We start from the raw sequence: 118,509 nt of genomic DNA, 5'->3' as shown, positions 1-118,509 counted from the left end.
AAACCGCAAACGCAAAACGCAACCGCTAGCGTTTTGTCTGAGCGGTTTGCAAGCGGATTCATGCGCGTTTTTGGTCGTGTTTTGCAACATTGTATTTTTTTCCCAGCGGGTGCCTAGCGTTTTGCGTTTTTATCCTGATTGGTCCTGTGAATTATTTTTCATTTTGTTACAGTGTGCTTAACCGCAAAACGCTAGCAAAACCGCTCAGTTTAGGTTTTGCTGAGCGTTTCTGCTAGCGTTTCAATACTTTACATTGAAGCGCTAACGCTCCCAAAATGCTGCAGGTCCTGCGTTTGAGTTTCTGGGAAACGCAAACGCTCCTGTGGAAGTTGCCCCATCCATTAACATTAGCCCAGCGTTTTGGCAAACTGCTAGCGTATCGCAGTGCTGCCAAAACGCTGCCAAAAGCGCTCCTGTGGGTTCCAGCCCTAAGATCAGATACATCAGTCTGAGGGCCCTTTTCCACCAGCGCGTTTGCGCTGGCTGAATCGCAAAACCGCAAACCGCTAGCGATTTTACAATCGCTACGGTTTGCTTTTTAACATAGGAATCGCGGTAGGTCATTTCCACTACCGCGATTCGCTTTTGTCGGGAACGCGAATGCGCGGCGGAGCGATAATTGCCGCGATTTTGCTATGCAGTGCATAGCATAGCAAAATTGCGGCGGCGAACGTCGGGGAATCGCCGGTAATTGCGATTCAGCAATCGCTAGCGTTCAGCGTGAACGCTAGCGATTGCAAGTGGAAAAGGGCCCTAATTGTTTCCAGTGCAGGAAGAGTTGAGAAACTCCAGTTGTTATCTCTATGCAAAAAAGCATTTAAGCTCTCCGACCAACTTGGTCGTGGAGAGGGCTGTTATCTGACTTTTATTATCTTAACTGTAATTGAACTGTTTACTTTTCCTCTAGCAGAGGAGAGTTTATTACTTCACAGACTGCTCTGAAAGACTCATTTTGAATGCTGAGTGTTGTGTAATCTGGACATATTATAGAGTGATGCAATGTTAGAAAAAACACTATATACCTGAAAATAAAAATATGAGAATATTTTCTTTGCTGCTAATCTTCTAGTAATTATTCATAGTACACAACCAATTCATTATATCATATATTTTTTTTCGCTTCAGTGTCTCTTTAAATCTTCCTGTACTGGAAACAATTAGACTGATGTATCTGATCTTAATGTTTTATTTCTTAGCTGTACTACACATACAAATCATAATATCATAATTTTTTTTTCGCTTCAGTGTCTCTTTTAGCGGAAGTTCACTTTTAATCCACTGTGATGTGCGTGTGGGTACATCGCGACGGATTTCAAAATTAGCGGCTCCGGTAATGCACAGTACCACTGCGCCATTCACTGGTAATACAGGCTTCAGCTTGCGTTATGACAGAACTGGACGCACCAGGGAGCCAACAAGGCAATGTGAAACGGCCCGTTGTGGTTTTGCTCTGTTTGCAAAGTATGTTGATACTTTCATCCCTGTCAAACTGAAACCTATATACAGGATTCCACAGAAGATAATGCACTGATGTGATTTCTCATGATCAAGTCAGAAAGTGAGTAAATGAGTAATATGGTTAAAGCGATTTCAACATGTCTGAAGTAGTTGCTTATGAGGACACCAAGACTCAGACACTGATTTATGCAGACTAGCAAAGAGGAAGTACTGTAAGTTCACGTCCCAAAAAAAAAAAAATCGTATAAGATTTTTCTGATTGGTGAAAATGCGAGTGTAAATTTGTACACGTTTTTAAGTGAATTTTTGTATGTGAAAATTTGCATTAGTCAAATTTAATATAATCTGCCTAGCAACAGCTTAGTCATGACTGCTGACAACTTCCTGTAACCATGCATTTAATGCAAATTTTCACACAAATTACACTAAAAGTCACGTTGCCTATGCAAAGCATTGTACGCAAATCGTACGCGATGTCCGAAAAATGATGCAGGACCTTAGATTTTTTTCACACGTACGAAAATTTACATTCAATGGAAACCGACCCATTCACTACCATTAGTTAATAATAATTCCTTTTGTTGTATAGCGCCTTTCTCCTGTCGGACTCAAAGCGCTTGCGAGGCAGCCACAAGAGCGCACTCAGTAGGCAGTAGCAGTGTTAGGGAGTCTTGCCCAATGAACGCCTTACTGAATAGTGCTGGCTTACTGAGTAGGAAGAGCCAGGATTTGAACCCAGGACTCCTACATCAGAGGCAGAGCCCTTAACCATTACACTATCCAGCCAAATCAATGCGAATTTTCAGAGGAAAAAAAAATCTGACACAAAACGCACAAGTGGAGACCTAGCCTAATAAAGTTTGTACAGAGGAACAAGTTGCTTTATTTCTAACCTACAGATGGAATGGTATTGGGTGCTGCACAACTGATTTTCTTTTTTTTTGTTTTTCTTCATTTGGGCTTTTCATTTAAAGAGAGTCTGAAGACAAATTAAGAAAATAAATAAATCAGACACTTGCCTAAGGAAAGGCTCTGGGTCCTATAAAGCCTTCCCATTCGGTCGTGGACTGCTCTGATCTGGGTTGGGCAGGCTTTGGCACGCGCAGTACAGAGCCGCCTGTTCTGAAGTCTGCGGCGGCAGGAGATTTAAACCGTGAACCCTGCGGGGGAAGAAGGAGACCGGCAAGAGAAAGGGAAGGCTCTATAGGTAAGAGCCTTATGCTGCGTACACACTGGCGACTATGGTCGTTTGAAACAGCTAATTAACGATTGTTCCGCCGACAATCGGGGAAAAAACTTTACCCAACGATCATTAACACGAACGACAAAAGAACGACATCGGGAAGATGGAAATATCCAACCTGACAGATCATATCTACCGACAATCGTTACAAAACTATAGTGTGTACAGACATCGGCCGAGAACGATCGTTACAAGGGCCAATGCGCCTGCGTTGAATTCTGCCCAGCTTCTGTACTTCCTTTGTAGCGCGGCCGTAAAGATTGTTACATTGCTTATTTCAATTAAACTTTGTTTTCAAGTTAACAATCATATATTTGTATCTATTGTAACTCCATGTTGGTGTTTTTTTTTTTATTTTATATAAATATGTACGCAACATTTCCTTCTGATCGTTCTTTTCTGCGAGAACGATCGTTAAAATGTGTATGATGATCGTTGCATCCCATCGTTGCATTCCTATCGTTGCCGTATCGTTCGTCTTTCAATTATCGTTCCTAGTGAACGATCGTTATCGCAAGTGTGTACGTAGCATTAGGTAAGTATCTGTCCTTTGTTTTTAAATAGCCTTCAGATTATATTTAAACAATTCACAGCTTATAAATGTACAGCAAACCCATACAGACACATGAGAGTGGGGCCATTCTTGCTTTCAAATAGGGATGATAACGAGATGCAAATCCTTCTGCGTTCATGCAGATTATGTACATTTTTATGCAAATAAATGCAGATTGAACATGGACCAATGAATTTCATTGCTCATCCCTACTTTCACAGCCTGCATGCATTTTTGTGTAGTGGATTCACGGCCATTCCAGATTAAGGCCTGGTGCACACCAAAAACGGCTAGCAGATCCGCAAAATGCTAGCAGATTTTGAAACGATTTTTGTTATTTTTCTATGGTGTTTTGCTAGCGTTTTGCGGATTGCTGCAGCGGATTTCAGTATAGTATATTTCATATATTGTTACAGTAAAGCTGTTACTGAACAGCTTCTGTAACAAAAACGCCGGCAAAACCGCTCTGAACAGGCGTTTTTTAGAGCGGTTTGCGTTTTTCCTATACTTAACATTGAGGCAGAAACGCACCCGCAATCCAAAATCTGCTGCAGCCCGGGAGTATGAGTTTCTGCAAAACGCCTCCCGCTCTGGTGTGCACCAGCCCATTGAAATACATTACCCTAGCGGATCCGCACCCGCAGGCGGATCGCAAACCGCAACGGAAACGCTCTGGTGTGCACTAGGCCTAAATGAATGCACACAGACTAAAGGCTGGTGCACACCAAGAGTGCTTCTGAGCACTTTTAAAAACCCTAGCGCTTTGAAAAGCGCGAGGCTAATGTATTTGTATGGGATGGATCACACCAGGACGATGTGGTTTTTTTCCCAAACGCAGGTCCTGCAGCATTTCTGAGGTGATTACTCAAAGTTAAGAATAGGAAAAGTAGAAAATCTCTCCAAAAACACTATAAGGCTTTGTTCACATCTAAAATTGAAATGGCTGACGGCAGCGATTTTCACAGGGGTTTTCCCCCTCCCAGCTCTTACCTGCATGCTGTGATTCTGTAGAAAGCGCTTTTCAAAGCGCTTTTGCAGAGCGATTTGTTTTTTCACTTCCTGACGCAAGTCAGGAAGTGAACTCTTTGACCTGGAAAAGAATAAATGCAATATATTTATTCTTAAAAGCGCTGGGGAAATCACTATACCAAGCGCTTTTTCAAGCATTTCGTGATTTCCCTGCCATTACAGGGAAATCGCCCCCAAAATGGTACAGGCAACGCATTGCTGAGCGGATCGGAAACAAACCATTCAGATGTGAACACTCTCAGAGAATCATTGCACAAACGTATTTAGGGCGATTTTCCAAGCTTTTTTTTGAAAAAGCTGTTCACTTCCAGCTCAAACTATACAAAAAAAAAATTACTACACCAAAGCACTCCAAAAATCGCTAGGCATACCTAGAAAATCAATAGGCACATGCCTGGAATCACTTTGAAAAAATGCTTCTAAAAAAGCTTAGCATTTGCAATTACGCTAGCGATTTTTGGTGTGCACTAGCCCTAAGGGCAGTTCATCCAACATGGAATGTAAAATTACATAACTAGTCTAATTGGCAGACTAAATTAGAAACCTCCCTTATGGGGAGCTTCATAAAACATTTTTTTTTCATGGTGCTTGGTTGCCTTTAAAGTGCCCACTAATGATCCAATTTCCTGTCCGATTGACCATATAATCGATCAGATATCCTTAGTGGTACCAATGTGGCGATCGGTTTAATTTTTAGATTAATCTCATTGGTCCGGTCGGATACGTTTTATTTTCCTGTTATGTGGGCCCTAATGTAAGTTTCTCACCCATCACATTTATCAGATTGGCCAGTCAGTTGCTCAGGAAATTGGATTATCAGTGGGCACCTTTAGGCTGTTACCCAACAATACTAAAGGCAATGGGAATTAAATAAGGAGGACCAATGTCTTAGATCTTGTATGCCACACAGCAATTAGAGGACAGCAGAATCAGAAACCCTTTTACGTAGCCATTTTATTCTATCAAGTAATCACCATTCATTGCATTTGTGTTGTCTGTAACTAGCTGTAGAGAATTGCTGGAATGGGACAATCTGCAAAATAAATGTGACTCTATAAAACAGATTTCTGTAAAATGATACTCACTTATGTTGTTCTATGTGTTACTTGGTGACATTTTCCCTGACCCCAGTTGCTTGTAGCCGGACATGAGCTTCTCTGAGACAGCATTTGACATGTAAATAATATCTTGTGACCAGAGGCGCAGCTCCTACTCCAGCATTTCCCAACTGACTGAATGCAGATAACACCATCCCAACGCAGCATGTGCACCAAATATTTACAGGATTAGGGGAGCAGGGACAAATAATAGCAACCCCACAGAAGCAACTCACATTTTGTAACCTCCACTACAAGTACATTACTGTATTATTAAAGTGGACCTAAACCTAGGACTTCCTCACTTCTCTAAAAGATAAGCAACAGTATAAATAACCTTTGAACAATAACATGTATTTGTTGCAGCCCACAGGATTGCTGAGATGCTGCAGAGTGGTTCGCAGGAGCACAGAAACAGTTAACCCCTCGTGTTTACATGTAGCCTGTGAAAGGGACACAGATTAGACACAGGTGACAGCTCAAATTACAGTGGCTCATTACTTCCAGATAAGGGAGAATTAGACAGTCTGTTTTCATTAAATACACATAGGGTTAGTTTCTCGGTTTTACTTCTCTCCTGTGGAAAAGTTTTGGTCCTCTTTAAAACTTCAGTCAAGACACACTAAAGGCCTCTTTCACAGTGGGACGTTGCGTTTTATGCGACGTTTAATTGCTGATGATTGTCTGATCTGCAGATGAATGTCTGTTAACCTTTTCGGGACCGGCCACCTACCCCCCCTTAAGGACCAGGCATTTTGCGCAGGAAGGGGGTGCGCGCGTTTGGGGGGGTCAGGCGGCCGGATCCCGTCTGTGGCTGCCTGGCATTGTGTCCCCCCTTGGTGGCCTGGGCCCCCCCCTTCTGCCAGCAGCCTTCACTTACCTTCCAGGCTCCAGCGATGAGCCGCACGGGACCCTCTTCTCCGGCCGGCATCTCCGTTCTGTCTGACGAGCAGTTCCGGGTCGCGGCTTGATGACGTCATCAAGCCGGGACCCGGCGCTGACGTCAGATGAAGCGGAGATGCGGGCCAGAGCGGAGGGGGGCGCCGATCGTCGCTGGAACGGCAGGGAGGTGAGTGGATCCTCTTCTTTCCCCCCCTGCCGCCGCAGCTGTCAAACAGATCACTACGATCCGACGGCGATCGTAGTGATCGTGTGATCAGCAGCCATACGCGATGGCTGCTGATCACTCGGGGGAGATGTCGGCTATCATATGACAGCTTAATCTCCCCCTCCGGGTGCGCACGATCGCGTCGGGAGCGGAAATTGCGGGCCGGCGTAGATTCTACGCCACATCAGGCTAGAACAGCCACAAGTGCGGCGTAGAATCTACTGCAAGCGGTCCCGAAAAGGTTAAACAAGGGCCTCAATTCACCAGAGAAAAGTTAGTAAGAGATAAAAGGTCGGTATTTTATCTCATGCGGTATTTTAACACTTTGTTTGCAATTCACCACTGTGAGAGGATAGAGAGAGGAGTGTTCGATAGCAGGCGATAATGATGCAATAATGGAGCGATATGGATGCGAAAACCGTGCGATAAATGGTCGATAGTTATGCGGTGTTAGTGATTTGCATGTGATATATTGCCTCTCTGGATGCTGGAAGTAAAGGATTGTGGGTACTAGGAGGAGAAGGAGGTTATTACCAGCATGTGACCGCAGAGGGTTTCCCTTCCTGTTTTTGACCCTCTCCTTCCATTACAAATCCCTCCCTTCGTTCTGCATATTAAGTATATTAAAGAGGAACTGTAACGACAAAACGGCCCCTGGGGAGTACTCACCTCGGGTGGGGGAAGCCTCCGGATCCTAATGAGGCTTCCCACGCTGTCCTCCATCCGTCAGGGGTCTCGCTGCAGCCCTCCGTGCAGCGGTGACGTAATATTTACCTTCCTGGCTCCTGCGCAGGCGCTCTGACGGCTGTCGGCGCCGAAGTAGGCGGAAATACCCGATCGCCGTCGGGTCTGCTCTACTGCGCAGGCGCAAGTTTCCGGCGCCTGCGCAGTAGAGCGGACCCGACGGAGATCGGGTATTTCCGTCTATTTTCCTCCGTCTCGCTCCAGCGCCGGGCGGAAGTTCGGGTGCGCAGCCGCTGCTCTGGTCTGGACCAGACCAGAGTAGCGGCAGATCCATCCTGCGCTGCGAGAGACGGAGGTAAGTTCCGCCCGCGGCTGCCAGCACCGTCCCGGACAGACATTGGAGGGGACAGCGAGGGAGAGAGAGCAGCTCTTCCTCTTCTCTGCGCTGCTCCCCTCCTGCTGGGGAGGGGGACACCTGACCTGGCTACCTACTCTGGGCACATATATACCCCTGGCTACCTACTCTGGGCACATATATACCCCTGGCTACCTACTCTGGGCACATATATACCCCTGGCTACCTACTCTGGGCACATATATACCCCTGGCTACCTACTCTGGGCACATATATACCCCTGGCTACCTACTCTGGGCACCTATACCCCTGGCTACCTACTCTGGGCACATATATACCCCTGGCTACCTACTCTGGGCACATATATACCCCTGGCTACCTACTCTGGGCACATATATACCCCTGGCTACCTACTCTGGGCACATATATACCCCTGGCTACCTACTCTGGGCACATATATACCCCTGGCTACCTACTCTGGGCACCTATACCCCTGGCTACCTACTCTGGGCACCTATACCCCTGGCTACCTACTCTGGGCACATATACCCCTGGCTACCTACTCTGGGCACATATATACCCCTGGCTACCTACTCTGGGCACCTATACCCCTGGCTACCTACTCTGGGCACCTATACCCCTGGCTACCTACTCTGGGCACCTATACCCCTGGCTACCTACTCTGGGCACATATATACCCCTGGCTACCTACTCTGGGCACATATATACCCCTGGCTACCTACTCTGGGCACATATATACCTCTGGCTACCTACTCTGGGCACATATATACCCCTGGCTACCTACTCTGGGCACATATATACCCCTGGCTACCTACTCTGGGCACATATATACCCCTGGCTACCTACTCTGGGCACCTATACCCCTGGCTACCTACTCTGGGCACCTATACCCCTGGCTACCTACTCTGGGCACCTATACCCCTGGCTACCTACTCTGGGCACATATATACCCCTGGCTACCTACTCTGGGCACCTATACCCCTGGCTACCTACTCTGGGCACCTATACCCCTGGCTACCTACTCTGGGCACATATATACCCCTGGCTACCTACTCTGGGCACATATACCCCTGGCTACCTACTCTGGGCACATATATACCCCTGGCTACCTACTCTGGGCACATATACCCCTGCCTACATATATTGGGCACATATACCCCTAACTACATATACTGGGCATATACCCCTGGCTACATATACTGGGCACATATACCCCTGACTATATATACTGGGCACATATACCCCTGACTATATATACTGGGCACATATACCCCTGGCTACATATACTGGGCACATATACCTCTGGCTACATATACTGGGGACACATACCCCTGCCTACATATACTGGGCACATATACCCCTGGCTACCTGTTCTGTGGACATCTCTACTCCTGGCTACCTGTTCTGGGGACATCTATACTGCTGGCCACCTATACTGGGGCTACCTATTTTTGGGGAACCACTGCTGTCAGATTGAGTGTATTTTGGGGAACTGCTGCCAGGTGAGAGGTGTCTACCATATTAAGGGGGCATTCTGCCTATTTATGTGAAATGCTGTCTATTTATGTGCCTCATGACTGCTGAATTTGTCTTGTTGGGGGCCTCATGGTTACTGAATTTGTCTTGTTGGGGGTCTCATGATTTGTTGGGGGCCTCAAGATCGCTGAATTTGTCTTGTTAGGGGCCTCATGATTGCTGAATTTGTCTTGTTGGGGGCCTCATGATTGCTAAATTTGTCTTGTTAGGGGCCTCATGATTGCTGAGTTGGTCATGTTTGCTCATGATTGCGGAATTTGTCTTGATGGGGGGGAGCTCATGATTGCTGAATTTGTCTTGGAACATGCTGGAAGGTACCTACTAAGGGAGGGTGGGTGAGCGTGAGCCTGCTAACCTCCATGTACGTTTGGCTCCACCCATAACCACGCCCGTATTTGGCCACGCCCCTTCACCTTAGGGGGCGCATTAATAGTCTTTGTCCCCGGGCGCTGAAAACCCTAGCTACGCCTCTGGGTAAGTGGAAATGGATTTTTATTTTTTTTAGCTAGTCCCTGAACCTTCCCTTTAACCCCTTGTCCCCCATGCAGGCTGGGATAGCCAGAATGTGGAGCTCCGACCGATTGGGACTTCACACCCTGACTATACCAGCTGCACAAAAGGTCCCCTAATGCCGATTTTTGTTCCAGGGTATATGTTGGGGGGGCCCCCCAGATTTATTTTGCCCTGGGGCCCCATTGTTGCTTAAACTGGCCGTTTGCAGGAACGGATCTTTTGCAGATACTGATCTGTTGCATGTGTACAGCATCTTGCAAAGATTTTTATCTGATGGGGAGTTCAGCTCAATAGAATAGACTGTGTAGGTATGGCTCTCATGCTACATGGAAGGGGGTAAAATTGGTCTGTGATCTTGCCTTTTCCAAAGACTTTTATCTCAAGTGTGTATGTAGCATAAAGCCTGGTATACTTCAATTAGGATTGCCCAATTTAACTACCTCCATATGTAGTATGTAGGTCCAGATACTGAATTCTATGAGCAGACTGTATAGGTATAAATACATAAAGGTGGTAAAATTGGTCAGTGATTTGCCAATCATAGTTGAAAGTGTGTACCAGGCTTTAGGCTGATACTTTTGGGAAATGATGTATGAGCATGCTGCTTTGTAAAAAAGGGAGGAGGGAAGGAAAGCAAAATATAAGCAGCATTCAGCAAAGCAGGAGTAAGAAAAAAAAAAAAAAGCGATTGTTCATTAATCATTATGGATTGCTACCCGATGTTATGAGGAACTTGTTAACAGGCTAGCATTTCAGCTAAGTGGGTCCAAAATGATCTTCTCAGCTGAGGTCTATCCAGTACTGTACAATGCTTCAGTGATCACCTGCATTGACGGGAGATTCTGCTGATCTGCCAGACTAAACTGCCAAAGCTTGCCACAGACTAGGAGTCAACCAGATTGTCCATATTTATTTTTTAGTAGGCCTTTTCACAACATACATGTTCGGAAGATAGCACAAAAAGTTATGCCGTAGTTTCTGAATGTAGTAAGAAATTTGTACATTCACTTCACTCTGCAGATGTCAGTGAGCAAGTTACTCATTCAGAATAGAAGAATCAAGGGTGTTCCCAAGCAACTAAAGCCACACACATACACAATAGTATATCCACGGTGTGTTTGAGTTATTGTTGCCAAGGAAAGGTCTTTCTCTTTCTCCTGTTTATTGCAATCTGTCAGAGTCCGCTTTCAGAGGGCTGGAAAAGTGGTGAGAGATGAGTAATCCAGAAGTGGTGACCCTAAATGTTGGGGGCATGAAGTTCACCACATCTGCTTCAACACTACAGAGATTCCCTGAATCCAGGCTGGCTCGTATGCTGGATGGCAGTGACCGGGACTTCAGGATAATGAATGGTCAGTATTTTGTAGACAGGGAGGGCAGTCTATTCAGCTACATACTGGACTACCTCAGGACATCTCAGTTAACACTGCCTTCAGATTTCTCGGATTTTCAAAGACTTCAGCGGGAAGCAGAATTCTATCAGCTTCAGGCTTTAGCTGAACAGCTGGGCCAGGAGAGCGTTTATAAACCCAGACAAGAGATTTTGGAAGTACGCTTCCAACTTCAAGAAACATACGCCTTCTTCCGCATCTTCTGCTCATGCAGCAGCACCGTTGAAGCTTTTGCAGACCGCATTGTAATGTTTGTAGAACAGCCTCTAGGTAACCAAGGATGGAACTTCCCATTTTCCAACCAGAAACCCCTGGCACCGGTTCCCTTGCAGAGACCATCACACCATGACCTTGTGTTTCAGTGTGGAGCAGATTATGCTGCAGGAGACCAAACTGGACCCAGGTGAACTATTTATTTATTTATTTATTATGTTTTTAACTCTATTCTTATGGATTCAAAAGGTTTAAAGCGTTACGCCTGCACACGCCTTCAATTTTGATTGGCCAATTTTGCTATCTTCATGTAGTGTAGATTTTGAATACTTTTATGCATAGTACAACATTTCTATAGCGCTTTTGTCCCATAAGGCTCTAAGCACTTAGGCTCTCAGATTCAGTAGTTGGTAGTAGGATATGTATTAGTTATAAGTATTAACACAACAACAATTATATTTCTTCAAATGCCAAACTGAACAGGTGGGTTTTCAGTCTGGATTTAAACACGTCCAGAGATGGAGCTGTCCTGATCTGCTGAGGTAAGGAGTTCCATAATGTAGCAGCGGCATGACTGAAGGCTTTGGGGCAAAAAGTTTCCAGGTGGACTCTGGGTATGACTAGATTATTAGAACCTGTGGATCTGAGATTGCACGGATTGCTACGCAGCTGCCACATTTCTTCAAATGAAGGCATAAACTAAGGTTGGCAGATCTTCTGGGGGAGGGGATGAGGTGCTTGATGTTCTTCAGGTGAAAATAGGATGATTTCACCACAGCAGAGATGTGAGTTCTGAAGTTTAAAGGTGGGTACACACATCAGATAAAAGTCTTTGGAAAAGGCTAGATCACAGACTAATTTTACCCCCTTCCATGTAATATGAGAGCCATACCTACACAGTTTATTCTATTGAGCTGAACTCCCTATCAGATAAAAATCTTTGCAAGATGCTGTACACATGCAACATATCAGGATCTGCTGCAAAAGATCAGTTCCTGCAAAATGCATTCATAGTCTATGATATCTGCAGATCTCATACACACCTTGTTTAACAGACATTCATCTGCAGGTCAAACAATCATCTGCAGATCTGAAGATCCATCCTGGTGGATCTGATCTGCAGATGAATGCCTATTTTAAACAAGGTGTTTATGAGATCTGCAGATATCATAGACTATGAATGCATTTTACAGGAACAGATCTTTTGCAGGAACAGATCTTTTGCAGATACTGATCTGTTGCAGATACTGATCTGTTGCATGTGTACAGCATCTTTGTGTACAGCATCTTGCACATATTTTTATCTGATGGGGAGTTCAGCTCAATAGAATAGACCAGGGGTAGGGAACCTATGGCTCGGGAGCCAGATGTGGCTCTTTTCATGGCTACATCTGGGTCACATACATATCAGTAGGGTTGATTTACTAAGCTAAACTGCTCAAGCAGCGCAGGTAGACATGCTACTGTTGTAGCATGCACTACTAACTTACTCACGCTACCCCAAAACTAACGGCTGCTCCAATTGTCCGACTATGGGCCCTGTCAGGTCCAGTGACTTTGTAGGATGAGATCCCCAAACTTTGATTGGCCCAATAGGCTGCCTGTCACTTGACAGGCAGTCTTTTGGGCCAAAGTGCTGGGAACTCATTCTACAATGTGAATGAACACCCAAGTCAGCTAACTAATTGTACAATTGTTAGTCTGTATTTTTTCTGTTTTGCTCTTTGGAATTGCTGATGTTGCTGAAACCCAAGAGAAGCTGAAGATGTGTCTGATATTTATTCTGCCCAGACGTGAGCCCCACTGTCCCAGTTTGAAACATATTGTATGGCTCTCACGGAATTACATTTTAAAAAGAATCTGAAGAGTATAACACTCACTTCTTCTCCTATATTCAGCAGGAGTACGTGTGCCTCTGCTAAACCACCGCTATCACGCCACACAACGGGGGTCCCTTAACCCCCAAATCCCATCCTCGCTGGGGATCTCTTCCACATTGAGGCAGGGCTAACGGCTATAGCCCTGCCTCACACGCGTCTGTCAGCGCGTCTCTCCACCTCTCCCCCGCCCCTCTCAGTCTTCCTTCACTGAGAGGGGCAGGGAGAGGCGGCAAAGCGCCGCTGATAGACACGCTGTGAGGCAAGGCTGCAGCAATTAGCCCTGCCTCTAGGAGCAGCAAAATCTACAACCAATTTAGTCGTTGATTTTGCAGGGGGGGAATTGGGGAGTAAGGGACTCCCGTTGTGCGGCGGGATAGCGGCGGTTTAGCAGGAGCACACATGCCCCTGCTGAATATAAGAGAAGAAGAGAGTTTTTTACTCGCTTCAGTGTCTTTAAAATATGTGGCATTTGTGGCTCTCAGCTAAAAAGGTTCCTGACCCCCTGGAAAAGACTGTGTAAAGTATGGATCTCATACTACATGGAAGGGTGTAAAATTGGTCTGTGATCTTTCATTTTCCAAAGACTTTTATTTGACGTATATACCCACCTTAACCTTTTCGGGACCGGCCACCTACCCCCCCCTTAAGGACCAGGCATTTTGCGCGGGAAGGGGGTGCGCGTTTGGGGGGGTCAGGCGGCCGGATCCCGTGTGTGGCTGGCTAGAGTGGTGTCCCCCATGGTGGCCTGTGCCTCCCCCTTCTGCCCGCAGCCTTCACTTACCTTCCAGGCTCCAGCGATGAGCCGCACGGGACCCTCTTCTCCGGCCGGCATCTCCGTTCTGTCTGACGAGCAGTTCCGGGTCGCGGCTTGATGACGTCATCAAGCCGGGACCCGGCGCTGACGTCAGATGAAGCGGAGGTGCCGGCCAGAGCGGAGGGGGGCGCCGATCGTCGCTGGAACGGCAGGGAGGTGAGTGGATCCTCTTCTTCCCCCCCCCTGCCGCCGCAGCTGTCAAACAGATCACTACGATCCGACGGCGATCGTAGTGATCGTGTGATCAGCAGCCATACGCGATGGCTGCTGATCACTCGGGGGAGATGTCGGCTGTAATATGACAGCTTAATCTCCCCCTCCGGGTGCGCACGATCGCGTCGGGAGCGGAAATTGCGGGCCGGCGTAGATCCTACGCCGCATCAGGCTAGAACAGCCACAAGTGCGGCGTAGGATCTCATTCACATGGTCCCGAAAAGTTTAAGTCCCCATCAATTAGAACTCCCAGGCTACACACATCAGAACTGTGTAGATCTGTGCCTCCTATTACCAGTGGTGAAGACTGCAGGTGAAGTTGTTTTGTTGTCATACACTGCCCTCCGATTAGAACTTATCAACATATACAGTTGTGTTCAAAATTATTCAACCCCCAATGTTGTAAAGGGTTTTAAGAAATTAGTGTACATTTGTAATTGTGTACAGAATGAATTCTTACAATGATTATTTAAAGAACCAAATGCAACTAAAATGACATTAATTGTTTTTGTAATACAGTATTAAATGTTTTTTTGTGTGATTTCTTCATTGACACAATTATTCAACCCCTTAAAGGGGAACTGAAGAGAGAGGTATATGGAGGCTGTCATGTTTATTTCCTTTTAATCAATACCAGTTGCCTGGCAGCCCTGCTGGTCTATTTCTCTGCAGTAGTATCTGATTAAAACCAGAAACAAGCATGCAGCTAGTCTTGTCAGATCAGACTTATAAGTCTAAACCACTGAAACACCTGATCTGCTGCATGCTTGTTCAGGGGCTATGGCTAATAGTATTAGAGGAAGAGGATCAGCAGGGCTGCCAGGCAACTGGTATTGTCTAAAAGGAAACAAACATGACAGCCTCCATATACCTCTCTCTTCAGTTCCCCTTTAAGGGCTGGTTCAGATGGACACTTGCAGAGCATTCACAGCCAGCGTTTGGGGCTTGGTGTTAAACACTCCCATTCAAGTGAATGGGAGTGTTTGTACCAAGCTTTCAAGCGCGTTTGCACGAACGCGGCGTTCGGGTCCCAATTTTCCATGGCGTTCAAGGATCCGCTGAAGCTACATGTAGCTTCAAGGGGCGGTTAACCACGACGGCTAATGTCCCTCTAGGGAAAGGAAAATCGCAACCACATCCGAACACAAACGCTGCTGAAAGCCCACAACCGCGATGCCAACGAACGCGACGCCTCCAAACGTCCATCTGAACCACCCCTAAGACTACCACTCTTAAGGCAGCCATACACTGGTCGATGTGCCATCAGATCGACCAGCTGACAGATCCCTATCTGATCGAATCTGATCAGAGAGGGATCGTATGGCTGCCTTTCCTGCAAACAGATTGTGAATCGATTTCAGCCTGAAACCGATCACAATCTGTTGTGGTGGTGCTGCCGCCGCTCCCCCCGCCGGTATACATTACCTGAGGCTGGCTCCCGGGCGTGATGTCCCCGTCATGTGGCACCTCCGGCTCCGGCATCCGCATAGAACTTAAGCTATCACACCAGTGACAGCGGAAGTTCAAATAGAGCGCCCTCTAGTTGTACTTCCGCTGTCACTGGCATGACAGCGGAAGTTATACGAGGATGCCGGAGGTGCCATGACGGGAGCAGTGACGGACGGGATGCCCGGGAGCCAGCCTCAGGTAATGTATACCTGATCGGATCGGCCGCCGCTAGCGACGCGCTCCCTACCCGCGGGCGATCGAGGGTAATTTCCCGCACGGCGCGATCGACGGACCGATCCGATTTCGGGAGGAAATCGGATCGGCGGGTGCGTGTTGCGCGAACGATTGGCAGCAGATTCGATCCCAGTGATCGAATCTGCTGTCGAAACTGCCGCAAATCGGGCCAGTGTATGGCCACCTTTAGGCCTCTTTTCCACGAACTGTTGATAGGCAGTGAAATGCCTCTAAAACTCTCACAACTGCTCACTGCTGCCTGGTAACTGCTTGCTGAGCAAACAGTTCGTGGAAAAGACGCCTTAAAGAGAACCTGAACTGAGTGTAAAAAGTCAAAATAAACATACACCGGTCATACTTACCTCCTGTGTAGTCTACTCCTCAATCCCTTTCTCCTCTCCTGTGTCCCATTTGTCCACTGATCAATGGAATTCTCCACCCTCCATTGTTAAAAATTGCCATTACCCCACAACAGCTGCCTGGCCAGGACACTGTTAAACTGTAATATCACCCACTTGAGCCATAGGGAAAAAGACCATTACCTGGCGCATTCAGTTATAACTGACAGCTGCTGAGAAATAACTGTCAGCAACTGGTATATTTCAGTTGACAAAATATTGTCAGAACTGGAAGGGATCACCATAACAAGAAAATGGTGAGCTTCTGAGAGGAACTGACAGTGGGGTTAGTATGTAATATTCATTTGCAGCTACGTCGTGTTTATTTCAAATAATTTTCCTCGCTTCAGGTTCCCTTTAAAGGGGAACTGAAGTAAGAGGTATATGGGCTGCCATATTTATTTCCTTTTAATCAATACCAGTTGCCTGGCAGCCCTTCTGGTCTATTTCTCTGCAGTAGCATCTGAATAACACCAGAAACAAGCATGCAGCTAGTCTTGTCAGATCTGAATTTAAAGTCTGGAACACCTGATCTGCTGCATGCTTGTTCAGGGGCTATGGCTAAAAGTATTAGAGGCAGAGGATCAGCAGGGCTGCCAGGCAACTAGTATTGCTTAAAAGGAAATAAACATGGCAGCCGTCATATACCTCTCTTGAGTTCCCCTTTAAGAACAGAGGTTCATTTAAGTAGTTTCAATCATGTATTGAAAACACATGTGGATGTTAACAAGCAGCAATCAAGCATAATAAGCACCAATTAGGCAGATTTAAAATGACTGTGATACTCAGCTCCTTCTAGACATTTAGGCCTGGTGCACACCAAAAACCGCTAGCAGATCCGCAAAATGCTAGCAAATTTTGAAACGCTTTCTTATTTTTCTGTAGCGTTTCACCTAGCATTTTGCAGTTTTGGGAAGAGTTTTTGGTGTAGTAGATTTCATATATTGTTACAGTAAAGCTGTTATGGAACAGCTTCTGTAACAAAAACACCTGCAAAACTGCTCTGAACTGCCGGTTTTCAGAGCGGTTTGCATTTTTCCTATACTTTACATTGGAGGCAGAAACACATCCACAATCCAAAATCTGCAGCAAACCCGGGAGTATGAGTTTCTGCAAAACACCTCCCGCTCTGGTGTGCACCAGCCCATTGAAATACATTACCCAAGCAGATCTGAAAACGCTGCCGAACGGCTCTGGTGTGCACTAGGCCTTACTGGTGTGTTTACAAGCATGGTAAAGTCAAGAGAATGGTCCAGGAAGACAAGAGAAGAGGTGATTTCTCTTCACAGAATAGGCAATGGCTATAAGAAGATTGCAAAGATGTTAAACATACCAAAAGACACCATAGGCAGCATCATTCGCAAATTCAAGGCAAAAGGCAACCTGGTCGTGGCAGAAAGAAGATGCTGACTTCGACTGCTGTGCGCTACCTGAAGCGCAAAGTGGAGAAAAGTCCTCGTGTGACTGCTGAGGAACTGAAAAAAGATTTGTCAGATGCGGGTACTGAAGTTTCAGCTCAGACAATAAGGCGCACACTGCGTAATGAAGGCCGCCATGGCAGAACTCCCAGGCACACTCCTATCTTCAAAGAATAAGAAGAGTCGACTGCAGTATGCCAAAAGTCATGTGGACAAACCACTAAAGTTTTGGGATAGTGTTCTGTGGACTGATGAAACAAAATTAGAACTGTTTGGGCCCATGGATCAATGCTATGTTTGGAGGAGGAAGAACAAGGCCTATGAAGAAAAGAACACTTTGCCTACTGTGAAGCATGGCAGGGGGTCAATCATGCTTCAGGGCTGTTTTGCTTCTGCAGGTATAGGGAAGCTTCAGCGTGTGCAAGGTACCATGAATTCTCTTCAGTACCAGGAGATATTGGATGAAAGTGTGATGCAGTCCGTCACAAACCTGAGGCTTGGGAGACGTTGGACCTTTCAACAGGACAATGATCCCAAGCATATCTCCAAGTCCACTAGAGCATGGTTGCAGATTAAAGGCTGGAACATTTTGGAGTGGCCATGGCAATCACCAGACTTAAATCTGATTGAGAACCTCTGGTGGGACTTAAAGAAAGCAGTTGCAGCGCGCAAGCCTAAGAATGTGACTGAACTGGAGGCTTCTGCCCATGAAGAATGGGCTAAGATACCCGTAGATCGCTGCAAGACACTTGTGTCAAGCTATGCTTCACATTTAAAAGATGTTATAACTGGAAAAGGATGTTGTTCTAAGAATGAATGTCATTTGGGGGTTGACTAAAACTGATAATGCTATGAGCACAGAAAAGAAAATTGTGGTTATTTCATTATAAATGTTGGTATATTTGTCTGACTTACAAGTGCCTCTTTCATTTAATTGTAAACAAGATGACTGAAATGATCAAAATCAATGTCAAACTGGCCAAAACACTTAATTTCAGTGGGGGTTGAATAATTTTGAACACAACTGTAGTCTCAGAAAGTTGTCACTCATCCATTGCTGTAGTTTAGCTCAGCAGGCATTTATAGGAGTTGAGTCTGTCACACCAGGCTTGAAGGAAATATATAGTTGGGTGTCATCAGCATAGCAGTGGTATGTCAGGCCGTGTTTTAGGATTAGTTTTCCAAGTGGTAACGTAAAATTGTGAAAAGCAGGAGAGAAACAATTGAGCCCTGGAGCACCCCATACTTCAGTAGTACAGAGGTGGTCAGGAAGGGCCCTATAGAAACTTTTTTGTAGTGCAAAGAGGGACTAATAGAATGAAACCAAGGTGAGGTTTCATTAAGCCATTTTCAAAGTGTGGAAAATTGCATATAGTAATTAATCCAACTTATTACCATATTTGTATGTAATTGAGAGAGCATCCTGTAAATCCACAGTAAGAGCATCACATAAAACCATTTAACCTAAGAGGAGAAGAATTAATAAACTGAACATACTGAAGCCACAGCATACTAAATAGAATACACAAAAATACTATCTAGCTAAACCTCACCTACTGTTGAAGATTTTTGGCAAGTGGGTTGGGTGCATCAAATTCAAGCAACCACTATCTTGAAAAATTCAAAATACATGGGCCGTGTTCCTGACTGGTAAAGAGGACATGGTGAACTGACTTCACTCTCAGGTCAAATACACAGCCATCTTGGGGGGAAGGTCACTAAGGAATCAATATAGATCTACCACATTAGGGGTAACATTGTAAATTATTTCACAGGTGTCATAGGTAGGGAAGACTGGAAAATTAAAGAGTAGGAATCTTAGGTTTTCTGAAAAATAAACAGTAGCAGCAGATACACAAATTAAAGCAATCTATTATGAGAGGGGAAAAAAAGCAAAGAGCAACATCTGGAGTAGATTTATCGGCATTAATAAAAAAGGGTATATTGGAACAAAACACAGGATTTCTCATAGAGAATTATTTAAGTGAGAAACTTGCTTGACATACATTCAATTTTTTTTCTTGAATAACACAAAATATTGTAGGTAGAGGTTGTGAAGATGCCAAGCAAAGAGACATGAAAAAGAGTGGTGTAGCTACAGCACACATCTCCATCACTCTATGGAGACCCAGGTCTTCACCAGAGCTGATCAAAGAGCTTGCTAGAAGAGTGGATACCAATTTGGTTTGCAAACTTCAGGCAACTTAGCATAGGGCAGGTCGAATACACTTAAAGAGACACTGAAGCGAAAAAAAATGATATTATGATTTGTATGTGTAGTACAGCTAAGAAAAAAAACATTAAGATCAGATACATCAGTCTAACTGTTTCCAGTACAGGAAGAGTTGAGAAACTCCAGTTATCTCTATGCAAAAAAGCTATTAAGCTCTCCGACTAACTTAGTCGTGGAGAGGGCTGTTATCTGACTTTTATTATCTCAACTGTAATTGAACTGTTTACTTTTCCTCTGCCAGAGGAGAGTTCATTACTTCAGACTGCTCTGAAAGACTCATTTTGAATGCTGAGTGTTGTGTAATCTGCACATATTATAGAGTGATGCAATGTTAGAAAAAACACTATATACCTGAAAATAAAAATATGAGAATATTTTCTTTGCTGCTAATCTTCTAGTAATTATTCATAGTACACAACCAATTCATTATATCATATATGTTTTTCGCTTCAGTGTCTCTTTAAGGCTCATACACACATCAGACCATAGTCTTTGGAAAAGGCAAGATCACAGACCAATTTTACCCCCTTCCATGTAGTATGAGAGCCATACCTACACAGTCTATTCTATGGAGCTGAACTCCCCATCAGACAGAAATCTTTGCAAGATGCTGCACACACAGATGCTGTACAGACACAAAAGATCAATATCTGCAAAAGATCTGTTCCTGCAAATTGCATTCATAGTCTATGAGATCTGCAGATCATCATACACACTTTGTTTAACAGACATTCATCTGCAGATCAGATCCACCAGGATAGATTTTCAGATCTGCAGATGATTGATCTGCAGATGAATGTCAGTTAAACAAGGTGTGCAGTGTTCTCCCCAGAATTTTTTTCCAGCCGGGTAGTATGAAAAAGTAGCCGGGTGGGTCGGCACGGGGAAATTTAGTGGCCTGCGCAAGTTAACTGAGAACGCTATGCTGCCCTACCGCAGCATAGCGTGTGCTCGTCTCTCTATCGCTGTCCACTTTTACTGTTTAGTTTCCTGTTGCATTGGTCGTGGGGTATTGAAGATAGTGTGCAGGGGCCACATACAATCATTTATTAAAAGAAATGTCCAAGGAGTTAAAAAACAAAGATCTACTTACCGGGGGCTTTCTCCAGGCCCTGGCAGCCGTTCCATGCTCTTGCCGCAGCTCCGGTATCCCGGGATCTCCTCCGTTTCAGATGGCGACCTCGCCTGTCTGGCAGTACTGCGCTTGCGCAGAACGCTCCAGACCGTGTGAGCGCAGACACCAGGGCGCAGTAGATGCCGACCTGGCGAGGTCGGCATCTCCAACGGAGGGGCCTGGGACACCAGAGCTCTGGCGAGGGCACAGGAGGGCTGCCAGCGACTGGAGGAAGTAAACCTTTGTTTCTTTAACTCCTAGGACATTTCCTTTAATATAATCTTCATACTTGGCCCTTCCACACTATCTGTAATATTACACAACGCCCCCATTTACCCCCCACCCCCTCGCAATATCGTGCACATCAAATCATATCCATGGTCAGCCAGTGAACATCGAGAGAGAGACTATATTATACATTATTATTATTGTAAACACACACAATCTGCAGGCTTTGATGTTCACTGGCTGACCATGGATATGATTTACGCACGCAAAATCTGCAGGCTATGATGTTCATCTATATACATATATAATCACAGCCTGCATATAGAAACTGATTCAGCTTCAGCCGTCAGTGAATGAACTATGCGCATACCTCTGTCTCAATAGACGTCTGTCTACTCTGCACAGCTCAGAAACACGGCTTTGCAGTCGGCGGCCAGCGCTGATGGTCACGCCTCTTATTCGCTGAGCCAATCAAAGCACGAGCTCGCCGGAAAGCGCGAGATCTCGTGTGCGGGGAAGCAGCGCATCCTGACTGCCGGGCAGGCACTTGTCAGCGACGAGTGTGGCTCGCGGTGACAGGGACACAGCGTCATCAGCCGCGGGCAGTAATTTATTTTACTTGGGCACGCAAATCACCAGCCGGGCGGTAATTAAACTTACCCGGGCGCTCCGCCCGGCTGATTGATCCTGGGGAGAACACTGGTGTGTATGATGATCTGCAGATCTCAGTGACTATGAATGCAATTTGCAGGAACAGATCTTTTGCAGATATTGATCTTTTGTGTCTGTACAGCATCTGTGTGTGCAGCATCTTGCAAAGATTTTTTTTTCTGATGGGGAGTTCAGCTCCATAGAAATGACTGTGAAGGTATGGTTCCCATACTACATGGAAGGGGGTAAAATTGGTCTGTGATCTTTCATTTTCCAAAGACTATGGTCTGATGTGTATGTGGCCTAAGGGTGCATACACACATCAGACCATGGTCTTTGGAAAATGAAAGATCAGACCAATTTTACCCCCTTCCATGTAGTATGAGAGCCATACTCAGTCTATTCTATTGAGCTGAACTCCACATCAGATAGAAATCTTTCCCAAATACTGATCTGTTGCATGTGCGCAGCATCTTGCAAAGATCTGTTCCTGCAAAATGCATTCATAGTCTATGAGGTCTGCAGATCCTCATACACACCTTGTTTAACAGACATTCATCTGCAGATCAGATCCACCAGGATAAATCTTCAGATGATTGTCTGATCTGAAGCTACCAGTATGGCTAGTATAGTACCCCAGTATAGCAGTCCCCACGGCCGCTGCTGCGATTACCTTAGCCAGCGTCAGTTTCCTTATATTCCCCCTCTCCTGCGTGTAACCGATTCCCAGCAGCGTATCTCCCGGCTGCTGTCTGAGGAGGCAGGAAGCAGGGCAGCGGGTTCCTGTAGCAGTGATGTGTATCACCTTTACTATGGGAACCGCTCTCCTGCTTCCCCTCATCACAGACAGCAGCCAGGAGGCCACGCTGCTGGGAATCAGTTACACACACAGCAGAGGGGAATATAAGTAAGCAGCCGCTGGCTAAGGTAATAGCAGCGGGTGGGGGGTTGGCAAGAGGACGGCTCAACTGCAAACTTCCCACGGACCAGCAGTGGGCCGCAGACCGGTGGTTGGGGACCCCTGCTAAAGGACAAATGAAATGTGTGATATGGAGGCTTCCATATTTATTTCCTTTTAAACAAAACCAGTTGCCTGGCAGCCCTGCTGATCTATGTGGCTGCAGTAGTGTCTGAATCCCCCCAGAACCAAGCATGCAGCTAAATTTTGTCAGATCCAAAGGAAACACATGATCTGCTGCATGCTTGTTAAGGGTAAATGGCTAAAGGTATTAGAGGCATAGGCTCAGCAGGACAGCCAAGTAACTGGTATTCTTTAAAATGAATATGGCAGCCTCCATATTCCTCACGTCAGTTGACCTATAAAAAGGTAAAAGTCGCATCACGTTATACAACAATGGAGCTGCATACAGTGAATTAAAAGTGTGCACACAACCAGGTAGACACCTGAATCTAATATCAAAGGATTTTAGTTCCTCTAAGATAGGGCAAAACGATTTCTTTTTGAAAAGGGATCTATTCTTTGAGGTATTTTAAAATATACAAACAGTCATATTAAGTTAAGGCCTGTCTCCACTTGTTAGTGTTTTTGCATGGATTATCTGACAATTTTGCATTGCTTTCAATGTTTTTTTTCTGCATGTCAAAAATGCATTTAGGCCCCATTCACACTTAGAAACACAAAACGCCATCAATTTTTGCCAGCGTTTTGTAGGAGTGATTTTTCCGTGGAAAAAAAAAAATCACTGAACACTGCGGTGATTTTGCCGTGACCGCGTTTAGCGCTTCTATAGCACAGGAAATCGCCTGAAAATTGTGCAGGTGATGAGTCTGCGGGCGATTTGCGCAAATCCCCAAGCAAGAACAGCAGTCCCATAGGGTTTCATTACACTAGCGCTTTTAAAAAGCGCTAGCGTTTTGCAGAAATCGCAGCAAAATGCTTTAGTGTGAATGGCCCTTAAAGAAACACTGAAGCCAGTTTAAAAATGGCTTTTTCCCTTTTATTTACGTGAGGCATGTTTGCCCGTTAAAACACTGCTAGCCCGTGGCAGAACGAGGGGTCTTTACCCCCCAAATCCCCCCTTTCTTGGTCATGAATTTTGCTGCTCATGGAGGCAGAGCTTTCGGCTGCAGCTCTGCCTCCAGGCGCATCAGCCAGCGAATCTCCGCCTCTCCCTCGCCCCTCTCAGTGAAGGAGGACAGAGGGGTGGGGGAGAGGTGGCGATCCACGGTGATAGACGTGTGGAGAGGCAGAGCTGCTGCTGAAAGCTCTGCCTCTACAGGAAGCGCTCCCCGAGTGTGCCTCAGGGGATTTGGGGGGGGGTAAAGACTCCTTGTTCTGTCACGGGATAGCTGTGTTTTAACAGAAGCGAAAATGCCTCACATTAATAAAAGGGAAAAAGACATTTTTAAACTGGTTTCAGAGTCTCTTTACGTGTGAACTAGCTCATCGATTAACATTGGTTAGTTTTCCTGTGTAGAAATTGCACAGAAAAACTGATGAGTGGAGACAGGCCCTTAACCACCCTGGCATTCTATTGATTGCACCAGGGTGGCTGCGCAGCACTATTTTTTTTTGTTAAATCATGTAGCTAGTCTAGTGCTAGCTACATGATAGATGCTGAGCAGCGGAATCCCCCCACCCCCTCCAGCGATCAGAGCAAACATGAAATCCTGTTCGGGTAGCGGCGATAGCATCCAATACGAAGCTAGAAAAGTGCTAGCTGCGTTTAAAAAAAATAAATTGTGAACATCGGCCCAGCAGGGCCTGAGAAATCCACCGCGGCCATAATGGACGAGCTGAGCTCGTCATTACTGCCAAGGTGGTTAAAGAGAAACTCAGACCAAGAATTGAACTTTATCCCAATCAGTAGCTGATAACCCCTTTTACTTGAGAAATATATTCCTTTTCACAAACAGACCATCAGGGGGCGCTGTATGACTGAGATTGTGGTGAAACCCCTCCCACAAGAAACTGAGGACCGTGGTACTCCTGGCAGTTTCCTGTCTGTGAACCTTGATGCATTTTGGGAAATAGACATTTACAGCTGAAGCATGCAGCAGCTACATCACCTGCCAACAGTAAAAATGTCACCATGTAATGTCAGAATGTAAATCAGGGATTTAAAAGATTTTACAATGGGCAAACACTGACTAAATCATTTATACATAATTATAGTAAAAATTAAGCACTTTAATTACATTATTTTCACTGGAGTTCCTCTTTAAGTTTAGACATATCTTATTGAAAAATCCTTTAACAAAAACAGTCTAGGGAATTACCTGGACTGAACTCAATCACCCTAGTTCAGGTCTAGGCAGACTACAGCCCACAGGTCAGTTACGACCCATGTGTGTCACAAATCTCTCCAGTCTTCCCCTTACTGTAAATATTTGGGCTGTGCATAATGGGAAGCTTAACTCGCCCAACTGTATATTCCAGCGGCAATGCAAAGTTTACCCACCCCTGCCCTAGTTAAGCCCATGTGAATATGCAAATTATCCCTCAATGCGTAACTGGTGCAGATAAGACAGCAACATTACATACATATACACATATATACACACACACATATATACACACATATATATATATATATATTATATATACATACATGGACATATACATATAACAAAGTGCATGAGTTTGTAGGCAGTGCACATGCTGCAAAGCAATGGCGAGTACAATCAAATACTGCAATGCAAAAATCAATCAATACAAAAAAAAAAAAAAAAAATCAAGGGCTGTGCATCAATTTTATAATCAAAATGTTAAAATCTTCCAGAGGAGATTCCCCAATGGTGAATTCCACCAGTTGAAAAATTCCCTTCAATATTCTTTTCATAAAAAAAAAAAAAAAAGTTAGGACTTGTTCACATTGCGTTCCGTCCACATCTGATGCAATTTTTATATTTTTGTGAACAGCTTTTCTAAGCGGTTTTCCCGAGCGATTGCTTTGATGTCAGGAAGTGAACTCTTTGATCTGGAAAATACTACAAATGTATTTATTCTTAGAAATGCGAATGGATTCTGCTACAATAAATCTTATCTTTGTCAGACTAGCTCTATTCTCACATCCCTGAAGACAGTGAGAGGGAAGCTTGCCATCTCCTCCCACACCTCACAGATTGGCTGAGGGCAGTTTAGTATGAGCTGAAATACAATCTATGCTGCTGTGCTCTCATGTGTTTACAAAGCAAGCAGCTGACAGATTCTAGGAGGAAAAGAAAAAAAAAAAGTAAGGGGGGGGGGGGAATTACATTGGTATTTGCTCATCAGAGGGATGCTAGGAACAGATTTTTTTCTATGTAAAATTCACTGAAATCAAAATATAGTCAGTACATCTGTTAGGTACGTAGAGCAAGTAGTTATGTGTTTTTTTCCTGGAATAGTATGGCTGACCCTACTGCTTTAAAGAGACCTGTGGATATCCAGTATTGAGTGTCAAGTTCTTTTGTTAAACTGCATGTTTTTTCCCCCCCTTTGCTGCAGGTATGTTTCCATAAAGCCAGACCAGAGAAAATTGCTGAATGGGACCAATGTGCTTGGGCTTCTGCTTGACATTTTACTGCGGGAGGGCTTCAGGCTGGTGAGCACCAGATCCGTGTCAACACAAGAGAAAATAGAATGTTACACATTTGAAAGGAAGAAGTTACCCGAAATACTTACCATTTCTGAATCCTCCAGAGAAGAGAAGATCATCACTGTCCAAGTGAAACCAAGCAAATCAAATAAAAAGAAATGACAGTATAACTCCACATGAACCCATTTCTTTAATAACCACCATCAAAAACCCACTAAAAAAAACATAAAGGGGAACTGAAGAGAGGTATATGGAGGCTGCCATGTTTCCTTTTAAGCAATGCCAGTTGCCTGGCAGCCCTGCTGATCCTCTGCCTCTAATACTATTAGCCATAGCCCCTGAACAAGCATGCAGCAGATCAGGTGTTTCTGACATTGTCAGATCTGACAAGACTGGCTGCATGCTTGTTTCTGGTGTTATTCAGATACTACTGCAGAGAAATAGACCAGCAGGGCTGCCAGGCAACTGGTATGGATTAAAAGGAAATAAATATGGCAGCCTCCGTATACCTCTTACTTCAATTCCCCTTTACCAAAAAAATGGCCTGGTCTTTAGGGGGGGGGGGGGGGGAAGCCTGTGGTCCTGAAGTGGTTTAAAGGTATTTACAAGTTTAAAAACACCACCTAGGAGAAAGTTCATTGCATATGGCCCAAATACTGGTTTCTCTTTTTATAGCTTAAAAGACAGTGTGGTTATGGTAACAGTATGCAACAATGTTTAACTTTCATAAGATCAAGTTTTCCAGCTTCAGGGTTACTTTAAAAAGCGCATGACAGCACTTGCTTTTTAACTGTAAAAGGTGGAGTTCTAACCCACTCTAAATAAGCCATTTAAAACAAACTGAAAAGTCAAAACATACATGTGTCATACTTGCCTCTCGTGTATTCTACTCCATCAAACTTTCTCCTCTCCAGTTAGTCCACTGTGATCAATGGAATACTCCCTCTTCCATTTTTAAAACAGCCATTACCCTACAACAGCTTCCTGGTCAGCACAGAGTTAAACTGTAATATCACCGACGTAAACTATTAGGAAACATGGACATTACCTTGCTCATCAGTTGTCCTTTCAGTTATAACTGATTTCAGTAGACAAAATCTTGCCAGAACTGGAAGGAATCATTGTTATAGAAGAAAATGGCAAGATTCTGAGAGAACTGACAGTGAGGCATGTATGTAATATATGCAGGTACATCATGTGTAATTTTAAATAATTTTACTTGGTTTAGGTTCCCATTTAACAGTTAAAAACAAAAAGCTGGTAGAAAACCTATCCTGAACATATCTACATGTACTGGGTCTGTGTATAGGTGCTAAGAACCACCCACTGCGCTCCCAATATTCAGCTCCCATGATGCTTCAGAAAGGAACAATGGAAAATCAATGAAAATCAGTTTTGAGGTGTGACAGCAGGTAGCAACAGAGACGAGGAAACTTCAATAAAGTTTTTATTTAGAACTTTATAAGCCAAACATAATGCTTAGCGTAGATGAACATTTATTTTTTTCAATCTGAATTTAGGATTTCATACACTAAGCCACGAGATAAAAGTGACCACAACTGAACTGTCCTTTGTAGCCTAATAAAAGGTTTTTATTTCTATAAGCTAAAGACATCTCAGCTGGCATATTTAGTGACGCTACTCTTATCAAAAGCTTCTGCGAATCACAATATGGTTTAACAGCTGCCAGTGATTCAACTGTATAAAAATAATCTCAGAACAAACACTACAATTATTTATAATTACCAGGAAAACGGTGATACATTATCACATGATACATGGGAAATTAATCTTCTAAGTAACCAATGAACAAGATCAAACCAGGAACGGCTGGGTCAACTTTATTTGTTCCATCTTTTTGGCCAGCTTGGAAACTTTTTAAACTCTTCACATCAGTGAAATTTTACATTTCCTTAATGAGAATGCTTTTCATTTTCTTAACAAGCCAGCTGCTAGCAAAATAGGAATTATTAACATAGTAAACTCAAAATACAGATTCAATTCTTACAGTTCCAGTCTTTAGCACTTCACCTATTAGATATTGTACATCTGGTATAGAAATGCTGGGTAAGAAAATAATTTGGATTATGATACCTTCCAATGGTACAAGCACTTTAACGGGTTTGTGTTCCAAGGTTTTTACTCGTTAAGGATCCTGACATTCTTCACACTTTTGCTGTGCGCTATTGATTAAGCAGTAACTTTTTAAATTACTTAAACCATCTTAGGGATATAGATTTCATTTTTTAGCACACTAGACCAGGGGTGCCCACACTTTTTGGGCTCGCAAGCTACTTTAAATTTCACCAAGGCCAGATCTACCAATGTTTTAAACGCACCGGTACCCCCCCCTCCCCCAAAAAGTAGTTCGGTATAGGTCCCTTCAGTATAGGTTAGCTGGGCATAGGTGCCTCTAGTACAGGTTAGCTGGGCATAGGTGCCTGTAGTACATGTTAGCTGGGCATAGGTGCCTGTAGTACAGGTTAGCTGGGCATAGGTGCCTGTAGTACAGGTCAGCTGGGTATAGGTGCCTTCAGTACATGTTAGCTGGGTATAGGTGCCCTTAGTACAGGTTAGCTGGGGATATGTGCATGCAGTATAGGGTGGGCACACTTACCTCCCTCCAGCAGTGGCATCCTGGTCTTCACCCCCTCAGCCGCAGCTGCCTGGAGGGCACATATGCAATTCGGCGGTTGAGGGAGGCTCTGGCGGGCAGCGTCGGAAGTTTTGCTTCCAGCACCACGCCACCAGCCATGACAGAGCCGCCCCTAGCCTCTCAGCCACGCCTCTTCTCCCGATTGGGCTGCCCGCAAAATTCAATGCGACACAGCCATAAGGCTACAATCTACCAATCAGGCGGTCGTGATCTACCGGTAGATCGCGATCGACCTATTGGGCAGCCCTGCTCTAGACTTTCTCTGGGTATTTTTTTCTTTCCAAAAACCATTTTATAGTCCTAAAATATTTTAGTCGTAAAAATTAAGCGTAAATCCATTTTTTTCATATTTCACCCTAATTTTCACATAGCAAGTCCCATAGTTCTAAAACAAATACATATGGCTCTCCTGGTTTAAAATGATACCACGCATGCCACATTTATTACTAGATGGTCATGTGGCGGACTGTTATCCTCAGTTTGTGCGTCTGTACCGATCGATGCGTTTGCTAAGGCGACAGTTTGGAAGCCCCAGTGCTTAACAGATAAGTCGGCAGGCAACACCAGAGCAATGCATCTGTAGAGCATTGGGGAACCAAACTTTCGCCTAAAGATTGCATCCAATCGCTACTAAAAATGTATAAACAGATATAGGGACTGCAGCGGTTAACAAGGGGTTAGTAGATTAGGATAGGTAGCGATTAAAACTAGGGGGGGGGGGAATTATATTGAGACCCATCAGGCTATTTTTTTCCCTTCAACTTGTAGACTTAACTATTGAAAGATTGCTTTAACAGATTAGGATGTACAGAGATGTACATTTGTCCTTGAGCAAAAAACACACTATAAATTGCCTTTTCCCTATGCCAGTCACTTAAAGTAGCATTTTCTTCTTCCTTGGAAAGGATATATACATAGATCCTAGCCAGCCAACTCAATTCCACACTACTTTGACAGTTGGACTTCTGAAACTCAAACTGGTGTAAGTGCAATCTAATTTGTTTGTCCAATCTTAACAAATCTGTGTAAATTATAATAGTGTTATAGTAAAATCAGAGGGACCAGGAAAAGTGGTTTGCTAGATCAGAAGTTTACTGTATCAGTACAGCCCAGCATTCCCTGGTACATTCTCTGTTGCAAAGGACCAACTCTGTCCTCCAATTGGAAGTACAGTATAAGCACTTGCGCATTTGAAGGACTACAAGGTTAAGTATAACTTAGGGCTATATAAATCAGTTGTACAGTATCCAGGGCTCCTTAAAAATTGCAGCAGTCACTGAATAGAGGCAGCCACTCACTTCCTGTGAGTGGCTCTGATACCTCTGTGGCCCGGAGTTGCAGCACGTGTCCTGCAAAACTTTCTGCTCACACTTGAGCCAATCACGAAGCCTCTCTTCAAAATGCAGCGAACCATAATAAGCTACCCACATCTGTAATTCTAGTGGCTCCGATACCTCCAGGACAGGATGTAGCACTGCTCCCCACTCCTTAGTGTTGCAGCAACTAGGCCTGCTCTGATCTGCACAAGTGGAAGTAGCATGTACTGTGCTTCACACGCTACCAGGAGCGTTATTGCTTGCACTGCCGCCATTCTTCTTGTCTTACAAATGTTATTAGGTAACAACTCACAACCAGCGCAAAGAGAGCAGCCGACCATGAGTTTCACAGACGTATGACACATGCACCGCCCACTGACATTACACATATGCTACCCACTGTTTACTATATCCAGAGTCAGCATCACGTAGGGGCCAAAAACCATGTTTACTATAACAAGTTTTATATCAGAGTTTACCATACCAGGCATTGCTCCCATAGACTTATAATGGAGATTGGCCAGGACCTGGAGAGGTAGTTTATTATACCCAAATGTTTACTATATCAGTTTATTATAATGAGATTATACTGTAGTAGAAGGGTAAACTGAGTGAATATGTTGAATGGATACTTCAGGCGTCCCTTATATTACATAGAAATCATAAGATTGGGCAAAAATTTGTATTTATTGTATTTGTAAAGCACCAACATATTACGCAGCGCTGGACCTTAGTTTAGGTTACACAATATTTAGGGGTGACATACAGCAATATTATAATATCACGCAGCACAGTATGAGTACAAGGTACAGCTTAATCAGTCACTGGGTGTGAGCATGTAGATTAGTTGGAGGGGGCTGCCCTGATGGGTGGAGGTAGGAAGTTCCATAGAGTTGGAGCAGCTCTTGACAAGTGCATGGGACTGGGTGATGCAGGAGGTGGTCAGGCGAAGTTCATTTAGTCATTACTGGGCACAATTCGATTTTGTAATATTAACCCTTGCTCCTTGAATGGCTGTCAAATCCCTACACCAGGAACGGTGTCCTAGTGGGAGAAAGTTTGAGAAATGAGCAAGAACATTTAACCACTAAAACCCTTCCCTACTAAGGGATTTTCCCCCTACTGGACCACAGCAATTTTCACCTGTCAACGCTCCTCCCATTCAAAGAGAACAATGAGGTTACTCATACCTCACTCCTCCCATTCATTCATTCACAAATATGTTACTCAAAATATTAGGCTATTGTAGTTTTACAATAAAATATGCTACTGTGAATAAAGCCCACACATTTGCCAATGTGTCCTAGTTATTACATTTAAAGGAATACTGGGGGGGGGGGGCTCTAGCCCCACCTCCAGTTCACTTCTGGAATTTCAGATTTTTAAGTCTGAAAACCACTGCGCCTGCATTGCCATGTCCTCGCTCCTGCTGATGTCACCAGGAGCGTGCTGCACAAGTCCAGTATGGTCTGTGCCTGCGCAGTACGCTCCTGGTGACATCAGCGAGAGCACGGCAACGCAGGCGCAGTAGTTTTCCAACTTTAAAGTCTGAAATTACAGAAGTGAACTGAAGGCAGGGCCAGTGCATCAGTGAGTGGCTGCGCAGGCACAGGACATCTGCCAGGGACCATTAGAATCCCTGGGTAAGTTCAACTCATTCCTCCTCCCCCCCCTCCCTCCCCGACAGTAATCCTTTAAATTATGTCCCTAGTACAATGGATGGCGACAATATTTTATCAGGAAATAAAAAAGGTGCATTTTCCAGTTTTGCATCTGTCATGAACTACAAGCCCTTACCTGCAAAAAAATAACAGTAATATAACTTTATAACATACATGAGTCCCTAAGGTAACTTTAAAATGTCTTTTATATATGTCATTTTATCTAGTAAGGGGTTAATTTTAATTTTTTTAAAAATGTATGGAGATGTTATTTTACTACTTAGCCAGTATACCCCAGTAGAGGTGGCAGTGGGCGCCGACATTAAAGTCAGCGAACACGGAAGTGAGCCGTGGCGGGGTAACAGAGGATGGCTGAGTACCGGCGCGGTCACAGGACGTCTACAGGGCTCGATAGAAGCCCCAGGTAAGAAACTTTTTTTTAAAATCGCTTACAGTTATCCTTTAGGTTTGTCATGCCTACACCTAATAGGGAAGGGCAGGGAGCATTAGGCTCAGCCACTTCTCTTCCAAGAAGGCCACAGCACTCAGGCAAGAGAACTGTGATGTCATGGAACACAGTGGCAGTTAAATGACAACCATCTTTACCTCTGACGCAAAGCATTCACAGAACTGACTCAGTATTTTTGCTAGTCTACAGGGAGGGCATCAAAGCGGTATAGTCACCATAAAACTCAAATTTCAACAGCAACTGTTCTGAGTGTATTAACCTCTTTCCGCCCGCGTCACGCCGATGGGCGTGGCGGCAGCCCCAGGACCGCCTAACGCCGATTGGCGTAAAGTCCTGGGGCCAGCTAATGCAGGAGATCACGCGCGCATCTCCTGTTTGGGGGCGGAGCTCCGCCCCGCCTTCAGCCGCTCGGGAGACTGTTAGACGGCGCGATTGCCGTCTATTTACACTGTGCAGCGCTGCAATCAGCAGCAGCGCTGCACTGGGGACAGCCGTGTGACACGGCTGTCCCCGTGGGGGACAAGAGAGCGATCGGCTCTCAGCCTATGACAGCCGATCGCCGTAATTGGCTGGCTGTGGGGAGGGAGGGAAGGGGTTTAAAGAGACAGGTTTTTTTCTTAAAAGCACATACAATATTTACTGCAATAAAAATAAACACGGGGGGAGCGATCAGACCCCACCAACAGAGAGCTCAACAGAGGGAAATCACTTGTGTGCTGTTTTGTGCGGCCCTGCAGCTTGGCCTTAAAGCTGTAGTGGCCAATTTAAAAATGGCTTGTCACTAGGGGGGGGGGGGGGGGGGGGTTAGCCCTGCAGTCCTCAAGAGGTTAAGTGATAAAGATGCTGAGCCTGAATTCAAAACTGTTTCTGCTGTTATGATTTGGAGTTATCACATACTTAAAGGGAAGGTTCAGGTACAGGCAAAAAATAAAAATCCAAATCCACTTACCTGGGGCTTCCTCCCGCCCATGGCAGGCAGGAGGTGCCCTCGGCGCCGCTCTGCAGGTTCCCGGTGGCCGACCCGACCAGGTCGGGCCTCTTCTGCGCTCCATTGTGCGTTCCACGCCAGCGCACTTACATCATCGGACGTCCTCCGGGCTGTACTGCGCAGGCTCAGAACTACTGAGCCTGCGCAGTACAGCCCGGAGGAAGTCCGATGACGTAAGCGCGCCGGCGTGGAACGCACAATGGAGCGCAGAAGAGGCCCGACCTGGCCAGGTCGGGTCGGCCACCGTGAGCCTGCGGAGCGGCGCCGAGGGCACCTCCTGTCTGCCACGGGCTGGAGGAAGCCCCAGGTAAGTGGATTTGGATTTTTTTATGCCTGTGCCTGAACCTTCCCTTTAAGGAGCACTGTCCCTTTAGTAGTCGGTGCCAAAGAATTGCATGCTGGGGGTTCTTTTTATCTATAATCTATTCCTCCTCTTCCCTTTATTTCCCTGCCAGCTGCTTATCTGAAACCTAATCCCCTACTGACTTGTGTTTACAAGCAAGGCTGAGGCCACCCAGCGATTGGAGGAGACAAGAAAAAAAGGAAAGGGCAGAAATGACATCACGAGTTAGCCTTAACTGTGGGCAAAAGCCATGGCCCCCACCAGGAACAGAATTCTCGTCATTTACTATATAACATTTACTGAAATCAAAACGTGGACAGTATAATACATGTGTTATGTAAGTAGTTCAAGTATTTATCTACTTATGTGTTTTTCCCCTGGCATAGTATGGCTAATCCTACTGCTTTAAAGAGGAACGCCATTGAAAATAATGTAATAAAAAAAAAAGTGCTTCATTTTTACAATAATTACCTACAGTGGTGTGAAAAACTATTTGCCCCCTTCCTGATTTCTTATTCTTTTGCATGTTTGTCAAACTTAAATGTTTCTGCTCATCAAAAACCGTTAACTATTAGTCAAAGATAACATAATTGAACACAAAATGCAGTTTTAAATGATGGTTTTTATTATTTAGTGAGAAAAAAAACTCCAAATCTACATGGCCCTGTGTAAAAAAGTGATTGCCCCCCTTGTTAAAAAATAACTTAACTGTGGTTTATCACACCTGAGTTCAATTTCTGTAGTCACCCCCAGGCCTGATTACTGCCACACCTGTTTCAATCAAGAAATCACTTAAATATGAGCTATCTGACACAGAGAAGTAGACCAAAAGCACCTCAAAAGCTAGACATCATGCCAAGATCCAAAGAAACTCAGGAACAAATGAGAACAAAAGTAATTGAGATCTATCAGTCTTGTAAATGTTATAAAGCCATTTCTTAAGCTTTGGGACTCCAGCGAACCACAGTGAGAGCCATTATCCACAAATGGCAAAACATGGAACAGTGATGAACCTCCCCAGGAGTGGCCGGCCGACCAAAATTACCCCAAGAGCTTAGAGAAAACTCATCCGAGAGGCCACAAAAGACCCCAGGGACAACATCTAAAGAACTGGAGGCCTCACTTGCCTCAATTAAGGTCAGTGTTCACGACTCCACCATAAGAAAGAGACTGGGCTAAAATGGTCTGCATGGCAGATATCCAAGGCGCAAACCACTTTTAAGCAAAAACAACATTAACCTCCTTGCCGTTCTGATTCTTACCAGATTTTAGGGTCTAAAAGCGGTGCAATTTTTTTCCACTCTTTCAGACCCTAAAACCTGAAAAAAATCATTCTGGCAGGGAGATCTGCAGCAAAAAAAAAAAAAAAAAGTACCATTCTGGGCTCCTGTGCTGCAGTTTTCTCTTTGCCCACAAGATGGCGCTAATATACATATAAACAAACTTCTCTATATTTCTCTAATATAGAGAAGTTCGTTTTCAATATTAGCCCCGCCCCCGATGTCACGCTGCCACCACCGCTCTGTTGCCACCACCACGGCTCCGCTGCTCCAACTGGCTGCCGGGTCCCCGGAAGAATAGCAGGGACATGGGGGATCCCAGCGGCCAGGGAAAGACCCCACACTGCCGGGGAGAGAGGCTGGAGTCCCGCTGCGCAGCGAGATCGCGTGCGGGACTCCACAACTAAAGGTAAAGCTCTGCAATGCCTACCCCGACCTGAGCTCGGGATCACCGCTAATAGCTTCTTTTTTCTACCCCGAGCTCAGGTCGGGAAAACCGGCAAGGAGGTTAAGACTCATCTCAATTTTGCTAAAAAAACATCTCAATGATTGGCAAGACTTTTGGGAAAATACCTTGTGGACCGACGAGACAAAAGTTGAACTTTTTGGAAGGTGCGTGTCCCATTACATCTGGCGTAGAAGTAACAGCATTTCAGCAAAAGAACATCATACCAACAGTAAAATATGGTGGTGGTGGTAGTGTGGTGGTCTGGGGTTGTTTTGCTGCTTCAGGACCTGGAAGGCTTGCTGTGATAGATGGAACCATGAATTCTACTGTCTACCAAAAAATCCTGAAGGAGAATGTCCGGCCATCTGTTCGTCAACTCAAGCTGAAGCGATCTTGGGTGTTGCAGCAGGACAATGACCCAAAACAGACCATCAAATCCACCTCTGAATGGCTGAAGAAAAACAAAATGAAGACTTTGGAGTGGCCTAGTCAAAGTCCTGACCTGAATCCTATTGAGATGTTGTGGCATGACCTTAAAAAGGCGGTTCATGCTAGAAAACCCTCAAATAAAGCTGAATTACAACAATTCTGCAAAGATGAGTGGGCCAAAATTCCTCCAGAGCGCTGTAAAAGACTCGTTGCAAGTTATCGCAAACGCTTGATTGCAGTTATTGCTGCTAAGGGTGGCCCAACCAGTTATTAGGTTCAGGGGGCAATTTCTTTTTCACACAGGGCCATGTAGGTTTTGAGTTATTTTTCTCACTAAATAAAAACCATCATTTAAAACTGCATTTTGTGTTCAATTATGTTATCTTTGACTAATAGTTAACATTTTTTGATGAGCAGAAACATTTAAGTGCAACAATCATGCAAAAGAATAAGAAATCAGGAAGGGGGCAAATAGTTTTTCACACCACTGTATGTATAAATGATTTAGTCAGTGTTTGCCCATTGTAAAATATTCTGACATTTATCACATGACATTTTTACTGCTGGCAAGTGATGTAGCTGCTGCTTGCTGTTTTGGCAGTTGAAGACAGCTGTAAACAGCTATTTCCCACAATGCAACAGGGTTCACAGACAGGATAGTGCCAAGAGTACGTACTCAGAATTTCTTTGTGGGAGGGGTTTCACCACAATATCAGCCATACAGCGCCCCGATGGTCTGTTTGTGAAAAGGAATAGATTTCTCGTAAAAGGGGGCATCAGCTACTGATTGGGATAAAGTTTGATTCTTGGTTGGAGTTTCTCTTTAAAGCAGGCCTGAACTCAGAACTTCCTCACTGCTCTAAAAAAGGTATACAACAGTATAACCTTTAAAGAAAAACTTTTGTTACAGCTGATACAAATCCTGCAATAAATCTACAGGTTGTCCACTTCCTGCTTTCATGGAAGTAGACATATTGATAACCTATGTTTACCAATTAGCTCTCTGCCATGGCAGGCAGCCGATACAGCTGAGAGATCAAAATTACAACTTGTGCTTGGTCACAAATGAGGGGGAATTAGACAGGCTAAACTCTCTAAATACATGCAAGGTGCATTTCTCTACGTCTTTTCCCATCCTGACCAAGAGTTCAGGCTCACTGAAAAAAATAGTGTAGTTAAAGGGAATCTTAAGTGAAAATAAACCTATGATATGATTTGTATGTGTAGTACAGCTAAGAAATAGAACATTAGCACAGATAGGAGTCTCATATTTCCAGTACAGGAAGAGTAAAAGGACCGCAATCATGAAAAAGTAGGCAGTTAAAAACTGACAGGCTTTGATCCAGTCCATCTCCTCATGGGGGATTCTTGGTTTTCAACAGCATTTCATAAACAGCAGTTTAACGGCCAAAATAGTAAGATACCAGCCAGTCTCCCTACTCACACTATTTTTTCAGACTTTTCAACTGCTGTTCAGGAAATGCTGTTGTAAACAAAGAAAACCCTGAGAATCCCCCATGAGATGGACTGGACCAAAACCTGTCGATTCTGTCAGATTTTAACTGCCTACTTTTTTCCCATGATAGTGGTCCATTAAGAAACTTCAGTTATCTATGCAAAAGAGCAGACAGCACTGCCTTCTGAAGCATTTATCAACTGTCTCTTTTCTTCAAAGTTTTACTGCAGAGAAAAGTTCAAAGGGTCATTAGCCTGCTCTGTTTCATAATTTAAAATGCTGAGTGTAGTTTGTAAACTGCAGTTATTAGAGAATTATGCAATGATAGACACACACACACACCTATATAACAAAATAAAAATGAGAATATTTTCTTTGCTACTAATGTAGTATTAATTTTCCATACTGCACAACCAATTCAGATTAAGGTTTTTTTTTTTGCTTCAGTGTCATTTTAACGTCAAAGTGGTATTATTCTTACACTTTGTGACTAAAAGGTTTTGAAGACAGGCTTCAATCAATAAGACAAAATAGCATATTTTGTTTTTAGGGTTTTTAAAATACTGGCATTTGACCTACAATGGCTTTTGTAAAGCAGGTGATCGTAACCCCCCCCCCCCCCCCTCAAGGGGATGTACTAGTGTAAAATCCTTCAAGACTTACTATCCTACTGTTAGTGACCCAGACATAGGAAAAAAGTAATTTATGGCACACTTCACTCAGAGGAAATTTTACAGTGATTCACGACAGTGGTCCTTTAACTATAAGCAAAATAATGCAAGCTCTATACAAAACATGAAATAAGCAAATTAACAGACAAACAGAATAAGCAACAAATAACTATTTAGAAATAAGCAGCTTTATATTCTTTTGGTCTTTTAGACAACAATAAAAACATAGCCATACGAAGCAGTGGTTTAGATTTTGGATATCTTATATACAGTGCATAACGTGATATGATCTTGATGGAAGAGCAGAAATGTCATCCTCTGCAACAGGCAGCTCGGCGAGGACCTGCAAGCATTACTCTAGCAGCACTGTTAATATTGGATGGATGCAAAATTTGAACTCCAATATTTACGTGCTGCTAAGGCACCGCTTACATTTTCACAGTTGAATGATATGGGATTGATGCATGAATGATGCAGACCTTGAGTTTTGGCGGCAGCACAATATGGCCTGCACCTCTGTGTATTCCACAAACCATTATGTGCTGCTACTGTACTGCAAGGGACAAGTCACTGGGGGCCTCCACACCTTCAAGGGAAGAAGAAACCATTTAATTCATAGTTTATCCACTAATATGTGACAATACTCACTTATCTCCTACAGATAATCAACCAAAGTAACTTAACAGAGGCCTGGGGCGAACCAGCAGCGCTTTTCTAAGCACTTGTGATTTGAAAAGCTCTTTCAAACGTAATGCTATGGGTGTAAAAAAAAAAAAAACCCTTCCCTTATAAGTGGGTTCGCCCACATAGCATTACGCTTGCAAGAGCTTTTCGAGTCACAAGCGCTTAGAAAATTGCTGCTATTGGGTTCCAGGCCTGAGAAAGGAAAGATTAAGATCAGTTACATTTTTATTTTGTAACCACTGATACACTACAAGCCAGAAGACAAAATATCAATTTCAGTGCAACAGTGTGCCTACAGAAGCTGGAGTTTGTATTAGCTTACTATCTCTACTAGTCTTCTACTGTGCAGTAACGGTCAGTTTGCATGATTGCGAGTGCAGTATGTTCTCATTGATCAGCCATGGGTTGTCAATGATTGCTGCATGCTTCTGTAGCACACCAAACAGGGCAAATGTGCAACCAGTTTTTCCATAAAGCTCCTATATGAAATCCTAGACGCTCTACTCACCAATAAGACTGTTGCACTTGCTTTGATGAAAAACTGCTCCTGTGCAGAAAAAGGAAAATAACTGTTAGGGTAACTTAAATTCTCATACTAAAGTTCAAGACACTGAAGACACTGAATCTTTAATTAGAACGTACACATTTACAAGACATTTGCTTACTGCATGAGGGGGGGAAATCGAGAAAACAAAACTAGGAAAGTGATGTTTAGTGAAAGCCAAATAGGAAAATGAACTAAAATTATCTTGAGAGCCCTGGCCTTTTCGTTTTCTAAGGTGACTTACACAATTTTTGCAGTAGATTACAGTTTCTTTTTCACGAACTAAATCCATTTTCATGTCAACTTTTCACTGAAGTATTTGATTATGCGAGTCAGTTCATCAGGCTCTGGACTATCCTGAGGCCTCCCACTATTGAGAGATTTGTGGGGTAGAGGAATAGTGGTGGAAAGGTCATGGCTTGAAAAATGGTTGTGTGGCTCTCTTAATGCAGTAGTTAAAGAAACCGTGACCAAGGATTGAACTTCATACCAATCAGTAGCCGATACCCTCTTTCCCACAAGAAAGTTTCCTTCTCACAAACTGATCAGGGGGCTCTGTATGGCTGATTTTGTGGTGAAACCCCTCCCACAGTTTGATGTCCGGTCCATAGTGCTGACACTGTGGGAAATAGCTGTTTCCAACTACAAAAAAAAAAAGCAAGCAGCAGCTACTACCACTGACACCACCTGCCAGCAGTACAAATGTCACCATATGATAAATGTCAGAATGTAAATCAGGGAGAGGAAAGTTTACAATGGGCAAACCCTGACCAAACCATTTATACATAATGTAAAAATTAAGCACTTTTGTTTATTACATTATTTTCACTGGATCCTCTTTAACCACTTCAGCCTTTAGTGTTTTTTCACCTTATGCATCCAAGCAATTTTCACCTCCCATTCATTCACCAATAACTATCGATAATTATCACAATGAAATGCTTTTTTTTGGGTGGTACATTTTGCTATGAAATTTTATTTTCATTTTAATGGGAATATTAAGAAAAATGGAAAAAAAAATCATGATTTGTCAGTTTTCGGCCAGCACAGCTTTAAAATATTACATGTTACCATAATTAAAACCCACGTATTTTATTTGCCCATTTGTCCCGGTTATTACACCATTTAAATTATGTCCCTATCATTGTATGGCACCAATATTTTATTTGGAAATAAAGCGGTCTATTCATTTTAATAAGAATGTATGTAGATTTAGTTTTACTATTTGGCCATAAGATGGCCACAGTCAATTTGTTTTTGGCTTCCTGTAAGCGTACTTACAGGAAGTGAAGAGGGGATGTGTAACAGAACAATCGCGGCTTCTCCATATAAGCACAGAATTTAGGACAAAAAGGTGATGAGCATGGGTATTAACTATTTGACATGGCTAGTGAGACTGCTAATAATTCCAGCCTGCTTGTAAATATAAGATAACGCATGAAACTTGTTGGGACAAGAAAAATTAACTTCAGTGTTCTCCCCAGGCTTTTTTAGCTGGGTGGTCCACCCGGTGGGTTTTGGTGAGCACCTGGCTGTCATCGGCTCACCTGCTCTTATGCTGCAAGCAGAGTTGTGCAGAGAAGCAATGGCCCTGCATTCTCATCTCGTTCCACCTGGCTACTTTTTTATGCCACCCGGCTGGAAAAAATTTCTGGGGAGAACACTGAACTGCCTATGGATTCTGACTAACTCGAACATCATCTCTATTAGGGCCTGTTCACACTACAGGGGAAAAAAAAAAAAGATTTTCAGAACACAGGAAAAAAACAAAAACGCAAAATCAAAACTGAACTGTTTTAACAGGATGAGTTCACACTGTCAATAAGAACGCTACTGCAATGCACACTGTCTGAACCGCAGATGCAAACTGCAAACCTGCTGCACTTTTCCACAAACCTAACAGTGCCTTGCAAATCAAACAATGGAACCGCTCACCTGTCCCATGTTCTGTCGGTTTCACCCAGCCTTTAGTTCCACTGCAGGGGGAAATTAGTGACAAGAAGCATGGGGCATCTTATTGGTTTGCAAAAAAAAAAAAAATAATAATCTTGCTGCAACAGGAGAAATTCTCACAGGTTCATGGTGTACCAATGAGAATCCTCCCTGTTGCTTGAAATGAACAAGCTCCATACTTCCTGGTCTGCGAGACGAGCAGTGAACTAACAAGAGACACTGCAGACGGAAAATGCAGGTAATGTGGAGATTCCAGCGCATCCTGACCGGCTACCCTTAGCACATGGTTTCCACATCCGCTGCATTTGCATTGCAATATGAGGGGCCCTTAGGCTCAGCCCACACTATACTGGACGCACAATGGCGCATTCACAGTGTTTCCTGTACTGAAATGATGTGCCCGTTACACATTAAGCAACATTTTGGCCCATCGCTGAGGACATGCACTGCAATAGTAATAGGAGCCTAGGCAAATGCATACTTCTCGCGGCTTCCCATTGTACTAAAAACAGACAAACAGGAAGCCTCCCTCAGGGAGGATTATTTTTTTTATTGGTTCACTGAGTAGTGGACCAATGAGAATCCTCCATGGGGAGGGAGGACTCCTAGTGTTCTGTTTCAGTGCAATGGGGAAGGCCAACAATTTTGCTGGGGCTCCCCTTAGGCCCCTTTTACACTTGATCAGTTGCTCTCAGTTATAACTGGAAAAAAAACCCTGATTTTCAAAGTAATGCCCATGTTTTCCTATGGTACCTTTCACACTTAACGCGTTTTAACTGAAATCTTCCCAATGCACTGCTATGGAAAAAACGCTTACCAACGCGCACCAACTGATTAAAGGGATACTGTAGGGGGGGGGTCGGGGGAAAATGAGCTGAACTTACTCGGGGCTTCTAATGGTCCCCCGCAGACATCCTGTGTTGGCGCAGCCACTCACCGATGCTCCGGCCCCGCCTCCAGTTCACTTCTGGAATTTCTGACTTTAAAGTCAGAAAACCACTGCGCCTGCACGCCCGTGTCCTCGCTCCCGCTGATGTCACCAGGAGTGTACTGCGCAGACACAGACCATACTGGGCCTGCGCTGTGCGCTCTTGATGACATCAGCAGGATCGAGGACACGGCAATGCAGGCGCAGTGGTTTTCAGACTTTAAAGTCTGAAATTCCAGAAGTGAACCGGAGGCGGGGCCGGAGCATCGGTGAGTGGCTGCGCCAACACAGGATGTCTGCGGGGGACCGTTAGAAGCCCCGGGTAAGTTCAACTCATTTTCCCCCGACCCCCCTACAGTATCCCTTTAAGTGTAAATGGGCCCTCAGTATAGCGCTACAGAAGGCAGAGTGTGAGGATGACAAAGTAAAAAGTGATGAACGCATGTGGAGAACAGCCTAGCGAGAAAAGACACTAGCCATTCCCATAGGCTTTGCTTACATAGAAATCCAGTGTGGCTTGTGTCCAGAAAAGTCGAGCATGTTGTGATTTTTCATTCCGACACCGCAGTGACCGGAGCGGACACAAGTCTGAACAATGCCCGTGTTTAACCATTTTCGCCTTTTGCACGTGACTGTTGCTGCTGCGTGCTCTCGCGCTGCCCCCCCCCCCCCCCCCCGGTTAACACTGAGATCAATGAATGGGAACATAGTGCCCATTCATTGACCTAAGTCCTCGGTAGAAAGACCGAAGGCTTCTTTGAGAAGCCGCAATCTTTCTGATGGGGAGAAAAAAAAAAAAAAAAAAAGTTTCCCGTCCTCATACTTCCTGGAAGCGAGAGAGTGCTCGTTTCCAGGAAAAAAATAATTTGAATACATCTACATACAATTTTTTATGAAATAAAACACATGACTACATTTAAAATTAACGGTTTACCTTCCACACCAAAAATTACTCAAATAAAATCTTTAGTGAAAAAAAAAATTACAATAAAAAACAAAATAGTTACTTAAAGGTCTGAACTTTTTTTTTTTTTTAATAAGCATGTGAAGTGGATGTATTAACCTTTTTTAAATTATAAGCTTGTAAATAGTTGACACAAAACTGAAAAAAAAAATGCACCTTTATTTCCAAATAAAATATTGGCGCCACACATTGTGATTGGGAGATAATTTAAATGGTGTAATAACCGGGACAAATAAAATACATCGGTTTTAATTATGGTAGTGTGTATTCTTTTAAAGCTATAATGGCTGAAAACTGAAATTTTTTCCAATTTTTTCTTATTACCGTTTAAAATGTATTTAGAAAAAAAAAAAATAAGGTATTGGGAGGAAATCGCTAGCGTCAGCTATTGCGATTTTAGATGTGAACACAGCCTAACAGAATCCATAAATCAGACCGTTTTCAGGTCTAGTGTGAACCAGTCTTCATTTTCTACACCAAGATGTAGAACTAGAAAAAACAAACATACAGTACAGTATTGGTACATGTTCATAGCATATTTGTAGCTAGATGGTAATGTCACTTTAAAGTGAGATTAAACACCCTAAATTAAAATTAAATTGAGTAATATGTAAAACATTTGAAAGCATTCAGTGTTTCAAAAAGGTACACTTTCAAAGCAGAGAGTAGTACAAGTTTATACTGCTCTGCTAATCAGCAAATGTAATCATTGCTGGACACAGGAGGTGCTCTGTCTCTTATTCACTCTGCTCATCTTCTCCTATGCTAGAGACCTGCCACCATGGCAATGACTGACTAGTCATTCCAGCAGAGGAGGAAGCAGAGTGAAGTGACCAAGCAGAAAGTTAGCACATTTTTTTTCTGGCCCACAATGTATAGCAAAAAAAAATAATAATAATAAAAATAAATAAATCAAACTACAAATCCGCACCAGACTGGATGTAGGCAATACAATATATTCTTTATTAAAACCTCAATTAATCCATTGTTCAAAGGTAGGACTGTGTACCAAGTAGAATCAATTACATCTGTAGGGGGTCCCTTTAAGAGGGAAAAATAAGTGTCCATATAATCATAAAGTGTCTAGTGCAATCACAGCAGTATAATCCTGATACAAACTCCGATGTAAACAGCAATATAATAAAGTGCAAGGTATTTCAAATAATCAATCAATCCAGTGCAAATAAGAAAATCACATCACAGCAAGGATAGCAACTAAGTTAACCACTTCACCACTGAGGGGTTTTACCCCGACCACCAGAGCAATTTTCACCTTTCAGCGCTCCTTCCATTCATTCGTCTATAACTTTATCATTACTTATCACAATTAAACCAACTATATCTTGTTTTTACCAGCACCAATTAGGCTTTCTTTAGGTGGGACATTATGCCAAGAATTATTTTATTCTAAATGTGTTTTAATGAGAAACTAGGAAAAATGTGGGGAAATTTTTTTTATTATTTTTCAGTTTTCGGCCATTATAGTTTTTAAATAATGCATGCTACTGTAATTAAAACCCATGAAATGTATTTACCCTTTTGTCCCGGTTATAAAACCGTTTAAAGAGTAACTGTCAGGCTGCAGAAGCTCCTGTGTTAAACAGTTTAGAAGGAAGCCAAAAAGACATTACTGAAGATAAAGATCTCTCTTACCTTTGATGTATGCTTATCAGCAAAGCTTAGACCTAAGCAGGACGCAAGCCGCATAACATACTGCAAAGCATTCTGGGGCCCTCCCCTCGGCTGCTAAGGAGAAGACGGGATCAAGTTTCAGCAGCTTCTAAAACTCAGTCCAGCCACAGCACAGATAAATCTCGGGGCAGCGTACACTGCAGGAGTCCGCTATTGTTCCTAGCCACATGGCTAATTAATATTCACTGCAAACTAGTGTTATTCAGTATGAGCTGTTCTGTGATCAGAAGCAGGCAGGACATGACGACACATTTGGCTTCACAAACATGGAACCTGCCATGAGCTGTCAGGAGCATCATTCTCTGCATATACTATATACAAATTCTGTGAAATCCAAACGTGGACAGTGAAATGCATATGTAATGTAAGTACAGCCAATCTTTAGCTACTGATATATGTGTTTATTTTCTCTGAGACCCTATACCCAACAGCTCCTCTTTAAATTATGTCCCTATCACAATGTTTGGCGCCAATATTTTATTTGGAAATAAAGGTGCATTTTTTTCAGTTTTGCATCCATCCCTAATTACAAGCCTGTAGTTTATAAAGTAACAGTGTTGTACCCTCCTGACAAATATTTTAAAAAGTTCAGTCCCTAAGGTAACTATTTATGTATTTTTTTTATTGTAAATTTTTTTAAAAAAATTTTAATTACAAAAAAAAAAAAAAAAATTGGGAGTGTGGGAGGTAATGAGTTAATATTGTGTAAAACTAATTTGTATGTGAAAAATGTTTAGGGTGTAGTTTTACTATTTGGCCACAAGATGGCCACAGTAACTTTGTTTAATGCGACCTCCAAGCGTTCTTCCGGACTCTTGGAGGAAGTACTAGGAGGCTAGGTAAGTGGGGGTTTTTTCACAATGATTGCGCTGCTCATCGGAGAGCAGCGGATCATTGCGGGGCTTAGATCAACGAATGTGAATGGATTTTCCCATTCATTGATCTCTGGGCGAGCGGCGTGTTTACGAGGGGCCGGCGGCGTGTTTACGAGCGGGATCGCGGAAAGTACGGATTTCTCCGTCCCTGGAGGTTAAAGGATGGAAAAAAGGACGGAGAAATTCACACGGGCGGGGGTAAAGTGGTGTATAAAAAAGGAGAACAGTACATCAAACCATAAAGATGAATCGCCAAAGTGATGTACTGTTCTCCTTTTGATACACTGCACTTTAAATTAGTTGCTATCCTTGCTGTGATGTGATTTTCTTATTTGCACTGGATTGATTGATTATTGGAACTACCTTGCACTTTATTATATTGCCTGTTTACATCGGAGTTTGTATCAGGATTATACTGTTGTGATTGCACTAGGCACTTTATTATATGGGCACTTAATTTTTCCCTCTTAAAGGGACCCCCTACAGATGTAATTATTAGATTCTATTTGGTACACAGTCCTACCTTTGTACAATAGATTTTTTAAGTGTTTTTAATTGAGGTTTCAATAAAGAATATATTGTACTGCCTACATCCAGTCTGGTGCGGATTTGTTGGTGTTTTTTTCCCCCCAGTTTTGTAGTTCGTGTCTACACCGTTCTGGCGCATTCTGGTTTAATTGATAGGCTAGTGTAGTTTGCAAATACATTTTCTGGTTCCCTATATATTTAATTTTATGGATGATGCATATCCACACAATTGTATGCATTAATGCACTTACAAGCTTATTGATGCGATCATCTCCAAAATTACCCGACAGCCTGGACACATTTTGTTGTACAAGAACACCCCCTTTAGCTGCAGCTTGTACACAACCCTGGGCCTGATTGGTTGATTAGAGAAAGGAATTATTGTTTTATTCATCAAGTAGTACAACACCAGATACAGCAGGTGTCCAGTTTCATCTTAAATCAGAAGCTGCAGTATGGTGTATTAATTGTCCTTTCAACTACTGACCAGGGACGGTGTTTACTTGTTGACTGGCCAGATTACTCAGAAACTATTGCACAATCATTAATTGGTAAGATATGGAGGCTGGAATGAAACCACACTAAAAATGCTGCTTCCTTTACTATTCTAGGGATTCTCAGGCTATAAGAACTGTAGTGAGGAATCAGAACAGCTCATCAGCATACTTGTCCCAGTAAAGTGATTTAAATACTGTATATACACGCAAGCAAGCAGACCCGCATACAAGCCGACCCCCTAACTCTTTCCTGAAAAACCAGGAAAAATGATTGACCCTCATAAGCCGGGGGTTGGAAATTCTGGCAGTGTGATTTCCCCCCCCCCCCCCCCCCCCCCAGTGTGTCCCAGTATAGTGCCCAAGTACAGCTAGTATAGTGCCCAAGTACAGCTAGTATAGTGCCCAAGTACAGCTAGTATAGTGCCCAGTATAGTGCTCAGTATAGCTAGTATAGTGCTCAGTATAGCTAGTATAGTTCCAGGTATAGCTAGTTTAGTGCCCCCCCGTCTCTATTAGCTTACTGTGCGGCTTCCAATAATCCCCTCTCCGTCTCCCAGGCATGTAAATAGTTCACAGCAGCTCGCTCCACGGCGGCTGCTGTGTGATGACGGAGGAAGCTGTAGGCAGAGCGGCTTCCTGTAACGGCAATGTGTATCGCCGTTACTATGGAAACCGCTCTGCCTACAGCTTCCTGCCATCACGCAGCAGCCGCCGTCGAGCGAGCTGCTGTGAACTATTTACATGCCCGGGAGACGGAGAGGGGACTATTGGAAGCCGCACAGTAAGCTAATAGCAGCGGCCGACGCGGGGCCGGCCTACGACCAACGAGACTTGCAAGCAAGCCGACCCCCAACTTTTGGGGGGTCAAAAATTCGGCTTGCTTGCGAGTATATACGGTAAACATCTTGACACATACAGTAGATCATGTTTACTTTAGTTATCCTAATCAGGATATTTGTAATAAACCGCACCCCTTAGTGATGTTCTGCCATGGCAATGATTTAATGTGCCCTTTATCACCAAAGCACTCGGAGATTATTTTTTTTTTTTTTGCGATCAGCACACGGGAGAGAATAAAAACATACCTTTCCAGCAGTAAATGTGCTAGCTGCTTTAATACAAGTAAATCAGGGTTGGGGTAGAGGACCATCAATGGCAAACAATGAATAATTTTGAAAACTAATATTGCACAAAACAAAAAAACAGCCATTTATACAGAAAAGTGTTCCCTTTTTAAAGTAAATTTCCAAACCTTATCAGTATTAGACACACAGCATAGTTTAAATGCCAGCCAGTTGTACCTTTCATATGATCTCAATAATCACTGAAAATGAGGAAGTTGGGTAAAAAGTAGTTTTCCCCTATATAGCAGTCAGGAATAGCCCAATGTAAATTAAAATGAAACTACATTGTTTCAACCTATTCCATAAAAACAGATCATATGTCACATAGGACTGAAGTATTTATACTGTAAAAAAATAAATAAAAATGTTAGAAGCACTTTAATTGTATTAAAGGAAATTAAAAAAAAAAAAAAAAAAAACACACACACGGGCACACAGACACCATGGACAATAGCCTGCAATTCTTTTTACTGGTCCTTAATGTTTTTTACTACAAAGGAAAGAAGCTCATTGCATATAAAAATGTAACAAATAGTAACGAAGTGTAACAAATAGTAACGAAGTGTAACAAATAGTAACGAAGTGTAACAAATAGACTTGCAACAACCTACATTACTAGGAGCACAAATATTTCTGCTTTCACTGCACACATACTTTTTTCTTTTAACGCAATTTAGTCTAAAAGTGACGTCTATATTTATTAGTGTCTGTCAAATAAGTTTTAGCTTACTTCAATCTTTTCTCTTTCCTATGAAATGGTTAAAATTTAACATTTTGTTCCTTGCCATAAAAGATACTATTAGTAATGTTTTTTCACTTTTTATAACATACACTTCAAATTGTCATGGTTACTAGTCAAAAACTAAAGTCTCAAAAAAATGCATGCATATTTAAAAAATGTTTTGGTAGCTCAATATTTTTTGCAAGGGTGTGCAGCTAACCAGGTAAGATTTTACCAAACAAATTCTTATTCGTTGGAATGTGAACAAAAAAGGGACGCATACTAAATGTCAACATGTGACTGCTGAGGGGATAGTAAAAGCTTCACTCTTCAGAAATGACTAACGTTCAATGATCTCAGAAGAATGGATACAACGTGAAATCTATTTCAGCAATACAGCTCAAGCCATTGTATGAAAGTGAGAGATATACATACAGTATCACTTCCTAATGAGCATCATTGCCTCTTACATAAAGCAAACACAAACATGTCCAGCATAGGGGGAGATTAGTATAGATTACATAAAACCAAACAGTGAAAAAGAACTAAGTACAGGGTACAATTTTGTTTGAGGTAATATTGAGCTGTGTGCAGTGCACTCACCAGGTTTGTTTTTTTTTTTGTATCAAAGGACATCAAGGTTTTGTTTTCCTGAAACACCATCTACAAAAGAAAATAAGAGCCATCAATGCCAGGCCATTATATCAATATTTACCTGTACTGATGATCTAAGATGTGCAAAAGAAGCTGTATAAGTATTTTGATCATCTTTTTCCCCTTCTCTCTGGTAAAGCCCTGTAACCACAGCAGTAAGCTCGCCCCCACCTTAAACCTGCTTTATAGGCTGAAAGGTCAGAACCTGCAATAAAAGTGCCATGTAACAAAGCATGATGACACTCAACAGATTTCCGTGATTGGGATGTAAGGATTCATCCTCATGCAGGCTCAGGGGTCATCAGACCGGCCCTGTGTTTTCCTATTTGGGCCACTGGATGTTGCAGCTATGTGCCCCCTCTAGCAATGATTGAAAACACCTGTAGTGTAATGGGCACAATAACAGCTCCTTGCCAGGAAGTCTGATTACCATTTAGAAAAGTGTTTCCCATAGCAACCATTAAGAGTCAAGCCTTCTCTCCAAGTTTTTCTTCATTTTAGTTAGAAAATAAAAATATAAAAAAATGTGGGCGACATCTCAACTCTCCCCCCCCCCCCCCTAATTTTTTGTCCCCAGTTTACTTTTTTTTAAGCAAACAAATATTAAGCTATACTTTTCTGCTTACAAAACAGTTACACAAAATCTACTCAAAGTTTTTTTTTTTTGTTTTTTTTTTACAGAACAAATGGTGTGAAGCAAAAAATAAAAATTAAATAACAGTCCAAATAAAGTTTTAAAGGTCATGTTAAAAAAAAAAAAGTTTGTGGTTGTCTCGTAGGGTTATATAACTGGCGGCTGCCGAGTTGGGGGCGGGCTGAAAAGATGGGGATTTCCAAACATTACAAACACGGACAGCTGTGCACTCAGAACGCAAAGCATACGAACGCACGCCATCTGCGTCCGCCGTGCGTTTCTGTAAAAATGCATGCAGCATGCATTCCCGGACCGCATGCAGTGTGAACATCAGACAGTGCACTCTATGCACTGTCTGATGTCGTGTGTGTCGGCTTCCTGCACGCTTTCCCAAAAGGCAGCTGGAAACGCGTGCAGTGTGAACAGGGCCTAAAGAGGTTGTGGAGTGTCACCTGTGTCCCATGTACGTCGGATCAGCCAAGTATTTAAAAGAAAGACCCTCCTTCCCCAATCATCCACCATTAAGACAGAGCCTATCCTGACAGGCTCTTTTTTTTTTCTTTTTATAGGAGGTACTCTAAGCATATTCTGCATGGAACACTACAACAATTATATCAGTACTGATCTCACTATGAAGAGAATCCCTAGGCAAAGCTTTAAATGCCACCCTGTAGTAATGTTAAACAACTAAATATGAAACGTTTATCGAAATTACAATTATCTGAAATCTCTTTATATTACCTTTTCAGACCCCTATCAGTCGTTTACAGATGTTAGAAAGTTGGATTTGCACGATATGAACTCCTTGAGCACTGCAAGAAACATTTCCCTAATTTTTCATACCATGGTGCCCACACACAATAAAAATGTTTGATTTTCCCCGTTTATTCGACCAAAATGATCAAATGAAAGTCAAAGAGAATCTTTTTTTCCAGATCAAGAAATGATCGGACATGTTGGAAAAAGCTTTATATTCAATAGAACGGAATACTCTAACAAAATTACCTAATTAAAAAAAAAAAAAAAACATTTGTACCATGTATGGGCACTATACGAGATTACAGGAAAATGATATTCTTTTTCATGGTCCTTATGGGATCATGGGGAACACAGAATTGCATAGTACGCACAGAGTAGCGCTACCCCCAAATGAAGTATACTAGCTAATACATGTATTTTAATTATTCACAGGATAATTCAGGCTCACTGCAAAGTGTACCTAAGCACTTGCCCAGAATGTTTTTTCTCCTTTTCTGTAGATTTCAATACAATAGAAATATCTAACCTGTGGGCTGTCAGGATAGAGCACCTGCCTTCATGCAAGTTTCTCTGCGCAAGCTAGAAGCCTGTTCAAAGCACTTTTCCCCTTTGCATAGTTTAGTAGCAATAGTTGTAAAATTACAGAAAATACAGAGGTAGTGTGAATAGCCCACACAGAGGGCGTGGTCAAAAAACCTAGAAAGCTAATGTCTAGTACTGTTAGGCCACTTTTACACTTCAGTTGGTCTCAGTTATAACTGAAAGCAAACGGATTTTCAAAGTAATGCTCATGTTTTCCTATAGCACTGTTCACACAACGCGTTTTAACTTAAAGAGGAACTCCAGTGAAAATAATGTAGTAAAAAAAGTGCTTCCTTTTTTACCATAATTATGTATAAATGATTTAGTCAGTGTTTGCTCATTGTAAAATCTTTCCTCTCCCCGATTTACATTCTGACATTTATTACATGGTGACATTTTTACTGTGGGCAGGTTATGTAGCTGCTCCTAGCTGTTTTGGCTGTTAGAGACAGCTGTAAACAGCTAATTCCTGTCTGTGAACCTTGTTACATTGTAACAAACTGCCAAAAGTACCGCGGTACTCAGAGCTTCTTGTGGGAGGGGTTTCAGCACAATATCAGTTATACAGCGCCCCCTGATTGTCTGTTTGTGAAAATCATATTTCTCATGTAAAAGGGGGTATCAGCTATTGATTGGGATAAAGTTCAATTCTAGGTTGGAGTTGCTCTTTAAATCTTCTTCCCAATGCACCGCTATGGAAAAAACGTGTACCAACGCGCACTAACGCATACCAACTGATTACGTGTAAACAGGGCCTTATTTTTCAGTTAGATTTACTGTTTTATGCCTAGTACACACCATACAATTTTCTGTTGGATTTTTCTGCAATTAGATTATTTTCTATAAAGTACTGGCAGAGACTGGTCATTATCTCTAGTGCATTGTCTTCTGGTTATCTCCTGCTGAGTAGAACAATGCCGAATCGCTACGCAGATAGATGGTTCACCCTACCTCTCAAGCCCGCTGTCTGGGTGTCACCCTGGACTCCGCACTCTCCTTCACTCCCCACATCCAAAACCTCACAAAGTCCTGCAACTTCCACCTTCGTAACATCTGTAAGATTTGCCCTTTCCTGACCCCTGCCACCACCAAACTCCTCATCCATGCCCTCATAATTTCCCGCCTCGACTACTGCAATGCCTTTCTGTCTGGACTCCCTAAGACCCGAATAGCCCCACTGCAGTCCATCATGAATGCGGCTGCCAGAATTATCCACCCCTCCCATCGCTCCACCAGGGCGGCTCCCCTCCGTGAATCCCTCCACTGGCTTCCTATCCAGTCCAGAATCAGATTCAAGAAATTGTGTCTGACCTACAAATCCATCCACAAAACCTGTCCAACCTACATTTCTGATCTTACTCAGAGATACACACCAAGCCGCTCACTCCGCTCCTCCAATGAACTTCGCCTGACCGTCCCCCGCATCACCCAGTCCCATGCACGCCTCCAAGACTTCTCAAGAGCCGCTCCGACACTATGGAACTCCCTACCTCCACCCATTAGGGCAGCCCCCTCCTTCAACACCTTCAAGAAGGCCCTCAAAACTCACCTTTTCACTCTTGCCTACCACCCCTCACAATTGCTCTAAACCCACAGCTGAACTCTGGTCCCCTACCTCTTCCTCTAGATTGTAAGCCTTTGGGCAGGGTCCTCACTCCTTTTGTGTCCTACCTGATCATGCACCTCTATTACTGTGCACCCATGCTATGCATTTGAGTGAACCTAACTTGCCTAATCTCCATGCTCCCATCCAGTGACTAAGCATTACCTTGTACTCATACTGTGCTGTGTGATCTGGTTTTCTTGTATTCCTGTATTGTCATATTGCTGTTTGTCACCCCTAAATATTGTCTGTAACCTAAATTAATGTCCAGCGCTGCGTAATATGTTGGCGCTTTATAAATACAACAAATAAATAATAAATGGTTAGATAGATAATTTCCAACATGTTGGAAGCTATCTGGCAGGTAAACCTAATGCTGGTAATACACGGTTAGATAGTTGTGCCGCGCATCCCCGCTGGCGCCGGGATTGATCCCCGCTCGTCCCTCATCTTCTGCTCGTTTTATTCCCATTGTCCGCCGCGGGTATCGAGCACCTCGCTGATCGGACCTGTCGGAAATCATCAATCGAGCCATCAGTGGCTCGATTGATAAGAAACTATCTAACCGTATATTCCCAGCATAAATGCTGGGAATACAAGATACTTTTTTGCGTTCGATTTGGCGTGCAACTAGCCATTCGATTTCTTGCTCAATTCTCTTATCTTCCACTCGTTTTTCTTATCTTTTTTCCATTGACTTCTATAAGAAACAAAACAAACTAATCGAGCGGAACATCGGACATGTCGGAATTTTATTGAAGGCATCTATCGGAACAATTCTTACAAAAAAAGCTAACATGTAATCCCAGCATAACTAAATCTAACAGAAAATTGTATGGTGTGTACTAGGCATAATACTGTATAGTTGAAATTTTGGTGGTGGTCTGCTGAGGAAGCCCGGGAGAATAAAAATCTGAGCCGCGATTATGGATTATTAACTGGAAAAAGAGCAACAAAACATTTTTATTGTCATTAAAAAATATATGTCTTTTTCGAGCACATAAGTCACTTTGCAATGAGTAATCAATGTTACCGTATGTACAAACTGTATTCAATACAATTCACATCCAGATGTTAAAGGTGGGTACACACGTCAGATAGAAGTCTTTGGAAAAAGAAAGATCACAGACCAATTTTACCCCTTCATGTAGTATGAGAGCCATACTCTACACAGTCTATTCTATGGAGCTTAACTCCCCCGTCAGATAAAAATCTTTGCAAGATGCTGCACACATGCAACAGATCAGTATCTGCAAAAGATCTGTTCCTGCAAAACGCATTCATAGTCTGATATCTGCAGATCTCATACACACCTTGTTTAACGGACAATTATCTGTAGATCAGATCCACCAGGTTGGATCTTCAGATCGGCAGATAATTGATCTGCAGATGAATGTCCATTAAACAAGGTTTGTATGGGATCTGCAGATGTCAGACTATGAATGCGTTTTGCAGGAACAGATCTTTTGCAGATACTGATCTGTTGCATGTGTACAGCATCTTTGTGTGCAGCATCTTGCAAAGATTGGGCGGATCGCTCAGAAACAGCCGTATCAGTATGACGACAGAGCGTACACACGCCGGACTGTCGCTGGCACGCCCACCCAGCGGGAGGCAACGACGGACCCGTCGTTGCCTAAAGTCCGGCGTGTGTACGGACCTTATGAATGCATTTTGCAGGAATGGATCTTTTGCAGGGATTGATCTTTTCAGATACTGATCTGTTGCATGTGTACAACATCTTTGTGTGCAGCATCTTGCAAAGATTTTTATCTTATGGGGGAGTTCAGCTACATACAATAGATTGTATAGAGCATGGCTCTCATACTACATGAAAGGGGGTAAAATTGGTCTGTGATCTTTTTTTCCAAAGACTTATCTGACGTGTGTACCACCTTCAGCAGTTTTGACTGTTTAGCTATGTCCTCATTTAATCAGCAATAACTATCACCACTTAGGACACCATGCTATAGCCCTTTTCCCCACGACAAACTAGACTTTCATTGGGCGTTATTTTGTTCCCCAAGAGCAATTTTGTTTTCTATGCATTTTAACCACTTCTGTACCACAGGGTTTTTTGCTGATCAATGCTGCGTGGGCTCTCCAGCCCGCAGCACCGATCAGCTGGCAGCCAGGGCGATCAGACTGCCACCCTTTTTCCCCCACTAGGGGGATGTCCTGCTGGGGGGGGGGGGTCTGATCGCCACCGGCTGCTTGCACTTGTGGGGGGGGGCCTCTTCAAAGCCCCCCTCCGCAGCGCTTTCTAGCCTCCTTCCCCTTCCCTCACTCTCCCTTCCTCTGTGAGCGGCGCAGGACGGATTTCCGTCCTGCGCCTGATGGGATAGGCTTTAGCCTATCAGATGCCGGCGATCCCCGGCCAATCAGAAGCCGGGGATCGCCGATCTCCTCTACGCCGCTGCTGCGCAGTATACATGCAAGTACCAGGGAAGATCTTCCCCGTGTGTTTACATTTACCCTGCGAGCCGCCGATCGTGAGCTGACATGGAACAGCCGCTCATACGAGCGGCCGTTTCCATGGAATCCACTTCAGGATTCAGGGGCATACTTAAGCGTACGCAGAATCCTGAAGTGGTTAATTTGGAAAAAATGCTTCTCAGTTTTCACCAATTCTAGTTTAAAAATAAAAAAGTGCTACTGTAGATAAAAAGCACAAATTTTATTTGGCTATTCTGTTTCACAAAACTCATGATCCTGCCACAATGTATGGTGAAGATATTTGGTTCTGAAATAAACGAGGATTTTGCTACAGTATGTACCTTGAACTAAGCAGGGCTGTGGAGGCGGATCAATTTGGGTACTTTGAGTCGATGAATTTTGAACCAAATCCATAGCCTTTGTAAAAATTAGACTAAAGGTGTGTACACACGCACTACTAAAGGACGGGTCCGTCAGACCCTCCTGCTGGGCGGTCGTTCTCCAGACAGTAGTGTGTGTACAGTCTGTCTGCAGACTGATAAGGCTGTTTCTGAACGATTCGCTCAGCGTTCAGCGCTCAGGGAGTTTGAGTCAAAGCAATTTTGGGTACCTGGAGTCGGAGGTTTCATAAACTGAGGAGTCAGAAGATTTTTGTACCGACTCCACAGCCCTGGAACGAAGAAAAATTTTTTAATGGTAAAAATTAGGGAGAAAAAGAATAAAGAGGCAAGGGCAAATATTTTGTAGCGAGTATGGTCTTCAAAGTGGGTATGGTTAAATAGTATATAATTGTTTACACTGCATCCCCATTATATCGTTTCAGGGCTGGAACCCACCGATTTTTTGAGCGTTTGAGGTGTTCAAAACTCTAGCGATTTCCCTAAACGTTCAGCTAATGGATGGGCCAAATTCCACTGGAGCGATCACAAAAATAAAAAATACAGGACACGCAGCATTTTTGAGTGTTAGCATTTCTGCAAAGTATATAAACTGTGGCATAATCGCTCATCAAAAACCTACGCAGAGCGATTTGCTTGCGTTAAATTACTGCACACTAAGAAAATGAAAATTGAAAAGGACCAATTAATTAAGATCGCTACACAATCGATGGCAAAAAGCTTACTTTAAAATCGATACCAAAATCGTCAGAAAACGCTCATGAAATTGCTTACAAAATGCTCGTTAAAACCGCTAGTGATTGCGATAGCAATTTGTAGTGGGTTGCAGGCCTCACCTTGTTACATTTCCCAATTTGATCTGTGGTCCTCCCCTCCGGGATACAGAATTCCCTGGTAGTATAGAGGTATCCCGTATGCTCCCTTGGCAGGGCCGGCCAAGAGTCCCCAGAACTAGAAATTTCAATGTTCCCTTCCCTGTCACTTACAGGGAACCAGAGAGGAAGGAAAACTAAAAATGGGAAAAGCTTTTATACATGCCTGAGGCGTCCTCCAGCCCCATAAGCCTGGATCGCTCCCACGCCGCCATCCTCCGCTTCCTCTATCGCGGATACCAGGTCCCGTCACACGCGACCAATTTTCCGCATGCACAGGGGCTCCCTCCATACCCTTACGCATGCGCAGTATGGAGCCGCACGCATAAGGATATGGAGGGAGTCCCTGTGATGTGGAAAATTAGCCGCGTGCTTACTCCGACTGGCCGAAAGTACAGGGCCCAGTACCAGCGGATACAGGCAGCGGAGGACGGCAGCGTGGGAGCGATCCAGGCTTATGGGGCTAGAGGAAGCTCCAGGTATGTATAAAAGCTCCCCCTCCCCCCCAACATCTCTGGTTCTCTTTAAGAAAAAAAAAAACTGCTTTACTCACCGGGGCTTTCTCCAGCCCCTTGCATGCAGACTGTTCGACGTCGACTGCTCCTCAGTCCCCGCGCACGGTGCAGAGGCTGACCCTGTGGTCGCCCTACCTGCACGAACCACCGCAGTCACTCAAGCCCATGTTGTACGCGGCTTACCGCAAAGGCGCAGAACTACTGCGTCTGCGCAGTAAGCAGTGTACGTGGGCTTGATTGACAGCGGCGGTTCACGCAGGCGCAGTAAGGACAACCTCGGGGTTCGGCCTCTGCACCGTGCACGGAGACCAGGACGGCAGAGAGCGGAGCGGTTGGCATGAGACAGTCAGCTGCAAGGGGCTGAAGAAAGCCCTAGATGAGTAAAGTTTTTTTCGGACGGAGAAAAATGCATCGTGTGTACCCAGCATTACAATACATTCCCTATCTTAATGCATATGTGACCATGTATTAAAGGGAACCTTAACTGAACGGGGGGTATAGAGTTTTACTTACCTGGGGTTATTACCAGCCCCCTGCAGCAGTCCTGTGCCCTCGGCGCCGCTCTGGAATTCTCTGGTCCCCCGCTGTCACTTAGTTTCGTTTTTGACGACTCACCAGTCGTCGGCCACCATGCGTATTATTGGACACATTCACCAATGCAATTAGCGCTATTGCGGACCGCAACGCGTACAAAAATACGCGTTGCCGCATATCTACGTGTGCGGAATGCGGCAACGCGTATTTTTGTACGCGTTGCGGTCCGCAATAGCGCTAATTGCATTGGTGAATGCGTCCAATAATACGCATGGCGGCCGGCGACTGGTGAGTCGTCAAAAACGAAACTAAGTGACAGCGGGGGACCAGAGGATTCCAGAGCGGCGCCGAGGGCACAGGACTGCTGCAGGGGGCTGGTAATAGCCCCAAGTAAAACTCTATACCCCCCGTTCAGTTAAGGTTCCCTTTAAGTAAAAAACAAAACAAGAACCGCACACACCATAAGCCTTAAAGCCAGTCTGGGTTTCCAATAGAATATATGCACCACATTTTTAAAAACGTGCACAAAAGCAGTGTGAAGCAGGTTTTATTGTATTACATAAGTTTTAAAATACTATTGCCTTACTGGCATTAAAGGACTTACGAGGCCAAGAATTTAGGGAAAAAAAAAAGCTAGCTACCTGTGTCAGCTTGTCAGGCACGGAGGACGCCGTCCGCGCCGTTCCGCCGGGTCCCCGCCGCTCAACAGCCCCCCGAACGGTCCCCGACCGCGCGGCCCGGGTCGGGCTCTCCAGCCTGTACAAAGATGGCGGCCGGAGCTGGCCGCGGCTGTGCAGTACGCATAGCCGCGGCCAGCTCCGGCCGCCATCTTTGTACAGGCTGGAGAGCCCGAACCGGGTCGGGGACCGTTCGGGGGGCTATTGAGCGGCGGGGACCCGGCGGAACGGCACGGACGGCGTCCTCCGTGCCTGACAAGCTGACGCAGGTAGCTAACTATTTTTTTCTAAATTCTTGGCCTCGTAAGTCCTTTAAAGAGACTGAAGTCTCAAAATGCCACTTTTTATTTAACAGTTACTTTCAGCAGAATTGCCCTAACTAAAACGCTGCATCCGCGCAGCAGATCGCTGGTTTTAAACCCCCTAAATACCGGGACAAAGATACGACTTTGAAAGTCTTTTTGCTGCTTGGTGAGGCAGAGCTTTGAGCTGCAGCTCTGCCTCCATTCATGTCAATCTCCGCCTCTCCCCTGCCCCTCAGTGACAGAAGAGACTGCGATCAGCGGGGATTGACACGCATGGAGGCAGAACAGCCCAAAGCTATGCCTCTATGCGGAAGCACTCACCGCATTTTCCAACGGTGATTGGGGGGTTTAAAACCAGCGATCTGCTGCAGGGATGCAGCATTTTAGCAAGAGCGATACTGCTGAAGGTAACGGTTACATAAAAAGTGGCATTTTATGAGACTTCAGAGTCTCTATAAGATAAAGTGTGATGACCTATGCTATAGGATAATTCAAGAATAGGTTCACACTTATTTTAAAAACCTCTGTGGCTCAGTTTTTTTAACCTGGATCAAAAACGGATCCACGGATACTGTTAAAAATAGCAGCAGTCAGTTGCAAAAACGGGTCCATGTGCGTTCCGGGGGATTAAAAACTGAACTGACGGTACAGACTTGTCGGGACTTCACGGACCGCACATGGAGCTGGATACAGAGGAGTAGTGGCAGGAAATGCAAAAACTGATCTCCTACACAGACACGGAGGGAGATCTGGATTGCCTACTGCCTGCTCCTCCCCTCAGCATAGGTTAGGTGTCCTCAGGTATAGGCTAGAGGGGGAAGCAGCAAGGATGAGGGTGGCAGCATGCGCCCCCCCACCCTATTTGCGCAAAAAGTTGTTAAAGTGTAATGTGGGCAGCGAGTAGGGAAGAGTACCCTTCTCTCCTTACTTCCTCCGCTTGCCATGTAACTTCCTGCAATGCTGCCCTCCGAACTATAGAGGGCAGCATTGCAGGAAGTCAAGCAGTGGAACGCAAGAGAGGAAGGAAAGCATCCCTGCTCGCTGCCTACATTACATTTTAACAACTTTTTCCACAAATAGCTGGAGGGGAGAAGGGACGGGGGACAAGTGTGGACCTAGCCTAACTAAAAATGTAAAAGGCAGGTGGTGCGCCTATGGCCAAGCTGTATTTAAAAACAGAGACGGAAGTTAAAAGTAAAGATCGGAGGCTTAAAGAGACTCCGTAACAAAAATTGCATCCTGTTTTTTATCATCCTACAAGTTCCAAAAGCTATTCTAATGTGTTCTGGCTTACTGCAGCACGTTCTACTATCACCATCTCTGTAATAAATCAACTTATCTCTCTTGTCAGACTTGTCAGCCTGTGTCTGGAAGGCTGCCAAGTTCTTCAGTGTTGTGGTTCTGTGATGCATCTCCCCCCTCCAGGCCCCTCTCTGCCCACTGCCTGTGTATTATTTAGATTAGGGCAGCTTCTCTCTTCTCTTACAAGCTGGATACATCCTCCTCTGAGCTGGCTGGGCTTTCACATACTGAGGAATTACATACAGGCAGAGCTGTCTGCACTCTGCAGGAAGAAACAGCCTGACACTTCAGTGGAAGATAGCTGCAGGGGGAAAAACACAAATGATCTCTTGAGATTCAAAAGGAAGGGTGTATACAGCCTGCTTGTGTATGGATGTATTTTCTATGTGTGGACATACTGTACATCAACCTACTTCCTGTTTTGGTGGCCATTTTGTTTGTTTATAAACAAACTTTTTAAAACTGTTAACCACTTTTAATGCGTCGAGGAGTGGCGAAATTGTGACAGAGGGTAATAGGAGATGTCCCCTAACGCACTGGTATGTTTACTTTTGTGCGATATTAACAATACAGATTCTCTTTAAAGAGACGAGAGAAAACAAGTGGTTTATACCCCCCAAACCCCCTCTTCAAAATACACGACTTTCTTGGTCATGGATTTTGCTGCTCATGGAGGCAGAGCTTTCCATGCGCATCAATCGCCGTGCGGATCTCCACCTCTTCTCCGCCCCTCTCTGTGAAGGAAGATTGAGAGGGGCAGGGAAAGGGCGGCGATCAGTGGGGATTGACGTGCCAAGAGGCAGAGCTACAGCCATAAGCTCTGCCTCTGAGTAATCGCTCCCCGGACAGCAGATGGGATGTGGGGGGTATAAACCCCAGGTTTTGCCGCGGGATAACGGCGGTTTAGCAGGGCTTATAGTGCTTAACATGGCTACAAGTTAAAAAAGTGAATTTAGACTCGCTTCAGTCTCTTTAACTTACACAGCTGTAAGTGTTTAAAACTCAAAACTTCCACTCTAAAAGATAAGCAACAGCATAACATTTAAATAAAAACATTTTGTTACAGCTGATACAAATCCTGCAATAAACCTGCAGTGTCTACTTCCTTCTTTCATGAAAGCAGACAGAGCTAACATCCAGATCAAATTACAATTGTGATTAGTCACAGATGAGGGAGAATTAGACAGGGTAATCACGCTAAATACAGTGCATCTTATGTTGTCCATCTATCATGGGCAAGTTCACTTTAACTAGTTCACCCCCAAGGGCTTTTTACCCTAACTGACCAGAGCAGTTTTCAACTCAGTGTTCTTCCCTTTTATTCACCAATAATTTTATTACTACTTATCACAACAAAAAGATCTACACCTGTATTTCTTTCCACCACCGATTAGGCTTTCTGTGGGTCATCTTGCTAAGTATTTTTTTTTTTTAATTCTAATTGCATTTTAACGGGGGGGGGGGGGGGGGGGGGGGGGGAAATCGGAAAAAATCCATTTTAGTTTTCGGCCACTATAGTTTTAAAATAAAACCTTCTCCTGTGGAAGAAACACATTTTATTTGCCCATTTGTCACGATTATTAAACCATTTAAATCATGTCCCTAGCACAATGTATGGCGACAATATATTTGGAATTTTTTTTTGTAGTCTGGTCTATATATTACAAGCCCCTATGCAGTAAAGGAATAGTAATATACTCTCAAAAGAGTGTTCATTTTTTTTTTTTACAGCTTCCTGTTTTATGAATGGACACAGCGGCGGCGCGAGCGACTTATTAAAAACGTCCTGTGGCTGTTAACAGGCTTAAACAGGATGTTTTAATAAGGTGGCTTGCCGTTAAAGTGTACCAGAGCTGAAAATAAAAAAAGTTTTATACATACCTGGGGCTTCCTCCAGCCCCATCCGCTTGGATTGCTCAAATGCCGTGGTCCTCCGCTTCAGGAACCAGGTCTTGTCACTCACGGCAGTCGGAGCCAGTCTACGCCGGAGAAGTGAGCCCTCTACGTCTCCAGCGGCTGTTGCACAGATACGCAAAAAGCGCACTTATCTTATGTTAGACTGGCTCCGACTGACAGAAGTGACGGGACCCGGTTCCCGAAGCGGCGGGCAGCAGAGGACGGCAGTGTGGGAGCGATCCGAGCGGATGGGGCTGGAGGAAGCACCAGGTATGTATAAAACTTTTTTTTTTTTTTTTTTAGCTCTTAATCGTCTTAACTGGTTAAAAAGCCACCTTTTAAGATGGCATGGTTTTGAATAGAGACTCTAGAAAGGTTTAAATAATTCACTATTGCTATGGTAGTCTAGTGCTACATAACCTCTTAGACCATGAGTGTTCAACAATTAAAAGCAAAACGTTTTGAATCAAAATGATTGACAGAATGATTTATTTTGACAAAATTAAAATAAAATGGCTATTGTAATTGTATATTTATCTGCTGTGTTAGTTACATAAGGTATGGAAGCTGTCCAGTGAGCTCTTCAGAGGAACTTGTGAAAAAAAAAAAAATTACAAAAGCTTTTCAAGTTAACCACTTCAGGATGAGAGCAATTTTCACATATCAGCACTGATCCCATTCATTCATCAATAACTTTATTACTTTAAATTATTGTTTTTTTTAGGACAAATTAGGCTTTTTGTGCGTGAAAATTTTGTTTAGTAATTACCTTATTTTCTATGCATTTTAAAGGGAAATGAAAGTAAAAAATTAGAACAATTTCTCCAGTTACATCCAATATAGCTTTACAATAAACAGTGCCAAGTATAAGTTAAACCCATAAATTTTATTTGCTCATCCATCCTGGTTATTACAACATTTAGATCATGTTCCTAGCACAATGTATGGAGACAATATTGTATTTGGAAATACAGATGTCTTTTCTGTTTTTTGCTTTCTCATTGTACACCATCAATGATTATGAGACCTGATTTGCAAAAAATAGTAATATACCCTTCATGGCATACATATTTTAAAAGCCAAGTTCAACAATACATGTATTTTCTCTTCTATTCTGTCACTTTTTCATTTTACAAGTCTTATTTTGGTACAGAATATGCAAAAATTTAATTGCTTTTGATTCAGTTTGTGACTAAAAAGAATACACAAGGCATGGGCCTCAACCCTAACACTAAACTCCATTCAACTTATCAGGGCTCTTTCACACCAGAGCCCACTTCTGGCGTTTTAACGCAAAGTCTATACTTTGCGTTAACCAAGGTAAAAGTCCATAGACTTTCCTTTTACCTTTCACACCCAACGCTGCGTTTCGATACGTTGCGGTACGACGCGTCCCGGCGCATTTTATCGTCGGGAATCGCCGTTTCCCCTTCGGGGTAATTAAATACCACCGCCGCTACTCAGCGTCGCACCGGAGTTTCCCGACGACACGCCGCAACGCGTGCAGGAGCCGTTCTCCTGCACGCTTTTGGTGTGCAACGAGCCTCAGGGTTAAAATGTTAAGTCTTGTAGTTTTGCAAGACTTTCCCAAGTATGATCAGAGTTTAGAAAATTACATTTTATGTTGGATTGAGTTTGTCCCTACCCATTTTTTATGTGAGGTGTGCCCAAGCTTTAAGACACACCAAAATGTATTCTACAACTCGTCCCGGTTAAAATGATACCACATATGCCTCATTTATTACTGGTGGTGCAGTCTCCATAACTACACTGGACAAATATATTTGTCCAGTTAAGCTTAAGTGGTTAAGGTGCACACACACTATAAGAAACCTTTTACACAGCAAACTGCAATCATAACTGCTATGTGATCACAATTTACAACTAACAAATTTTCACGTGACTGTAGAGGGTAACAATGCAATTTTCCAATGAGGGGGCTGGACTTTACTTGGGGAAATCTGCTATTTGATTTTCTTGGATTCCCACAGATGTAACCAAAATACAGCATGCACTAGGTTTGCATAAAAATCCAATCAATGAGTACAGGGCACCTCAATTACATTGATAAATATGGTGCCGTGAGACCAGCAAAGCGCAAAAAGGAATAGGCGAAGAGTTCAGTGTCAACAGCTGACCAATGGTATCACCTAGTCCTCTAGTGACAAGGTAACCCAGTGTTCTCCCCAGTATCTTTTGGCCGGGTGGAGCACCCAGCTAGTTTTGAAGAGCACCCGGCTGTCATCGGCTTACCACCTCCTATGCTATAAGCAGAGTTGCGCACAGAAGCACTGGCCCTGCATTATTATTGCCCCACTGGGCTACTTTTTCATGCCACCCGGATGTAAAAAAAAATCCTGGGGAGAACACTAACCATAGGGACAGGGTCACATAAGAGGTAAAGAAAAACAAAAATTTGCTTTCCTAAAACAGAAAGAATTTGCGATAATTCAGGTTGGAGTGAGCTCGAGATGTCTCCCAGGCACCACTGCTGAATATATGCAAATTAACCATTGTACCCTTAGAAGCTAAACACACCTCCAGAACCGCTGGAATGCAATGATGTGTCAGCTTGTTAAATTGTACAGAGCCATAATAATCCAACATGCATACAGACTGTTTCGGATTGTTTGATCCTCATCAGTGCATGGCATGGATTAATTTGGCTCTATGGAGTAGGGCTTGTAAACCGAGAGGTACAGACTAACCAGCAAGCTCATGGTGACCCAGAACTCATTGGAGTGTGTAAGGGACTACAATGGTCCTAAAAGCCCCCTTACTAAGATGTTAAGAAAAACAAAAATTTGCTTTCCTAAAACAGAAAGGAAAGCAAATTTTTGTTTTTCTTAACATCTTAGTAAGGGGGCTTTTAGGACCATTGTAGTCCCTTACACACTCCAATGAGTTCTGGGTCACCATGAGCTTGCTGGTTAGTCTGTACCTCATAAGAGGTAAACACAGGGCTATGGAGTTTGAATCAGAGCAATTTTTGGGTACCTGGTGTACAGTCGTGAAAAAATAGACTCCTAAGAAATTTCAACTGTAATTAAAGAACAAGCGACACCGATGCTAACTTAGAAATAAAAAAAGCACATAAGTAGATAAATACTACTTCTACTTACATAACAGATGTATTGAGCTATCCACGTAATGATGCCTGTGAATTTTATAAATGAAAAGCAGAAAATCCTATTCTAGGCAGTGGCCATCTTGCCAAGCTAATGCTGACATCATATCCTCCCTGACTCTTGTCTCCCCCCCCCCCCTTTGCTCCCCCCTTTGCTCTAAGCAGGGAAATAAATGGACGAGGAGGAATATATTATAGATCAGGCTTGCTCAACCAGGGTTGAGGACATTGCAGGGGTTCCTTGGCATTTTACCCCATCGTGGGGAAGTATACTAGAGCACACTATAATAGGTGGTACTGTAACAAGAAGCACTAAATTGAGGGGTCTGGAGGCAGTATAATGAGTGGCATTGTAATGGGGGTAGTGAAATTAACAGCCTAACTACTTTTAAAGACCATGCATCTTGCAGAATAAATGTAGGGGTTCCTCGAGACCAAAAAATTGTTTGCAGGGGTTCCTTGAGATCCAAAAGTTATTTGCAGGGTTCCTCCAAGGTAAAAAAGGTTGAGAAAGGCTGTTATAGATAAAAAGAACTCCCAGCATTCAACTCTTTGGCACTAGGGCCAGTGCTTCTAAAGCATATGATAACTACAAACCATAACAGCAGAAAAAGTTTTGCAAGTTTTGAATGCAGGATTAGCATCTTTATCACTTAACACACTCAGACCAGTTGCTGCTGAAATTTGATTTTTATGGTGACAATACCGCTTTAAAGCAAATATGACAAAACGTGTTTCGCATAAAACAGTTAAACGAATAAAAAAAATAAAACAAAAACAGGTAAGCCAACTACAGACAAGATTGTTGGCAGTCAGTTATCAGGAAACGATAACTCAGGCGACAATTTGGAGCTGCTTACCCCAAGGGACTGGGGTGGAGCAGAAAATAATGCAATCAGGGCTGCTCAGGCGTGATTAACAACCCACATGTACACACTAGATAAGCACACAATTTTTAGCAGAAGATCATAATTATTGGCCAACTTCTCCAATTTGTGTATGTAATTTCAATATTTGTATATCGCTTTTCTGCTGTCAGACTCAGCGCTTTCGAGGCAGCCACTAGAGTGCGCTAGGAAGTAGCAGTGTGGTACACACGATGCTAGTTTGACGATTTACAATAGAAGTAAACAGAAAATCGATCGGACATGCTGGAAATAGTCGATCTGACATTAAATCTGTCAGAATATTGCATAGTGTGTACCTAGCATTAGCGTACCCTGGCATTAGGGTGCTGCTGCAATTAAGAAGGCACTGAATATTCATAATCAGACACACAACTGATGTATACACAGTGATCGTTTATATAGAACATATATATCTGCTTTAAGAATCAGATTTCTAAACCAGGTAGAAAAGATCGTTGAGCCCTTTTTTTTTGCAAAGAGGGTGGAGCCATGCACCTGAAAAAACTGATATGGCGCTCCAGTGAATCTTATAAGCTGTCTGTACCACCAGCTTGCAAACTAACAGGATGTAAACCTGAGGAAGGCTGCAAGGCCGAAAGCTTGTTTATTCTTATTCATTTGTAGTTAGCCAATAAATGGTATCATCCTGATTTAAAACTTCTTGCTTTTACTAGAGTACAACCCCCATTACCGGGCACCAACAGAGATTGGCTGATGCTGGAGAAGTGTAGTTTCAGGTTGCTCGAGAGTTCATGTTGAAAATAGGCGCGCGCACACACACTCTCTCCTGGGTAGGGGGTGTCCAACTCTTATACCAGCTTTGTTCACACCACACAAACGGCTAAACACTGATCCATATGGTCACCATGTGACTCATGCAGGTCAGGGACAAAATTTATCATTTTTTATAGCAGCGACATCTTCCACAGCTCTTTGGCATATATAGTCGTCACCAACTGTCCCTCAGAAGAGCTCACAATCCAATCTAAGTATGTCCATTGTAAACTAAAGATGGCCACACGATATAAAATATTCAGATTTTACAGCAATTTGATAACTATGGTTTCTACAGAAAAAAAAATAAATGTATTTGGGTGAAAATTTGTTTGGATTTCCCAGTTAAAGAGGAGTTGTCAGCCATACTATCTCAGGGGGAAAAAAAAAAAGTAGATAAATACTTGCTCTACTTACATAGCCTATGCACTGTCCACGTTTTGATTTTAGTGATTTTTCTACAGTAAAAAGAAAATCCTTAGCACTTCCCATTTTAACTGTGGCTATTTTCAAGCCAATTCTGATGTCATTTCCTACTCTCCTCTGTCTATGTATGCATTGCCCACCCTCCACTATAAAGTGCATTGTCTCAGCATGAGAAATATTAATCAGAGGGGAATAGAGGCGTGGGAGGGGAACGAGGCTTCAGCCAATCAGGCTGCATTAGTCAAGTTTTAGGGGACAGTAGAGAAGCAAAAAGGGACAACACAGCATGCCCTGCAACTTCCTTTGTGCGTACTAAACTTTGTACCAAATAATCGGGTAAACTAGGGAATGATTTTTCAACAAGTACTAGTGATTTTAAACTTTTGGATTGCCTGGTTAGCATACTTATTACTTGTTTACAAGATTAAAAAAGAATTTATTTTATGCCTGACAGTTAGGGCCTTTTTCCACTATGAAATGCGATTGCGATACCGATCGCAATCGCGTTTCAATTTCCACCATGCGATTGAGCTACTATACTCATTATAGTACAGCTCAATCGCATACAAAACGCGGCAGGACGACGATTGCGCTTTGACCAAAATCGTATCGCAATTGGATCGCACTAATGGAAATTGCTGCTGCAGTTTCCATTAGTTTAATGTACCTTGCGATTTGCGATCAGAAGCAAATCGCAAATCGCAGGCTAGTGGAAAAAGGCCCTTAAACTAATCGGGAGTGCTGGGAATTTGACCATTTTTTTTTTTGCAGGATTATATATGTTGTGTGGCACATTGACAATTTAGAGACAAGCAATTTTTTCAGAGTTTTCACTCTTTTTTTCATAATTAGGGGGGGAAAAAAATAGTGTCCTACATTGGTCAGATTTTTCTGTTACAATCAGAAAAACCTGATTGTAAATCTTGTATTGAAAAGGAATGAAAAAAAAATTGTAATGGTGTGTAGCTAATTGTTTAGGGGAAGCCAATTAACTTACCTGTATGTTTTTTTGAATGTGAGGAAACTGGAGTGCCTGAAAGAAACCCACGCAGACATGAGGAGAACATACAAACTCCTTGCAGACATTGCTGTGGTTGGGATTTGAACTGGGGACCCAGTGCTGCAATGAGGAGACTTCAGGCCATCATTGCCGAGGATCTGTAATCCACTCCAGCTGGTACTTTTCATTTATATGGCAGAAACTAAAGGTCATTGCAGATTTAACTTTTTTTTATTCTTCATTTCATTTTAAATTAACGCACAAAGCATAACATGAAGTAACAATCTGGTTACAACTAGAGCTTTTCTATATGCTGATCTCCTTCCTTTGAATTCAGTTCTGCATTATTTCTTCTGTGCGCATTTAAGACCTGCACTTAACCTCTAGTATTGAAGCAACAAGGCTGGTATTGAAACTATTCCAAGTCAGTTCAGAAATCATTCACAATAGTCACAAATGCTGCCTTCTAAAAAAGCAAAATCTCTTAAGTGGCAACAAATGGAAAAAAAGTACAGACATTCATTTTAGCTGAAGTGAAATATTAACCCAAATGGCCTTACACTGTAAAAAAGGGTAGGTAAATTACAACAAAAATGAGATGCAACTATGCATTGCGAGATAGGCCAAAATCCCACCTGCAACTGTAGGTGTAACTTTTCACAAGGTCAGTTGTGCTGGGACAGTTGGATTTCCAGTAGGCATTAACCCCTTGTCTGTTGCATTACATCACACTGACAACTCAAATATGATTGCACAGGGCTAGGTACAATTTTGGCTCTGTTTAATCAGAGACAGAAAAAAAAAAAAAGTGTAGGTGACATCTGACTATGTGAGCGATAGTGGTGTAGTTTTATATCAGATATATAGTGCCATCATCTGCAGTGGCCCGGTATAAAGCGAGAAACATGAAGGCAATCCAGCTGGCATTGATGTTATGTCTTTTTGGAATTACCACCGACATTAGCAGCCATACGAAAATGAGCCCAAAATATTACAGCTGATGCCTCAATGACACGTGGCATTTATAATCACTTATTGGCATGACATTAACCTCTTGTTGACATTTGCAGTTCATGTTCAGTGTATTGCAAAAGGGGCATTTGCTAAAAAAAAGTTAATCTTAAGCTTCTAAAACTACTGCGTCACATGTGACTAATCCCTTAAGGCGGCCATACATCAGTGGCCGATTGACCATCTGATTCCATTATTATAACCAGATGAAAATCTGTACTGCCAAGAGCATGCATGACCGACAATGCAATCACATGTAATGATCACACTTGCTGCAAGATGTAGGGCCGACATACTCAATCCGGTGTGCGGCAAAAAATTAAAGGAAGATACCTGCTACAGCAATTCATAGACGATCTCAGCCACCTACAAGCTTACCCGTACAGTCACTTATTGCCGTCAGCTAAAGTAAAGCCTGCCTCAAAGCCGGAGATGAGAAGAAGAAACTCTTTGGGTTTCATCACCCACTGGTGAAACCATTCTATGCAATACCCGACCTATTAAACCGAAAAAATATTTTATTTAAAACAATTAAGGAATGGTGCTGTGACCAAGTTTATTCCACTGCAAAGCAAGACACAAAAAAAAATTATTATAAACACCATAAATACTCTATTTAAAACATGATGCTGACTATATCTATCTCTATATATTTATTTTCTTACAAACAGGATATGCTTTTATTTACAGGTAAAAGGGAAAAGGGGGGGGGGGAGCATACAAAGAACAAATACATGCCACATCACTTGAAAACCTACAATAAAATGTACATGTGCAAGCACAAACTGGTGTAATTTGCAGACGACACCTCAATATCTGCTGAAAAATGACAAGCCAATCCTCCACAAGAAAATGATGATCACTTTGAGAATGTTTAAGACGACGTTAGGATGGTGAAAAACGGATCTAGCTCAACGTGCCATGTATAACGTGAGCAGACAGCTGAAAAAGCCAATGTAACCACACCTATTATAAATACTCTATAGCAGACAATCTTTATAATCACTCATCAAGTATAAAAAACACCAGATGAACAGATTATAGTTATGCTGCGTATGCTCAATAAAAGACACCACCAAGTTATCTGTGGCTCTGTTTTATTATTTTAACTCCCATCCTTTATTAGATAGCTTTTCTTTTGTAATATGGTACAAACTCAAAATACTTGTAGCCATTGACTTCCAATTTTGCTACATATATGTATATCTGCATTTTGAAACTTGAATAATAAGTCCTATCCTTTAAAAGGCCTTCAATCATTAGCTGACTAACTGGATCACTGTTGTAGATAATGGGTTAACTTCCATGCTGCACTTGCTACGTTTACATAGTTCATCGTTACCTAATGTGGCAAGGTGTACCTTTTAATTGGAGACGCTGCGTGTACGAATAGCTGAAGTTTGAGCGGTCACATTACTGGGATCTGATGAGCTGCATTGTACGAGTCTTCCCTGGCTTTCCAAGCACTCACTGGCAGCACTGAGCAGCTGACCGAGGTGCTGTGCTTCAGGAACTGCTTTCCTTTCATTACAAAAACGCAGAACGCTACTATCTGCAGACAGCAGCTGGATAATCTCAGGAATAAAAAGGGTTAAATCCTGGAGCTTCCTATTACAGAATGAAGTGGATTGCCAGTGATGACCATGCCAGCAGCATAATAGAAAAGTCTGTATAATAAACTGGTGGTAGCTAGGAGTTAACTGAAATCCACTTCCATGACCCCAGTATCTGGCCTACTGCTAATGCTGGGCCTAGACACCTTGGATACTGCAACTAGACCCCAGTACTGGTTCACAAATTGAAAAGAAGGAGTGGTGGTGAGACCTGTACAGACACCTTACATCAGTCTTCTACTACAGAACATTAAAGGGCCCATGTGGGGTGGCAAAAAAAACAAACAAAGAAAGAAAAACACGACTTACTCCAGCCTACCATAGCCCTCAAGTTCCTCCAACATTCCTCCTGGCCCCTTCTGCGGTCCCGCTGGCAGCTCCAGTAATGCGACTTCTGCTGAAATCACGTGTGTGCCCCAGCCACTGCAAGAGTCCCATGCATGAGTGGTTCTCTAAAGACTGGACTGCATATGCGCAGGACTCTTTACAGCAACCGGCGAGGTAACACTATGGGTACACGCCACCGGCGGGACCGCAGAAGGGGCCAGGAGGATGTTTGGGACCTTACGGCTATGGTGGGCTGGATGAAGCCACAGGTATGCCCCTTTAATTTAGAAGAAAAAAAAAAGTTCAACTTACCTGGGCCTTCTACTAGCCCCCCTGCAGACGTACTGTGCCCACGCCAGGACACTGATCCTCTGATCCCCCGATGGGAGTCAGCTTCTCCCGGTGACAGGAGCACGATAGAGTATGCGCAATGGCCATCGGTGCGTGCACAGGACATCTGCAAGGTGATAGTAAAAGCCCCAGGTAAGGAGGTTTTTTTTTAGATTCAGTTAAAGAATACCACAACCCGAAAGGTTGTGGTAAAATTAAAGGTGCGGTGGCTAGGGAAGGAAAATTAGATATTAACCGCCTCTCTTGTTCCCTGCCGTCACCCGCCGGACTTCTCCAATAGATGCCGATGTCCGGACGACTTTCCTGACCTAACCCGGACATATTGCGCCACACATGCACAGTATGTCCATTCTTCACCGCTTCTGCCGGCGCATAGTTTAAGCAGAAGTTCACTCCCCTGGCTCCTCCTCTCGTGGAGCGCAAGACCATTTTACCACAACCCTTCGGTTGTGGTATCCTTTAACCACTTCAGCCTTCAGTCGTTTTCACTTTATGCATCTGAGCAATTTTCACCTCCCATTCATTAGCCTATAACTTTATCACTACTTATCACAATGAACTGATCTATATCTTGTTTTTCCCGCCACCAATTAGGCTTTCTTTGGGGGTACATTTTGCTAAGAGCCACTTTACTGTAAATGCATTTTAACAGGAAGAAAAAAAAACGGAAAAAATTCATTCTCTCTCAGTTTTCAGCCATTATAGCTTTAAAATAATACATGCCTCCATAATTAAAACTCACCAGTGTTCTCCCCAGGCTCTTTTAGCCGGGTGCTCCACCCGGCTAGATTTGGTGACCACCCGGCTGTCATTGGCTCACCTTCTCACCACCTCCTATGCTGTAAGCAGAGTTGCCCTGCATTTTCATCTCTACCCACCCGGCTGCTTTTTCATGCCACCCGGCTACTATTTCATGCCACCCGGCTGGAAAATAATTCTGGGGAGAACACTGCTCACGTATTGTATTTACCCATATGTCCCGGTTATTACACCATTAAAATTATGTCCCTATCACAATGTATGGCAACAATATTTTATTTGGAAATAAAGGTGCATTTTTTCCGTTTTGCATCAATGACTATTTACAAGTTTAAAAAAAAAAAAAAAATATTTCATCTTTACATTGATATTTAAAAAGTTTAGACCCTTAGGTAAATATTTACATTTTTTTTATTGTAAGGTTTTTTTTTTGTATTAAACATTTGGGTAGTTTTGGGAGGGTGGGATGTAAACCATAGTTTTATAATGTAAATGTGTCTTGATTTTTATTTTTTTCACTTTTTGGCCACAAGATGGTGGCCATGAGTTTGTTTACATGACGTCACTCTAAGCGTAGCACACGCGACGCATGGGGTACGTTACAGCCAGAAAAAGCAAAGCTTCCGAGAGAAGCTGTCGCTTTTTCAGCGGGGGAGAGGAATCAGTGATCGGGCACCATATCCCGATTCACTGATTGCCAGGCTAACGAACCGCGGCCGGGAGCGCGCGTGCGCAATCGGCCGCGGGAGCGTGAGGACGCGCACATGGCCTCCTGGGCGTAGCTAGTACGTCCAGGAGGCCAAAGTAGTTAATGTGTACCAAAGCAAAAAAAAAAAAAAAAAAAGTCTGCAGCTTTGGTATTGGGTCCCGTCACTTCAGCCAGTCAGGGCCAGTCTGCACAGGGAAAGTGTTCCCTCGTATCTCTCCAGCGGCTACTGGAGAGATCCGCAAAGAGCGCACTTCTTACGTCACACTGGCCGCGACCGACAGAAGTGACGGGACCCGGTTCCCAAAGCTGCAGACAGCAGAGGTCGGCGGTGTGGGAGCGATCCAAGCTTATGGGGCTGGAGGAAGCCCCAGGTGTGTATAAAAACTTTGAGCTCTGGTTTCCTTTAAAGGTTCCCTTTAATGCCGAACATTGCCAGCAATATAACTATACAGTAATATACTGGTGGCAACAAGACCTCTTCTCTGCATGTCCTTCCCACAACCTCAGAGTGTGGCTAAATTCTAACCAATGATGGACATAGGACCCTTTAGATTAAATCACAGTAGCTCTTTGTACACACAAAAAAAAAAGGATGGACAAGAAATCCATATATGTTACCACTGGTTATAACTACATGTGCAAAAGATTGTCATGCATTGTTTATTCAGACACTTTTACTGAGCTATGTAACCTGATGGCATCCACCTGCCAAAGTAAAAGAATTGGAAATAATTATACTCTAACATTAATATAATATACAATGCATACTAAGGACAAGTGTGCATACATTGAGCAGACCACATTATCTAGCATGCATACCATGGCCAGATAAAATTGTTAACATGCACATGTTCCACACGCACTTTTTTTTGCTAAAAAAACATGATTGTTTCATAACACCCTAGCGCACAGAGCAACACTCCACACATTTAAAGTGCATTATTTGCCTACTACTTTTTACTTTAAGCTTTTTGCTTAAAGAGAACCTGAGGTGAATCTAAATGAAAAATTACACATTCCAGGGGCTCTCTCAAGCCTCTTTCAGCTGAATTGATCCCTCTCCATCTTCTACCGCCTCCTGGATCCACCCGGTAATGTTGGCGAAGGCGCAATATGGATGTCCGCACTCCTGCTGCTCGGGGGATGAGCAGTAAGCCACTCTCAAAGTTACCAGGAAGATCCAGGAAGGGGACGGCGAGGGACCAATCAGGCTGAAGGAGGCCCAGGAGGAAGCCCCAGGTATGTAGGATTTTTTATTCTGATTCATCTCAGGTTCTCTACAGAGAGCAGAGAGCAAATAATTAAAAAAAAAACAAAACACATTGCTTATGTGGGTGTTGGAAAATCATGCGTATAGGCAAATAACCACCTCAAGAGCATTCAGAATTGTGTGTATTTTTAGAATACTACTATACATCATCCATGCATAATATGAAATGACCCTGGCACACAACATATTTAATGAAGAAAAAAAGTGAATTCTGATCATGCAAAGATAGAAAAAAAAAAAACAAACAAAAAATACCCGGAGGCCCTTTTCACTGCAAATTGTGATTTCACATGGGCCACCATAATTTTTGCCCCCCCCCCCCCCCCCCCAGGCATAAGGAAAAAGATAACACTGCATGCAGGGCACCGCTATGTGCATTCCTCCCTGCAGAAGACACTGCGCACTGCCAACCCCCCTCCACACATTGTACTGATCCTCTGCCTCTAATACGTTTAGCCACAGCCCCTTAACAAGCATGCAGCAGATCAGGCGTTTTACATTATCAGATCTGACAAGATTAGCTACATGCTTGTTTCTGGTGTTAGACTACTAAACTAAAATCCACAGCCTTGATAAATACTGTATTTTTCGGACTATAAGATGCACTTTTTCTTCCCCAAAAGAGGGGGGGAAAAGTTGGTGCGTCTTCTAGTCCGAATGTACCTGTGCCAAGTGGGGATTTCGTGCTCCGTCGATCGGATCTCCATTGTGGTGGAGCCGCGGTTTGTCCAGTAAGATGGGGAGGCGTTGGAGTCTAGGCAGACCATCTCATCTGCTGCAGAGCCCCAGCAGTTCATGCGGATCTTCATTTTGATGGCCCGGCTTGATGAGCACAGATGTGTCCCCGCGGCTACTGCAAAAGCACCCCCGCCATTTCAGAATGGTCTCGCTGCAGGTCCGGACTTCCGCAAACAAGATTTCACACACTTCTGCCCAGCTCCGTGAGAGACTACAGATGCAGCTCTGCGGGTCCTGACTTCCGCAAACACGTCACACACTTTTTTCCAGCTCTATGAGTGACTGCAGATGCCGCTGATTGGCTTCCGATAGCCCTGCCGGTGGGACGAAGGCACTGCTTCTGAACCAATCACAATCCCCTTCCGCGGAAGGGGGATTGTGATTGGTTCAGGAGCGGTGCCTACATGACGTCAGCAGGGCTATCAGCGCCAATCAGCGGCATGTGCAGTCACTCAGAGCTGGAAAGAAGTGTGTGACAATGTGTTTGCCGAAGTCCGGACCCGCAGCGCTGCATCTGTAGACCCTCATGGAGCTGGGCAGAAGTGTGTCACATCTTTGCGGAAGTCCGGACCCGCAGCGAGACCATTCTGAAATGGCGGGGGTGCTTTTGCAGTAGCCGCAGGGACACATCAGCCCTCATCAAGCCGGACAGACGATCCCAGAGGCTTTTTCCTCCTCCCCTCGTGCAAGACAAACTCCATCTCCTGGAGACCCTAAGCACCAGAGAGCAGCATGAAGCACTGCATCATGGGACTGGGCCACTAAGCTGGTGAGGGGGTCTGCACGGGGGTGCTGGGCATATGTCTTGGGGAAGGGGCTGTGCTGCTAATCTGCAATTTCACTGCTCAGCACAATCTAGAGATATTTACAGGAGGTGGCAGTGGTACATCAGGAGTTTATATTTAGATGTATATTGTTGCACTGTTCTGTTTCCACAGTACAAGTTTATCTTTGGTTTTACATTGTTACACCTCATGGGGGGGGGGGGGGGGTGTTCACTTGATGCTGCTATTTGTGTCTGAAGCTCCACAAGGTGCTCCTGGACCATGGACGCACCAGGTTAAAGAGACTCTGAAGAGAGAATAAATCTCGCTTCAGAGCTCAAAGTTAGGAGGGGCATGTGTGCCCCTGCTAAACCGCCGCTGTTGCGCCGCTAAACGAGGGTCCCTTCACCCCCAAATGCCCCCCCCCCCGCACGACTTGGTCGTACATTTGGTCGCTCCTGGAGGCAGGGCTAACCGCCGTAGCCCTGCCTCCAGTCGCGTCTATCAGCGGCGCATCGCCGCCTCTCCCCCGCCCCTCTCAGTGAAGGAAGACAGAGGGCGGGGGAGAGGCGGAGATACGCGCGTGGGGCAGGGCTGCGGCGGTTAGCCCTGCCCCAACCAGGAAGCGCTCCCCGGCTGTATTGAGGGGATTTGTGGGATCAGGGACCCCGTTAAGCCGCGGGATAGCGGCGGTTTAGCAGGGGCACACATGCCCCTGCTATTTATGAGGTCTGAAGCGAGATTTATTCTCACTTCAGACTCTCTAAGTATATTTTATTTTTCTTTGATTTTGTCCCTCTAAACCTAGGTGCGTCTTATAGTCCAAAAAATACAGTATATATTGCACACTACATTCAAAAAAGGTAATTCTGGGTGCTGCTGCCAGCCTAGTAAAATGGGTATTGCATGGACCATTAATTGTGACTATATTAGCATCTAGTGTACAATTTTGGAGCTGAACCTGGGATTTGCACAACCGGCAGATAAGAGCAGATAGCGGTGCATATCAACTGGGGGGAGGATTTGGAGAATGTTGGGAGGACAGATAGGTTAGGAATAGGGTAAGGGTGGGTTCATGTGAGAAGGTGCAAAAAGTGATAGAATAAATCTATAAATAAATAAAAAAAAAGTTACCGATATTCTATCATCCGTATTAACCAGTGCCCGATAGAATATTTTTCTCCGTATTCTACTAGTTAGCAGCTTTGCCCAGCACTCAAATTAATGCTGCACCCTTTTTCAATGTATGCATATGGTAAAATATTGCAATCCTAATGTACTTAAGAAAATAAAAATACATACAAATATACAGGTAGTCCCTGAATTACGAATGGACCTTATAAGAAAATTTTTTAAACAACATTTTGCTGTGGTACACTATACTACCTGTATATATAGAGTTCCAAGCTCTGCATACAGATTTTAAAGCAAACCTTAGATTTAGCCCTAGATAAAAAGGGACACAGATGGAGGCACAAAGGGGGTCAGAGATCAGACGTGGTATAGAGGGCCACAGAGGAGGCAGAGGTACAAAAAGTAGGCACAGAGGGGAGGGGGCAAAGATGGAAACAGAGGGAACGTGGACAGAGATGACAGTGGGGGGGGGGGGGGGGGGCAGAGATGGCACAGAGGGATAATGAAGGCAGAGGGGAACAGAGGTGACACTGGAGGACAGAGATAGCAGCAATTTATCTTAGCATTCGCTTCAGAACTCAGACGCAAACCACCGCAATCCTGGCGAAAAACGAGGGCTGCAGAACCCCCAAATCCCAGGGGGGGGGGGGTGTATAAGGATGGCACTTCCTGGAAGGGGCAGAGCTCTCTGCTGTAGATCTGCCTTTCTGGCCATCAATCGCAGCGCATCGCCACCCCTCTCACTCTTCCTTCACAGAGGGGCGGGGAGAGGCAGCGATCGACAGCAGGAGAGGCAGAGCTACAGCGAATAGCTCAGCCTCTCAGGTCAGCACAATCCACAACCAAGTGGATGTTTGCCCGGGGATCGGGGGGGGGGGGGGGGGGGTTGGTCTACAGCCCTCGTTTTTCGGCGGGGATGCGGCGGTTTAGCACTGAGACTTCTGAAGCGAATGCTAAGGTAAATATAGCAAAACAAATTCGCTTCAGAGTCTCTTTAAGAATAGATTAAGAACAAACCTACAATCCCCATCTCATTTATTAACAGAGGACTAGCTGTACTGGGAACTCCACAATACTGAGGTCGCAATCACAGTGGGATGTTGCTTTGTGACGTTAAAGCCACAACGCATCATTACAACGTAACAGACATTAATGCTGCGTTACTGTCATACAGTGGGTACAGGAAAGCCTACAGGCAATAAGTATGCTTTCTTGTATCTGGTAACGTGTGCGCTTAGAGGTAACGCGCTGCAAGTAGCGAGTTACCATAACGCTACACGTTACAATACGATGCTAAGGCCCGGTTCACATTAGCGTTCGCTGTCCGGATTCAGACCGTATACTGTACAAACGGAACGGGCGTTCCGCATAGCAATGCAAAGTCTATGCGACCGTACACACGCGTCCGTTCCGTACGGAACGGAGCCAGATCGGATCCGGACACTTTTCCAACATGCTCTATTTTTGGGTCCGGATCATCCGGCCGACGCACTAGGACCGGAGCCTGACTGCACCATCCGTGCATAGAAACCAATGGGAAACGGAAAGCACAGAACACACTGGCTATAAAAACCTGACGTTCTACCCCACTTCCTATGCGTTGTCTAGTGGCCATTTTGGATGGGGACACATAGGCCGAGCATTTCTGGAGTGGAGCAGCAGTGACTTGTGCTGGAGCCGTTTGGCAGTATATGTCGGACGTGGCTGTGAGACCCTACACAGAGGACTGGATTCAACATGTGCACCTTCTGCTGACCTCCCAGACCCCAACAATATATAGTTTGTATCTCTTACCAAACGGATCCGGATCGCAGCCGTATCAATACGTATGCAAACAGACCGGATCAGATCTGGTCCGTTCTTTACAGAAACTCAAGTGTGAACGGGGCCTAACTGTGCAATGTGAATGTCCCATAGGATTAGCATTGCAGTGCGGTAAGCTGCACACTGCAATTGTTTAAAAATTACAACACACCTTTCATAAAATGTTATACGGAGTAAGGCCTTGTTCACATCAGGGCAGTTTCTGTGCGCTTTTTACAGCGCACTGCCCTGTGCGATCATTTTCCCATGTAACTAAATGTAGCTGGTTCACATCTATGCGCTGAGCAGCGTTACAGAAACGTAGGGTTGCATGCATTTCTGTGCGTTGAGCTGGAAAGTGCACATCAATGCAAGTGAATGGGTGCGCTTTTTTAGCGCATAGAAGCGCGTACAAGCGCATGCGTTTTTACCCCTAATTGGAGAAAAAAATACATTTACATACAAAAACAAAGTATTGACAACTGCTGCTGGTACAACAAGCAAAACGTGCTTTAAAGAAGCGCAGCGCAATGCACAGAAACGCACACGCGATTTTTACCACTCGCTTTTCAGTGCAGCAGATGTGAACGAGGCCCAAGAGGTGAAAATAGATTTGCACCCATCATACAGGAATACGAAAATACTGCAAATGGTCCACGCCCGCTATACAGATAAAAACAGCACCTGGCTAAGGTCCAAAAATAATGAACATTTCCCAAACCCACATACAGGCCAAAATTATACATGGTCACACCCAAATATAGGCTAAACCACTGCACATTAGCCCATGACCAAACCGCAAATGGCCCACACCCAAATGCAAGCCAAAAATGCTGCACATGGCCCACACCCAAATGCTGCACATGGCCCACACCCAAATGCTGCACATGGCCCACACCCAAATGCTGCACATGGCCCACACCCAAATGCTGCACATGGCCCACACCCAAATGCTGCACATGGCCCACACCCAAATGCTGCACATGGCCCACACCCAAATGCAAGCCAAAAATACTGCACATGGCCCACACCCAAATGCAAGCCAAAATACTGCACATGGCCCACACCCAAATGCAAGCCAAAATACTGCACATGGCCCACACCCAAATGCAAGCCAAAATACTGCACATGGCCCACACCTAAATGCAAGCCAAAAATACTGCACATGGCCCACACCTAAATACAGGATAAAATACTGCACATGGCCGTTGTCGAAACAAAGCAAATGGCCCACATCCAAATATAGGCCATACACTGCATATGGCCGACACCTAAATATAATCCAAAAATACTGAATATGGCCCACACCCAAATATAGGCTAAACATACTGTTAATGGGTCATACCCAAATATAAGCTAAAATACTGCACATAGCCCCAAAACACAGCAAATGACCCACATCCAACTATGGGCCAAATATATTGCACCTGGTCCATACAGATATTCATGGCCTGAAAAGATATACAGGGTAAACAAAAATACACAATAAAATCTGCATACAAAAAGGGTAAAAATATAAATGCACATCTCCATGACATATGGAACAAAAATATGGTAAAGCATTGAACATCACATATAGATGCATAGGTCATCAACTACCACTAGTAGAGAGTATTACAAACATTTTTCCCACATTTCCTTTAATATAAAAATAGTTTGATACCACTTACATAATTAAATTGGGGGAAACATTTTTTTTTAAAACACAGCCAACTTTCCATGCTATTATATACATAAGGCACGAGTATCAAACCTAACCATTGCAAGCATAAAAGGCAATAGTATTGTGCATATTATATAAAAAGGGTAAACATTCTGCTCACCCCCAATGCAGAAACAGAATATAATTGCACACCATCTACAAACAGAACTAAAAACTCCACATTCAGAATCCATAGATACATAGCATGCAAAAATGTTTTTCCTGCAAAGGCAGTGTACAATATTAAATTCCCATGAACAGTATAAAATATACCAGGCCACATCACTGTCAAAAATAGTAAAATACACAGAATAAAATAGGGTTAAAATATTGCACAGTACATACACATTAAGGGCAAGCTATGGATATACAGCATACAAATACTGCACACCACCTAAGCAGATACACAGGGAAAATTTTCCCAAACACATACAGACAGCATAAAATATCCCACACCAACCATGCAAAGTTACAGTCACATGAAGATGCACAGTAAATATTGATCATCACCTGTATATACTCAGCAAAACACTGTACAAAGGAGAGAGATATACAGCAAAAATAGTGTGCCACACCCACATTAAAAAAAAAAAAAAAAAAAAAAAAAAAAAAGCACAAATACTGCAGACTAGAGAAAACATTCTGCACGACCTAAAAAGAGCAAAACTTAAATGACCCTCCCCATTCACAATCAGGGTAAACTAAATAAAAATTGTGCACACCTATTGCACAAAAGTATTGCCCATACAACTACAGAAGAAAACAATGCTGCACACCCATGCTGGTGCAAAAAGTAGTATTGCACACTAGTCATATAGCGTACAAACCGTGCACAACAACCATGCAAATACAAAAAAAACGCAGCAAAATATGTAGTAAAAATATTACACATCACTCACACAGATGCACATTAAAAAAATATTGCTAAGCACTAAAGCAGGGTACAATATAACATGACCTACACAGATGAAGAAATATTCACTCATTTAGTCAGACATACAATGTAATCCACTTGGCTCATACAGGTATTTATGTAAAAAACATACAAGACCCATCATATAGATGCATACTGAGGAACATGGAATATTCAAGCCAGAAAAGAGGGGGGGGGAGAATTTTACACCAGTTATGCAAACAAATGGCAACAATTTAAGCAATATATTTGACAGTGCAGTCATATGGGGAGCAAATATGGCACATCTCCCATGCTGACGCCGAAAGGAATATGTTCATGTACAAGGTGTCATTTCTGGACACTTCTGACATTTATGAAGAAAAAAATTGTTTATCCAAGTTTCCATGCATATGTGCACAAGAAAACTGCATTTTGCAACAGAAATGCATCACTGGTCGCTGTATTTCTTGGCGAGGGAAAAAAAAAAAAAAAAAAAAAAAAACACACACTACAATCAACATTGCTATTTATAGAGTGAAACTACTTCACTTTTGTCAGTATTGTTATTACACTGCAAAATGTAGTAAAATATTTATCACACAAATAATGGATGACTAAATGAGAGAATAGCAAACTAATATAAATGCACAACAGTGTAAAGCAGGTAGAATATAGCTTGTATTAGCATTAAAGAGTGTAAGAAATCACCTGTGCCAATAAGTTACAAAATGGAAAATATTAAGACTGATTTAATATTAGTAGAGAGAAGCCAAACAACTGCCCAAAAATGATGTCAACGCCAAAATAATGAAATTACAATGGAGAGAATCTATAAAACAGCAATAACTAGGCTACAGCCATGTACACCAGGGACAATACAGACCAAATGTTATACCTTTTAAAATACTTGCATAGAAAAATGAATATATAGACAAGACAATCCATAACTAGAGACAAGCTCCTGAAACTCAACAGAGCACAAGAGTACACAGATTTTGCAAGATTAAAATCACAATGGGGTCTTCCATACGATAATTATAAAAGATACTTTCATTTAGGCCCCATATTTTACAGTAATATATTTCACAAGATTATGTATTTCAGATGCCAAGTATGAGAGGAATTTATATAACTGCAGGTTACTGGATCATCACCATTACACATTTATGACTTATCTAGTTAATTGGCACTTCGTAATTCCACCTTTCTGGCGAGCTTTCATACTGTGATGCAGAGCCATGAAATAATCCACTTGGTAAACAGTACTATCTATGATGAGGCTTTATTCTTGCACAAGTAAAAAGTAGAATTCAGCCCTGCTGCAGCATTAAAAGAAGTGATGCCATTCAAATGTTGTGCAGATAACTGCATGAAAACTAGTAACCCCCCCCCCCCCACACACACACTAGCAGAAAGTACAATCTAGTCAGAGCTCCCCAGGCATGCATTAAAAATCATCACCGAGGAAGGTCTTCACAAACTTTTTTTTACTGCATCTTACCCTTATAATTCTGATGCATTATAAAACAGAGCTGCTAAGCCTGAAGCACGCAGGTGATATTTAATGACGGAGATTTCAAAGGCCCACCCTCTGTCTACCTGCATCCTTTCCTTTATGTGTGTGCATTTATATACTGTACCTATATTGCTGGATGTTCCTGGGACTATACAAAAATATAATATATATTTAATAGTGAATGATCAAAGAGGGTTGAGTGATGTAACCAAACAGCATGCATCCCACAGACGTATTGTGCCATCATATACGAATATTTGCAGCTACTGTGAGCAGGGAGCACCTGTTTAGTGATTGTTAGATGTAAAGCACCCTGTTATAATACCAAATGTGTACAACTTGTACAGGTAAGACCTACCCATTTTAAGTCTACCAAAGAGGCAAAAAATAAATATGTATGTAAAGCTAGTCTAGCAGAACAGAGAAATGTATGTTGAGGGAAAAAACGCAATCTATTCTACAAACTTTGCTGGAATTTTCAGGGGTTAACTGGAACGAGGATCTAACAGTTAATATACTAACTGCTGACCAATCCCAATTCGTATTAACCTCAGTACGTTTCTTGTGAATCTGAAACATTGCCTTTTTTTGCTCTTCACTTTCGAATATGCAACAAATCATTAAAAACCCAATTCTAGGAACATTTTTACTTTGGTTCTACAAACTGTAGATAGAAACTAGGTATTTTATTGCTGTTTGTGTAATAAGTTTGCGCTGACTACAAAATAAACAGGACAAATGCAACGCATTGTAGTGTGCAATATCACACCCTAATAAATTAAACTGGAAAAGAACACAGTAGTGCATTTAGTCAACAGACTGCATTAGTGGGGAAAACAAAAAGAGGGTTCTAGCATATTGCAAAACTCAAATTTTTCCAAATAACTCAAAACATTTTATATTAGTGGGAACAAGGCCAGGATAGAAAAAAAAAACAATTTAGAGATTTTTGCTGACCTTTGGAGCGGTCCGGGATCGCTTTCAATGGCTGCAGGGGGATGAATTGAGATCAATCCAGGAAAGGCAGCACTTTGTGATTCGGACATAAGCGACTTCCGAAATCGCAAAGCTGCTCCCATAGCGGCCCTGGGCCTGAAGCCTACAAAGGTCATTAGACGTTTGACAACAGGAACAGACAGCTGTAAAAACCTGGCAGATACTCTAACCCCTTTGTAGTAAAAAGACATTTTAAGAGGAACACTATGTACTAAAATCAGTAAAACCACCAAAGCAGCCTGAAACCTTCCTGCCTTCAAGTGAGCAGCTGTACACAGCAGCTTACTGGAGTAGTGCATCCACAAGGCAGCATGCAGTTAACCATGTACAGGTGAACAGCTGTAAAGCATTTTGGGGGAGCCCCATATACAGCTTCAAAGAAGGTAGGCAACCTTATAATGAATGCAGGGTACCTTCATCTTAACAGGGTGGTGCATCTGCCCCCTAATGATACACTCTTACCACTTCTATGTAAAGCCTAGTACACACCATACAATTTTCATTTCAGATCATATTCAAGCAAATTAGATACTCAGATTTTTTTTTTTAATAGCTTCAACGACTTTTGTAGTGCTGTGCATGGTACAAAACAAGTAGTGGGGAACATAGGTTCGAAACTGTACACTCAGGACATCCAGCAATAGATTGAATCATTAATGGCTATCTTAAAGGTGGGGGGGGGGGGGGTTACCTACTAGATAAAGACATGCCAGCACCTAGGCACCCCATATACAGGTGAGCAATAACAATAAGCTTACAGAGGAGACCCATAGCCATGGTCTGGGAGGACAACAGTAATAGGAGGCTTAAAGACTTAGGCGGGACAATAGAATAGAAAGTGTTATTAGATGACAGCAAATATAGGGTTATGGGGAGCATTGCTACCCCAGTACCAAGGAGGGATGACAGCATATACGGTATTATGTGGAGCTCCGCAGACAACCCTGACCACTAGGGAGGTAGGATAGCATATATAAGTTTATGGCGCAGCTACATACTCCGAGAATCATGAGGGATGACAGCATATATGGTATTAGAGGTGAAAACACACATGTCGAGTACTGGGGAGGGATGCCAGCATATATGGGATTATTGGAGAACTCCAAGTGCAGGTTACAGGGGAGGGATGACAACATATATAATTATTGATTTATAAAGCTCCAACATGTAGAATTATGGGAAAGCCCCACAGAGTACGGTGGAGGGGGTGACAGCATACGTGGGGTTAAAAGACAGCCGCACACAAACGCCGACTACCAGGAAAGGAAGACATATATGGGGTTATAGGGGAGCCCCTCACACAATACTGGGGAAGGACGAGAGCATATAGAAAGCTGATAGAGGAGCCCCGCACACAAGCCTTAGCACCGGGGCGGGATGACAGCAGTAATGACAGATGTCCCCGCCCAGCCCCCCTCCGCCGGTCCCGCTCAAACTGAAGGAGTGCGAAGCGGAAGCCCCGGAGCCCGCGGAAGCTCGGGGGGCACTCAGGAGGCATCAGGGGATTTTTCTCTATTTTTTTCAGATTTTTCGGGGGGTCCCGGCAGGTGTTCCCCGGGAGGAGCGCAGAGCGCGGGGGTCCCGCGGCGTCACAGCAGCCCTGAGTCAGTGCGCGGGGGTCCCAGTGCAGGCTGGTCACGTGACACACGAGGCTGCGCCCTATATGGGTGTCAGAGAGAGAGATGCCCGAGCTGTCATGTCACTTACCTCCTCCGCAGTGACAGCAGCCCGGACCCCCAGCCCGGCGGTGCTCTCCTCCTCTCCCACACCGCCGCTGCGTGCCCAGCTCCGGCTGTCAGCGCTGACACTCCCCGAGTCCCCGTCCTCCACCCGCCGCCAGCTCTTCTCCGGCTCGCTCCGGTCCAGTCATGACTCGAAAATGGCGCCGAAAGCGCAGAGCTCCTCATTCAAATTCGCTAGCGCCAGCCCAGCCGGCCCCGGGGCATGCCGGGAACTACTCCGGCTGTCATACGAACCACGCCCCCTCTAACCGATCCTCCGCGACACGCCCACCGCCCTTACAGGCACGCCCACTCCCTCAGCTGCGCACCGCCAGGCGGAGGGAGGGAAGTGGTTTCTCCGTCATAAGAAGAATACGATAGTCATATGGCGCTCCTGTATTCACGTACAGCGAAATCAGCGATCCGTCTGCGGTGACAACGCGCTACTTCTAGACTTCATTCCAGAAGTATTCCGATGACACCTGCGCTGCTGTTTGAATGTAGAAAGGATCATCGGACTCTGTGCCGCCCTTCATTCTAGAATACTTCCCTTCCCTTACCATCTTTTGTGTAGCCCTTCACTCTGGAATACTTCCCTTACCATCTTTTGTGTAGGGAAAAAAAGTGTGATGGTATTTTGAATAATCAAATTGGTGAAATGAAAATAACTTGGAGTCTTAAAGAGACTCTGTAACATCAAAAACGTCCCCTGGGGGGTACTCACCTCGGGTGGGGGAAGCCTCAGGATCCTAATGAGGCTTCCCACGCCGTCCTCTGTCCCACGGAGGTCTCGCTGCAGCCCTCCAAACAGCCGGCGACAGGCCCGACTGTTCAATTCAATATTTACCTTTGCAGGCTCCAGCGGGGGCGCTGTGGCTGCTTTCGCTCCGAAGGAGGCGGAAATACCCGATCTCAGTCGGGTCCGCTCTACTGCGCAGGCGCCGGAGACTTGCGCCTGCGCAGTGGAGCGGACCCGACGGCGATCGGGTATTTCTTCCTCCTTCGGAGCCGCCAGAGCGCCTGCGCAGGAGCCAGGAAGGTAAATATTATGTCACCGCTGTACGGAGGGCTACAGCGAGACCCCCGAGGGACAGCAGACGGCGTGGGAAGCCTCATTAGGATCCTGAGGCTTCCCCCATCCGAGGTGAATACCCCCCCAGGGGACGTTTTGTCGTTACAGATTCTCTTTAAACATTATTAGCAGCCAGTCAGAAAGAACCGATGTAATATCATAGCTCTAAGCTCCCAACTGTCCCTCTTTTGGAGGGACAGTCACTCTTTGGGAGCCCTGTCCCTCTTTCCTGCGCGTGTGTGTGTGTGTGTGTGTGTGTGTGTGTGTGTATATTTCTGTACAAAAAAATGTGTTTCATTGACTCTAAACTTTATTCCCATCCTTTAGATTGATATATTACTAATTTTAAAATGTTAATATGAAGGAAAATGAACAGTGGTGTAGCAAAGGAGCTTTGGGCCCTAATGCAAGTTCTACATCTCCCCCCCCCCCCCCCCCCAAGCACTCTATACATAACAATTAATATGGCGCACCAACACCTGCCAATGGCAACTACAGTGTCTGAGGTGTAAGAAGGGGATTGGGAACCATTTGTTAATGATTACCACTATTTAAAGTATCTATAGAAGTGATAATTATGAGCACAGGACCAATAGAAAGCCAATACTGCAGTTGAGGGAGGGCTCCTTCGGCCCAAGGGCCCTGATGCGGTCGCAAACTCTGCACCCCCTATCGCTACGCCCCTGAAAATGAACCAGGATAGAGAGAAGACCAGTGTGGTTTGAATTATAAAACAACATATTTTTCTTACGACACTTTATGGTATGTGTGACAAGGGGTGTGGCTTAAGTGTCCCACTTTCTCATCTCAAAAAGTTGGGAGGTATGGTTATGTGTAAAATACTATACAGTAGGCCTGAAAGATAAATCTAATTTAAACCAAAATCGCGATCACCAAGATCACAATTTCGGAATCGTCAAAGCGGCAATTATCGCGATCATGTCATTTCCACATGGGGGAAGTTTGAAGAAATGGCTTCAAACTTCCCCAAAGTCCCAGCGTGTGCGGCCCACAGTGTTAGACATACCTTCCGCACGAGTCGAAACACTGTCCGTCCTCTATCGCCGTCTGCCAGCTCTTGTGCTTGGCGAAACTCCGGCTTTCTGTATGTCAAATGACATACAGGAAATATTCCGTGTATTAGAGCCTGCAGGAGGCGAAGTGGATAGATGGGCATCTCGGGATTCGTGCTGGAAGGTATGTCCAGAACAGATGCAGCTTGGGGGACAGAGGAGACACAGAGAGACCCAGAGTGGGCACAGAGAAAGACGCAGAGAGAGAAACAGATAGAGAGACAAAGACCAAGAGAAAGACCCAGATGAGGCAAAGGGGGCACAAAGAGAGACGGGGACAGATGGGGAAACAAACAGGCAAAAAGGGAGAACAAGGCTTGATTTGAAGGAAATCGTGAATCAAATCGAAATCACAATTTCAGACACAAATCGCTCAATTCAATTTTTTCCTAAAATCGTTCAGGTCCACTATACAGTATTAATCAGCACAGCACGGTAAATTAGGCTTAGTTCACACTAGTTTATTACTCAACAGTTTGATAGAATGGACAGCAGACTCATAAAAGATGGGCTGAAGCCAGTTAGTAGTGTCGCAATAGAAGATGCAGTGGTTGCAACCACACTAGGGCCCTGGCACACAAGGGCCACTCCAGGGAACCTAAACTAAAGAAAAAATAAGGTTAACTTTACATGGGGCTTCTACCAGCCCCCTGCAGCCACCCTGTGCCCATTCCATCACTAATCACAAAATGCACTGCGCCTGCAGCCTCGATCACACTCCTCCCCTCACCACCACCACAGAAGTGCAGTCAGGGGGTGCGCGGACCAGGGCCGCACATCCAGATGACAGAGGGTCGCTTTATGACAACGTGGGCACAAGGGGGATGGTAGAAGCCTCAGGTAAGTTAGTTCACTTTAAAGGACCACTCCAGGGAAAGAAGTAAGATAAAATCTGACAGGCTTTGGACTAGTCCATCTCATGGGGGATTCTCAATGTTTTCAAAAGCATTTCCTGATGGCAGTTGCTAAGTCTAACTGCCAATATAAGTCTGCAAGTTAGTAGGGAGGCTGGGACCCTACTGTTTTGGCAGTTAAAGCTAATGAGAACCGGAAAAACAAAAACAGATATACCTAAGGAGAGGGAAGGCTCTGGGTCCTATAGAGCCTTTTTGCTCCTCTCACGATTCCTACGTTCCAGCGCTGGCTCCTCAGTAGCCATATTCCACCGAGCTGACCCTCAGAACACATCCATAAAGAGCTTGTCAGATATGTTATGGCTGCGCTCCTTTTAATGCAAAAGCATGGTTGTACTGCTCCTCGTGAGAATGGCCACACCTGTGCACTAAACAGAAGCCACTTGTCCACGAAGGGCTCCATAATACTGCGCAAGTGCGGCTGTACCCATGAAGGCGCATTATGGACGCACTCATGCATTAAGAGGAGCGCAACCACAAATTTACAGATGGTTCCGGACAACGGCGGAGGGCTGGAGGAGGAAACTTTCCTCTTTTTGGGTATACAATTTTTGTTTTGTTTTTTAAGCCCCTCACGTTCTCTTTAAAGAGAATCTGTATTGTTAAAATCGCACAAAAGTAAACATACCAGTGCTTTAGGGGACATCTCCTATTACCCTCTGTCACAATTTCGCCGCTCCCCGCCGCATTAAAAGTGGTTAAAAACAGTTTTTAAAAGTTTGTTTATAAACAAACAAAATGGCCACCAAAACAGGAAGTAGGTTGATGTACGGTATGTCCACACATAGAAAATACATCCATACACAAGCAGGCTGTATACAGCCTTCCTTTTGAATCTCAAGAGATCATTTGTGTGTTTCTTTCCCCCTGCATCTCTCATGCACTGAAGTTTCAGGCTGCTCTTTTCTTCCTGCAAACAGCTTTGCCCTTGTCTGTAATTCCTCACTATGTGAAAGCCCAGCCAGCTCAGAGGACGATTTATCCAGCTTGTAAAAGATAAGAGAGAAGCTGCTCTAATCTAAATAACACACAGGCAGTGTGCATAGAGGGGCCTGGAAGGGGAGTTCATAGCAGAACCACAACACTGAAGAACTTGGCAGCCTTCCAGACACAGACTGACAAGTCTGACAAGAGAGAGATAAGTTGATTTATTACAGAAACTGTGATAGTACAAAGTGCTGCAGTAAGCCAGAACACATTAGAATAGCTTTTGGAACTTGTAAGATGATAAAAAACAGGATGCAATTTTTGTTACAGAGTCTCTTTAATGTTCATTGTTGCTATAAAATACTGTATGTGCTGTAGTGTAACGAGTAGTGGTAATAGATTCCCCTGCCCTGCTTAATGGAAACATAAAGCAAAATTTCCTGCCCCATAATATACTTACGGTGTAAGCTGCAGACAACATGGACGTCATTGACAGCGGCACTCGCAGGCGCAGTAGAGGAGGTCGGCCTCTGCACCGGCCGGGACCCCGGGCGGCGATGCGGCGTGGGACATGTCAGCTTCAAGGGGCTGGAGGAAGCCCCCAGTAAGTATATCATGGGGCAGGACATTTTGATTGCTGCTTCCCTTAAAGGGAACCTGAACTGAGTAAAATTATTTAAAATAAACACATGATGTAGCTGCAAATGAATATTACATATTAACCTCGCCATCGGTTCCTCTCAGATGCTCACCATTTTCTTCTTATAGTGATCCTATCCAGTCCTAACAAGATTTTGTCAGAACTGAAATATACCAGTTGCTGTCAGTTATATATCAGTTGCTGTCAGCTACAACTGAATGTGCAAGGTAATGTCTATGTTTCCCTATGGCTCAAGTGGGCCTTATAACAGTTTAACAGTGCGCTGACCAGGAAGCTGTTATGGGGTAATGGCCATTTTCAAAATGGAGGACAGAGAATCCCATTGATCCCAGTGGACAAACGACGCAGGAGAGGAGAAAGAGATTGATGAGCAGGTACATGGGAGGTAAGTATGACCTGCACTGTAGAAACACTGGTATACCGAACCCAGAAGCATCAGGTTCCTTTCGGCTTGCAAAAGACCCAATGGGAATCCTCCCAATACTCAGTGAACCAAAGAGTATCCTCCCTGGAGAGGAACGATTCTCATTGGACGCTTGAAAACTAATTGGAGCCTGATGGGCCTTGGATCAGTATACCAGCGTTTCATTTATGGAGGGACCTGAATGGATGGCAGTGACATTGGTGGAGAACCCGAATGAATGACAGCAGGTATTTTGCAGAATGGATGCAGTGAACAACCAAGTGAGAATGGAGACTGTCCTTTCTCATAGTCTAGCACGGATTCCGCTGGCCTGCACGTTGTCCGGCCGATACAGAATTATCATGGGGCACCCAAATTTGCGACCCACTTTGCAAAGGATCCATGCTAGCCTATGAGCGTTAAAGGCCACCTCCTGTTTATGGATGTATGTTTCAGATTGACGCAGATTGGCATATGCAACTTTTTCTTCTGAGTTTTCTCATAGGAGATAATTTTTCACATTCTTTTCAGAATAATTTTTCCAGCATGTCGCTATTGAAAATAACCCCAAAAATAGGTTAACAAGTACTAGCAAAATTATTTTGAGTACCTTCTTACTTGCTGGTGGTTTAACCACTTCCGCTCCCCCGGGGTATTTACATTCCTGCAAAATCCCCCTACAGCTCTTGGGGACGTAGATACTCGTCCCTAGCCACCACGCATTCCTACTCACTCACTCACTCCCGCGCCTGTTCTTGCCGCCGATTGTTAGAGGGCAGATAATTGAATGGTAAAGCAGTTCCCATTCATTAATTTAAGGACTCTTTCACACCATTTTGATGGATTGCTTCTAGGATGCTGTGAGCGGGGTAACATGAAAGTCTATTGACTATCATGTTACCTTTCACATTAGACAAAGTGTACTCAGTCATTACGTTGAAAATCATCTGGGAGCTTTTAATTGTCCGGCGCCAGCGTTTTCACGTCGGGTGAACTAGATCTAGCGCCACTGATCAGCGTTGAACCGCAACTTCCCGAGAATGAGATGCCGACGATCATTGTAACTACCGAAGTAACATATCCACACATTATTTCCTGTTTGCAAACTATTTGTATGCAGCAGGAAGAAAATGTGTGAGGACATCTTGTGATGAAATAGTAAAACTACACCTACATACATTTATTTCTATAAAAAGACCTACACATAATTTAAAATTAACTCCTTACATCCCACACTCTCCCATAAATACCGAAATTATTAAAAAATAAAATAAAAAATGACAATTAAAACAAAAAATACATAGTTACCTTAGGGACTGAACTTTTTTAATATGTTTGTCAAGAGGGTATATTACTTTTACTTTTTAAATTACCGGCTTTTAAATAGTGATGGACGCAAAACTGAAAAAATGCACTTTTATTCAAAATAAAGTATTGGAATATTAACCTCCTGAGCGGTATGGACGAGCTCAGCTTGTCCATCACCGCCGGAGGCTGCCGCTCAGGCCCTGCTGGGCCGATTTTCCTCAAATAAAAAGCAGCACACGCAGCCGGCACTTTGCCAGCCGCGTGTGCTGCCTGATCGCCGCCGCTCTGCGGCGATCCGCCGCGAGCAGCGGCGAAAGAGGGTCCCCCCAGCCGCCCGAGCCCTGCGCAGCCGGACCAATCAGTTCCGGCCAGCGCTAAGGGCTGGATCGGAGGCGGCTGACGTCCATGACGTCACTCCGCTCGTCGCCATGGCGACGAGGAAAGCCAAACAAGGAAGGCTGCTCATTGCAGCCTTCCTTGTTACTTATGCTTGCTGGAGGCGATCAGAAGAACGCCTCCGGAGCGCCCTCTAGTGGGCTTTCATGCAGCCAACTTTCAGTTGGCTGCATGAAATAGATTTTTTTTTATTAAAAAAAAAAAATCCCGCAGCCTCCCTGGCGATCTCAATAGAACGCCGGGGAGGTTAATATATTATAAAAGTTGCAATAACTGAGGAAAATGGGCAAATAAAATGTGTGGGTTTTATCCACAGTACAACATTTTATTCTAAAACTATGATAGCCAAAAACTGAGAAATTGTGATGATCTGCTCGGCTGCCTGTGCAGGCAGGCAGTTTTTTGGCCATTGTTTGGGTTTGCATGCTGCAGGACTCTGGAAAGAAGAGCTTCTGTCAGTTTTGCAGCTTGTGCTTGCTGAGGAATTTGCATACGTTGTCATGCAAATTGCCTGGCCACATTCATTGGAGGCGTGTACTATAAGTACTATGTGTTTCCCACAATGCTTGGCTGATCATAAGGAGTCTTCCTGTGTAACACTCCTGCCGGGAGTGTCAGCCTTACTCTCTGTTTGAAGATCAGCTTAGACTCCATGGTCCTGATATACAACCATGCAGTGTCATCTGCCTATGACGCCCTCGCTCCAGTTCGCATCAAACGATCTACACCACTTAACCATGCACGGTGGTTTGACAGCTCACTAAAGGACATAAAGAAAGAAGTGCGCAGACTAGAAAGGAAGTGGCGAAAATCTCAGAATTCAAAAGATAAACACACCCTTGTCTCTCACCTGGAAAGCTACCAAAATGCGATCACCAAGAAAAAATCCTCCTACCTATCACAGGAGATCGCAAAAGCCGCCAACAGACCAGCCCAACTATTCCGCACAGTTGATAGACTATGTAATCCATCCTGTCTAAAACCCACTATAACTCCCTCAAAGGAGCTATGTGAGAAATTTGCTTGCTACTTTGCTGACAAAGTATCTTCTATTCGGTCTCTCATTCAGTCCACAGCACCCAAGACTCATGCAACTAATGGAAATAGCTGCAAAAACAACCTAACACCCTGGACTGACTTCAAAAGTATTAGTGAGGAAGAGATCTCAGACATCCTCTGTCGTCTCCGCCAGACAACCTGCGACCTGGACCCTGGACCAACTAAACATATGCTGAAATGCCCTGACCTGCTTGGTCCAGCATTTCACAAAATAGTAAATTGCTCTCTGCAAGCAGGGAGGTTTCCTACCTCTCTAAAAGAAGGAATCATCAAGCCCCTTCTTAAAAAACCTTCCATGGATCCAGATGCTATGAGCAGCTACAGACCTGTCTCCAACCTCCCCTTCTTAGGTAAAGTTATTGAAAAGGCTGTCTATCTGCAACTTGAAACCAGGCTGTCAGTAAACAACATCCTGGACCCTCTACAATCTGGCTTTAAGAAACACCACAGCTGTGAAACAGCCCTCATCCAAGTCTGCAACGATCTGCTCATGGCAAGGGACAGAGGGGAATGCTCCATCCTAATCCTGTTGGATCTCTCAGCTGCTTTTGATACAGTTGACCATAAAATCCTGCTTAACAGACTGCAGGAGTACTGTGGCATCAGTGGATCAGTCCTCCAGTGGTTCAGATCATTCCTGACTGACAGAACACAGAGAGTATCCCTAGGACCTATAATGTCCAAACCTGCACCTCTACAATTCGGAGTGCCACAAGGATCAATCCTATCCCCTCTGCTGTTTGCAATCTACATGTTGCCAATCGGTACACTTATCCAACGACATGGCCTGACGTACCACTGCTACGCCGATGACACACAGCTATACCTGTCCTTAAAACCTGGTGGAACAGACCCTACCCCAAAAATAAACTCTTGCTTAGCTGAGCTTCAGCCATGGATGAATGATAACTGGTTGAAACTGAATGCTGACAAAACTGAGGTCCCGTTTGTCCAAAGCCAGTGCTCGCCATCAAAACAGCTCTATCCTAAAGCAACACCAATCAGGATTGGGAATTCAGACATAAACAGCTCCAACCTTGTGCGCAGCCTTGGCGTACTAATCGATGGGGAATTGAGTTTCAGAAACCAAATTTCATCTGTAGTTAAATCTTCCTTCTTTCATCTGAAGAACATTGCAAAGATTAAACATCTGATTCCCCCAGAGGATCTTCAAACCCTAGTCCACGCCTTCATCACATCACGGCTGGACTACTGCAATGCCCTTTATGCTGGCCTCCCCAAAAAGGACCTGCGTCGCCTGCAATTAGTGCAGAATGCTGCTGCCAGATTGCTAACAAACCAGCCTCGCCACTGTCACATTACACCGATCCTTCGCTCACTGCACTGGCTACCAGTAGAATGGAGAATACTCTTCAAGATTGGACTGCTGACATTCAAATCCCTGCACAATCTGGGCCCTGGATACATGAAGGACTTGCTGAAGCTGCACCACACCTCTCACAACCTCAGATCAGCAAGTTCTATAAACTTGGTCACTCCCAGAGTGCACCTCAAAAAATCTGGAGACAGAGCCTTCTGTCATGCTGCCCCTACTCTTTGGAACTCCCTACCACATCCAGTAAAGACAGCACCATCCCTGGAGCTATTCAAATCCAGACTGAAAAGCCACCTGTTTAGCCTGGCATTTCCAGATTTATAAAATTCTTCCTCTGTACCACGATGGTCGGAGCCATGCTTATGCGCTTTGAGTCCCACGGGAGAAAAGCGCTTTACAAATGTTATTTGTTGTTGTTGTTGTTGTTGTAGTAGAGTAATTCCTGGAAAACTGCACTAGGCAGGTTTCCTTAGTGCAGTTAGGATTGCTTATCTGTTTGTTTGTTCTGTTGCTGTTGTCCTGTCCCAGCGGTGGTTGACAGGAAATGGTTCTGATCTCTGTTCTTGGAGTATAGCTGGTACAGCAGTTGCTACCAGCTATCTCTTCTGATCTGTCTCACTTGGATCGCGCTAGCATCTTGCGCTAGCACTGTGGATCCTTCTGTTCTGTCTCCTTGGATCGCGCTAGCCACTTTGCGCTAGCGCTGTGGATCCTTCTGTTCTGTCTCTTTGGATCGCGCTAGCCACTTTTCGCTAGTGCTGTGGATCCTTCTGTTCTGCTACTCTGTCTGCCTGGATCGCACTCGCCTAGCGCTAGTGCTGTGGATCCTTCTGTCTTCCTGGATCACGCTGGCCACTTTCTCTAGTGCTGTGGATCCTATCTCTCACTTGTCCCTGTTTTCGTGTGTCTGCCTTGTCTGCTACGAACACTTGCTGGAGGCTCGGTGAGGTAACCGTTAAGCAAGCTCTCGCGTTCTCTGTTTCATGTTTGTCTGTCTTTGGTTAGTTAGGCGTGCTTGTCTCTGTTGTGCGTAACACGCGGAGACCGCACTGTTGCGAATGAGTGCGGTGTTCGCGTTCAGCTAGCGTTTGTTATTTTCCTTATCGTTCTCTTTGTATTATTTGCTGTGCCGTTGCTAACCTCGTATTCTGTTCTGATCTGCCTTGTGTCACGTCTGGCGATCGCACCTCTCGCGATCGCGTTCCTGTTTCATATCTGCTGTTGTGTGTGCACTGTCGCAGGGTGGCGACTAGGTTGGCGCACACACATACAACCTGTCCCTTTGCTCGTTCTCATTCGCAATCGCCTCTCTTGCAATTGCGTTCTGCGCTTTGTACAATTCCTGTCTGGCATTTGTGGAGGTACAGAGGATTGGTTCCTCTGCACTCCCCAGCGCCATCTGCCGACAGGAAGTTCCCTCTACGGGTGCGTAGCACCTTTTGCTGGGTGCCTGCAATTATACGCTTGTGGAGGATTTCCGCCGTATCAGCGCACGCGTTGTGTGCTGATCACGGAGAAAGTTCCACAATCGTTACAGAAATATTTTTTTTTCTTATTATTCCCATTAAAATACAGTTAGAATAAAATAATCCTTAGCAAAAGTACCACCAAAAGAAAGCCTAATTGGTGGCGAAAAAAACAAGCTATAGATCATTTCAGTGTGATAAGTACTGATAAAGTTAATGGCAGTTGAATGGACGCAGCGCTGAAATGTGAAAATTGCTCTGTTTTTTTAAGGCAAAAACCCTTGGAGGTGAAGTGGTTAAAAGCCATTGTATTGACAAGTTTCACCATGGAGAAAACTAAGGAAAAACAGTTAATTACATATGGGCCATGGTCCCTTTTTACCCCTACATGTACAATGTAAATGTGCACCGAATTATTCTCAAAAAATGACCCTTCTTGAGGTGTAGTTGAGGTGTAATTACTGCAGAAAATGAGTCAGTTCTACAGTATATAAAAGAATTGCCTTGAAGGACTGGGATTGTGCGTTGAATGCATGGGAAAATGTATGAGGTTCTTTGCATATATTGTACACAATTTCTATTGCATAGCTTTGTAACTGGTTTGCTTAAAGTATTTTGTAAACTATGACAAGACAACTATGCTATTGATTAATGTGCTGGGAGGGGGGAAACTGTTGTCTTTTCATTATTTATTTATTTAAGTATTTATATAGCTCCAACATATTAAGCAGCGCTGTACAGAGTATATATTTTCTTGTCACTAACTGTCCCTCAGAGGGGCTCACAATCTAATCCCTATCCCTTTCTTCATGGTGAAACTTGTCAATAAAATGGCTTTTAACCACTACACCTCCTAGGGTTTTTAATTTTCATAACAAATTAAGCCAAGTCACCAGTGCTTGCACTGGCTGTCGTGCCAAGTTGGGTGAAGATGCCAATCTATACCAAATATCTGCACTAAAAGTGTATCAATTTAGGGCAATGTTGCAGTGATGGCTAACCTTGGCACTCCAGCTGTGGTGGAACTACAAGTCCCATGAGGCATTGCAATACTCTGACAGCTCTAAGCATAACTCTGGAAGGCAGAAGCATGATGGGATTTGTAGTTTTGTAACAGCTGGAGTGCCAAGGTTAGCCATCACTGGAATAGAGCAACACAGTGTTAGACTTCAAATCTGCAGCCTCAGGACATGTTTTCAGTGCAGTTCCCTTGCATTTATTAAAGTATACCTTAGCCCTTCTAAAAATTCAAAAACGGGGGGAGAGCAGGCATGTGTAGGATGCTCTCCTCATGCCCACTGCTCCCCCCGTTCACCTCCATCCCACTCCGTTAAGGCCTAATGTCCCCCGCACCTACCTCCGAGTCAGGCGGGTTGGTGCGCAGGCTCTGCCTGGCGACGTGTGTCCTTAATCCTGTGTGTTTGCCCATTGCAAAATCTTTCCTCTCTATTTGTTGAAATTTATTACAGATTCTCTGCAGAAGGTTCGCTTACTAAAGAGATCTAAAGCCAGAAGAAAATATAGCTGGTCTCCCAGAATGCTCAGGGTGGGGGGTTGTATGAGAGAAAAATACACAGCCTAGGTAAGGCTACGTTTCCACTGTAGAGTAACATTTTCGTGTGAAATAAATCTAATGCGATTTTTCTGATAGACGAAAATTTGCATGTAAATTGGTACGCGATTTATGCGTATTTTCGTATGCGAAAATTCCAATTAGAGGAAAAAGGGATACATCTGGGCACCAATTGCTGAAAAGGTCACCTATTTATTTTTCTTCCAACACCTTCAGTGATACATGCAAAAATCTAGCCTTACAGCTGTTTCACGGGAAGACCCGCTTCTTCAGAGGCAGCAGATACCATTTGAAACATACAAAACAAGGTATATATATACATATAGATAATAGATAGGTCTTACCCCACGCTCCACGCTTCTCACACTGCCGAGCGCGCGCCAGAATCTAGCGCCGCCCCGAGCCGTGCAGGCCGTTTGCTGGAGGGGGCACGCCCCCTTGTCTGGGGGCGTGCAATGGGATTCACCCATGCGTCATGTGATACGCGATACGCGTCACATGATCCGCATACGTCACATCCTCCACTTTTCAGATTGGCTGCCGGTATCAGTGTAGAGCGCAGCGGCGTCCTAGGTTGCCTAGCAACGAAGCGCATTAAAGGGGGGGACCTAAAATACAAAAACAAAGAGAAGAAACATTTTAAAAACAAAAATACAGTAAAACATCATTAAAGTTATCCAAAAAGGACCAAAACTTAGCCACTTAAAGGATGCAGTTTAAAAGGTTTTTTTACAAAGTCTTTTGCAGATCATGATACACGCTGGTGGCAATATAATGATTCAAATAATTCAAATACATCCCACAGTATACTGACCCCCCCCACGCATATTCAGATGGTGTGGTATAAACCCTAGGAAATTTAGAGGAAACGGGAGAAAGAGAAAAGGAGAAGGGAGGAGAGAGAGGAGATAGAGGGAGAGGACTAGGGGAGAGGGAGAAAAAAGGGGGAAAAAGAGAGAGAGAGAAAAAGGGGCAGATAGGAAAATGATGAGTAGAAGAAAAATGCTGCGGTGAACATGGACCATATATTTAAAGGGCCATAATGCCCCCATTTTGGATTACTAGTGCTTATCCAAAAAACACCACAGCTCATTTCTCTCATTCAGACCCATCCTCCCACATGCTCCTGTAAGGGAGATTAGCCTTGCTTCCTCTCTCCTCAAAAGCTGATCCCTAGACCCCCCTCTATGTGGGTAATGAACCACTTTCAGACCACAAAATCTAAGACAGTCCGCATTGCCTGCATGGGCATCCCTGATATGGGCAATTAATCTACTAGCACCTAGACCTGTCTCTATAGATTTGTAGTGCTCCTGGAATCGGGTTTTTAACGGGCGAGTAGTTTTGCCAATGTAAAACCTCATACAGGGGCAAAACACGACGTATACGCCAAATTCAGTGCCGCAATGTATACAGTCTTTAATCAGGATAGTGTATCCACCCAACTGTATATTTTTGCACGGCCAAAACTGGTGACAATGGCAACAGTTATGACATCGGAAATTACCCTTCGGCCTTGCCCTGATTAACCAATTCGGTTCATCAGGGTCCCTGAACTCGCTCCGAACCAATTTATCACCGATCGTCGGTGCCCGACGGAAAGTCACCATGGCTTTTTCTGCCAGGCGTTTCTCCCAATGGGGGCGTGTGCGGAGTTCAACCCAATTCCTGGAGATAACACTGCGGATTCTATCTGCCATGGGAGAAAAATCAAAAACAAAAGAGGTATTTGTTTTGTTTAGTGAAACACCAGAATCGCTGAACTGATAATTTTTGTTCCTTTTACCCAAACCTCTCTTTAAGATATCCTCTCGTACGCGACCATCAGCCTTATTAAAGGCCTCAATTAGTAGCGGGAGAGGGTATCCTCGGTTTAAGAGCCTGTATCCCAATTCCCTACTTTGGGTAACAAAATCAACTTGTTTACTGTTGTTTCTTTTTAACCGAAGGAACTGACTATACGGGATACCATTGAGAACATGGCGGGGATGGTAACTATTAAAAGCCAAGATGGAATTGGTAGAAGTGGCCTTTCTAAAACCTTTGGAGAGAAGATGTCCCTCCTCAACATAAATGACCAGATCAAGAAACTCCATCTGTAAGCCGCCCCATGCTCCTGTAAAACGCATGTTCAGGTTGTTGGACCCCAACCAGTCGATGAACTCCTGGAACAGGGATTCACTCCCATTCCAGACGAGGAGCACATCGTCCACATAGCGAAACCAGGATACAATGGCATGGCGGTAGGGATTAGAGGAGGGGTAGATATAGTGGTCCTCCCAGTAGGCGAGGAAAAGGTTAGCAAAAGTGGGGGCCACAGAGGTCCCCATTGCTACGCCGGAGGCCTGTCTATACCATTGACCGTTGAAAAGGAAGGCATTATGGGTTAATACATACGATAGACATTGGCCAATATAATCAACCCAGTCAAAATCCCTCCCCCTCTCCATCAAGATGGACTTTACCGCCGAGACCCCCAATTTCTGGGGGATTCTGGTGTAAAGGCTTTCAACGTCTATTGATGCCAGTCTGTAATGATCTTTCCACTCAATGTTGGGTAAGAGCCTCAGAACCGCCAAGGTGTCTGCCAGGTAGGAGGGTATCTCCTCCAGATACGGTCTTAACGTATATTCCAGATACCTGGATAATGGTTCTGTAACTGATCCCCTAGCAGACACAATCGGACGGCCCGGGGGACACTGAAGGTTCTTATGAACTTTAGGCAAGAAATACCAGACTGGTTTCCTGGGAAAGTCAGGAAACAAACCTTCTCCCAACTTGCGTGATAACCATCCCTGTTCGACGCCCTGTCTTAAGAGGGTGCGTAGAACTTTCATATAATGCACAGTGGGGTCTCCTGTCAGTCTTTCATAAAAGCCATCTGGGCCCTCCAATTGTCTCAGGCCCTCCTTAAAATAATAATCCCTTGACATGAGGACCAAGTTCCCCCCTTTGTCAGCCTTCTTTATAATGATCTGAGTTTGATTACTCAACCAACGTAAAGCGTTGTTTTCCTGTGGGGTTAAATTGGATTCACTATTGGGATACACTAAGGCTCTCAGTTCTTCTCTCGTTTTGATATTGAAAGCATCGAGATCCGTTCCAGGTGTCACTGGGAAGTCTCTAGTTGATTAAAGACTGTATACATTGCGGCACTGAATTTGGCGTATACGTCGTGTTTTGCCCCTGTATGAGGTTTTACATTGGCAAAACTACTCGCCCGTTAAAAACCCGATTCCAGGAGCACTACAAATCTATAGAGACAGGTCTAGGTGCTAGTAGATTAATTGCCCATATCAGGGATGCCCATGCAGGCAATGCGGACTGTCTTAGATTTTGTGGTCTGAAAGTGGTTCATTACCCACATAGAGGGGGGTCTAGGGATCAGCTTTTGAGGAGAGAGGAAGCAAGGCTAATCTCCCTTACAGGAGCATGTGGGAGGATGGGTCTGAATGAGAGAAATGAGCTGTGGTGTTTTTTGGATAAGCACTAGTAATCCAAAATGGGGGCATTATGGCCCTTTAAATATATGGTCCATGTTCACCGCAGCATTTTTCTTCTACTCATCATTTTCCTATCTGCCCCTTTTTCTCTCTCTCTCTTTTTCCCCCTTTTTTCTCCCTCTCCCCTAGTCCTCTCCCTCTATCTCCTCTCTCTCCTCCCTTCTCCTTTTCTCTTTCTCCCGTTTCCTCTAAATTTCCTAGGGTTTATACCACACCATCTGAATATGCGTGGGGGGGGTCAGTATACTGTGGGATGTATTTGAATTATTTGAATCATTATATTGCCACCAGCGTGTATCATGATCTGCAAAAGACTTTGTAAAAAAACCTTTTAAACTGCATCCTTTAAGTGGCTAATTTTTGGTCCTTTTTGGATAACTTTAATGATGTTTTACTGTATTTTTGTTTTTAAAATGTTTCTTCTCTTTGTTTTTGTATTTTAGGTCCCCCCCTTTAATGCGCTTCGTTGCTAGGCAACCTAGGACGCCGCTGCGCTCTACACTGATACCGGCAGCCAATCTGAAAAGTGGAGGATGTGACGTATGCGGATCATGTGACGCGTATCGCGTATCACATGACGCATGGGTGAATCCCATTGCACGCCCCCAGACAAGGGGGCGTGCCCCCTCCAGCAAACGGCCTGCACGGCTCGGGGCGGCGCTAGATTCTGGCGCGCGCTCGGCAGTGTGAGAAGCGTGGAGCGTGGGGTAAGACCTATCTATTATCTATATGTATATATATACCTTGTTTTGTATGTTTCAAATGGTATCTGCTGCCTCTGAAGAAGCGGGTCTTCCCGTGAAACAGCTGTAAGGCTAGATTTTTGCATGTATCACTGAAGGTGTTGGAAGAAAAATAAATAGGTGACCTTTTCAGCAATTGGTGCCCAGATGTATCCCTTTTTCCTTTGATTGTGTTCAGCTTATCCTCTGGAGGCACAATTGCCTGCTGGCACCTGCATTTTCCAACCTGCCAGTCACACATCTTGTGCCGATTTTCTTCTTTCTGTTCTTTCTGCAAGTACTACTACAACTTAGGATCTGAGCACAGATGTCCAATCCAAGCACCAGCGTGGAAACAAACCAAGGTACGCCTGCGAGTGAGACGACCTCCGTAAGTACCGCTGTGCAAGCTGGACGGAGTGATTGGCAGACCTTCTTAACGGATACTGCAAAGGGCTCTGCATCTAGCAAAGCCCTAGGAGTGAAAGTTGTTGAACAAAGGCTAACTAAATTGTCGGAAAAGGAGCTTCAACTTTTCTGGACTGTAGCAACTTTAAAGAAATATCATGACAAGCAAATTGCAGCAAGAGGGTTTCGTAAATACAGTGAAGCCATTGAGTACCAGGATGATGTAGACTTTATGGAGTTGTGGAAAACCCAACAATTGGATAACGCATTGAAGTTACAGAAGATTGTTTTGGATCGCAGTGAAAAGGAATATAACAAAATATCTGAGGAACTGAACGGGTGTAAACAAGAGCTGACCCTGCTTACCACTGCTACGCAATACACTGACATCGTAAATAAAATAGACGTCCGTTTGGGACCTCTCCAGGATAACATTAAGGAAAGAAAATTAAGGAAGTTTAGAAGGGATCAGGAGGACTTCCGCACAGGTCATATTTTTGATTGGCCTCAGGGAGGTGGTCAACCACTAAGAAGAACACCCTCTCGTGGAAGGAGTGGTCAGAAGGGAAGAAAGCGATCAGGATACTGGACCACGGACTCTGGTTCGGATTCCAGCTTTGAAAATCCCAGCACCCCAAGTCGCCCTAGACCAACAACACCACAGTCATGTGTAAGGGCCCCTTTGGGCGAAGGACAAGGAGGGGACGGAGAAAGTCCCAACAGACCTCCAGCAAAGAGAGTGAGGTGGCACCAACAAACCTCTGGTCGGAAGTACTGGAGGAAGAAGTAGGAGATGACTTGCAGATCATCAACTTGTCAGGTATACCATTACCAGAGGGGTGTGACTCTCTATTGAAGAAAGGTCTTGGTTTTTCTATTAACTGTGATTTTGACAACTTTAAATTTGAGGTTGATTGGTATAGGGCAATAAGACGTCTCAACATATGCACTTTTCAAAGGTCTGAGGGCATCCCTCGTCAACCTACACCATGCAGTGTGAGCGAGCTGGGGTTTACACCTACCCCAGGAGACCTACAGGCCCTTAGTGATTTGTCTGAATTATGGAAAGAAAGTAATGCTGGTGTTCAAGTTGAAGAATTAGATGAGGATCTTAGAGCACCATTTGTTCCCTGTAAATCAACTAGAGACTTCCCAGTGACACCTGGAACGGATCTCGATGCTTTCAATATCAAAACGAGAGAAGAACTGAGAGCCTTAGTGTATCCCAATAGTGAATCCAATTTAACCCCACAGGAAAACAACGCTTTACGTTGGTTGAGTAATCAAACTCAGATCATTATAAAGAAGGCTGACAAAGGGGGGAACTTGGTCCTCATGTCAAGGGATTATTATTTTAAGGAGGGCCTGAGACAATTGGAGGGCCCAGATGGCTTTTATGAAAGACTGACAGGAGACCCCACTGTGCATTATATGAAAGTTCTACGCACCCTCTTAAGACAGGGCGTCGAACAGGGATGGTTATCACGCAAGTTGGGAGAAGGTTTGTTTCCTGACTTTCCCAGGAAACCAGTCTGGTATTTCTTGCCTAAAGTTCATAAGAACCTTCAGTGTCCCCCGGGCCGTCCGATTGTGTCTGCTAGGGGATCAGTTACAGAACCATTATCCAGGTATCTGGAATATACGTTAAGACCGTATCTGGAGGAGATACCCTCCTACCTGGCAGACACCTTGGCGGTTCTGAGGCTCTTACCCAACATTGAGTGGAAAGATCATTACAGACTGGCATCAATAGACGTTGAAAGCCTTTACACCAGAATCCCCCAGAAATTGGGGGTCTCGGCGGTAAAGTCCATCTTGATGGAGAGGGGGAGGGATTTTGACTGGGTTGATTATATTGGCCAATGTCTATCGTATGTATTAACCCATAATGCCTTCCTTTTCAACGGTCAATGGTATAGACAGGCCTCCGGCGTAGCAATGGGGACCTCTGTGGCCCCCACTTTTGCTAACCTTTTCCTCGCCTACTGGGAGGACCACTATATCTACCCCTCCTCTAATCCCTACCGCCATGCCATTGTATCCTGGTTTCGCTATGTGGACGATGTGCTCCTCGTCTGGAATGGGAGTGAATCCCTGTTCCAGGAGTTCATCGACTGGTTGGGGTCCAACAACCTGAACATGCGTTTTACAGGAGCATGGGGCGGCTTACAGATGGAGTTTCTTGATCTGGTCATTTATGTTGAGGAGGGACATCTTCTCTCCAAAGGTTTTAGAAAGGCCACTTCTACCAATTCCATCTTGGCTTTTAATAGTTACCATCCCCGCCATGTTCTCAATGGTATCCCGTATAGTCAGTTCCTTCGGTTAAAAAGAAACAACAGTAAACAAGTTGATTTTGTTACCCAAAGTAGGGAATTGGGATACAGGCTCTTAAACCGAGGATACCCTCTCCCGCTACTAATTGAGGCCTTTAATAAGGCTGATGGTCGCGTACGAGAGGATATCTTAAAGAGAGGTTTGGGTAAAAGGAACAAAAATTATCAGTTCAGCGATTCTGGTGTTTCACTAAACAAAACAAATACCTCTTTTGTTTTTGATTTTTCTCCCATGGCAGATAGAATCCGCAGTGTTATCTCCAGGAATTGGGTTGAACTCCGCACACGCCCCCATTGGGAGAAACGCCTGGCAGAAAAAGCCATGGTGACTTTCCGTCGGGCACCGACGATCGGTGATAAATTGGTTCGGAGCGAGTTCAGGGACCCTGATGAACCGAATTGGTTAATCAGGGCAAGGCCGAAGGGTAATTTCCGATGTCATAACTGTTGCCATTGTCACCAGTTTTGGCCGTGCAAAAATATACAGTTGGGTGGATACACTATCCTGATTAAAGACTGTATACATTGCGGCACTGAATTTGGCGTATACGTCGTGTTTTGCCCCTGTATGAGGTTTTACATTGGCAAAACTACTCGCCCGTTAAAAACCCGATTCCAGGAGCACTACAAATCTATAGAGACAGGTCTAGGTGCTAGTAGATTAATTGCCCATATCAGGGATGCCCATGCAGGCAATGCGGACTGTCTTAGATTTTGTGGTCTGAAAGTGGTTCATTACCCACATAGAGGGGGGTCTAGGGATCAGCTTTTGAGGAGAGAGGAAGCAAGGCTAATCTCCCTTACAGGAGCATGTGGGAGGATGGGTCTGAATGAGAGAAATGAGCTGTGGTGTTTTTTGGATAAGCACTAGTAATCCAAAATGGGGGCATTATGGCCCTTTAAATATATGGTCCATGTTCACCGCAGCATTTTTCTTCTACTCATCATTTTCCTATCTGCCCCTTTTTCTCTCTCTCTCTTTTTCCCCCTTTTTTCTCCCTCTCCCCTAGTCCTCTCCCTCTATCTCCTCTCTCTCCTCCCTTCTCCTTTTCTCTTTCTCCCGTTTCCTCTAAATTTCCTAGGGTTTATACCACACCATCTGAATATGCGTGGGGGGGGTCAGTATACTGTGGGATGTATTTGAATTATTTGAATCATTATATTGCCACCAGCGTGTATCATGATCTGCAAAAGACTTTGTAAAAAAACCTTTTAAACTGCATCCTTTAAGTGGCTAATTTTTGGTCCTTTTTGGATAACTTTAATGATGTTTTACTGTATTTTTGTTTTTAAAATGTTTCTTCTCTTTGTTTTTGTATTTTAGGTCCCCCCCTTTAATGCGCTTCGTTGCTAGGCAACCTAGGACGCCGCTGCGCTCTACACTGATACCGGCAGCCAATCTGAAAAGTGGAGGATGTGACGTATGCGGATCATGTGACGCGTATCGCGTATCACATGACGCATGGGTGAATCCCATTGCACGCCCCCAGACAAGGGGGCGTGCCCCCTCCAGCAAACGGCCTGCACGGCTCGGGGCGGCGCTAGATTCTGGCGCGCGCTCGGCAGTGTGAGAAGCGTGGAGCGTGGGGTAAGACCTATCTATTATCTATATGTATATATATACCTTGTTTTGTATGTTTCAAATGGTATCTGCTGCCTCTGAAGAAGCGGGTCTTCCCGTGAAACAGCTGTAAGGCTAGATTTTTGCATGTATCACTGAAGGTGTTGGAAGAAAAATAAATAGGTGACCTTTTCAGCAATTGGTGCCCAGATGTATCCCTTTTTCCTTTGATTGTGTTCAGCTTATCCTCTGGAGGCACAATTGCCTGCTGGCACCTGCATTTTCCAACCTGCCAGTCACACATCTTGTGCCGATTTTCTTCTTTCTGTTCTTTCTGCAAGGAAAATTCCAATTAGTCAAATTTAACATAATTTACCTAGTAACAGCTTAGTCATGAGCGCTGCTATATAAAGCAGGGAGAGTGGGCACTCGGTCACAGTAAGCAGCGATGCTTTATGAATTAGGCCTAATGTTTACTCTGTGGACCAGCACTGTATGGGGAACATGTGGATCTCACTGCAGACCCTTGGATACCTAGTTTTTCCCTTTGAAGCACCAGTAGCTCTGCTCAGTTGAGAAGATCTGTATTGCCGCTTGGAGGAGGTAATGTATAACGCTCCGCTGCTGCTCTGCATTATGTACAGGGCTGACAGAACTCTGTGGGAGAAGTGCAGCCCACATGTAGTTACTCTGCTGCATGGTATGTTAACCAGACAATACACCACTTGGGTTCACTGATTTTACTGCAGGATGTCAGACATGCAGCTCAGTGCAGTGGCATGGTCAGGTGCAAAAGCGCAATTTTGAGGCCCCTTTTACATTTGCCTTGCAAGTGTGGGTTGTGTTTCCCTGTTTTTCCGCAGCGTAATGCAACAACAATGCAATGCAATGGGGTCACGCAGCGTCGGAAAGTGCTCAATGGGCCGCCGAGCCACCACAAAGTAAACAGCGCGTTACCACCGGACTTTCACAGTGACGGAAGTAATAAAAGTCAATGGGTGAGGCAGAAATGTCGGCGGCGACATGACAGGCATACGACGAGAATGCCATTGATGTATTTCCTGTCCAGCAGGGAGTATGTCATGTGATGGGGGGCGGCACTAAGCATAGGAACCTGACAGCAGACTCTGCCGCAGGTTCATATGAATGAAGTTTTGTGCGTTGCTCTTCCCCCATCGCACTGCAAGTGCACAGGTCAGTTATAAAACAGGCCTTAAAGGACTTACGAGGCGAACACACCAAAAAAAGTTAACTACCTCATGGCCATTGCAGTGCTCCTAGCAGACTATCAGCGACTGGCTTGTCACTGTCTGGCCCTCTGTTAGCATAATCCAAGCTGTAGTGCAGTCCCCGACCCTGCCTAGGGTCGCCCTATCAGTTTGTGATTAAAAACGCCGCTTTAAAAAAATCCTGCGTCTGCGCACTTCTTAGCCTCTCAATCAGCTCTCTACGTCATGTGGGCGTGCCCGCACGGCCGCCCACATGACTGATTGAGGGACAATTCACGTCTCCCCACGCTCAACGCTGCTTGTCTCGGCTGAGGGGGCGCGGCTGACTTGCCGCTCATTCAGTCATGTGGGCGGCCGTGCGGGCACGCCCACATGATGTAGAGAGCTGAGTGAGGGGAGCAAGGACGGGCTGGGGACAGGGCAGAGAACCTGCGCAGCTGCACTAGCGGCTAAGAAGTGCGCAGATGCAGGATTTTTTTAAAGCAGCGTTTTTAATCTCAAACTGATAGGACGACCCTAGGCAGGTTCGGGGACTGCACTACAGCTTGGATTATGCTAACAGAGCGCCAGACAGTGAAAAGGGAGGCGCTGATAGTCTGCTAGGAGGACTGCAATGGACATGAGGTAATTAACTCTTTTTGGTGTGTTCGCCTCGTAAGTCCTTTAAAGAAACTCAGAGATGTCAGCAATTATTATTATTATTTATTGTATTTATAAAGCGCCAACATATTACGCAGCGCTGAACATTAATTTAGGTTACAGACAATATTTAGGGGTGACATACAGCAATATAACAATACAGGAATACAAGAAAACCAGATCATTCAGCACAGTATGAGTACCAGGTAATGCTTAGTCAGTCACTGGATGGAGCATGGAGATTAGGCAAGTTAGGTTCACTCAGATGCATAGCATGGGTTCACAGTAATGGAGGTGCATGACCAGGTAGGACACAAAAGGAGGAGGACCCTGCCCAAAGGCTTACAATCTAGAGGGAGAGGTAAGGACACGAACGGTAGGGGACCAGAGTTCAGCTGTAGGTTTAGAGCACTTGTGAGGGGTAGTAGGCCAGAGTGAAAAGGTGAGTTTTGAGGGCTGCCCTAATGGGTGGAGGTAGGGAGTTCCATAGTGTTGGAGCAGCTCTTGAGAAGTCCTGGAGGCGTGCATGGGACTGGGCGATGCAGGGAGCGGTTAGGCGAAGTTCATTGGAAGAGCGGAGTGAGCGGCTACGTGTGTACCTCTGAGTAAAATCGGAAATGCAGGTTGGACAGGTTTTGTGGACAGATTTGTAGGTCAGACACAATATCTTGAATCTGATTCTGGACTGGATAGGAAGCCAGTGGAGGGATTCTAGGAGGGGATCTGCTGTGGTGGAGCGATGGGAGCAGTGGATAATTCTGGCTGCCGCATTCATGATGGACTGCAGTAGGGCTGTTCGGGTCATAGGGAGATCAGACAGCAGGGCATTGCAGTAGTCAAGGCGGGAAATTATGAGGGCATGGATGAGGAGTTTGGTGGTGGCAGAGGTCAGGAAAGGGCGAATCTTACAGATGTTACGAAGGTGGAAGTTGCAGGACTTTGTGAGGTTTTGGATGTGGAAAGTGAAGGAGAGTGCGGAGTCCAGGGTGACACCCAGACAGCGGGCTTGAGAGGTAGGGCGAATGGTAGTGTGGTTAACAGTGACATGCACATCTGGGAAGTTCGTGGATGGCCGGGGTGGGAAGATCATACATTTCGTTTTGTCTACAATTAGTTTCAAGAACCTAGCGGACATCCAGGAGGAGATGGCTGATAGGCAGGAGGAGACCTTGGCCATGGTGGTGGTGGATATGTCAGGGGTGTGGAGGTAGATCTGGGTGTCATCTGCATACAGATGATAGTTAAAACCCATGGAGGAGATAACCTGGCCAATGGAGGATGTGTATAAGGTGAACAGTAGGGGGCCAAGGACCGAACCTTGGGGGACTCCCACCGAGAGGTGGTTGGTGGTGGACGAGGACTTATTGAAGGCGGTCGTAAAGGAGCGGTTGGAGAGGTAGGATGAAAGTCAGGACAGGGCGAGATCGTGAATGCCAAAGGACTGGAGGAGTAGGGGATGATCTACTGTGTCAAAAGCTGCTGAAAGGTCAAGGAGGAGGAGAATGGAGTATTTACCTTCAGCTTTAGCTAAGGCAAGGTCGTTGACCACTTTGGTGAGAGCAGTTTCGGTTGAGTGGGCAGGCCGAAATCCAGATTGCAGTGGGATGAGCAGTGAGTTGGCATTGAGGTACTGGGTCAGGCGTTTGTCTCAAAACTCCTTGAGCGTCTGGTTCACAAAGGGAAGGAGGGAGATAGGACGGTAGTTGGAGGGTAGCGAGGGGTCGAGGGAGGGTTTCTTGAGCAGGGGTAGTACAGTGGCCTGCCTGAAGTCTGAGGGGAAGGTGCCTGTGGATAGGGAGAGGTTGAACAGAGTAGTGAGGACTGGGGCCAATTCTGTGAAGTGAGGCTGGAGTAAATCAGAAGGGATGGGGTCAAGGGGGGAAGTAGTGGTATGGGAAGTCTGCAGTAGGTGGTTGACTTCCTCTGTGGTAGTAGGAGTGAAGGATGTGAGGGGAGGATAGGGTGGAGGAGCTGGTTGGGAGGGGGTGGGAGGTGAAGATTGGATATTTCCTGGCGGATGGAGACAATTTTGTTGGTGAAGTGGGTAGCTAAATCTGTGGCAGAGAGGGAGGAAATGGAGGGTGGGGAGGTGGGTTTAAGCAGGGAGTTGAAAGTGGCAAAAAGACGCTGGGGGTTGGAAGCTTGTGCTCCGATGAGCTTGGTAAAGTATTCCTGCTTCGCATGAGCAAGGGCAGTGTGGAACTGCAGTAGGTTGATCTTGTACTGTAGGAAATCCTGGTTAAGTCTAGTTTTTCTCCATTTCCGTTCAGTGGCGCGTGTTTTCCTCTGGTTGCGAGTATGGGTAGTGCGCCAGGGCTGGGGGTTAGGGGGTCGGTTGCTGCGAAATATTGGTGGAGCAGCTTTCTCTAGGGCTGATGAGAGAGTTTGACGATACTGAGCTGCAGCAAGATTAGGACAGGTTAGGGTGGGGAGCGTGGAGGAGAGGGCATGGAGGGGGTCAGCAAGGACACTAGGGTTGAGCTTGCGTAGGTCTCGCTGCCATCGACCAGGTGGGTGGGTGGGTAATTTGGAGGTGCCTTCCGTGAGAAGGTTGAAGGTGAGAAGGTGATGGTCTGAGGGTGGAAAGGGTGCGAAGTCAAGGTCTGCAATGGTGGTGGATTTAGTGAATATAAGGTCGTGAGTGTGACCTGCAGTGTGACTGGGGGTGTTGGCGTGTTGTACTAGTCCAAGTGAGTTGGCAATAATGAGTAGCCGGGTCACAGCGGAGCTCTGGGCTTCATCGATGGGAATATTGAAATCCCCAAGGATGATGGTGGGGAGGTCAGAGGAGAGGATGTGAGGGAGCCAGGAGGCAAGGTCATCGAGAAATTGTGGGGTGGAGCCCGGAGGGCGGAATAAGACCGCAACAATGGCAGGGAGTGGGTGGTAGAGGCGGATGGTGTGGGCCTCAAATGATGTGAATTGTGGAGGGGTAGGTGGGGTGAGGACACGGAAGGTGCAATTAAAGATCTTTTACTTAGCCAGTGCTTCCTCCAGCCCCATAAGCATGGATGCGTTCCTCATCATCCTGCCGCATGCCTCCATTAAGCGGCAATTGTATTCGGCTCAGTCGGGTCCAGACTGACTCAGTGACGTCAGCTGGGGTCTTCCGAAGGTCCGTGCATGCGCAGAAGGCCCCCTGCTGACGTCACCGAGCCAAATACCGGAGCTGATTGCCACTTAATGGAGGCACGTGGGAGGAAGACAAGGGATGCATCCATGCTTATGGGGCTGGAGGAAGCCCCGGGCATGCTTATGGGGCCGGAGGAAGCCCCGGGCATGCTTATGGGGCTGGAGGAAGCCCCTGGCAAGTAAAAAAAAAAATCTTTAATAGCTGACATCTCTGGTACACTTTAACCACTTAGGTCTATCTGGTCGGATATATCCGTCCAGATAGCCTGCCCTGCTCCCGCTGCCTTCCGTTAGCCCGGAGATCAATGAATGGGAATACAGTTCCCATTCATTGATCTACGTCTCCGTATGAAAGACCGACACTATCAGCGAGACGGCTCAGTCTTTCATAAATCCCCTTCTGTCCCGGCTACGCTTTACTTCCGCTTGCGTAGTAATACTATGCGTGCAGAAGTAAGCTCCGAGGGCATCTTGTGACCAAATAGTAAAATTACATCAGGAAATGAAAATTTCCAGATAATAACATTTTTTTTTCTGTTAAAAATAGTCCCTTACCTCCCACTCTCCCCAATAACTACACCAACATTTTTTTGTAAAAAAAAAATAATATATAAATAGTTACCTTCGAGACTAAAGTTTTCTAATATGTATGTAAAAAGGTATAACTTATTTTTTAAATTATGGGCTTGTAATAAGTGATGGACGCAAAACTGAAAAAATGCACCTCTATTTCCAAATAAAATATTGGCGCCATACATTGTGATAGGGACATCATTTAACCACCTTCCGACCGCTCACTGCACAGAGGCGGCCGGCAAGTGGATCCCGCAAGAACCGCCGCATGCACAGAGGCGGCGGTCCTTGTACGGGCATGGGCGGAGCGATCGCGTCATTCGTGACCCGATCAGCCACCGACGCCTGGCTCCGCCCCCTCGCGATGTAACCCGCCGGCCGTTCGGAAGCGCCGGCGGGTTACTAGCACCCGGATCGCCGCGTACAAAGTGTATAATACTCTTTGTAATGTATACAAAGTGTATTATACAGGCTGCCTCCTGCCCTGGTGGTCCCAGTGTCCGAGGGACCACCAGGGCAGGCTGCAGCCACCCTAGTCTGCACCCAAGCACACTGATTTCCCCCCCTCCTGCCCCCTGATCGCCCACAGCACCCCTCAGACCCCCCCCCCCCCCTGCCCACCCCCCAGACCATTGTTTGCACCCAATCACCCCCCTAATCACCCATCAATCACTCCCTGTCACTATCTGTAAATGCTATTTTTTTTTATTCCCTAAACTGCCCCTGCTCCCTCCTGATCACCCCCCACCCCTCAGATTGTCCCCAGACCCCCCCCCCCCCCCCCTGTGTACTGTATGCATCTATCCCCCTGATCACCTGTCAATCACCCATCAATCACCACCTGTCACTGCCACCCATCAATCAGCCCCTAACCTGCCCCTTGCGGGCAATCTGATCACCCACCCACACCAATAGATCGCCCGCAGATCCGACGTCAGATCACCTCCTAAGTGCAGTGTTTACATCTGTTCTCTACCCTAAACACCCACTAATTACCCATCATTCACCCCCTATCACCACCTGTCACAGTTACCCATCAGATCAGACCCTAATCTGCCCCTTGCGGGCACCCAATCACCCGCCTACACGCTCAGATTGCCCTCAGACCCCCCCTTATCAATTCGCCAGTGCATTTGTAACGATCGGTGTAACACAGAGAGGGTCTAATTATTGGTGATCTGCAGTATCACCAAAAATACAGATATATACCTGATTATTGGTGATCTGCAGTATCACCGATAATCAGATATATTACTAACCTCTGGACACCTGAGAGATATGAGTGTTTGGTGCAACAGTAATACTTTGAGAACAATATCAGGAGGACAGGTACAAAGGCAGTAAGGAATACTGCACTAGAGAATGAGTACCTTTCAGCAGCCTGAGAATCTCCCGCAGGGAGGAGTCAGACTGGGAGAGGAAAGGACCAGAGCGTGAGTGACACCAATAGGAGGATGTCACTGACTGATCTGTGAACTCTCTCTTAACTGAGGAGATAGTTCTCAAGGTCGGACAAGCCAGGTCGGCAACACACTGACATACAAAGTACAAAGACAGGAGGCTGATTCGGTAATCCTAAGGCACGCAGGGTTTGGCAACAGAGTATCAGATATAGCGAAGTACCGAATCAGTGAACAGAAGAGTGGTCAGGAAAGCAGTAAGTCATAACAGATAATAAACAATGCCTAGTCTTGGGTGTGAGCGCCGTGATCATCAACACCCTGAAACTAGTCTGACATATAACAGAATGATAACACAAGTCCCTAGTCTTGGGTGTGAGGTCCGTGATCATCAACACCCTGGAAATAGTCTGAAGTATAACAGAATGGTAACACAAGTCCCTAATCTTGGGTGTGAGGTCCTTGATCATCAACACCCTGGAACTAGTCTGAAGTATAACAGAATGATAACACAGATTCTGACAATAAGGTCTGAGTGCTTCCACGTAGTGATCGCAACGGCAGACAACCAGCGAATGACCAGCACCCGGTATATATAGCACAGCGCTCTCCAGCACCTCCCCTAAGTGCTGGACCAATGGGAACTGGTTGAATCGTCAGCTGACCGGCTTGGTCAGCTGACTCCCTTCTGGCTGTCATAAAAGTTCTGCCTCTCAGCGCGCGTGCGCGTCCTTCTGAACCTGTGTGGACTATCAGTCCCAGCCACACCAGACGTGTTGCGTACCACCCGCCGCGCTGGACGCGGAACCAGCCGCACCGCTATCAGGGCATGCGGCGGTTTCTCCGCGTTTAGTCATACTGGCAGATGTAGGCCTACGCGTGCAAACCGCCGCGTTGGATGCGGAATCAGCCGCCTTGTTCTGAGCACACGCGGCGGCTTTTCCGCGTTTTCTCACAGCATTATTTACATCTGTTCTTCCCTGTAATAACCCACTGATCACCTGTCAATCACCCATCAATCACCCCTGTCACTGCCACCCATCAATCACCCCCTGTCACTGCCACCCATCAATCAGCCCCTAACCTGCCCCTTGTGGGCAATCTGATCACCCACCCACACCAATAGATCGCCCGCAGATCAGACATCAGATCACCTCCCAAGTGCAGTGTTTACATCTGTTCTCTACCCTAAACACCCACTAATTACCCATCAATCACCCATCAATCACCCCCTATCACCACCTGTCACTGTTACCCATCAGATCAGACCCTAATCTGCCCCTTGCGGGCACCCAATCACCCACCTACACGCTCAGATTGCCCTCAGACCCCCCCCCCTTATCAATTCGCCAGTGCATTATTTACATCTGTTCTTCCCTGTAATAACCCACTGATCACCTGTCAATCACCTGTCAATCACCCATCAATCACCCCCTGTCACTGCCACCCATCAATCACCCCCTGTCACTGCCACCCATCAATCAGCCCCTAACCTGCCCCTTGCGGGCAATCTGATCACCCACACCAATAGATCGCCCGCAGATCCGACGTCAGATCACCTCCCAAGTGCAGTGTTTACATCTGTTCTCTACCCTAAACACCCACTAATTACCCATCAATCACCCCCTGTCACTGCTACCCATCAGATTAGACCCCTATCTGCCCCTAGGGCACTCAATCACCCGCCCACACCCTCAGAACGCCCTCAGACCCCAGCCCTGATCACCTCGCCAGTGCATTGCTTGCATCTATTCCCCCTCTAATCACACCTTCAGACACCCATCAATCACCTCCTGTCACCCCCTAGCACACCTACCCATCAGATCAGGCCCTAATTTGCCCCGTGTGGGCTCCTGATCACTCGGCCAAACCCTCAGATCCCCCTCAGACCCCCTTCCGATCACCTCCCCAGTGCATTGATTGCATCTATTTTCCCCTCTAACCACCCCCTGAGACACCCATCAATCACCTCCTGTCACCCCCTATCACTCCTATCCATCAAATCAGGCCCAATACAACCTGTCATCTAAAAGGCCACCCTGCTTATGACAGGTTCCACAAAATTTGCCCCCTCATAGACCACCTGTCATCAAAATTTGCAGATGCTAATACCCCTGAACAGTCATTTTGAGACATTTGGTTTCCAGACTACTCACGGTTTTGGACCCATAAAATGCCAGGGCGGTATAGGAACCCCACAAGTGACCCCATTTTAGAAAAAAGACACCCCAGGGTATTCTGTTAGGTGTATGACGAGTTCATAGATTTTATTTTTTGTCAAAAGTTAGCGGAAATTGATTTTTTTTTTCACTAACTTGTGACAAAAAATAAAATCTTCTATGAACTCGCCATACACCTAACGGAATACCTTGGGGTGTCTTCTTTCTAAAATGGGGTCACTTGTGGGGTTCCTATACTGCCCTGGCATTTTAGGGGCCCTAAACCGTGAGGAGTAGTCTAGAAAACAAATGCCTCAAAATGACCTGTGAATAGGACGTAAATGACAATTGTTTGATTTTTTTTACACACAATTGTCCATTTTCAGAGATATTTCTCCCACTCAGCATGGGTATGTGTAAAAATGCACCCCAAAACACATTATACTACATCTCCTGAGTACGGCGATACCACATGTGTGGCACTTTTTTGCACCCTAACTGCGCTAAGGGGCCCAAAGTCCAATGAATACCTTTAGGATTTCACAGGTCATTTTTGTTTCAAGACTACTCCTCACGGTTTAGGGCCCCTAAAATGCCAGGGCAGTATAGGAACCCCACTAATGACCCCATTTTAGAAAGAAGACACCCCAAGGTATTCCGTTAGGAGTATGGTGAGTTCATAGAAGATTTTATTTTTTGTCACAAGTTAGCGGAAAATGACACTTTGTGAAAAAAAAAAACAATTAAAATCAATTTCCGCTAACTTATAAAAAAAATCAAACAATTGTCATTTACAGAGATATTTCTCCCACCCAGCATGGGTATGTGTAAAAATACACCCCAAAACACATTATACTACTTCTCCTGAGTACGGCAATACCACATGTTTGGCACTTTTTTGCAGCCTAACTGCGCTAAGGGGCTCAAAGTCCAATGAGCACCGTTAGGCTTTACAGGGGTGCTTACAAATTAGCACCCCCCAAAATGCCAGGACAGTAAACACACCCCACAAATGACCCCATTTTGGAAAGTAGACACTTCAAGGTATTCAGAGAAGGGCATGGTGAGTCCGTGGCAGATTTCATTTTTTTTTTTGTCACAAGTTAGCAGAAATGGAAACTTTTTTTTTTTTCTTGTCACAAACTGTCATTTTCCGCTAACTTGTGACAAAAAATAATATCTTCTATGAACTCACTATGCCTCTCAGTGAATACTTTGGGGTGTCTTCTTTCCAAAATGGGGTCATTTGGGGGGTATTTATACTATCTTGGAATTCTAGCCCCTCAAGAAACATGACAGGTGGTCAGAAAAGTCATAGATGCTACAAAATAGGAAAATTCTCTTTTTGCACCATAGTTTGTAAACGCTATAACTTTTACCCAAACCAATAAATATAGGCTGAATGGGTTTTTTTTTTATCAAAAACATGTTTGTCCACATTTTTTGTGCTGCATGTATACAGAAATTTTACTTTATTTGAAAAATGTCAGCACAGAAAGTTAAAAAAAATCATTTTTTTGACAAAATTCATGTCTTTTTTGATGAATATAATAAAAAGTAAAAATTGCAGCAGCAATCAAATAGCACCAAAAGAAAGCTTTATTAGTGACAAGAAAAGGAGCCAAAATTCATTTAGGTGGTAGGTTGTATGAGCGAGCAATAAACTGTGAAAGCTGCAGTGGTCTGAATGGAAAAAAAAGGGTCTGGTCCTTAAGGGGGGTAAAGCCCGCGGTCCTCAAGTGGTTAAACTGTGTAATTATTGGGACAAATTGGCACATAAAATACATGGGTTTTAATCACGGTAGCATGTATTAATTTCAAACTATAATGGCCAAAAACTGAGAAATAACGATTTTTTTCCATTTTTTTTCTTAATCTTCCTGTTAAAATGGATTTAGTATAAAATAATTCTTAGCGAAATGTACCACCCAAAGAAAGCCTAAATGGTGGCGGAAAAAAACAAGATATAGATCATTTCAGTGTAATAAGTAGTGATAAAGTTATTGGCGAATGAATGGGAGGTGAAAGTTGCTCGGATGTATAAGGTCAAACAACACTGTAGGCTGAAGTGGTTAAAGTTTAACAGACAAAATAAAAAAAAACTTCACACATTTGTATTCCCATGCAAAAGGTCATATAAACAAAAATGCAGTTACAGTTACTAATACCAACCAAAAAGCTAAACTCAGTCTTGTGTGAACTGAACCTGCAGAACAGTAGTAAAAAGTAATGCAAAGGAGCGCACAAAACCTGCAGCACTGGGAACAGCGATCTACAGAATGCCAAAAAAGATATACAGCTGATTAAAAATGTCTTCCTTTGATCTCTCTCCCTGTAAAGTAGCTGGGGAGGAGGAAGTGCTGGAGAATAGAAAAAGAGTTGTGATAGGCAGGGCTGTGGAGTCGGTCCAAAAATCCACCGACTCCGACTCCTCAGTTTAGGATTCCACCGACTCCGACTCCTCGACTCCGACTCCTCTAATTTGCATATTACAATTTTGTTGATTAAAAGTATGTAACATGAAAATCGTCTCTTAAATGCCAACGCTTAGGAATTTTACAAGACAACTGAAGTGAGAAGGATATGTAGACTACTATATTTATTCCCTTTAGACTAAAACTAGTCCTTGGTAAGAGTACTTGTAAAAGGTACAAACCGGAACAAAGAACATCTATCAGGCCCTAGGCAATGTGACTGTGGGTGCATGTAAGAATGATGTGCAGGTACTCTGCAGGGGAATGAGGAGATTGTAAACAGACAACACCTCTGTATTCAATGTGCACAGCATTCTCAGTGGATTCCCTGCAGCTCTGTGGGGAGTGCATATGTAGAGTACTACTGTGTAACAAAGTAAACCTGAGACAGATGGAATTAAAGTTTTATACATACTTGGGGCTTCCTCCAGCCACCTTCAGGATAATCAGTCCCTCGTTGTCCTCCTCCACCATCTGGATCTTCTGCTATGAGTCCAGGTACTTGAGCCAGTCGGGCGTAGTGCGCATGCACACACTCCGCCGCCAGGAGCATACTACACCTGTGCAGCACTATTGCGCAGGTGCAGAATGTTCCTGGCTGTGGGAGCGGCATGCGGCCGGACAGCGCTGACTGGCTGAATTACCAGGACTCATAGCAGAAGATCCGGGTGGTGGAGGACAGCGAGGGACTGATTAGCCTGAAGGGGGCTGGAATAAGCCCCAGTTATGTATAAAACTTTACTTTTCATCCGTCTCAGTTACCCTTTAATTTGTAGTCACCAAACCAAATTTTAACAACATATCAAATGATTTGATTTCATCAGCAAAGGGAGTGCATACATTTGCATAAATCAGCATCAATGCAGAATTATT

At 44.5% G+C, this 118,509-nt stretch overlaps 1 protein-coding gene and 1 long non-coding RNA gene across 2 annotated transcripts; one reads left to right on the top strand and one right to left on the bottom strand.

Moving 5' to 3' along the window:
- Positions 1-10,767: 10,767 nt before the first annotated feature.
- Positions 10,768-26,895, top strand: KCNRG (potassium channel regulator). Its single transcript, XM_068267134.1, has 2 exons — positions 10,768-11,391; positions 26,284-26,895. Exons 1-2 carry the CDS (start codon positions 10,811-10,813, stop codon positions 26,534-26,536), a joined length of 834 nt encoding a protein of 277 aa, XP_068123235.1. The 5' UTR covers positions 10,768-10,810; the 3' UTR covers positions 26,537-26,895.
- Positions 26,896-38,263: 11,368 nt separating this feature from the next.
- On the bottom strand, positions 38,264-85,547 carry LOC137545665 (uncharacterized). Its single transcript, XR_011026073.1, has 4 exons — positions 85,299-85,547; positions 49,205-49,264; positions 39,284-39,322; positions 38,264-38,677 (listed from the first exon to the last, which is right to left on the bottom strand). It is a non-coding gene; the product is annotated as an uncharacterized lncRNA (long non-coding RNA).
- Between the last annotated feature and the right edge of the window lie 32,962 nt (positions 85,548-118,509).

The sequence above is a fragment of the Hyperolius riggenbachi genome, chromosome 2, assembly GCF_040937935.1.
Source record: "Hyperolius riggenbachi isolate aHypRig1 chromosome 2, aHypRig1.pri, whole genome shotgun sequence".
Taxonomy (NCBI): domain Eukaryota; kingdom Metazoa; phylum Chordata; class Amphibia; order Anura; family Hyperoliidae; genus Hyperolius; species Hyperolius riggenbachi.
The sequence above is the reverse complement of the archived record's forward strand: the minus strand, read 5'-3'. Positions and strand labels throughout refer to the sequence as shown.

Coding starts and splice junctions, on each gene's coding strand:
- KCNRG (XM_068267134.1), top strand. CDS start 10,811: ATGAGTAATCCAGAAGTGGTGACCCTAAATGTTGGGGGCATGAAGTTC. Junction 11,392..26,283: donor GGAGACCAAACTGGACCCAG/GTGAACTATTTA, acceptor CCTTTGCTGCAG/GTATGTTTCCATAAAGCCAG.